This window comes from Urocitellus parryii, chromosome 7 (assembly GCF_045843805.1).
Source record: "Urocitellus parryii isolate mUroPar1 chromosome 7, mUroPar1.hap1, whole genome shotgun sequence".
Taxonomy (NCBI): domain Eukaryota; kingdom Metazoa; phylum Chordata; class Mammalia; order Rodentia; family Sciuridae; genus Urocitellus; species Urocitellus parryii.
The window spans coordinates 90,438,661-90,582,839 of NC_135537.1; the positions used below are offsets into that span (position 1 = coordinate 90,438,661).

At 38.9% G+C, this 144,179-nt stretch overlaps 1 protein-coding gene and 1 pseudogene across 1 annotated transcript; both read left to right on the top strand.

The window, feature by feature from the left end:
- The first annotated feature begins 10,119 nt into the window (after positions 1-10,119).
- LOC144256032 (tyrosine-protein kinase JAK2-like) lies at positions 10,120-85,391 on the top strand. Its single transcript, XM_077801204.1, is given in 29 exon segments — positions 10,120-10,242; positions 10,477-10,566; positions 12,581-12,667; positions 13,602-13,654; positions 16,804-17,125; positions 18,086-18,205; positions 24,383-24,540; positions 26,507-26,618; positions 28,065-28,251; positions 28,973-29,094; positions 31,255-31,389; positions 32,162-32,249; positions 33,014-33,141; positions 33,891-34,029; positions 35,688-35,839; positions 35,980-36,130; positions 36,973-37,109; positions 49,230-49,419; positions 61,879-62,027; positions 62,730-62,788; positions 64,663-64,836; positions 66,119-66,277; positions 79,117-79,214; positions 82,933-83,070; positions 83,282-83,406; positions 83,638-83,831; positions 84,471-84,719; positions 85,041-85,155; positions 85,251-85,391. Coding segments are annotated over 29 exon segments (4,095 nt in total).
- An 895-nt stretch (positions 85,392-86,286) lies between these two features.
- Positions 86,287-112,688, top strand: LOC144256033 (rap guanine nucleotide exchange factor 2-like; annotated as a pseudogene).
- Positions 112,689-144,179: the final 31,491 nt, after the last annotated feature.

A 144,179-nucleotide genomic window follows, 5' to 3' on the forward strand; every position in this document is an offset into this window, starting at 1 on the left:
TTGGCCCCATCTCTGCACACCTGTCTCCAAACCAACCCCTTCTCCTCTTTCCCTTTATTCTTTATCATGTCCTGCTCCAAAACTAATCCATTCTCCTTCCCTTATTTATTCTCAAGGCTCCCACTTATATCCCTTTGTCCTTCAGTACTTCCTTATTTCCTTTGGTTCTCTTCAATCCCACATGGACAGAGCTTTCCCTTTAGAAGAGTCTGAATTTGATCCTCACACCTTTCTAGCTCCCTTTGGTTTCTTCCTCTCATCCCCAAACTTCCTGCTCTAGGTCTGTTGCCTTATCCTTTACATCTCCTTCCTTCTTAATCTGAAATTGACTACTCTTTCCTTCCTTCTCTTGGAATTGCCTTCAGTTTTTTTCTCCTTCCAGTGACCTTTATGCTCCATGCATTTCATACCATCTGCTGTCTCTTCCTTGTGAATCTGTCTAGCTCCCAGCCTCAGCCTTTCTGACTACTCCTTCTTCCTGCACTGGCCCCCTTCTTCCCTCTCCAAGACTGCACACTCCCATTAAGACTTTTCTCTAGCCAGGCTTGATGGCACCCACTTGTAATCCCAGTGACTTGGGAGGCCGAGGCAGGAGGCTCAATTGCAAATTCAAGACCAGCTTTGGTGACTTAGTGAGACTTTGTCTCAAAATAAAAGAATAAAAGGGCTGGGTATGTAGTTCAGAGATAAAACACCCCTGGTTCAATCCCCAGTACCATAAAAAAATAAAAACAATAGAAAAAACATCAACAAAATGGGTTAATTTGTCTTGAAGTTTTACTTCTTTTTCTGCCAGTGGTCTCTGAACTTGCACTGTTATATTTATCATCCCTGCTATAAACTATTGCAGTGAAGATCAGTCCAATTTTATGTAAGAGCTTTCTGAAACCTTGGCTTGTTCAATTTTAAGCTACTTGACAACATAACTCTGTTCAGTGAGCTGTGATTGGAAATTCTTGGGTTTAAAATTGAACTGAGACCTGGAGACATTGCACAGTGGTAGAGCACTTTGGTAGCATGTATGAAGCCCTGGGTTTGATCACCAGCACCACAAATGACAATAACGGTAATGCCAATGATAATAATATGAAATTGAGCAGATGACCTTTTTTTTTTTCTTGTACCTGGCGTTGAACCCAAGGGCACACAACCACTGAGCCATGTCTCCAGCCCTTTATTTAACCCTTTTTTTAAGTTTGAGACAGGGTCTCATTAAGTTACTCAGAGCCTTGCCAAGTTGCTGAGGCTGACCTACGATCTTTCTGCCTCAGCCTCCCGAGCCACTGGGATTACAGGCATGCATCACCACACCCAGTTGAACACCAATTTTTTTATATTGCAAATTGGCATTAAAAAATGTGTACATCTGGGGCTAGAGGTGTAGCTCAGTGGTACAGGGTATGCTTTAGTATGCTCCAGGACCTGTATTCTATCCCCAGCACCAAAGGAAAAAAATATACATTGTATTTGTTGAACAGATTCGAACCATTCAGGACTTTCCTTTGGTCCATTCAGATCTCCTGCATTTTCTTTGGGGTTCGTCAACTCTTCCATCAGATTGGATCTCTTCTTGACATGTCCCTTATTGCATTTTCTGTTTCAGGTGTCATTGTCATGGTTATTTCTGGGTTTCTTACATTTGCATTTGGGGGGTATGGGTCACCTTTCCTGCAGCATACAGACCCTGACTACTCGGCTGCCTATGTTGTCCTGGAGACTGATGCGGGAGATGGACTCAAGGGATATGGAATTACCTTCACTCTGGGAAAAGGCACTGAAGTTGGTGAGTTGATGATTCTCTTGAGATTCTAGAATGCTTCGTTTTTCACTTAGACTCCAGTTCTGACCTATTTTTTTTCTGTATTTACACTTCTCAAAGGGATTAAAAACAATACTTATTTTGCTGGGAGAAATTAAAAGGTGCAGCATTTGGCCTCTCCTCTTACAGCCATCTATAGACTGTGGGAAAACCCTTGACTCTGGATCTGTTTCTCTGTATTGAATGGTGACTACCAGAATGCTATTCATCTGCTCTTAATTCTTGGCTTCTGTAGATCTTTGAGGACCTATACTAGGAAAGTGACCAAGGGTGGTGGAGGGAGCAGATGTAAGTTCACACAGCTAGGTTTATTGTGGTGTGCACTGTGAGTCTACCTAGTTTTCAAAATATTTTACACAAAGTTGCTTTGAGGGGCCAGTTCTTTGTGGGGCATATTGAGCCGTGTTTAAGTGATTCTTCTCCCCGCCCCCATTTTCCTAAACTGAAGGCACTGAACATAATGTAACTTTTCTCAGCTGGCCAAGATCTTAGAGACAATGTTGAGCCCCCTCATTTTTTTAGAGATGAGGAAACCGAGGCCCAGAGAGCTACTCAGCTGCTTCCTAAAGCACTTGTTCTCTAGAACATTTAAATGCAACTTTTTTGTATGCATCCATGCACATGCTATAAAATTCAAGAAGTACAAAAAGGTGACCTTTGCCAGATCATTTTCAGTGGATCATTAGAGGCTGAAGCCAAATCATGATAGGGTGAAGAGTAACTATCAGGGAAAGGGGTAAAACAGGTTATCTAACTTTTGTGGCAATATGACACTTCCCTCATGATTATTTACACCATCAGCATTCTAGGTAGCTGTAGGATAAAAGTCTTGCCCTACGGAAAGATTTTAATATTGTCAAGCAGATGAAGGAAGTGTGTGTGCGTTTGTGTGAATGACAAGAAGTGTACAGATTTATTGAGGAAACAGTCACAAAAGACAAAATCCAGCTGGGTGCAGTGGTACAGACCTGTGATCCCATCTACTCAGGAGACTGAGAAAAAAGATCATAAATTCAAGGGCAGCTCAGGCAACTTAGTGAGACCCTGTCTCAAAATAAAAAGAGCTGGGGATGTAGCTTACTGGTAAGAGTGCTCCGGTTTTATTCCCCAGTACTACAAAAAAAAAAAAAAAAAAAAAAAAGGATCATAGTACAGAGTGAGGATTGTTGCAAAGTGAAGGGGTTACTTTGCTCTGCTCAGGTGGCTTTGGGCAAGCTTCAGAGCAGAGGTGATGCTTTGAGGAAAGGCTCTGAGAATAAATAGGCACTTACTAGGCAGATGGAAGAGACCAGGCAATGATCTGCCTCCCTCCACACACACCATTAACAATTTAGTGTAAAAGTTTTCCCCACGACAGTGACCACTGACCAGGGTGGTTTTTTGATTGGTTGGTTGGTTTTTCGTAACAGGGATTGAACCCAAGATTGCTTAACTGAGCCACATCCCCAGCCCTTTTTATATTTTATTTTGAGACAGGTTTCACTAAGTTGCTTAGGGCCTCACTAAGTTGCTGAGGCTGGCTTTGAACTTACAATCCTCCTGCCTCAGCCTCCTGAGTTGTTAGAATTACAGGTGTGTGCCACCAAACCCAGTTCCAGGGTAGATTTATAAGCTGTATTTTAACTCCTCTGAAACTTTAATCATCGCTATCTGTACATTGAGCGCTTTATGAAGCTACTGTCATTCTTCATACTACAAACTACACAGCATGGCCCCTGAAGGTTTTGTAAAATGCACACTAAACTTACAAAACAGGGACAGGCCCTTGGAACCATTCTCTGTTAACAGCTAAGACTTTGAGTTTTGCTACTGTGGGTAGGTGCACAATGGAAGGACAGTGAGCACAGGGATAATAAGAAGCTCTTTTCGGGTGTTGCTGAGCTCAGTGTTTGTTCCCTGACATCCCCCCATACTCTCAGCCCCACCCGCTGTCCTGAGGGACATCTTGGGCAGCGGGTGAGTCAACTCTCCTGTCTTTATGGCATGGCTCTTATGTGCTAATGTTGTTGGCTTCCCCCTTTTTCAGACCACAGCCGGACAGAACCCATTTTAACTTTGACCTTGCTATATATTTCACATGACTGATTGCAGTCTCATTCGAAAAGCTACATGGCCCTTGCACTAAAGATGAAAAAATCCATTAGCTCATCTCCGTTCCCCACAGCCTCTGTCAGTCAGCCTAATCATTCTTTTAGAATAGAGCAAAAAGGGAAAAAAAGTATTTTTCTTGTTCCCATAAAGAGTGTTCATGTGTGTGAGAGGTAGGGAGGAAAGGTTGTATTATAATGTATAGAATAGATCAGTGTTGTTTTTCTTGGGTGGTTTTTAACTCATATTTTTATCAAATTTACTTAATTATTATTAATGTCTCCTGCTTTCTTTATATATATATATATATATATATATATATATATATATATATATTTTTTTTTTTTTTTTAAATGACAATTTTTTTAGAGTAGTCTTAGGTTCACAGCAAAATCAAGCTGTGTGTACCCGCCCCACACACCCACAGCCTCCCTCTTATCATTGTGTGCTGCTGGAGTGATTGGTACCTTTGTTATGATTAGTGAACCCACATTGACACATCATGATCCCCAAAAGAATATAGTTTACATTGGGGTTCACACTGGGTATTGCACATTCTGTGGGTTTAGATAAGTGTGTAATGATGTGTATAATGTAATACCAAGCTATTAAAAAAATAGGAAAGGAAAGAGAGGTTAAAAAGGAGGAAATTTTTTAATATGTATTTTTTAGTTGTATGTGGACACAATACCTTTATTTTATTTTTATGTGGTGCTGAGGATTGAACTAGTGCCTCATGCATGCCCTGCGAGTGCTCTACCACGGAGCCCCAGCCCAAAGCAGGAAAGTGTAAATAAACAAAAATACAGTCATGCTACCACTTGGGCTCAGACATCCATGGTCATCCACAAGCTTTGCTGAGTGAACTTCCAGTGCTGGAGGTTGCCACAGAATCAAGGTCTAGGAGAAAACCCTTGGGTTTAGTCAGCAAGAAGCTGCCTTTCAAAGGCCAATTTTTCCAGATGAATTTCCACCCATCCCATTAGACACACAAACTTGAATTTCTCCATGCTGAAGTCAGACCACTACAATCCAAGTTTCTTTTTTTCCTCCTCTTGCCTTTTATTAGTGTTTTTGCCTGAGTACATCAGTATCAGTTACTACTGATGCTTCATAAAACTATAGTTTTTTTTAATCCTAAAAATTTTAATTTCTTTTTTGTTCATTTTCTTTTTTCTGTTATTAGATATACACTTTTTTAAAAATTTAGTTGTTGATGGACCTCTATTTTATTTATTTATTTTTTTAATATTTATTTTTTAGTTGTAGTTGAACATAACACCTTTATTTTATTTATTTATTTTTATGTGGTGCTGAGGATCAAACCCAGGGCCTCACACGTACTAGGCAAGTGCTCTACCACTGAGCTACAACCCCAGCCCACAGATTTTAATTTCTAAGCAAGTAAATATCCATCTTCATAACCCACTGACACAAAAAGCTTCCAGACTCTTTTCTTATACTTCTTATGAAAGTCAAAAATGTCCTGGAGGTCAAAAAGTGAGATGCCCACTGGCAGTTATGTTCAATTGTGACTGCACCATTTCTTGTCCTGACTACCCAAGGAGCCATTTTAAGGGAATTTCAAGCATCAGTTATATAAGAGGCTGACTGTGGTGGGTTTTTGTCCACAAGTACAGAAAGTTTTTGGTGGTAATCTGTTGGACTCCCAGATAGTACCTTTGATGGTTTGTGATGGGTTTGTGGTCTTTTGAGATATATATATATATATATATATATATATATATATATATATATATAGAGAGAGAGAGAGAGAGAGAGAGAGAGAGAGATTTTGTTTTGTTTTGGTAGTTTTTTGTTTATTTTTTGGCTTGGTTTTGTTTTGTTTCAGCTAGTATCATTAGTTGGTGTTCCTGTTTGGGATGTGTAGTAAGAGCAGTCAGAGTAGTGTAGTACTACCGGGGTCCAGCTCCTGCTATAAGACCACCTTCATGGACTATTATCAGGTCCTGATGGACATCGGGCAGGGTGGCTTTGCCCAAATGAAACTAGTCCACCACCTCCTCACCAGGACAGAGGTGACGGTGAAAGTTCTGCCAAAGTTAGAGCAAAACATCCCATCCAAACTATATATGCTGATGGCCATGGAACGCCGAAGTGTGATCCACCTCTTTCAGATCATTGAGACCATTGAAAATATCCAGCTATGGCATACAGCTATGGCATACACCTCATCCTGGATGTTGATGGCATGCAGGAGGAGGCCAAGAGACCATTCAGGCAGATTGTGAGTGAGATTGAGAAGGGCATTGAGCACCTAGATCTGAATGCAGAGAATATGCTGGTGGGCGCCAGAGGCAACAGCAAACTCTTGAACTTCAGCCTGAGCACCAGATTCATGACAGGGCAGAAGCTGAACAAGTTCTGGGTCACTCTCTAATACCTTGCCGCTGAAGTCATCTAGAGGAAAAAAATATGAGGGCCCCCTGGTGGACATCTGGAGCCTGGGTGTCTTTTGTACTTGATGGTGCCAGCAATGTGCCCATTTATGTATGGAGCTACTGCTAAGCAGCTGAAGGAGGTAATCATGCATGTAAGGTGCACCATTCCCCAGCATATTTCCACAGGAGCATGGAGCCTTGTCAACAAATACTGACAGTGGACTCCATGCAGAGGCCCACCGTAGAGCAAATAATGGGGCACCCATGACTGAGCCAGGGTGAAGAATATTCACCCAGTTGTTCTAGTGAGCCAATCCCCTAACACCCAGACTCTGCAATTGTAATCATCAGTTTTGACATGGATTATGACCCATAAAATACCTGAGTGTCCCTGGCAAACTGAAAATACGATGAGGTGATAGCTTCCTACCTGATACTCCAGCACCAGATAACCCAGGGTGCAGGCTGCATGTTCTTGGTGAAGCCTGTGCATCAACAGGATTGGGCCTTGCCTGGGCCCCAGGGAACTTTCCTTCCAGTATCTTCCCAAAGAAGAATGCCAGTCAGCCTGCCCTTCCACCTTCACCTTACCTGTGAGCAGCAGCTGCTTATGGAGGCCAAGAAGGCAGGGCAGAAGGGCAATGGGAAAGTCAGCATGCCTGCTTCTTATATGCAAAGACCTCCACTCCCAGCACAGCCTCCCTGTGCGACCCTGTGCGCCACATGCCTAACCCCTGGATGATGCTTAGTAGGTGGGTCACAGGGCAATCCTATAACAACAAGAACTGCACCTGCACTCAGCAACTGCCAGCATTCAGAAAAAAAAAGTGGTTCCAATGTAAGAAGGGCAGAAATGGGCTAGATTCAGGAACAGAGTGGGCTCCAGTGAAAATGGAGAGCTGAGATAGACAAAGCCAGCAGACAGCCAGAAGACCCTGTGCTCTGTGATCCTGACATCATGGCATGGGCATCTGTGTGGACTAAACAGCTGCAGGAGTGTGGTGTGCAAACTGGCTCAGGCTTCTCTGCACAGGTTCTAGACAGGAGCACATCTGGATCCACTAGAAGTCTCCTCTGCCCCCACCTGGGAGAGGCATCAGAGACTTTTTTTTAGTTGTAGATGGACACAGTATCTTTATTTATTTATATGTGGTGCTGAAGATTGAACCTAGTGCCTCTCACATGTAGCTCAGTGCTCTACCACTGAGCTACAGCCCTAGCCCCATCAGAGACTTTCCCTAGGACACTTCCCCCTGCCTTGCTCTTCTCTGTCCTTTCTCCCATACTTCTAGAACAGCAAAGATGCTTCTTGATAAATTTATGTTTCTTACAATTGTATAGTAAAATTGACATTTCAGAGATTTTTTTTAAGGCAGATTAAAGAGAGGAAAAAAGGAGAGAAGCTTCAGGGCAAAGGCAGGAGCCCAGCAGCTGTCCTCTGCAAGGCCTGGACCACTGTGCCTCCCCTCTCCTGTTCAGTTGAGATACTTGCCTCAAGCCAGTATAGATGGGGACTGGCTCCTCTTGACCTAGTGTATACAGAGATTCTTCCCTTGAGCTAGTATAGACTTGATTCACTTTGAGCTGGTTGCTTTGGCCAGAAGGAATCCCTCTCCTGGTGTTTAGGCCCTTTCTTGAGGTGTGTGGAGAGGGCAGGTGACAACTAGGCTGCTGTTGGCTCTTGCAGGCTGCTTCTAGCAGCACTCCTCTCCAAAGTTTGCCGTCTCCTGGGATATTGCACTGTCAGGGAGCCAGCAGCAACATCACAACCCAAATTTCTACTGAATGCAGCAAGTTTGAGTTAACTTCTTACAGTGCCTTTATGTCAAACAAGAAAAATCCACATAGATAGCTGAATATTTCAGTGTGGCCTCATCTTTTAGAACCATAAAGGATGAGCTCATCCTTAGCTTTTGTTATATGCATCTTCTGTTTTGATGCAAACCACAGGCTCCTTTAGTCAGTGAATTATAGCAACAATAAAAAACATGAGGCCAAGGTTTGAGGTAGATAATAATATACCTCACTATGAGTCACTGTCTTACTCTTCAGATTTTTTTAACATCCGAAAACCTCATCCATCAAGGAATGAGGAAGATACTGTCTTCTTACAATTCTAGGGAAGGAATATCTGAACTAGAATGATTGTGGATCCCATTAACAAAAGCCCTAGAGAACCCAGAACGGCTAGTTCAGCCCTAAATGCTACATCCATTAGCAATGTGCAGTCATCTGAGAGCTGTCTCACACAGGCCAGGCACATCCTAAGAGCATGTGGTACTACTTTCAGAATGTCTTTCTCATAAGGTCTGATTGATAGTAAACCCACATCCCTTCAACTATCCTATTAAATGACCTAATTTTTTTTTCCATTGGAAGTAGAGCAATACCAAACTAACTGGTCAAAATGTTCTGTAATAAATTAATAGCTTTGGGGCTAAGTTGATGACTTGAGTTGATTATCTTGGTGATGTACATATAAACTATGTTTTATAGAATGAGTAGAGGATAAGAAAGGCCTTTCTTATACAATTTGTTATTTATTCATCTTTTCTTTTTTTTGGTGATGCTAGTAATCAAATACAGGGCCTCACACATGCTAGGCAGGCCCTATACCACTGATCTACTTTGTATGCAACCTCTCTTCAGCTTAAATAACATAACAAAGCTTTTTTCAATATTTATTTTTTAGTTTTTTTAAAAGTAGACACAATATCTCTATTTTTATTTTTTTAAAGAGAGAGAGAGAGAGAATTTTAATATTTCTTTTTTAGTTTTCAGTGGACATAACATCTTTGTTTGTATGTGGTGCTGAGGATCGAACCCAAGCTGCACGCATGCCAGGCAAGCGTGCTACCGCTTGAGCCACATCCCCAGCCCTCTATTTTTATTTTTATGTGGTGCTGAGGATCAAACCCAGTGCCTCACGTGCTAGGAGAACACTGTACCATTGAGCCACAACCCCACCCCCACAACAAAGCTTTTTAAAGCACCAAGAGTAAATAATTGATGATACTATTGACCCAAATTAAGTTTAACCTTCAAACTATGTATGAAAAATATAGTATATCCTAAATAAGCCAATATAAGAAGTTCAGTGTTTATGTATGTATAAATATTGTACTAGTTGAAAATTCATTTAATTTTTAAAAAATATTTTTAGTTGTAGATGGACACAATACCTTTATTTTGTTTATTTAGTTTTTTTATGTGGTGCTGGGGATCGAACCCAGTGCCTCACACATGCCAGGCAAGTACTCTACCACTGAGCCACAACCCCAGCCCTCATGTAATTTTTAGTAGTGTATTATGATTTTATAAATTGAAGATATTTTCAAAACTTGTCAATAATGAAGAGGCATTTTCTTTTTTTTCTCTTTTATTTCTGTAAATTAGGGTGTTCTTATTCCTTAGGAACAATAAAGTACTAGGGTTTGGCTTTGAATCTGATTGAACACCTTACAAAGTGAATAGGAAAATAATTTTTAGAACATCATTTAATATTACAGATCTGTGGTTTTGTTTTGCCCATGTCAATCAATCAAACATATTTACTGTATTCAGGAAATTTAACTCAATATGTAGATTCAGCTATTTTGCTTTGGGGGAATATTAGTTATGACAAGCACAGAATAAGACATGTACATTTTTGGAGCAATTTTCGAAAACATTTACCTTTGGTACTTTAAATTTTTTTCATAAAATGTCTACATTAGTTTGTGGTATTTTCCTCTCAATTTATTGGATACACTAATATGTTTTAATAAACATCAATAAAAATGGAATTCTTTCAAAATAGTTGTCTGTGCCATGAATGCCCTTGCCCACCATGTGCTTCACAAGGACCTCAAGGACATTGTCAGTGACTTCAGAGGCTTCTACAGGCAGCTCACCAGTGATGGGCAGCTCACCATTGACGGGCAGCTCAGATGGGTAAGAGACCTATTTTGTAAAAAGCTTTTATAAATAAGTTACTACGGTCTAAGATGTCCTTTGATTGTAGCAAATGTGAAAATAGTAATGGCTGTACAATTTCTAAGTAAAGCATTTCATTCAAATAAATTAGGGCTTCAGTCATTTAGATAATCAGTATTTTGAGGCAATCAGTTCCTTTCTGTAAGGCTTAAAGCTTTTTGGCTCTTATCTACCTCATTTTCCATTCCCTAGATTGGAAACAGTGGTCTAGAGGATAAAGAGCTGAATGGGCAACCTTTCTTTAGAAGAGAGAATGTGAACAGTTCTGGTATTGTGGCAGAGGTTATTAAGTAAAATAAGAGCAAAGTTAAAAAAAAAAATAGGGTGTGGTGGTGCATGCCTGTAATCTTAGCCTTAGCAATTTAGTAAGGCACTAAGCAATTTAATGAAACCCTATCTCAAAATAAAAATAAAAATGGGCTGGGCCTCAGCCCATTTTTATTTACAGACCCTGTCTGTAAATAAAATACAAAATAGGGCCAGGGATGTGGCTCAGTGGCTGAGTGCTTCTGAGTTCAATCCCCAGTACCAAAAAAAAAAAAAAAAAGAGGAGAGAGAAATAAAGAAGACCATAGTACCTAGCCTGCTTAATACTGTTGAAGCATGAAAAACTATGTTTCTAGAGGAAGGTTTTTTTTTTTTTTTTTACTCTTTCGACACTTCTTATTGGTACATTATAGTTGTGATGGAATTTGTTGTTTCATATTCATTAAGGCATATGATATAACTATAATTTGGCCAATAATCATTCCCCAGCAATTCCCACCTCTTTCCCTTTCTCCCACTCCCTGGTCCCTTTCCTCTACTCCTCTCCCTTCGATTTTTATGAGATCCCACCTCTCCCCCATACCTTTCTCTTCCTTTTTCCTCTCTAAGTTCCACATAGAAGAGAAAACATACAACTCTTTGCCTTCTGAGTCTGGCTTTAGAGTAAGGATTTTTAACACAGTAAGATAAAGCCAGTAATCTAGACTTTGCCCTTGTCTCCTGATGACTGGTTTGTCTTGTCCAAACTCTGCTAGTCTCCCATCCATGCACCGAGAAGGGCACAAGAGAATGCACTTTCCATATTGCCTTGGGTTTTATGTTTTACTTTCTGCAAAGCAAGTGTATCTTGCCTTGAAAGGTGTCATCTTGAAGAAGCTCCCACTGGCCAAATGTGGGACAACTGTAACATTAGAATAAATATGATAGCAATGTCATTTAAACTCACTGAGTGAAATAAGAATCTATGAATCTATTCAGATAATAAGCAAAGGAAAACTTATCATTAGAGTATAAACTAACGAGTGTGAGATGAATGATAACATTAGAAAATCACCATATTTCAACCATCATAACCACAGTTAATTGAAGCAAGAGTCACAAGTGTATGCTTAAATTTGGGGTCAATAGTAATCTTCTTATTTAGAAAAGGAAACTGGTATCTTCAGAGTAGAGAAACCAAATGAACACTATCTTACTCAAGTGGTGAAAGTTAATAACCCTAATAATAAAACAAAATGACATAATTACTTATGCAGCATTTATGCCAAAAAAAAAAGAATAAACTGAATCTAATCATGAAGTTACTACAGACTGACACATATAGCGGGTACTTGATAATATCAAATGGCCTCTACTCTAAAATGTCAATATCATCAAAAGAAAAAAAAATTGTTCCAGACGAAAAGACATTAAAGAGCCATTACAACTGAATACAATACGTGGTCCAGGATTGGATATGGATCAAGGTTAAATAAGGTACTATTGGGAAAATTGATGATATTTGATTATGGATTATGAATTATGATTATGGACTATCTTTTAAATACCAATATCCCATCAACATTTTATTTCCTGAATATGACCTTTATGCTGTGGTTATGAAGAAGAATGTCCTTGTTTTTTTGGAACTATACACCAAAGTATTTAGGAGTAAAAGAACAAGCTATCTGAAACTTTACTCTCAAATGGTTTAGTAAAGAGAGATGAAAAGACAAGTTTTTATACTTTCACGAATTTTCTATTGGTTAAAAATTGTTTTCTGGGGCTGGAGATTTGGTTCAGCAGTAGAGCACTCTCCTTGAGCATGTGAGGCCCTGGGTTCGATCCTCAGCACCACATAAAAATAAATAATAAAGGTATTATGTCCAACTACAACTAAAAAATCAATACTAAAAAAAATGTTTTCTATAAAGCATAACCTTTAAATGAATTTCCATTGCTGTCTTTTCATTCTTGAAATGTGTCCCTGGCCAAAGGACCTAAGTGTCTTTTTCATGTCTAGGAAATGCTGCTATGTTTTCCTTCCCAGATTGGTCCAGAGAAAGGGGTGGTGCACCTGGCAACAGCAGCCATTCTGAACGCGGTGTGGGACCTGTGGGCGAAGCAGGAAGGAAAGGTAAGTCATCTCCGAAGCACATGTGTAGCTCTGTGGCACAAGAGGACATGTGACTTTCTCTATAAGCAGCCTCAGAAGACCAAAGTCAAGTGCAACACAGGTGTCCAAAAGGAAATACTGAGATACTTGATTATTTTCTTCCCTGAGTGATATTGGCAATAGTTAGGAAATTATAGGATTAGATTATAAAGGGCCAAGAAAGATGGAAAGGGACAGCAAAGGGAACAGGTTAAGAGGCAGCAGGAGATAAGGGTAGCATTAGAAGTGAGTGGGTGGCTGGGGGAACCGAAGCTCTGATAGTGGGAGTTTGCCACAAGCACATGGGACAAAAATGGGTACTTTATGAATGTGCTTTACATATCTTTTCTTTTTTTTTCTTCAAGCCTCTGTGGAAGTTACTTGTGGATATGGTAAGTAGTTTCTTTAATGTTGTAATCATTTCTAAATGAAATAGATTTGTGGATTATTTGCCTTTTGATAATCAGTAAGTATGTTCAAAACTATGGATCTATAGTCTATAGATTACTGATGATAAAGCAAAAACCAGTAAAATATAATATTCCCTTTCTGATATGTGAAGTAGCAGTTCTGCTTATGTAGGTGGGGTGGTACGTCAGGAGGCAGGGAGTTAAGGTATTCCCCTGCTGGGGACATATAACACGGGATGCAAATCCTCTCCACCTCCACTGCCTGTGAGGACTATGAGAAGAAGATTATAGAGCCTCTGCAAAGTCCCTGAGTTAAAGACCAAATGAGAAGAGCACCTCCTAAACTCCTGAAAGCCAGGTACTACTGTTAAGACATCATCTGGTCACTTTGACCCCAAAAGCAAGATCATGGCAACCTGTGCTGTGCATTTCCAGCAGGGAAGGACCTTCACATTGATTCTGAAGTTACACACTTGGTGTTTTCTTTCTCCTTGACCTATTTATAGCAGGGTGAACACCTGGCTGCTGAGAAGGAAAACTCCATGCAGGTTAAAGGGGAGTGAACCTCTGACCCAGGCAGACCTAGCTCTGAGTGTGTTTTTCACTACTAACTAGCTGAGTGACCCTGAGTGTATTAATTAGCCACTGTGAGCTGCAGCTGCCTTAGTGTGATGTCTGGTGGTCCACAAATTATTATTTAGCAGGAAAATTAATGAAAAGCAAAGAACACAATGGCCTTGAAGACATTTGGGCCATAAGAATACTTTGATTTTCCTTAAGTTTTGAAGATGAAATATTTTACAAGTAACATACTTACGAGATTAAAAGTCAATGTGGTTGACTTCCTTTTTTTTTGACATTTTTTTGTCACTAAGTTTCTCAAAGTAGTTCAATACCCAATTTTTAGATCAGTTTCTATGTTTCTCTCTTTTAAGTGTTTTTATTTTGCTTGCATATGTCTGTTAGGCCTTAACTCAAATGGAACAGGCCGGAGTTATGATTTCGTGAACTCACTCAGGAATCTAGAAGACTAGATTCAAAGGAACACCAAAAACATTTCTATTTTCTACTAATTCCTTGGTCTTTATTAAGATGCATACAGATATGTCTTATATGTTAGTGTATTCACCCATCCATTTATCCATTCATTCATTCAAACAGCTATTTATTAAATACTTGGTATATGCCAGGTTACAGTAGAACAGAATTAGAGAAAAAGTATCTTAAAAGTTGTTGATGAAAATTGAAGAAACATAGTTGAAGAATAGAAGCTTTGAGCCACTAAAGGCGAATGTTGTAAATATGAAGCCATCTTTAGGCTTCTACTGTGGTGGGATAATTCTGCATTTGAGACTAGATCATATCCAAAGTTAAATAGAATATTTTCACATAGGTTGAAATATATATCATCTATTATTCTTGCTTATAATTGTATTTCTCTGATTCTCTTAACCCATACTCTGAACCAGTATATAAACATATCTTTAAAATTCTGCATCCTTATTTTTGCTTTACTTTTTAAATTGCATGAATATTACACATTCCTTATAAAATTTGATGATACTTTAAAACAACTTATTGAAATTCACATATCATGAAGTTCACCTATTTAAAGTAAACAATTAATTATTTTTTGTTGTGTTCAAAGCGTTGTAAAAGATAATAACAATGTGATTTTAGAACATTTTTATCTTTCCTAAAAGAAATCCCATATTCATTAGCATTCAGCCCTCATCCTCTTTCACCCCCCAATCTCTGGCAATCACTTATCTAATTCTTGTCTCAATGGATTGCCTATTCTGGGCATTTCATATAATTGGAATCAGACAATATGTGGTATCATTTTCTGTCTGGCTTCTTTTACTTAGCATAATGTTTTTAAGGTTCTTCCATGTTGTAGCATATATCAATATTTCATTCCTTTTGAGTTTTATTATTCCATTGTATGAACATACCACATTTTGCTTACCTGTTCATCACTTGATGAAAATTTGTCTTGTTTCTGCTTCTTGGCTGCTGTGAATAATGATGGTATGAAGGGTTGAATATGAGTTATTTTGTGGATGTATATATCTATTTCTCCAATGTACATGCTTAGGAGTAGAATTCCTATTTCATTCAATAACTCAGTTTAACTTATTGACAAACTACCAAACATTTCCCAAGCAGCTATACCATAATAGATTCACTGGCAGTACATGAGAATTCTAACTTTTTCCACACTTCTCTGTCTTTATTTTACTCACCTTACCAAGTAAAAGTGTTATCCCATTCTGGTTTTGATTTTAATTTCCTTAATGACTACTGATGGTTAGCATCTTGTCATGTGCTTATTGGCCATATGTATGTCTCCTTTGGAAAAATGTCTCTTGAAATTCTCTGCTTATTTTAAAATTGAGTTGTCTTTTTATTATTGAGGTGTAAGTGTTCTTTTTTTATATTCTGGATATGTCTCCAAATACAAGTTATCATATAATATTTGCAAATAATTTCTCCCATTCTGTGTATTTTTTTTACTTTCTTGAAGTTATCATTTGGAGAATAAAAGTTTTAAATTTGAAATACCACCACTTAACCTATTTTTCTTTTATCTACTGTGCCATGGCATTTTAGGAGTGGATAAATAATTTATTCCTGCCCTGTGGCAAAACATGCCTGCTGTTCTTAATAGTTAAAAACATATTTAATTCACTGATGTTTTCTGAATTCTTATTTGATGGTAATTTCTGAAAAATAAACAAGGAACTCTAATTATTGTTAAGATACTTAGAATTGATGGGAGAACAGATGAGAAATTAGGCCTTGCAGAATGAAATAAGGTGCTTGTTTCTGGAAATATCCAGTAGGATATAGATCTTTGAATAGTCTAAATACTTTAGTAGATTTAAAAAAATGCATATAAGGGCTGGGATTGTGGCTCAGCAGAAGAGCGCTCGCCTAGCATGGGTGGGATCTGGGTTTGATCCTCAGCACCACATAAAAAATAAAGGCATTATGTTGTGTCCATCTACACCTAAAAAATAAATATTAAAAACTACATATAAGAGGTTACTCTGTATGTCTGTGTTCACTAGAAGCAGAAATATTAATTTATTCCCCCTTTTAGGCTATTTAATACACAGAGATAAAAGTACAGAAAGGTCAGAGAATTTCTAGAAAGAATTATTTCAATCAGAGGAACTATTAGGATTTAAGAAGTTAACCTAACAAAATAACTTACACAAAAAAGTATGTTTGCATAATGAACAACAAACAGCACCAACAAAAATCAACCATTTCCAAAATTCAGATAAAATCTGGTTAAAATTCAAATTCAAATTTCCATATTTTAGGAAATATTTTCAGCACAGTGCAAAAACAAAAACCTTATAAATCACCATCCCAGAGTTATAAGATAATCAGAAAAAAATGAATTTTTAGAGACTCTTTTACTAGACTGAGAGTGCATTTCATGAAGAGAAGAAAATTAAAATCTTCTATTCTGAGCTTTATGGTAACTTAGAGTATGTGTACCATCAAATGAAACATTGAGGTTTTCTCCTCTGTGGATGGTTATATCAACTTACTCCAACTTACTACCGTGTTGTAGCACCTACCTATCATGGAAAAAGATAAGAAATTGTCTTTCACTTTTGTTTTCGGTTTATTTTCCAATTTTTGTTTTCTTTGTTTTCCTTTTCTGTGTATGCTCTTTCTGTGTATTCCTAGCTATAAGACATTCTTACCAAAATGTGTTCGAGCCAAGATTCAAGACTATCATATTTTGACAAGGAAGCGAATAAGGTACAGATTTCGCAAATTTATTCAGCAGTTCAGTCAATGCAAAGCCACTGCCAGAAACTTGAAACTGAAGTATCTTATAAATCTGGAAACTCTTCAGTCTGCCTTCTACACAGAGCAATTTGAAGTAAAAGAACCTGGAAGAGGTCCTTCAGGTGAGGAGATTTTTGCAACCATTATAATAACTGGAAACAGTGGAATTCAGTGGTCAAGAGGGAAACATAAAGAAAGTGAGACACTGACAGAACAGGTAATCCTTAATGATATGTTCTCATTCTTTGTTTTAAATTTTAAGTAGAATGACAATATAAGCAAAGTAGTTTTAATTATTTCAAACCTGGTCTTGCACTTCTTCCACTGTTAGAAGTGGAAGTTTCTAGTAGCATGTGACACTATCAAGATTGTATCTATAGTTCTTCTCTCATTGTTCTTAAATGGATTTTTATTTAATCTTTTTAAGACAAAATAATTTCTAATGACTTTCTTATAGTTTCAGAAAGAGTTGGATTCTGTAAGTGATTTTTAAGGTAGTCTTGTCTCCTTTTTACATTCATTATTATTGATAATAAGGCACAATCATAAAATAAAATGGAAAATATTCACTTAAATTAATTTTTTATTATACTATGTATCTGTTAAATAATTAATTTACTTTTTAAGGTTTGCATTGCAAGTTTTAAATTTGTTCATGTTTGTATTGTTCTTAGATTGTTTTAGAGATTTAAGATGATTTTGTTCTTATTTTTAATTTTTTTTGGTAGTTAGATTTTCAGTTTTCTGGCAGCAGTTCTTATTAATGTTAATTGGGTTGGAGAGTATGATAACACTCTTTAGATTCCTTTCTTCCTTTTTTTAAAAAAAATATTTTTTAGTTGTAGTTGGACACAATATCTTTATTTTATTTATTTATTTTTATGTGGTACTGAGGATTGAACCCAGCGCCTCGCACATGCTAGGCGAGTGCTCTACCACTGAGCTACACCCCCAGCCCTGATTCTTGCATCCTTTAATGTTCTCATTTATAAGTCAAAGTAAGATACAGTATAGTCTTGGGATTAGAATTTTGGAAGAAGGAATCACATAATGCTTATCTATTGTTATCAATAAAATTTGTATTTCTTAAAGAATTTTGAACCAATGTTGTCTCTTTTATAAGTTTTATTTAAAAATGGTTCCATAACTGTTAAATTTTAAATGCTTTTAATTACAGAATTTACAATTATATTGTGATTTTCCTGAAGTTATTGATATCAGTATTAAGCAAGCAAACCAGGAAGGCTCAAATGAAAGTAGAATTGTAACTATCCATAAACAAGATGGTAAAAATTTGGTAAGTTTGTTTTATGACTAAATAGTGGTTACATTAAACATCTATCAGAAATAAATATTTCAGAATCCAAAAGCCAAATTTACTTTTTTAAAATACCAAAGTTACTTTTTAAAAATCTTTTTTTATTATTTCTAATTAGTTATACATGACAACATTAAAGTTACTTTTTAAATTATAGTTATTAATATAGCTCTAAACATAATTATCAGTTCAGTGAACTTTTTTAAAACTTTCACCTCACTTTTTACCAAAAACTCTTCCCACAGTTTTTTGTACTTTTTTGTGATTAACAAAGCACCAGTTCTTTTCCCCACTCCCTCTGACTCTGGGTTGTGCTAGTTGCCTGTTGTAATACTCATTCTTGACTATTTTTTTTAATCAAGAGGGATGTGCATAATGCCAACCATTCTGCCTAATTAAAGGACAAAAATAAAGCAATATTATATGGAATTTTTATGACAAAATACAAACCAATCCCAGGTCAGCTTCACTCAATCTGTAAGACATGATTGATTCTAAAAGATTACTAAAAAAATAACTGACTTATAATTCACTTTATTCAGCACATTTTCCCATTCTTAGATAAAAACACGATAAAGTATACCTACTATCTAGTAGGCTCTGAACTTCTTGAAGGCAAGAGTTATATTTTCATGTGTGTTTGTACTTCCTGCATTTTGCACAGTGTTCTAGGAGCTAGTTTAGGAGTATGATTAAATTTCATGGATGGATGAAAGGGTGTTTAATAATTATCAACCCCCTTCTACATCTATAATAAATATTTCTGGAAAAGTATGTTGATGCTAATGTGAATATTCTTTAATAATATTCCTTATGGAAAGGTGTGTGGACTTGTTGGCTTAATTTATGAAGTCTGCAATACAGAGAAGTTAAATATCTTTCCGAGGTCACAGTATTGATAAAATGTTAAGGCTATTTAAATTCAAATCCATTATTTGATAACCTAAGTTCTTAATTGTGAGTATTCCTAAAGCTTCTTAAAAATATTACATTGACATTTTGTTGTAATTGCACCAAAGATTAGTTTTGGGAGAGTTGATGTTTCTTTCCCATATAACATATATTTTAGGAATACCTCATATTTCTCTTGTATCCATGTATTATATTGTTTTTCAGTAACTTGATAGTTTTATTCATTTTGATGTATCATGTTTCTTGCTGAATTTTATTAATGATGTATTATGCTTTTCTGTTATTTATTAGAAGTAAGAACTTTTCTCAGTTTATTTGTCGAATAAATTGTTGCTAGATATAAGAAAGTGACTAATTTTTGTTTATTCTTACATTTTCCTTGTCTATTATATGTTAGTTTTATGTTTTTATTACCATTTTTCTCTTTACTCTGGCATTTTTTGTCTTTTTATTGTTTTAAAATTTTAGTAAAATATATACAAAATAAAACTTAGACTCATAAACATTTTAAGCATGCAGTTCAATAATGTTTTCTATATTCACATTGGTGTGCATCCAATCTCTAGAACTTTTTATTTTTGCAACACTGAAACTCTGTACCCACTAAAAACTATTGCAACCTCATTCTATTTTCTGTGTCTATAAATTTGATTACTCTAGAAACCTCTTATAAGTGGCATCACACAATACTATCTTTTTGTGATTGTATTATTTCACTTAGCATGTGATATATCCATGTTAAAACATGTATCAGAATTTCCTTCCTTTAAAATAGATATGTATATAGCATTGTATGTATGTATGTGTATATATATATATATATATATATATATATATATATATAGTCATATTTGTTTATTCATCTATCAATACTCTTTTGGGTTGTTTCCACTCCTTTTGGCTATTGTAGATAACATTGCTGTAAATGTGTATGTTCAAATATCTTTTCAAGACCCTGCTTTCAATTTCTTTGGAGATAAACCAAGAAGTAAAGTTGATAGATCATATGGTATTCTGTATGTGATTGTTTGAGGAACCATCCTGCTATTTTCTGTTGTAGCTGTACCATTTTACATTCCTACTAGCAGTGCACAAGCGTTCTAGGTTTTCCACATTCTCACCAACACTTTTTGTTTTCTGTTTTCTGAATAATAGCCCTACTGATGGGAATGAAGTGGTATCTCACTATGGTTTTAATTTGCATTTTCCCAATGGTTAGTGGTGTTGGTCATCTTTTCATGTACTTGCTGCCATTTTTTGTTGTTGAATTGTAATAGTTATTCATATTCTGGACATTAACCCGTTATCAGACATAGGTTTGCAAATATTGTCTTCTATTCATAGTATGCTTTGCTATTTTGTTGTTTGTGTCTTTTGATACCTAGATGTTTTAAATTTCGAGGTAGTTCAATATAGCTTTTACTTTTGTTTCTTTTATTTTTTTCTTTCTTTTACTTTTGTTGAGACATAACTTGAACACAGTAAAATACAATAATTTTAGGTGTATAGCTCAATATATTTTTACATATGCACATACCTGTGTAGCCATACCTGGTTTAAGGTATAGACTGTTTCCAGTATTCTCAGAAGATTTCCACATGCTTCTTCCCACCCTTGCCTCCAATTTAAGGTACCCATCATTCTGACTTTTACCTTCAATTATCTCTGCTCTGTTATATAAATGGAATAATATTGTATGTATTTTTAAAAATCTAGGTCTTATTCTTAGCATATCTGAAAACTCATGATTTTACATTTTCATACCTTTTTTATTCCTGGGTAGTACTGCATTTTTAAAAACACTTATTCTTTTTAGATATAAATGAGAGTATATTTTGACATATTTATACAAACATGGAGTATATCTTATTCTAATTAGGATCCCAGTCTTGTGGTTGTACATGGTGGAGATTTATTTTGGTGTGTTCATGTATATAGGAAACCTGTATCAGATTCACTCCACTGTTTTTCCCATTCTTATCCCTCTCCCTTCCTCTGTCTTCCCCTCACTTCCCTCTGCCCAATCTACTGAACTTCTATTCTTCACTACCCTTGGTGTGTGTTAGTATCCACAATCAGTATTGCATTTTAAAATTCATTCTTCTGTTGGTAGACATTAGGAGTGAGATAATATTGAGTCATGGTGATACTGATAAACAGTTTTCCAAAGTTGTTATACTAATGCACCTTTTTTCATCAGTGTATGAAATTTTCAATTGCCCCATATGGTCACCAAGCTATAATTTTGTGCCTAAAAAGGTGATCCTGGTGAATACATACTGGAAGCTCACTGTGGTTTTTATTTCATTGCCCTGATGATTAATGATGTTGAACACTTTTTAATATACTTATTATTCTTTTGAATAGCCTGCTTATGAAGTTCTTGTGCAAGTCTTTTGTTCATTTTCATTCACTTGTTTGTTTTTTTTTTCTTATCAATTTGTAGAGTTCTTAAAAATTCTGGATACACGTCTTTTGTAGGATATCTGTTAAAATATGTACTATTTTCTAGTTAGTGGGTTGCCTTCTTACTTTTAATAGTTACTTTTTATGAATAAAAATCTTTAATTTTAATATAGTATTTTGTCCATTTAAATTTGGCATAATTACTAACACAGCTGGGTTTTAAGTCTGCCATTTTGCTATTTGCCTTCTGATTGTCCTATGAATTTTGTTTTGGTTTTAGTTCTGACTTATTTTGATTGTTAAAATACTTTTATTCCATTTTATCCCCTCTTATGTTTTAAGTCAGTATTGTTTTATATTTACTTATGTGTGTCCCTTTTCTTTGTTTTCTGATGTAAGAACAAGTAGGTTATTCTTTATCATCAACATTCATTCAGTCTTATCCCCCTTTCCATAGGTGACCATCTGTGTGTATGTATTTTTCTAGCCTTTGTATTTTTACACATATCAACATATATGGCATTTTCATTAAAATAAATGTTTTCATTGTCATTTAAAACAAATGTTTTATTTACAAAAATATAGCCATGCTTTATGTATTGTTCTTGAACTTGATTTAAAAAAAATAAAGACTTGTCATTCTGTGTACATATAGATCTAATTAAAAAAAAACTATTGCATGTTTCTCCATATTGTATATATACCTTAACCTATAATTTATAATTAACTTTTACATATCATATACTGTATATATCTTTAATTTAGAATTAATAATAATTGTATTGTTAGACACTTAATTTTGGCTATTTTTTGTCACTACAAAAAATGCTAAAAGAAGGCATTTGAATATGCTTTCTATATACATATGTCAATATCTCATTAAGAGATATACCAGTAAGTGAAATTGCTAGGTCAAGGATATAAATGCTTATAATTTGATAGACTTTTAAAGTGCGTCTTAACATTGTTTCCAATGTGTGTATATCCCCATGTCCCTGTAACCTGTGCCAACACTGGATATTATCAGTCTTAATTTTTCTGCAAAACTGATGAGTAAAAATGCATTCCTTTTGTTATATTTTATTTATTTAATTGGAACCTGAGATTGAGCACGTCTTATGTGCTTATATAGGGTAGTTATATTTATTTCTTCTCTATGGATTCCCTTTTCATATCCTTTGACTAGTTTTCCTTTTTAATTTTAGTTGACTTATAGGATTTTCCCCCAATACATATTGAGTATCAATCATTTGTTGTACTGGCTTTTAACTTTTCTCAAAGACTTTTAACTTTGCTTCTAGAATCTTTTACAGTAACCCCCCCCCCACACACACACACAGAGTATGTTTGTATCAGGGACTGAATCCAGGGGTGTTTAACCACTGAGCCACAACCCCAACCCTTTTTATATTTTATTTAGACACAGTGTCTTGCTGACTTGCTTAAGTTGCTGAGGTTGGCTTTGAATTTGCAATCCTTGTGTCTCAGTCTACTGAGCCACTGGGAGTATAAGTGTGCACCAACACACCCAGCTACAGTAACTATTTTTATGGCTTTATTTTATTAAGTAAATATTCAAACATATCACATACTTCTTATTAAACTATTTGTTCTAACTCCCTATTCTATGTTCCCACTATGATTATGTAAATATTATTTATTGAAGAGCCAAGAAACATACTCAGATCACATTTCCATTCTTTTGTAATCTTTTGTTTTTCCAGTAGTTAATTATTGCTTTTCCCCTTTGTATTTATAGTTGTCTTTCCATTCCCTGCAAAGACTTTGTAAAGTAGCTCATTTCTCAGTATAAAATTTCATATAGTCAAACGCGTCAAATATTATATAATGTCTCTTTCTTCCAGAGAAGCTCTGCCTTGATCACTAATTAGTGGCTTTCCTAATCTCACCTGGAAGCTCTCTAGATACAGTTGTTATCTTTCAGCATTCCTTTTTTATCATCCTGGGAATTACCATCTTATCTCTCTTGTGTTGGATCCCTGGTTCTCTGAATCCCATATTTGCCTTGTCCTCTAGTATTCATTGGTATTTTTAGGATTTGACAAAATGGAAAATTAACTTAGGGAAGATTTTTACATTTGATGATGGTGAATTTTCCCATGCAGGAATATAGGTAATCTTCTGTATATTCAAATAAAAAGTGTTGCACAAGTGTCTTGAAATTTTTCTAATAATCATTTTGCACATTTTTTTGTTAACTTTAGTCCTCACTACTACATATTTTTATTGTTTTATATAGGGCTTTATTTTTTCATGACATAATAAAATTGAATATTTGTGTGTATATATACACACATACACATGTACTTTTATATATGTATGTATGTATGTTTTCCCATTAGATAAATACTGTACTTTAGGCTGAGTATATGTGTGTGTATATATATATATATATATATATATATATATATATATATATATATATATATATAATGATACAATCAAAACATAGCTACATATCCTAACATTTTAATTTATATCATGAATACTTAGCAGTGTGCAGTAGGTATGTAAAAACAACTGCTTATGACCTCTCAATACCAACTTTTATATCAGATTAAATGAATTTCTAATTGAGAAGACTCATATTAGTCTAATAGGGGTATTGGAAAATATAGTAAAATTATGATATAGAGTGAACTACAAGTGGAAGCACATGATAAAGTAACTGGGAATCACAGAAGACTTTTAAGCAATTTAAAAAAATAAAATTAGAAGAAATGATATTATGTGGAGTGTAGTGAATTTTTATTATTTAGCATTCAATTTACTTTTTAAATGATACTTAACAGCTTATTTTTCTTTTTTTCTGCTTAGGAAATTGAACTTAGCTCATTGAGAGAAGCCTTGTCTTTTGTGTCATTAATTGATGGGTATTACAGATTAACTGCAGATGCGCATCATTATCTCTGTAAAGAAGTAGCACCTCCAACAATGCTTGAAAATATACAGAGCAACTGTCATGGCCCAATTTCGTGAGTAATACCAACTTTAAAAGTAAAAAAAAAAAAAAAATTTTTTTAAAGCAAGTGTTGCACAGTCCCTTATCTTTAGATTCCACATACATGGATACAGTCAATTATAGTTGAAAATATATATTTTAAAAATTTTGTGTCTGTACTAAACATGTACCAACCTTATTTTTCATTATTTACGAAACAACATAGTATACTAGCTATTTACATAGAATTTACATTCTATTAGGTTTTATTAATAATCTAGAGACGATTTAATGTATAGAGGAGGATGTATATATTTACATATGAAAATTATGCCATTTTATATAAGGGATTTGAGCAAAACCTCAGAGTTTGATTCTGGAACCAAGCCTCTATGGATGCCAAGGGATGACTGTATTTAAAGAAAATTTTATAAATAGATGTAGGTTTAGAAGTTCTTGAAAAATATTATTATAATTTATGTTTTCTTTTTTGACATAAAGTCTGTTTGCATAAGTCAGATTACATAACAATTATTTTGGACATAGTTTACCATCTGTGTCCCAATCTACAATACTCACAACTTGTTATACAAGTTTAACATTTAGTTGTTTTTGCATACTTAGTTAACTCATAGATGTTCTTTTTTAAAGAACACTTCCAATTTATATTACACTAATTTTGAAATACTGCAAAGGAACCACAAGTCAAAATTTGAAAATTGTTACTATTTTTGAATAATGCAACAATGCCTCAAGTGCAAGATGTATATATTTCTAGATTATGACTGTGCAATAGAACTTTCATCAGTGATGAAAATATTCTTTGTATAGGATATTTAATCCAGTAGGCACTAGGTATATGTGGCTATTTAGCATTTTAAATGTGGCTACTGCAACTGATAAATTGAATTTTATATTTAATTCAATTTTAATTTCTTTACATTTAAATACCTATGTATGGCTAATAACTTCTATATCGACCTACACAATTATAGAACCTGGCTTTAACACTGGGTAAAGCTAGCTGTGATGTATAAAATTTATTTAATGTAAGTTCTAGTTTTTTTTCAGATAGGGTGTTTTTTATGATTGGTATCATATTTGAAGAACCTGAATACAAAAAAAGATTTGGTATTCTGAGTATGTGTCTTGAACTTAACTAACTACACCTAAATGTTTGAGAAAATGTATCTTGAATAATATTTAAGACTTGCTGCTGTGCTCAGTGTTTACTTAGTAATAAATATAGTTGTTACTACAAGGTTGAACTTCTTGAAATTTATCTTTGTAATTTATATGTTCAACAGTGTAAAAACTCCTTTCAGTCATCCTTTCCCTGACCCTTATCTCCATTATTTATTTATAGAATGTTTACTGAGTACCTACTAAATGTAAGCACTGGTCTGTGCATGAGAAATATGGTGACACCTGAAATAGAAATGGTTCTTGCTTTCATGCAGATTATATTTTGCTTTTCTTTTAAGATGTGTAGCTTCAAAAATGTAGAAAAATTTAAAACTCATTAGTCTCCAGCTACTCACAAGCCTTCTGTTAGACTTTGATATTGTACTAAATGTTAAAGTAGTGCACATAATTGTTGGTATTAGTAACTTAAATTATGATACAAGAGACATGAGGAGTATTTCTGATATGTTGTCTGCATAGTTGAATGAAATCTTATGAGAGTGAGTATGATTTTTCAAATATTAAATCCATGATCAGAGGCAAAATATTTGAGTGAAATTTTTTGTGATTTTTATCTCATAATATCTTTTCTGTGTTTTTAAAGTAATATAATTGCCTTGAATTATTTTGAACTTATTGTAAAATAGCTTGGTACTTTAATTTTTTTCTTGAAAGATTATTGTAAACGTTTAAAGTAGAGAAGTCTTCTAAAAATTCTGAGGGTTTTAGATTTTTATTTCTGAATTTTTGGATAACATTTGATCATAACGTCATGGTGCTTTCTAGCCTTCAAATTCTTTCTTCTTTACCTTTAGAATGGATTTTGCCATCAGTAAACTGAAAAAAGCAGGTAATCAGACTGGGCTGTATGTACTTCGATGTAGTCCTAAGGACTTTAATAAGTATTTTCTGACTTTTGCCGTTGAGGTTAGTATATCACATTTATTAATAGTAGCATGTTGTTTAGTCCATGTGCTTTCCTCTTCATATTTATCTACCATACAGTATTTATTTTTAATATGCAGATTTACAGCTCTGGATATAACTGTCATGATAATGTGTCATTTACCTCAGGAATTCTGCATAAATAAATATATAATTCCTAGTGTTTTCATTAAAGTATAAAATGATATACAATGTTCTTCTATGGTTTTATTTGGCATTTCTTTTTTTGTTGTTTGATGTTTGGGTGTTATCACTGTGTCAAATGGCATTTCATCAGATTTCTGGTGGTCTCTTCACAAAAATGGAAATCTGTACCCTCCCAGGTAGAATAAAATAAATTAGAAGTAAATTTGTTGTTTACTAGCAGCAGTTACTAATTAGAGCAAAACAGAACAATAATAAAGAAATAGAATCATCATAGCACTTTTAACTAGTGATTTTCCAATTTTAAGAATAATGATTTGTAATTTGTTTTAAGTGAAAAACTGCAGTGAAACCTCATTGTTAATATAGATAATTTGCAACCTTATTTAAGATTTACTTAGTACCTGAAATTATCTTAAAAGATAATATCATTTATAAGGCAATTTCATTGTTTAAACTCTGAGAGCCTTTATAACAACATCTAGATACACTTTACTTTTTACAAATAGAGAAAGTAAGGTAATAAAATTTTTATAAAAGCAACCATCTTATATTTAGTAAAAGTAGAGAATGGATTAATTATCAGTATAGAAAGTAGATTACTCCATCATTTACCATTTTTTAATTTTTCTTTTTTAAAAATTAGAACATTGTAGTTACAAAGGGTTGGATGTTTCCTCTCATCATTTACTATTGTATAAAGTTGATAATATATTCTAATTTTAGAGTATCTTTTTATTATACATTTAACAATTCATTACACTGAGTTATAAATTCAAAATGTATATATAATTTACTACATGTGCCCACTACAATGTGAATGATAGGCATTAGGGAACATACAATATAACCCTATATTTGAGAAACTTATCTTTTGAAAGTAAAAAAATTAAAAATAACAAAAAATACAACATTGAACTTAGTAATTATCTAGCATTGACAAATATAGACAATAACAAAAAGGATTGCAATTTTTAAGAAAGGTCTTTTGGAATAGGAAACATTTGAAATTGAAATTGAGAGTCTGGTAGATGTTTTGTAAATGGTTCATCTAATAAATTACTATTAATTTTTTTTACTTTTAGTAAAAGGCTATATGACATTATAATTATGCTTTTTTTGAGGAAATTCTTGATTATATCACTATACCAGCACTTATTTTAGGATTCACAGTTCAAATGTCTGAATATTCTGTTGATTGTTTTGTGATTTTTTTTGACAGAATAATCACTATGATGTTTATTGTGATTTTTTCCTCCCTGTCTTTATAATTAAACTTTGTAGCAAGAAAGTGTCATTGAATATAAACACTGTTTGATTACTAAAAATGAAAATAGAGAATATAATCTCAGTGGAACTAAGAAGAATCTCAGTAATCTTAAAGATCTTTTGAATTGCTACCAGATGGAAACTGTTCGCTCAGACAATATAATTTTCCAGTTTACTAAATGCTGTCCCCCAAAGCCAAAAGGTAATTTTCTAGTTATTTAAAAAAAATTACTGGTCTTGCATTGTGTCTGTGGTGGGATGTAACTTAAATACATGGATTTCAAAAGAAATATTAAAGCAGTAGTCCAAAACCAAATTAAATTTGTCTCATTTTATCATGCAAACATCATCAAATAGGATTGTATAGTTTGGTTTGAGTTGTATATAAGTGACTTGAATTTCTGTGTTTGTAAAAATGACATTTTAAAGATAATAATTACTTGGTATAAATCAGTTGCTTACTTATTGAACTGGAAGTTCTCACTACCAAATTCTCAGGTGTTTTGAAATATAAACTTAAACATGCTTTTAGGATTTTACTTTCTATATTTAAAAAATAGATTGGTAATTTATTGAGTTAAGAAGTCTTATTAAAATTATTGAAATGCTGAAAAAATTATATTTGTTAAGGAAGAGATTATGATTTTGAATGTATGAAATAATTAGTAAGAGTACTTAAAAGTTCAATGAATAGATCCCTAAAGTAATTTTCTAGGAAAAAAGATTAACAATAATGAGTTATTAAGACTTTTTTACATATAGAACACATTTCATTTTATTCATCTTTGGAGCAATTCGTATTTTCAGTGTGTTTTGATGATATATATAGTTATAAACACACACACACACACACACACACATATATATATATATATATATATATATATATATACAAAAATATATTTTTATTGTTTTTCTCCTAGATAAATCAAATCTTCTGGTCTTCAGAACCAATGGCATTTCTGATGTACCAACCTCACCAACATTGCATAATAATGTGAACCAAATGGTGTTTCACAAAATCAGAAATGAAGATTTAATATTCGTAAGTCATTAGATACTTATTATTGTCTTTTTTATCCTCTTGAAACAATAACAGTGGGCTGGGGATATACCTCAGTTGGTAGAGTGCTTGCCTCACATGCACAAGGCCCTGGGTTCAATCCCCAGCACCTCAAAAAAAAAAACAAGTGTTAAAACAATAACTATTTTCTTGATTTACTATCCTACGTATATTCATGTGACATTTGGAACTATTTTGTTACAAACCATATTGTTAAAATTTACTTGCAATTTAAATATTTTTATTTCTTATAAAGAATATACCAATCTTATGTGAGAAATTAGCAAAATTAATTATTTTAAGAATGAAAGCCTTTTTTCCAGAAATTTAAAAATATTCCTCTACAAATCATAAAAATTTAAAAATCTATAAAAGACATATCTTAAATCTCAAGTTCTCAAGAAATTAAAGGAAATTCAAGGGATTAAAAATAAGGAAATAACTGAAAGCAAAACAGTATATAAGAGCTGATGATTTGACTGTCTGTTGACTGTCTGTTGGTGTTGGGAGAATGGAGATTAGTTTCATTTATCATGGAGTTTAAAATTCAAAGCAGTACAAAGAACAGGGCCATTTGTTAGGCCTGTGCAAGGATAGGAGTTAAAAGTGAGACCATCTCTGAGTCATATCCCTCAAGAATATTTATCCTCAATTCAAAAAATATATATGGAAAAAGAAAGATTGACCCACTTGCAAAAGGAGAGGAAAAGGAACATTGTCTATTTTAATTGGGCTCTTAGGAAAAAGAGACTCTTCTAAGAACTTAAGTCATAAGCTTTTGAATTTTAGTTTATGCTACTAGTATGATCTGCAAAACGTGTATTTAAAGATAAACAAAGGAGTGGAAAACATGGGAAAATGAAAACAACTTAAAATAAGACATTATTGTTTCTGTTGTTGTTACTACTACTACTACTATTTGGTACTGGAGATTGAATCCATGGGTTAAGCTAATCCATCAGTTTAGCCATTGAGCCACATCTCTAGCCATTTTTTAATTTTCTATTTTGAGACATTGTCTCACTAAGTTACTTAGGGCCTCCCTACATTATTGAGGCTGGTTTGAACTTGCAATCTCCCTGCCTAAGCCTTCTGAGTCACAGGGATTATAGGTGTATGCCACTGTGCCCAGTTTAATAAGACATTATTTTAAAGGATAAAGAACTCTGGTTGGAGGGAGACACAGAAATCAAATATATGTTCATTGACATTTAAATGAAATGGACAGATCAGAAAGCAGATAACTCATAACTGAAGAGTATTATTGAATTAAAAGATAGACCTGAAGAAATTATCCAGGGTGCAGCAAATAGAAAGAAATGAAAAAGAAATTAAGGGAAGGGAAATTTGAAGACTAAGTGATGTTAAAATTCCATGAAGAGATGGTAGAATTACCCAGACTGTAAAGGCATGATATCTCATGGCCAAGAAATTTAACTAACATTACAGAACTAATAAGGAGTAGAGCTTGGATATAGACACCGATAATCCTGCTTCAGAGTGTAGGCTTTCAATAGTCAATGAAGATACACAAGAAATACTGGTATTGTTATTACTACTTGTAGCTATTATTTAATGTGAATTTATTATGTGTCATGGTCTGTACCATAGTGCTTTCATGTATTCATTCACTTATTGTTAAAAAAATTCTATGGGAAAGATTGTTATTTTCCTTATTCCTCAGATGAAGAAACCAAGACAAGTGCAGCACAAAGAGAGAAAATAGTCCATATAAAGTCAAATAGCTACTTAATGATAAGGAACAAGTCAGATATTCTGCCTTCCCAGACCATACTGATTTACTTTTTTCTTGCATTAGTAGGAAAGGCAAACAGAAAAAGAGTCTCATCTATAAATGTAGGTAAACCTTGACTCTAAAAAGTGATAATTACAGCCAATGCAGAAGATTTTTTAAAAGGCTAGAACCAAAATGTACTTTATAAATTAATCCTTGTTTTCTGTCTTTAATTACTTTTAAAGAAGAATAAAAGAATTAATTTAGAATCTCAAATCTAGGTTTAGTTTTTAAAGGAAATATTTACAATGGCCTTGTATTTTTTGTCTTCATCATTGGTTATATTTCCTATTTCCCACATCTTTCTTCATTTTAGTAATTTTTTTAATCTCTTTTTTCTTTTAAAGAATGAAAGCCTTGGTCAAGGCACTTTTACAAAAATTTTTAAAGGTATAAGAAGAGAAGTAGGAGACTATGGTCAACTGCATGAAACGGAAGTTCTTTTAAAAGTTCTGGATAAAGCACATAGAAATTATTCAGAGGTATGTATGTTCTTTGGGCAGTTCATGTAGTTTATACTATGTAGAGATGTGATTTCATATGCACACAAGATTTATGTATACAGATTTTCAAAATTGTAATTTTAAAAAGTGTGTCAAGGAATTTTCTGAGAATGCATTCTGATGGGGCTATTGAAAATTATAGGAATTATTAAAATAATAGCTGATTTCCAAATTAATTACTTTTAGCATTGTGTTATGGGTATTATTACATCTCTTCATATCCTGAATTAGTGGCTTTTAAACTTGGCTCTCCAGAGCCTTATGGGTTTCATAGAATTAGAAATTCTTGTCAAAGTTTGGTTGTTTGAGTGATATCAATACTATACCAGTATCCTGAGATAGGTGTTATTTATTTGCACAGAGACCATTCTTAATTATTTAGGAACCATTGTTTAAAGTTTACATCCTCCTACTTTAGTTCCATATCACATGTCTGGTGTCTCTCTGTATTCCAGGAGTTCTAGGTCTAAGCCTGTTTGACTTGCATTGTTCATAGTACTCTTTACCACTATTGCTTTATTTCATTGCTATCTCCGTATTCCAGACTTACTTAAGGGTTTCCTCACCATGAAAATTAAGGTTGATGTCAGTTGCAAGTCCATATAAGGGTACCAAAACACACTGTAGCCTGCTGAGTATAGGAGAAAGTGCATTTCTTTAATGGCAGAGAGTATCTTTCTGAACTATGGATACTAACGAATAAAAGTCACACAATAATTTTTTGCATGTCTTGTTATTTTTCTTTCCCCAGTCTTTCTTTGAAGCAGCAAGCATGATGAGCCAGCTTTCTCATAAGCATTTGGTTTTAAATTATGGAGTATGTGTCTGTGGAGACGAGAGTAAGTAAAACCATTTGCTTTCTTATGCTAGTGTCATGCCTCTCCCAGAGAATCCATTCTTGCTTATATAGAAAATTCAATTTCATGATTACAGTTAGGTATCAGTATAAACTATAATTTAGTAGGTATTAAATATTGTTGAACCAGAAAACATTTTAGGACTGTGCAGTTATGCCTTGTTGAAAAGGAACCCAATGAATGAAGTTAAAATGCAGAAGACAGTTAATACACCTTTTGTTACAATGACTAAACAATAGAATATTATTGTAAACAAACATCTTACAACCTTTTATGTATACCATGGCAATACAGATTTTGGCTGGTTCAGTACAACATTGAAACAATTGGCCCTTTCAAATAATTCCAAATAATTCCTTATTTAGAATCATAAAGACAAAGTATATAAATAAGACTGAATTATTAATGGAACTGACTGGAATTATTAGATATTGATATCAGAAATAGTCTTTATCTGTACTAGAGTAATAGCATATATAATATTGTATAATATATATTACATGTGATTATTTAAAATATTATATATATAATTGTTTATATTGCTATATCTTACTCTTGTGAATAAACTAAAAACTAAAAATTCTCTATATTCATTATATTTCATTTATATTAATGAATTTTGCTTAGTTTTAATTTATCTATGATATCCAAAGATAACTATAAATATATTTATAAAAGTTTAAAACATACATTTTTAATTATGTTTATACTTGAGCCCTATTATTATTACCTATATTTTAATGCAGATATTCTGGTTCAGGAGTTTGTAAAATATGGATCACTAGATACATATCTGAAAAAGAATAAAAATTCTATAGATATATTATGGAAACTTGAAGTGGCTAAACAGTTGGCATGGGCCATGCATTTTCTAGTAAGTAATTAGCATTTTTTATCACAACTTATTGTTTTATTTTATGAAGCACTGTAAAATTATGTTGATCTGGCAAAAAGAAATAAATTTGTAAGATGCTGTGTCATTAAAAAAATCTGTGTTAGGTGATGAAAGGGATTATTTTATATATACATTTTAAATAAAATGCCTTTGGAAAGAAACAGTTTTTTCATCCCATTGGTCTCATAGAACTACTGTTGGACAATCTGTAGTGTGTCAGTTGGGTTAGAAAATTTAACCAAAAATTATGCTGAAATATGTTGTGTTGCTGTGGATAGCAGAAAATACCTTGTTACAGTGTTTGGGGACAGTTGAACCTTATGTCCAGTAGAAAGCAGTGTTGACAGAGAAGCAGAATATTAGAGAGTCAACCCAGTTTTCAGACCCCTCAGAATGTACCTATGTCCTATTGTTGAACTGAAAACAATACTTCCTCCCATCTAGAAATATATACTGTTTAGAATCTCAGCTTTGGAAAGTGAAGTAATACTGGGTAGCTTTTATTTATTCATCCTGGGTATAAATTACTGTGTTATGTAAAGTGCAAATGAAAACTGTACTGTCATAAAAACTTTTACTGTCTCAAAGCATGCTACCACGTTAATATTTATTATGCTATCTTACATATCTTTCTTTCTTCTTTAAATCTACTTTGGGGTCTGGACCAAATTAAATGCTCAAATACTTGTGGATTGATATTTCAATGTATGTCCTTTTAACTTTAATAGGAAGAAAAATCCCTTGTTCATGGGAATGTATGTGCCAAAAATATTCTGCTTATCAGAGAAGAAGACAGGAAAACAGGAAATCCTCCTTTCATCAAACTTAGTGATCCTGGCATTAGTATTACAGTTTTACCAAAGGACAGTAAGTTCAATAGGGATTGCATTTAACATTGATTAAATAACAATATTAAGCTATCCCTTTTAACAGTTTCAGTTAAGTTACAGTTACAATCTTGTCTTTGTCCATTTCTTCTTCATGATAAGCATGCCACTGTGGACTGTGAGATAATTTTTAAAAAAACAGTTTTAGTCTCTAATTATGTTATGGAATTTTGGTCCATAATTATTTTATGGAAAATGAGATTTTATTTCATTTTAATTTGAAATTTTCTAATATTATTCTTTGAGCCAGGGTAAATGTTTAAAATTTCCCTTTCTCTGGTTACTTTTAAAAAACTTTTTGTTTGAAAAGAGATATTATCCAGCTTGAGATCTCATTTAATTATTTGGCTAATTCTGACATTTAATAACTCTTCTTAAAAAAGCCTTTTTTTGTGTGCCTGTTAATCTTCTGTTTACACAGTAAGTTAATAGTAAAAGTTTCAAAGAGTTGAGAGATTTTTTTTTTTTTTGGCCGTGGTAGTGTCCAAATAATATTATAATTGTATTTCATTATCTTAGCTAAATTTTCTAATGAAATGTTCTAATTTAGAATCTAAAATGATCAATTTTTTTGGAATTGATGTACAGTATCTTACTTGATCCAATAGTACTTAAACTTGATGGCTTATCCAAAAGTGAAGACAGCAATAATAGTATAGACAATAACAGACAATAATAATACTATAGGGCAGAAAATCTTATAGGGTCTTAGATCTGGCACTCAAGGATGTTTTACCCTTTCCCATGGGAGATAAAGAGAGAAAAAATATATTCATATGATGAAGAGGAGGGGAATTGATGTCCTCTTTAATCTTGATTATACAGCAAAAATATTGACATTGCTTTACCAAAATATACTGAAAGATATAATAGTGTATTATTATGTATATACAATCTATTCGTCTAGCTGTGCTAGAATATCAGAGGATAGAATTATATTGCTTCTTCTTTCTTTAAATATCATCTTTCTGTTGCAGTCATGGACCACAGAAACTTTACTTTGGAACTTCCATGATCCGAGCAGAAAACAATTTATCAATACCTAGAATATTTTAGTATAATTTAGTCATTCACTTCATGTTATGGTAAATGTCTGTTGATCCTTGTTTATCTGAAAGTCAGGATGGCCACTGCTAATAAATCATTAAGCACTTTCAGTCATTTAACAACACATTTACTATTTTCACATTATAAAGAAAAATTTTAAATATCAGGAAGTATTTAGGGCAAATTTTGTAGTTTTTTAAAAAAAAATTTTTTGAAAGGTGAACTAATGGGAAGAGATAGAGAAAGCAGTATGCCATTTGAGATGCTAAGGTTTAAAGCAAAGAAGTTTAAGTGATAAGGAATTCCTTGTATAGGATTTTGATGCTGTCCATTCTGCTAACAAATTGTGTAACTTTTTGACAAATTAGTCAGTTTTTGTTCATCTCAATATTGTCATTGTAAAAGCTGCAATATTGAATTAGATTATCTCAAATGTACTTTCCAAGCTTATGCAACTGTGAGCATGAGTATTCCCCCTCCAACAAAATAAGACTCAATTATTCAAATAAATTTGAAAACTATTTGCATGTAAAACACTGGTTTATTTCTGGGGATTATTAACTATTATACTTTGTCCCTATCATTTAAAAGTTCTTCAGGAGAGAAAACCGTGGGTACCACCTGAATGCATTGAAAATCCTAAAAATCTAAATTTGGCAACAGACAAGTGGAGTTTTGGCACCACTTTATGGGAAATCTGCAGTGGAGGAGATAAGCCTCTGAATGCTCTAGATTCTCAAAGAGTAAGTTGATACAGACTGACTCTAGAATGATCCTTCATGTTTCTTTCAGATAATTTGATATTTCTTAAGACATTAATTTTAATAAGAATGTTGTATATCATTATACAATTTATTTTCAGCATTTTGTTTTTTAATTGTAGAAGCTACAGTTTTATGAAGATAGGCATCAGCTTCCTGAACCAAAGTGGACAGAATTAGCAAACCTTATAAATAATTGCATGGATTATGAACCAGATTTTAGGCCTTCTTTCAGAGCCATTATATGAGATCTTAACAGTTTATTTACTCCAGGTATGTATTGATTAAGTCATCATACGGATCACTATCTTTCTTTGCTGTATTTAATAAACTTTATTAATTCTGCAATCCCTATCAAAAAGTTTTATGATATCTTCTAGGCATTCTTAATTTATATGATTTCTCATGCTTTATACATATTTTGATCTCCTTGATTGGGTAGTCTTTTATTTTAAAAAATGCCTTTTATTCTTCAGTAACTTCATTTTTTTGTTTGTTTGCTCATTTGAAAAGGAAAAAGAAACAGAATTTATTACATGCCCACAACATGGGAGTATTAGACTCCAACTTAATTTTAGTTTGCCAGGTAATGAGAAGCATGTTTATTTGGGTACAAATATTTATTTGACTACATTGCTTTTTTTTAAATACTAGTTCTTTAGGTTTTCAACTGGTTTCTGTATATTTTATTAATGATTGATTTTCTAAACATGAAGTGAATTTGGTTTTGGTTGTTATTATCTGCTTTAAAATATTGAGCTAAATACACATGTATTTTCCCCATGGGTACTTCCTGCTTCAGTCCTACTCACCATTCTCACCACAAAAATCAGAATATATACCTTATTTTTTAAATATTAAAATTACCTATTTTGTAAAATAATCATTCATTCTTTGTAAAATTATCATTCATTCTTTGTAAAATTTTTCTTGAAAGTGAATCAGATATGAGTAATAAGTAAAGGCTCTATTAAGATAATCTAACCATTTACATTTTCTTATATCATTTAGTATTTCTAATTCACTCTTATTATTTTGTCAGCTTGAATGTGTATCAGTTCAATGCAGAGAATGGATTTGCCAACTTTAGATGGTATTTTTCTGTATTTCTCCAGATTATGAACTATTAACAGAAAATGACATGCTACCAAACATGAGGATTGGTGCCCTAGGGTTTTCTGGTGCATTTGAAGACAGAGACCCTACACAAGTTGAAGAGAGACATTTGAAATTTCTACAGCAACTTGGCAAGGTATCTTAAGTTTTTCAAATAGAGTATAGCATTTTATGTGAGAATAAAAAAGGCTTTTAAGAGTCTCTAAAGTTCACTTTACATAAATATTTTAAGGGGTGTTTTTAGAATAAAGGCTTAGTTGTCTGACATGTTCTGTGAAATAAATAACTGAATGAAAGAAATGAAGAACTTCTCAGAGCCTTTATTGTGTAATATGCAATGAACATCTTCAAGAGGATATTAAATTGGGCAGTAATTCCCAAATTTATTTGATTGTGGGACTCTTGCTTGACTTAACTACATTAATACTTTTTCTGTTTGTTCCTTATTTGTAAAATACTCTTGAGAACATTTGAAGGGATATAGCAATAAAAAAACACATACAAGTCTAGGTATTGGGGTATATTGGTTATTTATTGCTGTATAACAAATTACCCTGAAGCAGAGCAGCTGCAGACAAATATTTATTATCTCCAGTTTCTGTGAGTCAGGAACCTGGCAACAATTTAGCTATTCAAGGTATCAGGCCTCACAGTCTCATCTGAAGGCTCTACTAGGGGAAGAACTACTTCCAAACTCAGTCACATGGCCATTGAAAGCCTCAGATCTTATTTCTTGGTTCTTTACAAGGACCTCTCCACAGGGATGCTTCATAATAGAGCAGCTGAGAGCAGAACCCAAGGTGGGAGCCATGGTCTTTTTACAACATAGTATCAGAAAGCACATCATCACACTCTTGCAATATTTTCTTCTTCACAAGTGAGTCAAGAAATCTAGTTCACATGCTAAAGGAAGAGATTTATGTAAGAACATGAATACTGGAAGGTGAGGATCATTGAGAAATATCTTAGAGTCCTCCAACAAACTAGCTGACTTTAGCCTCATTATATGTCACTAGAATCAATTTCTTGGTAGTATGTAGTGTGTCTAAACTTAATTAGACCATGGAAGACTTTTCAATGTCCCTCTCAATTATTTATTGTCATTTTATTGAAAGTGTTTTCTAGGACAATTTGGGGAATGATTCCTTAGATACAATAATAAATCTCTTTATTTTTTGACAAGAAAAATTGAGGTATAGAGAAGTTAAATAATTGGCCAGTGGTTATACAGCAAGATAGTAGCAGATGTGATGAGAGCCTTTGTTTCCCTACTTCTAATTCCATGCTATTTCTTCTGTCCATTTCTTCTTTGATTTTTATTTTTTTGGGTGTAAATATGCTTCAGTTATATTGGCATCTTCTAGTGTCTTTCTGTGGCAAATCATATATTGTGCCATTAAGACATAAAATTATTATTTTTTCCACTCAAAGGTTTTATTTTGATCACATGGCAAAAGTATAAATGATTAATATAAAAGGCAGAAATTAATACAGTATGACTTATTCATGGATTTATTGTTGAATACATCTCAATTTGTTGTTAGTTGTATTCAGATATTTTCATGTCCATAAACACTAGTCATTGGAACATTTGATCATAATTTTTGGTGTCAAAATCCTGAGAGCCTTAAAATTATTTTACCTATGATTCTGAACAATTTAATTTCTCTAGTCCCTAGATATAGCCTTTAATGGGTATTATTATCTCTCTTAGAAATTTTTGTTTTGGTAGAGTACAAAGAAAGTTTTAGAAATAAAAGTTTAATTTATTTGAAGTAAAGGGAAGAAATCTAGTGAAATTTCATTGTACTCAGTTGAAAGTGATATTTTCAATTAGCTTTTTAATTTTCTTCTTATACCTCTTCTTAATATGAACATGAATATGTGAACATTTGTATGATTAAGACCCTTTCTATATCAATTAGCTTGATTAAAGTAATCATTTCACAATGTATACATATATATTTAATCATCATGTTATATAACTTAAATATACACAATTTTTATTTGCCAGTTTTACCTTAATAAAACTGAAGACAAAACAATAGCAACAACAACAAAAGACCTTTTTTGACTTTCTAGGAAAAAATTCAGTATTTCAAATTCCATAATCTAAAGTGAAAAATCATGGTTGCTATTAGAATTAGAACTTTTTCAATCTAAAGAGCACACTAGGAACTAGACAGCCTTGGAAGAAAGTATGATAAGAATGTATTCGTTTTAAATTCCATGCTGATCACAGTTTCTAAGATTTTCTTAAGATGTGATTGGAACAAATGTCAACATTACTTATTTTATACATATTTGTGATATGCTTGATTGTTGTTTAATTTTGAGATAGTTCATAGCTTCCTTAATGCAAGTTGCTTTTCACATAAAATTCCATTAACATGGCCCTTACATACTTTTGGTCATACATAGATGGCTCTTACATACTTTTGGTCATAATTTGAATGATATTTTTAAAAAATAGGATGCAAGACTAGTGATGTAGTTCAGTGGTAGAGTATTTGCCTAGGATGCATGAGGCCCCAAAAATAAAGAATAAAAATTTATGCAAAAGAATGCAACACTGTGTTATTATTTAGTACTTAGTGAGAATTGGTTTAGAATTACCCAGAAAATATTCCTAAGTGAAACAGGCCTGTAGTAAATTGTGATATACCTGTTTGTATCAAAATATTATAAAATTATTTTTAGGAATATTTTCTGGTATTATTAGGGTATGTTTCTGTTTTTAGAAAATTTCCATTTTGTAAATGTTCCTTACAATCTCATATTTGTAATTAACAATCTCAATATTTTTAATAATTCAAACTCAGTTGGATATAAGTATATTTCTATAATTAAAATATTTTATAAGAGAATTAATATTTAGGCACATATTCCATACATAGACATGTGACACATTTTTCTATATATTATAGAGAAATTGCTTAGAAAAAGTAACTACATTGATAAAGCTACTCGCCAGTAGTTCGATAAGTACCTTTTGGCTTATTGTTCACTTATTCAGATTACTCTTATTTAGTTTAATTTAAAATCTGATGATTTTCATTATTTTCTAAAAGTAATGGATATTTGAGCTTTCTTAAAACATAATTACAATTTTCCCTTTCTTATTTACCTGATTAGAGAGGTAATAAAAATTATGTATTTCCCTGTTATTCAGGCATGTCTGTGTTAAATATTGATGGAATTTTTCATAGCTGATGATTAAGACCAATTGAGAGGCAGAAATGAATTAGGAAGTATGAATTAGGAGGTTCTCAAATAGTTCTGTCATCCATACTTCACTTGAAGTTTTCAGCCATGGTTTGAAAATAAATGTTAAAGACTAGAAAATGTACATGTTATAGCATCTGTTTGTTCCTTTAAAAACATAGATTTTCATCTCAAATCAGGGCAGAACTTTAGTGATTGTTTGCAATTTTTCTAATCATAAGGTAAGTAACATTAAAGATAAATTGAAACTTTCTAAAACCATTGAAAACAAAGAAAAAAACTTTTGAAGAGTGCTATAATCTTTGTTTTTTCAAAGCTTCCTTTATGATAGATCTGGCAGTAAAATTTGTAGTATCTCACCCACACCATCTGTTTTGTCTTCTTTAAACAACTAAACTTTTAGATTGTTTTTCTTTTTAAACTGTTTTCAGTGTCTTATCCTAAGTATGTTCCTGAATAAAAAGGAAATAGAAATTTCTATCTATGTCCAATTTTTATATTCTATTTCCAGTTAGGAAATAGGAATTTCCTCAAATACTAAGCTATATGGGTATTGCCTGTTACTATCATCAATGCCATAAAGTTTTTCCTGCATGTCTCCAGCTTATCATTGATTTTCCCTTTTCTGGAAGCTTGTAGCATTTATTTATTTTTTTTTTTTGCCAAAAAATTTAATTACTAGTCATGTATTCTTTTATTGTTTATTAGATCTTGTTTTTCTTTGCTTCTTTTTTCTTTAATTTATAAAAGAAAGTTCCTTTAGCCCTAACACATAAGCATACAAGTTAGTCAGATACTGAGGTAAAACAGTCCATGTATATGATTTGAATTCAAGCAATGCATACTGGTACTTAAGAAATAGACATAAAAAGAATACATCAAAACATCACTGATGTAAATAACAAACAAGAAGAATCAACAGACAGAATTATAAAGTTTCTTTTCTTTTTTAAAAGTATTTTTTCTAATTATGAAAATGATGTGTACTTATTATTGGAGAAATTGGAAAATAAAAATGCTTTCTCTTTGTTCATCTCTGTGTACCCACATAATAGTTTCTTTCAAATAGAATCATTATATGTATATAATTCTCTGACTTGCTATTTTTCACTTATTATCAAAATTTTTTATTACTACTCTTTGAAACCTAATTTTTAAAGTATTATGCCATAATTTATAGCATTCCTTGTTATTATAATTTTAATTCTTCTAAAAACATTTAAAAATTTTACATAACTATTTGAGTTTAAATTCATTTAAGCATACTATAAATAAAGCAAGGAAAGTATTTTTATTTAATACTCTTGTAAAAAGAGCTAAGAAACTATTTTGAAGCCTTTCTTCTGCCATAAGAATTCTAATAAACTAATGCCTAGCATATGTTCTTTACATCCTTTACCTTCTTGCCTTAATTTAAATCTAGCTTTTTAAAAATCCTTTTTATTGTCTATCCCTCTGTGGTATAGATCTAGAATTTAGAGATCTGTATACCTTACCACTACCACTTTGAAACTATCAGCAAAACTCTTAGTCTTTTCTGAATATGATTGTTATTCTTCCTTCTTACCATCACTGGCTAATATTTTGTTTCACAATCCTTGAGTATTTTGGGTATTCATTATTTTCTTCACTTTACTTCCTGCATGAATGCCCAACTAATGCCTTTTTAAAACTTCTCAACTTTTCTACCCTGTGTCTGTATTAGATGAGAGTACTTTGAACTCTGTAATCCCCTATAATAACCTTGCTGATGGAATTTCAGAACCTGAAGTCTCCTCTTCTAATTACCAACAGATGCTTCTACTTTGTATCTTTTGACTCTTCTCAATTTACACTTAAAAAATAGCATGGGTATTGCTAATATCTTTGACACTCACTTTCCTCTTTTTTTTTTTTTTTTAGTGGTATGGATTGAAAATGGTGCTCTAAAACTGAGCTAAACCGTAGGCCCTTTTCATTTTTTAAATATTTGAAACAAGATGTTGCTAAATTGCTGAGGCTTTTGCCTTTTGCCTCAGTCTCTTAAGTCATTGGGATTATAGCATGTGCTATCAAGCCCAGCTGACACTCTCCTCCTCTTAAAGCCTGTTAGCAACCTTCTAGATTTAATTGACTCCTTTCCTTATTGAGTAGATTTCTGGGTGGACTACTGAAATTACTTTCACATATATCTGCAGTTATATCACCCTCTTCCCCTTGACTATCAGATTCACTTTCCCTGTTATTTCCTAGTATAGTGAGAATACAGTTCTGATTTTTTCTTATTTATGCTTCTATCTCTCAAATGCTATAAGAAAAAAAATAGATATAAATGTTTATCTCCATTTGAAACTAATTTCCAGACTAGGTACTTAAGATTCTTTTAGTGATGGTTATTTTATTCTCCCTTACATGGTTTCTTCTTTGGTTTCATTCCATTCCCTTCTGGTTTTCTATTCTACTTGTTGTCTTTACCCTCTGCATTTGGCTTCCCCTTATTCTTCTAAAAGAAAATGGAGGTGTTCCAAATTAAAACAGCAAGACTGATTTTTTGTCATTCAAATTGACAAACTATAGAAAAAAATATAGTGGCCAGTGTTAGCAAAGATAGGATAAACACTTTCCCACTGTTCATCATAATAGAATTTAGTAAACTTTTCTAGAGAGTTTCTGATGCAGTAGATATAAGGGCCTTTGAAATGCTGCTATCTTTTGAACAGCTAATTATTAAGTATCCTCTGTAAAGTTGTACACAGATATTTATGAATAAGTGTATCATTGCAATGACATGAATGTGCTTTAAAATCTTATCTTAGTGTACATTGTTTATAATTTTAAAAATTAGTGTATTTACCTAACAGTGTACAATAATTAAAAATCAAGAAAATAAGTATTTTCAAGGAATATATAATGTTATTGGAAAATAAATTTTTAACATTGTTAAGTAAGGGGAAAGGATATAAAATTCTCATTTCCCACTTTTGATTTTTATAAGCACCCTTTGGAATAATTTCTGACAATGGTAATATGAAGTAGATATTTTATTATCTTCCATTTTAAAGAGGAAAAAACATATTCACAGAGGTAAGTGAATTGTCTAAGGTGACAAAGGGAGTACATAATACACCAAGATTCTAGCTCCAGTCTGTCTGACTGGAGAGCATCAGGTTTTAACCACTTTTCTATGGCCTTTCAAACTATGTAACTAGAGATCTAACTTTAAAAAAAGATTAAAATTTGTTTTAATTTGTTATACATGACAGTGGAATGTATTTGTGCACTTTGATATACATAGATGGAATAAAATTTATCATTTTTCTGAGTATACATCTAAGTAGAATCTGAGTAGAATCAGATTGGTCACGCAGTCATATATATATGTGTGTGTGTAAATATATATATATTACATAAGGTAATGATGTCTGTTTCATTCTACTATTCCTCCTATCCCCATATTCCTTCCCTTCCCCTCCCTTCACTCCCCTATACTTAATCTAAGGTAACTGTATTCTTCCCTAGAGTACCCCCTTATTGTGAATTAGCATCCGCATATTAGAGAAAACATTTGGCCTTTGGTTTTGTGGGATTGCCTTATTTTGCTTAGCATGATATTTTCCAACTCTGAGCATTTACTGGCAAATACCATACTTTCACTCTTCTTTAAAGCTGAGTATATTCCATTATGTACCACATTTTCTTTATCCATTCTTCTATTGAGGGACACCTAGGTTGGTTCCATAATCTAGTTATTGTGCATTGAACTGCCATAAGCATTGAGGTGGCTGTGTTATTGTAGTACGTTGATTCTAAGTCATTTGGGTATAAACCAAGTAGTGGGATAGCTGGGTCAAATGGTGCTTTCATTCTGCGTTTTCTGAGGAATCTGCATACTGCTTTCTATAGTGGTTGCACCAATTTTCAGTCCCAGCAGCAATGTATGAGTGTACCTTTTCCACCACATCCTCGCCAACATTTATTGTTGCCTGTATTCCTGATAATTGCCATTCTGACCAGAGAGACATGAAATCTCAGTTTATTTTTGATTTATGTTTCTCTGATTGCTAGAGATGTTGAAACTTTTTTTATATATTTGTTATTGATTGAATTTCTTCTTCTTTGAAGTATCTGTTCAGTTCCTTAGTCCATTTATTGATTGGGTTATTTGGTTTTTTTGGTGTTAGGTTTTCTGAGTTCTTTATATATCCTAGAGATTAGTGCTTTATTTGAGGTGCATGTAGTAAAGATTTTCTCCCAATCTGTAGGCTCTCTCCTCACATGATTGTTTCCTTGCTGAGAAGAAGCTTTTTAGTTTGAATTCATCCCATTTATTGATTCTTGGTTTTACTTCTTGTGCTTTAGGGGTCTTGTTATGGAAGTCAGATCCTAGGTCAACATGGTGAAGATATGAGCCTACTTTTTCTTCTGTTAGGTTCAGGGTCTGTGTTCTAGTGCCTAAGTCTTTGATCTACTTTGAGTTGATTTTTGTGCAGGCTGAGAGGTAGAGGTTTAATTTCATTTTGCTGCATATCGATTTCCAGTTTTGCCAGCACCATTTGCTGAATAAGCTATCTTTTCTCCAGTGAATGTTTTTGTCACCTTTGTCTAGTATGAGATAACTGTATTTATGTGGGTTTTTCTTTGTGTCTTCTATTCTGTACCATTGGTCTACTTGTCTGTTTTGTTGCCAATACCATACCGTGTTTTGTTACTATAGCTCTGCTGTATAGTTTAAGGTCTAGTATTGTAATGCCTCCTGTTTCATTTTTTTTTTTTTTTGCTAAGGATTATTTTGGCTATCCTGGGTCTGTTATTTTCCCAAATGAACTTTATGATTGTTTTTTCTATTTCTATGAAGAATATCATTGGATTTTAATAAGAATTGCACTAAATCTGTATACTGCTTTTGGTAGTATGGTCATTTTGACCATATTAATTTTGCCTATCCAGGATCATGGGAGGTCTTTTTCATCTTCTAAGGTTTTCTTCAATTTATTTCCTTAGTGTTCTGTAGTTTTCACTTTAGAGGTCTTTCACCTTTTTTGTTAGATTGATTCCCAGATATTTTTTTAAACTATTGTGAATGGGGTAGTTTTCCTTATTTCTCTTTCAGTGGATTCATCGTTGATATACAGGGATATGTTTGATTTATGGATATTAATTTTATATTCTTCTACTTTGCTGAATTCATTTGTTAGTTTTAAAAGTTTCCAGGTGGGGCTGGGGATGTGGCTCAAGCGGTAGCGTGCTCGCCTGGCATGCGTGCGGCCCGGGTTCGATCCTCAGCACCACATACAAAGATGTTGTGTCCGCCAAAAACTGAAAAATAAATATTAAAAAATTCTCTCTCTCTTAAAAAAATAAATAAATAAAAGTTTCCAGGTGGAACTTTTTGGATCTTCTAGATATCGAATCATGTCATGTCATCAGCAAATAGTCATAGTTTGAGTTCTTCTTTACCTATTTGTATCCCTTTAATTTCTTTCTTCTAATTGCTCTGGCTAGAGTTTCAAGCATGATGTTGAATAGAAATGGAGAAAGAGAACATCTTTGTCTTTTTCCAGTTTTTAGAGGGAATGCTTTCAATTTTCCTCCATTTAAAATGATGCTGCCCTTGGGTTTAGCATATATAGCTTTTACAATGTTGAGGTATGTTCCTATTATCCCTCGTTTTTCTAGTGTTTTGAAGGTGAATGGATACTGTATTTTGTCAAATACTTCTTCTGCATCTATTGAGATGATCATATAATTTTTGTTTTTAAGTCTATTAATATGATGTATAACATTGACTTCCATATGTTGAACCAACCCTGCATCACTGGGGAGAACCACACTTGATCATGGTGCACTATCTTTTTAAAATGTTTTTATATGTGATTTGACAGAATTTCATTGAGAATTTTTGCATCTATGTTCATCAAGGATATTGATCTTTCCTTGATGTTTCTTTTTCTGGTTTTGGTATGAGGGTGTATTCGCCTCATAGAATGAGTTTGGAAGGTTTTTCTTCCTTTCTATTTCATGGAATACTTTGAGGAGTAATAGTATTAATTCTTTGAAGGTCTTGTAGAAGTCAAATAAGAATTTGTCTGATCCTGAGCTTTTTTTGGTTGGTAGGGTTTTGATGGCGTTTTCTGTTTCATTACTTGAAATTGATCTGCTTAAATTGTGTATGACCTCCTCATTCAGTTTGGGTAGGTCATATGTCTCTAAAAATTTGTTGATGTCTTTGATATTTTCTATTTTATTGGAGTATAATTTTTCAAAATAGTTTCTAATTATCTTCTGAATTTCAGATGTGTATGTTGTGATATTTCCTTCTTCCTCTTGTATTTTAGTAATTTGAGTTTTCTCTCTTTTTCTCTTTGTTAGCATTGTTAGGGGTTTATCTTTTTATTTATTTTTTCAAAGAGCCAACTTTTTGTTTTGTCATTTTTTCCCAATTATTATTTCTTTTGTTTCAATTTCATTGAATTTTATCTCTGATCATAATTATTTTCTATCTCCTTCTGCTTTGGGTATTGATTTGTTCCTCTTTTTCCAGGGCTTTGAGATGTAGTGTTAGATCATTTATTTGTTGACTTTTTATTCTTTTAGTGAATGAGCTCAATGCAGTAAACTTGCCTCTTAGTACTGCCTTCATAGTATCCCAGAGATTTTGATATGTTGTTCTGGTGTTGTCATTTAACTCTAAGAATTTTTTAAAATTTCATCCATGATTTCTTCTACTATCCATTTGTTATTCAATAGTGTATTTTTTAGTTTCATTTGTTGGAGTAGCTTCTATTTTTTATTTTATTGTTGACTTCTAATTTCATCCCATTGTAATCTGTTAGAATGCAGGGTATTATCTCCATTTTTTTGTATATACTAAGAGTTGCTTTGTGGCATAAAATATGGTCTATATGTACAAAATTATAACAGACCTACACCAAGACACATTATAATGAGAATAACTAACCCAAAGAATAAGTATAAAATCTTAAAGGCCGTGAGGGAAAAAAATCAAATTATGTTTAAGAGGAAAACAATTCAGATCTCAACTGATTCCTCAACCCAGACCCTCAGATATAGGAGGTTCTGGAATAATATATTTCAAGTTCTGAAAGAAAATGAATGTCATCCAAAAATTTTATATCTAGCAAGTTAAGCTTCAGATTTGAAGATGAAATTAAAACCTTCCATAATAAACAAAAATTAAAAGAATTTACAACTAAAAAATCTCTACTTATAGAAAATTCTCAATACAGTATTCCATAAGGATGAAGTGAAAAAAAATGAAAACCAGCAAAGGGAGGGACTACACTAAAGGAATATTTAACCAAAGGAGAAACTAAGTCAAATTAAAAACTAGAAATAAATCAAAATGACTGGGAATACAAATCATATCTCAATAATAACCTTGAATGTAAACTGCCTAAATTCATTAATCAAAAGACAGAGACTGGCAGATTGGATTAAAAAGCAAGACCCAACAATATTCTGTCTCCAAGAGACTCACTTCATGAGCAAAGACATCCACAGACTGAAGGGGAAAGGATGGGAAAAAACATATCACTCATATGGATTGTGAAAACAAGCAGGGTTTTTCATCCTCATTTCAGATAAAGTGGACTTCAAGCCAAAGTTAATCAGAAGAGACAAAGAAGGACATTTCATTCTACTTAAGGAAAGTATATATCAGAAAGACATAACAATTATAAATATTTATGTTCCAACCAATGGAGCATCAGTGTACATCTAACAAACCCTTCTCAAGTTCAAGAATCAAATAGACCACAATACAATAATACTGGACAACTTTAACACACCTCTCTCACTACTAGACAGATCTTCCAAACAAAACCTATATAAAGAAACTATAGAACTAAATAATTTAGACATAACAGACATATATATAGAATATTCCATCCATCAACAAGTGAATATACTTTCTCCTCAGCAGCACATGGCTCCTTCTCTAAAATAGAGATCTAACTTTGAGCCTACATATAGTCTTGGTTTTTAAAAATTGACATCAAGTATATAACTAAAAATTTAGTCACTCATATAGTCTTGTAGCTCAAGAACTAACTACATTCTTTAAGAATACAGTAATATTTAAAATACATGGATTTGATTAATATACAAATTATATTCTTTATATTTTATATGTTGACATACAGATTCTACATAAATAACTTGAGTCTAAGTAAAAGGAGAATGAATTTCTTAAAGGTGATCTCTTTTAAAAAAAATGTAAGAACATCCCCATAAGTTAAAAATTTATTTTCTTAAATAGATAAGATTCTGTATTTAGTGCTTGGGTTGCTTTAGCAGAATAATATGGATTGGGTAGTTTAAACAACACTTTATTTCTCACATTTCTGAAGGGTAGAAAGTCCAAGATAAAACTTCCAACAGAGTTTGTTTTCTGGTGAAGTGTCTTTTGCTAGCTTTCAAAGGCACCTGCTTAGTGTGTCCTCCCATGGGATAGAAAGCTCTAGTGTTTCTTTCAGCTCTTTTTAGGGCACTAACCTATTTACGTTAGGACCCACTCTAATGACTTCATTTAAATTTCATTACTTCCTCACAAGGCCTTATCTCCAAATACAGTCACATTGTGGATTAGGGTTCCTGGTTTAAACTTTGAGACAGTAAAGGCATTCAGTTTGTAACAGACCCTTATTTCATCCAGATCACTTAGAATGATATCACGGATACATTCTGAAGAAGTTCTTTCTGAAAGTTACAGAAATATAAGAACTCTCTGGCATGTCCTTTGGCTTAAAATTATTAATTAATTAGTAATTAATGTTTATCCTTTTTAAAAATGCCTTTTTGAAATAGTTTGCATTTTAGCCTATATAATTTCTTTTGAAAAAATTAAATATATAGGTTTCCTACCCACTTGTTGAGATAGTATTTCCTTTTCTTGCTCTGCAATCTGCTTAATGTTAGCTTAGAGATATGTCTACTAATTCCAGCTACTAGGATTTCCCCTGTATAATTAGAATTCATTAGTAATTTGTCTGAAAAGCTTGAGATTTCTATCTTAATGGAGTGTGTTGTTTAGGGTAATTTTGGGAGTGTGGAGATGTGCCGATATGATCCTCTACAGGACAACACTGGGGAAGTGGTGGCTGTAAAAAAACTCCAACACAGTACTGAGGAGCATCTCAGAGATTTTGAAAGGGAAATTGAAATCCTGAAATCTCTGCAGCATGACAACATTGTAAAGTACAAAGGAGTATGCTACAGTGCTGGTATGTTGCACATTGAAACCTATTTTAAACTGAAGATTTGTCTTTGACATCCTAGGTAATCAAAACACTTAATGTTTTAAGATCTATGCTATTTCTCTCAGTCTCTGGCTTCCTTTTTACTCAGTTCACAGTGCACATAGATGTGGATTGTGTGTGTGTTTGTGTGTGTGTGTGTGTGTGTGTGTTTGTGTTTGTGATGAATCTATTTATCATGTTTTCTTTTCTCTCCTGCCCTTTTGATGTCATATCCAAGAACTCATTGACAAGTTGAAAGCCATGAAACTTCCTTCTGGGTTTTCTGTGTGAAGTTTTATTGATTTGGTAAATTATAAATTTGGAGTCAATCTTTGTGGAGGTTTTGGGGTAATGTCCATCCTCCTTCTTTTCCATGTGGATATTCAGTTTCCTGCTCAATGTTTTTTAACAGTGTCTGCCCCTAATTTGTGGGCTTGCTGCCCCCAATGAAATGAAGTTGTCCAGACAGGAATCCTTTGTGTATCCCATGGATTACATGTGTGCCTTTGATCCAGTACCAGAGAGTGTTGATAGGAGGCATGAAGTAAATTTTGAAAGGAGACAGCATTGAGACATTCAAGTCTGTTTTGTGTTTTTCAAGATCCATTTGATATTAAGTTCCCTGATGATTCCCCCATTAAAATTAAGGTGAATTTTTCCACTTCATCCAAAATAGTGTTACCATTTTTATGGTTTAGATAGCAGGTGTCCCCCAGAAGCTCAAGTGTGAGACAATGCAAGAATGTTCAGAGGTGGTATGATCATATCATGAGAGGTGCAACACAAAGAGTGGGTTAATCCACCGAAACGGATTAAATGGGTGGTAACATTAGCAGTTATGGTGTGGTTGAAGGAAGGAGGTCACTGGGGTTGTGCCTTTGGGGTTTACATTTTGTCCCTGATGAGCAGGTGTTTTACTCAGCTTTTCTGCCACTGTGATTAAAGGACCAACCAGAACAACTATAGGGGAGGGAAATTTATTTAAGGGCTCACAGTTCAGAATTCTTACTCCATAAACAGCCAGCTTCATTCCTCAGGGCTGGAGGTGAGGCAGAACATCAAGGCAGAGAGTGTGGTAGAGGGAAGAAGTGCACATGACGTTCAGGAAGCAGAGACTCTACTCCCCAGATACAAATATACACCTCAAAGCCATGTCCCCATTCCTTCCACAATAGCCACACCCACCAATCCAGGTACCACTCGGTTAATCCCTACAAGAGATTAATCACTGATTTGGTTAAGACTTTCAGAACCCCATCACTTCTCCTCTGAAACTTCTCACCTTGTCTCTTCCATGAACTTTTGGAGGACACCTCACATGCAATCCATAACAGAAGGGCTCTCCATCTGCTTCCTGGTGCCAGATCTGATTTCCTTTCTCCTGCCACAACCTTCTGCCATGATGCTCTCCCTCACCAGGGCCCAGATCAATGGCATCAGCCAGCAACAAACAGAAACTCTGAATCCATGAGCTAAAATGAAACTGAGCTCTTCCAAGTTGTTTTCTCAGGTGTTTGGATCCCACCAATGGAAAACCTACAAACCAGTGATTTTGATAGGGATGGCATTTAGTGTGTAAATAAGTTAGCATACCATTTTTATCTACACAAAATTAGGTTTTCCAGCCTATGCATGTGGGGGTTGGACTTTCTTTGTTTATGTTATTGTCATTTTTTTCATTCAGCATTTTGCAGTTTTTGGTTTAGAAGCCTTTGATGTCATTGGCTAAGCATATTCTTATGTATTTCTTTATTTTTAATAATAATGTATGTTGAATTTTTCTAAAATGTCTTCTTCATATTGTTCGTTTTCAGTGTGGAGAGGATAGTTGATTTGTACTGTTGAATTTTTGTAGGTGTTATGCAGGAGGCCATGAGCAGACATAGCACAGAGGGCACTTTTCACAGTCCCTGTAGCTGGGACTTCTGTGAACCTTCCTGACTGAGAACTACCCAATCCATAAGCAGCAAGGGCTACTCCTTAGGACTGCCCTCTACTTCCAGACCTTTCCCTGATTGGGGCAATCTCTCCCCTCTTCTCTATGGCCAATACAGTCTCCATGAAAACAAGTGCTTTCCTTCCCAAAATTTTCATCCTAAACATACCTTGGATTCCAGGCATGTGGGAATATTTCCCACTGCTATGGAGCTTTGTCACTGGCTGCTACAGGAGCTTGTCACAGGACTGGTGCATTCCTGATGAGCATCTGAAAATAATAAATAATCCCTTTGATTTCAGAGAACATAGAATCTCCAGAGCTTTGGTTCAAGAGGCAGTGACCATCTCCCACACCTGTGTCATGTACAGCAACCTTGGAATATTAGGGGAACAGAGTTGGTGGCACCACAGGAGAACTGGTCCACAACTTCTCAGTTCTGGCTGTATTTCAGATTCATTGCATTAAAGGGCCTCAGGGGACCAGGCTGGTGCCTGCAGATGGTCATGGAGAGTGTGGGCAGCCTCTTCATCTTCTAAAATGAGAACATCTGGATATTAAAAAGGTTTAAGCTGACATGCATGAAAAGATTCCAATATCTTCCTCAAGTTTGGGTTGAATGCAGCATCTGAATGTTCACTCCTTAGAGCAGAATTGAGTGAACAATGAGACCCCAACTCTCAGTAAATGGAAATTGGCCATACAGATAGTGGTCTTGATTCTGTGTATTTTATTTCATTTGATACAAGCTTGCTTGCCTTTATCTATTCTTTTCTTTCTTTTTTCTTCCTTCCTTCATTCCTTCATTTATTTCATCATGTTTTGCTTAAAAACAGCTCTTTTACAAATAACATTTAAAAAGCATGCTGGGAGGAATTCAAAGGTCATAGCCAGCATCAGAATTTTTTGAGGCCATAAGCAACTTAGCAGGACCCTCTCTTAAAGTAAAACATTAAAAGGGCTGGATATGTGGCTCTGTGGTTAAGTGCCCCAGGGTTCAATCCCTGGCTTTAAAAAAAATAAAATTAATAATTAATATAAATGCAGGCATTGCTGCTGGGTACAGTGGTACATGCCTGTAATCCCAGAAGCGTGGGAGGCTGAGGCAGGAAGATCATGATTTCAAAGCCAGTCTCATCAACAGGAAGGTGCCCAAAACTCCCTGAGACACTTTCTCTAAATAAAATACAAAATAGGTTTGGAATATGGCTTTGTGGTTGAGTTTAATTGCTGATACGTCACCCCCCCCCAAAAAAAAGGGAAAAGAAATACAGCGTTACTATGGTTTTGACTCGGATGTTCCACATCATCACACAATGTACATGGGTATGGAAACCTCACATTGTAACCCACAAATGCATACAATTATTAGTTCCATCCAAAAAATACAGGAAACTGTCACTTAGACTCTCATTATCTTTATTTTAAAAATTTCTGCTTTTAATATTTATAGCAACTTCATCTGTGATGCCTGAATCTAAACCAATGCCATAACTCATGTTCTCAGTTGTAGGCATCCTGTCCTTTATTAAACAAGGTGATGCATTTCCATGCCTGCCTGCTAGTGCTGAGCAGAGAAAAGAGTGAGGCTTCAGATGAGATCCTGGTTCCTTCTACCAAAACCTCCCAGTGCCCTTTAGAGCCCAGCTGCCTCTGAGCAGTGCCCTCAGCAGGAGGAGCAGTTGGAGCAGCCAAGCCTCACACTTCTGCTTCCCTGAGAGGATTTTGTCATGACCTGTATCATTGTGGAAGGGGCCCTGTAGCCTTGTACAACAGTAATAAGTGACAACATCTTCAGGCTCCAGGCTGCTGATGGTGAGAGTGAAATCTTTGCCATATCCACTGCCAATCAACCTCGATGGGACCCCATATCCCATACTAGTTGACCAATGAATGAGGAGCTTAGGAGCTTGCCCTGGTTTCTGCTGGTACCAGTGTAATTTTTAATGCCCTGACTTGATCACCAAGTGATGGTGACTGTCTCCTACAGATTTAGATAGGGAGGATGGAGATTGAGTCATCTGGATGTCACATCTGGCACCTGATATTGGAAACAAGAAAATAAAACAAAGGTGCACACAATTAGATGTGCCTTATGAGGACTTCTGGGCAGAGGTAGGTAGCACTGACCACAGTTCATTGAGTACATTCTCAGTGTTGTCTTTTATTACCTGGGAGGCAGAGCAGCAGGAGCCCCAGGAGCTGAGCAGAAGCCCTCATGGCCATGCTGTGTCCTAAAGGGGAGTGACTCCAACACAGGGTGTGAGCAGCCTCTTAAGAAGTCCTCAGAGCAGTGGGCTGTTCTGTGGGCACATGCAAATCAGCAGGGCTGGGAAGGCTGGGTATAGCTGCAGGGTTGGCTCATCTGTCACTCAGTGCAGGCCCCATGTCTTCAGGTGTCCCAAGTCAGATTGGACAGTATAAATTTGCCTGCAGAAAATGTTTCCCTCAGGGTCCACAGGAAAGATTCATTCCATTGTCCTCTATTGACATCTATTGCTGTCTTTATGGTTCTGAAAATGGTTTATAGTAATTTTTTCTCCCCTTCTTTTTCTTTCCCTCCCTTCCTAACTCCCTCTCTTCTTTATTCTTTCTTTCTTTCTTTCTTTCTTTCTTTCTTTCTTTCTTTCTTTCTTTCTTTCTTTCTTTCTTTCTTTCTTTCTCCTTTCTTTTTGGAGTTTCACGGATTGAACCTAGGGGCACTTAGCCACTGAGCAACATTCTGAGCCATATATATTATTTTGAGACAGGGTGTTGCTAAGTTATTTATGGCCTTGCTAAATTGCTGAAGCTGGTTTTGAACTTGATATTCTCCTTCCTCAACTTCCCTGGCTGCTGGGAGTATAAGCATGCACAACTGCACCCAGCTTTAATATTTCCTAAGGACAATTCTATTACATTCCCTTGAGAAGAGAGGAATTTAGAATAAGAGAGAGAATATTTCAGGTATAGGGTATAAACAGAGCTATGAAGACAGAAAGAGAGTTGAATTTGTAAGTCTTTGAAGATTTGGGGTTTCAGTTGAGAGTGGCTTACCCTGACTGAGAGGTCAGGGGAGAATTCCTATTGTGATTCCAGCACTTCCTGCCTCAGTCTTTCCAGCACTAACATGGGATGCTCCCTGTCTTTCCAGAGCAGCAGGGCTCAAGCCCAGACAGGCTCTTCCCCCATATGTCCTTTCTGGAGAAGTAAGAGTGAGTTGGGAAGGAAGTTTTAGTTTCTTGCATCACTCTAGGGATGGTTTAACAAATAAGCCAAGGAGGTCGAATATGTGGGGATTTGCAAAAGTCAGTGAAAGCAGAAAGGACCCAGGTTTCCTCTATCTGTGTTTTTCATCCTCAGCACATTAGCTGTCAAACCTGGGCTTGATGTCTCCTGGGCCAAGGAAGGCTGAGTGGCTCTCACTGTCACAACCTCCATGTCTGGGCCATGAAGAAGAGCAGCCAGGGCTTCAGCTCCACTTTACTCAAGAGGAATCATAATCCTCCCAGAAACCATGCCCATCCCTCTCTGCTGTCATAGGCCCCTGAGCTGATCCCATGTGCCCCCCATCCCTGCTCCTGCCTGGGCTGGAAGAGGCTCACCTGTCCACACCATGCACAGCAGCACAGAGCTGGTGCTCAGTAAACTGGAGGAGGGGGCTCGCCACTGTGCAGGGTGGAGAGCTTTGCTCTGTAAGCCTCATTATGTTTCTAAGTGGGATTCAGTAGGAAAGTGGGATCCTAAGACAATCTTTTTTTTCTGGAGTGTTGGAGAAAGCTAGGCCCTGAGAATAAAAATGGAATCATATTCTGATTTTCCTCATTTTTTACAACCTTGGTTTGCAACTGTAGAAATGAGGGTTGTGCATTAAAATCCAGCTCAGTCCTTCAGGCAATGGACTAACTGGGAGAGGCTCCAGCAGGGGTCATCCAGGGCTGAGCTAAGGCTGGTGCTTTCCAAGAGCTGTGGGCTCTGGTCCTGGGTTGTGAGGAAGCACCTGATCTTAGGAGAAATAATACTGAGGGCCTGGCAGAACACAGGCTCTGCCCTCAGGCTGCCATGCAGGGATACAGGGAGGGAAGGTGCCCAACACCCCGGGGGCTGAGCCAAGCAGAGAGCCCACAGCCAGGGTGAGGTGAAGACCAGGAGTCAGCACTGGGCCTGACTCTCTGGGTGGCTGTGCTCAGTGCTGAGCTCACTAGTCCTGATACAAAGACCCTGGTGTTGCCAAAGAGGAGGGTCAGCAAACCCCCCCCCCCAGAGACTAGTCTTACCCACAGTTTCATCATTCTTAGCAATAAAAGGAGTACTACATGCCATATATATACTATATAAAACTCAAATTGTACTGATACATCTGTATAAATATGCATCAGAAATACAAATATTTGCATACATGTACATGTTACTTTGCTTATTTTAATGATTTATTGTTTTCATGGAATTGCTCTTTGCTTTTTTGTTTGTTGGTTGGTTTCACTTCTGGTGATCCAGTTAGGACCCCCTACTTGGCTGGCAATGGAGGACTTAAACTGCAAGGTCCCCCCCCTTTTTTTGAGCCCATATATCAGTTTCCAAACTATCCTCAGTTCTGCAGTGGTCTCACTCAGCCTCTTCATTATCTGGGATTGCAGTGCTGTGGCACCATGTCTGCTTCACCTTAGGTTGGCTACAGTGAGCTTAGACATTTATGGCCAACACCTGTTCCACAACCCAGGGCCCCCTCTCCACTCCAGAAAACTGAGCACCATGAAGCTCAAGACCTGCCTCTGAGCTCCTGTTGCCTGGAACAGTGACCATCTCATTTTTCAGGACAATGGGTGCCCTGAGGGGCTCTAGTTATACATAGAAGTTGGGGTCACAGAGTTGGGTAATGGTTCTGGATCCCAATGGGACAGAAGTTCTGTGCCCAGAGCTGGGCATGGGCTGCTCCTCCAACTGCCCTCCCCCACACAGGGCAGAACAACTGGCTCAGTGTCTGCATGGCCACAGGACAAAGCCATCCATAGCTGCTAATGGCCACATCTCTGACTGCACAGAGGACTGGACAGGTATCTCTGGCAACTCCACAGCTTACATGATGTAGAGCCTCTGCTCTCAGTGGACCATGTCAGCCACACATGCAGCATCAGAACATCGGTTGCTTTCCTTCTGGTCTCTAAAGATAATAATCACCATCTTTGACTTTCCCATGAGAATCCAATGTGTCAGAGGCCAGGACAAGGGTCAGGATGTGCAAAGAACAGTACTGTGGCCCATAGGAAGACAACCATGTGAAAGTCTGGATGGCTGTGAGTTCAGAGCAGAAGGGGACAGAGCAGAGAAGGCCCAAGCAGGAATGCAGGGGAGGAGCCCAGGACTAACAGACAAGAAATGGGAGGGGACAGATGGTGTGCTTTCAGAGCTGTCCCCAACCTGCTCTCGTGAGAGGTCACCAGACTGCCAGTAGTCCCTGGTAGAATCAGAATCCTGGGAGAGATTTGTTCCCTAAAGGTGATAGGAAGAAGTTCATGTGCCTTGAAGGAAGTGTGGCTGCTGGTGGCCAGAGTGACCTGTGTCCCTGCCCCCCCCACCCCCACCCAGGCAGGCAGGGAGTGCAGAGCTCAGGAGGAGGCAGCAAGAGCTGGGCAGCCAGGCCTTCACAGACCCCTCAGCGACTCAGGACACGACTCCCAGGACATGCCGGCCATTCATGGGCCCACTCTTATGGGCACATGTGCAGAGACACCCTGAGGATTTTACTAGTGTTGACCTGGTGAGAGTGAAATGGTCTTTCCTGCACATTTCAAACACAGTGGGATGTTGTTTCCTGGCTTGTTTAGATGTGACAACCGCACATGTTTTTTCACACTGTACAGGGCTGAGATTACATGAGGTGGTGGGTCACAGTTTCCAGGGAGATGTGAGAGCCATGAGTCAGGACTCTGCCATCAAGCCTGGGGTTCAAGGGCCACATGACCCTTTGCTGTCCACACTCTCTATAAGCAGCTGAGTGACTGTAGAGTCAGCGTACCTGGGGTCCAGGCCATTCAGCTCATCTTTTCCTTCACTGCACTTTTATTCACCACTTCCAGTTATTATTTCTGGGGCATGAGACAATAAATATTCTGAGATGTGCTAAATTAATCACAAGGGCAGGAGTAGGCAGGGAGGGAGGGAGCAGGACACATAGTAAAGTGACAGCTACAGGCCAAAGTCAACAATACATAGTTCCCCGCTGTCCCTCAACGGCCAGCCCCCACCTGCAACCATAGTTCCATGCTGTCCCTCAGCGGTCAGCCCCACCTCCACCCATAGTTACCCCCTGTCCCTCAGCGGTCAGCCCCACCTCCACCCATAGTTCCGCAGTGTCCCTCAGTGCTCAGCCCCACCTCCACCCTTAGTTCCCCGCTGTCCCTCAGTGGCCAGCCTCACCTCCACCCATAGTTCCCCGCTGTCCCTCAGCGGTCAGCCTCACCTCCACATATAGTTCCCCGCTGTCCCTCGGTGCTCAGTCCACTACTTCACCCATAGTTCCACACTGTCCCTCAGCTGCCAGCCCCCACCTACACCCATAGTTCCCCGCTGTCCCTCAGCGGTCTGCCTCACCTCCACCCATAGTTCCCCGCTGTCCCTCAGCGGTCAGCCCCACCTCCACCCATAGTTCCCCGTTGTCCCTCAGCGGTCAGCCCCACCTCCACCCATAGTTCCCCGCTGTCCCTCAGCGGTCAGCCTCACCTCCACACATAGTTCCAACCTGTCCCTCAGCGGTCAGACCAAGCTCCACCCATAGTTCCCTGCTGTCCCTCGGTGCTCAGCCCCACCTCCACCCTTAGTTCCCCACTGTCCTTCAGTGGCCAGGCTCACCTCCACCCATAGATCCCCACTGTCCCTCAGAGGTCAGCCTCACCTCCACATATAGTTCCCCGCTGTCCCTCGGTGCTCAGCCCCCTACTTCACCCATAGTTCCCCACTGTCCCGCAGCTGCCAGCCCCCACCTCCACACTTAGTTCCCCGCTGTCCCTCAGTGGCCAGCCCCCACCTCCACCCATAGTTCCCCACTGTCCTTCAGCGGTCAGCCCCACCTCCACCCATAGTTCCGCGTTGTCCCTCGGTGCTCAGCCCCACCTCCACCCTTAGTTCCCCGCTGTCCCTCAGTGGCCAGCCTCACCTCCACCCATAGTTCCCCGCTGTCCCTCAGCGGTCAGCCTCACCTCCACATATAGTTCCCCACTGTTTCTCAACGGTCAGCCCCACCTCCACACATAGTTCCCCGCTATCCCTCAGTGGTCAGTCCAACCTCCACCCATAGTTCCCCGCTGTCCCTCAGCGGTCCGCCCCACCTCCACCCATAGTTCCCCGCTGTCCCTCAGCGGTCAGCCCCACCTCCACCCATAGTTCCCCGTTGTCCCTCAGCGGTCAGCCCCACCTCCACCCATAGTTCCCCGCTGTCCCTCAGCAGTCATCCCCACCTCCACCTATAGTTCCCCTCTGTGCCTCAGCGATCAGCCCCACCTCCACCCATAGTTCCCCGTTGTCACTCAGCTGCCAGCCCCCACCTCCACACATAGTTCTCCGCTGTCCCTCAGCGTTCAGCCTCACCTCCACCCAAACTTCCCCGCTGTCCCTCAGCTGTCAGCCCCACCTCCACCTATAGTTCCCCGCTGTCCCTCGGTGCTCAGCCCCCACCTCCACCCATAGTTCCCTGCTGTCCTTCAGCGGCCAGCCCCCACCTCCACCCATAGTTCCCCCTGTCCCTCAGCGGCCAGCCCCCACTTCCTCCCATAGTTCCCCACTGTCCCTCAGCTGCCAGCCCCCACCTCCACCCATAGTTCCCCGCTGTCCCTCAGCGGTCAGCCCCCACCTGCACCCATAGTTCCCAGCTGTCCCTTAGTGTCCAGCCCCCACCTCCACCCAGAGTTCTTCGCTGTCCCTCAGTGGTCAGCCCCAACTTCCTCCCAGAGTTCCCCGCTGTTCCTTGGTGCTCATCCCCACCTCCTCCCAGAGTTCCCTGCTGTCCATCAGTGTTCAGCCTCCATCTCTACCCTGGCTCCACGCAGTGGCAGAGGGGCATCCTGTAGTCACACTGACTTCATTAGAACCCTGGACAGTGGAACTCTATCTACAGAGATTTTGCCCCAACTTTGCTGACTTTACAATCTACCCAGGTACTTGTCAGGGGGGGCAGTCAGTGACATTCAGGTGAGAGGTGGCATTTCCTTGGGGGGTGGAGTGCCAACATTTACTAGTCTCTGCCGGCACTTGGCTTGTTTCCTGCTCATGACCTTCCTGAATGTCTGCATCCAGATCTTGGTGGGGACATGTCTCCTTGCTAGTGGATAAGGCCCAGGAGCATGGTCTAGGGCCTTGTGGCACGTGTATTCCAAGCCTAGAAGACACGGCTGAGCTGTCCCTCCCACTCCCACCCACCCAGCTGCCCATACACCTGCTCCCATTTGGGCACTTGTTCCTCTATGGCCTCCAACATGTGCCTCAGAGGCCAAGGTGCGGAGGACCACCCCCACCTTCTTTCTGACACAGTGCTCCACCCCATCCCTCCTGCAGTTGCTCTCTGCCTCTTGACAGAGGGGTCATTTGTGTCCAGAGTCTGAGGCACTTCCCTCGCCTGTGGCTAGCGCTTTTGTTTCTTAATGGCATCCTTAGAAGAAAGGCCAACTCAGCCGCCTTCTCTCCTCTATGACTCGTATTTTTCATGACTTATTTAAGAAACTTTGCCTAATCCAAGACCACAGAGGTTGGTTTTCTCCTATTTTCCCCCTAATATTCGTAGTTATAAAGTTTAGACCTCTGACTCATTTGAATGATACCTGTGTGTAGTGTGAGGAAAGGGTCAAAGTTCTTTTTATCCACACAGATACCCAGATATTTTAGCAACATTTATTTAAAAAGCAATTCTTTTCTCTAAAAATAACCAAGGCACATTTTTCAAAATTCAGCTGAGCTCATAAGCTGATTCGTTTCTGGACTCTTAATTCTGTTCTGCTGACCTGTGTGTCCGTCCTTCTGTAATACTTGCTGTCTGGAACATGCAGTATTTAGAGAAGGCTTAAATCAGACAAACTCCTCAGGCTTTGGTCATTTAAGAAACTGACTATCCTTGGTGTCTTGAATTTCCATACACATTTTAGGATGAGCTCATGAATTTCCACAAAATTCTACATGTATTTTCAAGGATATTGATTAAGTTTATAGGTCAGCCTGGAGAAGAGTTCCATCTTCATGATAATGAGTCTTCCAGTTGGTGGATTCAGGATCTTTCTCCACGTATTTTGACACTGTGACATTTCTTTGTTTATTAGCATCCAGGGCACATGTGCTTTACATAGTTTGTTAAATTTATTTCTTAGTACCTTATTTTTTATATCATTGTAAATGGGTGTTTTGAATGGTTTTAAGATTAGCATTAAAAAGTAAAATGGATTTTGTGTGTTTCCATAATGTCCTGAAACCTTGTAAAATGCACGTAGTAATTATAGCTTATTTTGTAATTTCCTCAGTATTTCTGTGTAAACATTCATATCACCTATGAAAAAAATAAAATATTTCATTTTCAGGCCCAAATTACTTTAGATTTTTCTTGTCATATTTGTAGGATGACTTCCAGTGAAACTTTAGATAAAACAATGAAAGGAGACATTTTGCCTTGCTCCTGACTATAAGCAGAAACCTGCAGGTGTTTTTTCCACTAAATACAGACTTAGCTGTGTTCACAGACTCCTTGCATCAAGGTGAAGGGTCTCTTACTCCTGTGCATGAAGAGCGCCACCTCGAATCTGGGCTTCCTGTGGTCCGGTGTTTCTCTGCATCTCTTGAGAGGATCTGAATCTGATTACAGTAGTGAAGCTTCCCGTCAGTCTACCCTCGGGTGGTCACTGAACCTTGCCTTCCTGGATGCACCCACCTCCTGTGTGTCTGGCACCCTTTTTTTATGCGGTCTCCTTGGTTTGCACATACTTTGATAAGAATTTTCACATCCGTGTTTTTTGAGAATACCAGTCTTTACATTTCTTGGGATTTTTTTCCCTTTTGGTGGACTGAGAGAAAACTGAAATCCTAGATCTGGGAATGCTTTCCTTCTCTCGCTTCTTAGAGATCCTTCACTAGTGGAAGCATCTGGGCCTGGAGGTGCTTACACGGGCATGCGTGGGTCTAGTTTTAACTCTTATTTAAATGTCCATAGTAGACATAGGTGGCTGGGATTTCTCCGCCTCCTCCAGTCCATTTTATAATTCCTAGTTTTTGAAGAATTTTTCGACTTCATCTAAAGTATCAAAGTTGCAAACATGAATTTTTTCATATAATTTCTTTATTACCATTTTTAAAATGTCCACCAGGTCCGTATTGATGTCGAGCAAAGTCTAATGTGATTTCTTCTTTTAACCAGTCTGAAAATGGCTGATTTTTGCCAGTCCAAGTGACAGCAGTCCAAGTGTCACAGGGGGCTGGTAGTCCTACTGCGGCCACAGGATGGTTGACATCAGGAGCACTTCTACTCATCCCCTGCCCTCCCTCTTCATGGTCACCAGCGTCTTCATCTTCCTCTTCCTCTTCCTCACCCAACAGAGCAATGCTGAACTCACAGAGCAATGACAGCAAACTTCAGGCCACGTTTGCCTGTGAGGCCACAGTCCCAACCACTGACCTGGAGTGGTCAGCGGAACTGTCCGGTTCTACTGTAAGTCTAAACTGTGGCTCTGTGATTTAAATGGGTCTTGTCCCTTTCGTGTCTCCTATTCAGTTGCTGTTTCTTTCGTGTCGAATGTCTTACTGTGTCTTTCTAATTTTTGTGTTGACTATTTAGCTGGTTTTCTTTGTTGCTGTAGGTGATGTTTCACCTCCAGTTAATACTGACATTCACCCACAACCAAGTGAGAACTTCATGTCAGAGCGTCCTCATTTGTCCACTCCTTTGTGACTTATTGCCATATATATCATATCAATATACATCATAAACCTTAAAATGTACTTTATAAACTTTGTTTTAAGTGGTCATGTGTGTTTAATAAAGTCAAGAGAACCAAAGAAATACACAACATGTATTAAGCCACTACTGTATTTCAAAATAAGGCCAAATCAATAAAGTCTGATTTCTACTGTGTATTTACCAGTCCCTGTGTTCATCACTTCTTTTGTGGATCTGAGGGTTCATCTTGAAGCCTTCACTCTGAAGACCTCTCTGGATGTTTTTATACTGCGTGTCTGCTGCAAGAATTCCATCAGCATTTGCTTATCTAAGATCCTTTTCTGTCTTTGTGTGTAAGAGACAGATTTGTGGGCTATATGATTTTTCTTTCAGTACTTTGAATATTTTATCCCAGCCTCCATGCTTCCCACTCTTCTGGATGAAAACACCCATAAGTCACATTGTTCCTTTCAGAGCACGAATTGTCCTGACGGCTTTCAAGGTGTGCTCTCTGAGGTTTTCGTGGCAGGAGCGTAATGCATCCAGACGCATTTTTTCTTCTAGGGCACTTACTTAGAGTGTTATAGATTTGCAAATCGATGGAGAATTCCAGGCACTAGTGCTCTGATTGTTCTATGATTCCCCACTTGTAGGTGTGTTGGAAAGCCTCATCCTGTTCCCAAGACCTGAGAGTCTCTTCAGCTTTACTCTGTCTTTTCCTTGCTCCTAACATTGGATTTTTATGGATCTGTCCTTTTTAAGTGGACTCCTTCTTCCATGTCCATGTGCTGACAGACCTATTCAGCTGATTTTTATTCCACAATGTGCTTTTCAGCTCTGGAATTTGTGGCTTTTTAATATAGTTATGTAGTTTTATACAGTTTTCATGTCTTCATTGGTTTATTCTATCACTCACTAATCATGTATTTTTATTGAGTTATGGATCATCTTTGATTATTTGAACGTATGTGTGAGAGCTAATCTTCAGTTACTGACCACTAGCTCCAAGTCAAGGACTACAGGAAGGAACTAGTTTTGTGTGGCCCCTCCTCTCTGCGCCCAGGGTTAATCATTCTTGTTTGCAATGGGACACTGTAGATGACACATATGGCAACTTTGGATTTTGTGTTCTTCTGAGGGCTGTCTGCCCTGTCTTGCTAGAGCACTAATGTGCCTGCACCAGAGTGGAATGTGGTCATCCATGGCCTTCTGGGTTCCTGAGTACTCAGGTTGTCAGCCAGGGGTTAAGTCAGAGGCCATTCTGTGACTTCTGAAACCGCTCGCCCTCTACCCTCAGGCCAGCTGTCTCCAGTCCAGGGAGCCTGCAGGGCGCCCAGGCTCTCCAGGGTCTTGCACACCAACACGTGCCGCCTTCAGCAGAGGAGGTGTGGAGAGCTCTCACTTAGTCCCTCTCCAGCGGACAGTCCTATCCCAGTTTCTCTCCCCATGTCCTTCTGTCTTGCCACCCTAACCAAATGCACTACCAGTACTATTTAAATTTTCAATATTTTTTAAAAGAATAACAACTATTTTCTTTCAGGTGCCTTCAGATTATTCTTTCACAAACATCTTATATATAAATTGACTAATACTATGCAGTGAAAATGGGTTCCACAGGGCATCTAAGTACATTTAAGAATACTAATGACATTTTTCTCCATGGGGCACTAGTATGAGTTTCTGAAAGTGTTAGAAGAGCTTTAGACACACTGTGAGGGACGAGTAGCCAGCTTTTGGGATGGCCTTTTTATCCCTTTGTTTCCACCTTTTCTGACTTTCTCTCTGATAATGTGAAGAGATGGTCCACTCACCTCATGGGATGGTTAGTGCAGACTCCTCGGCCTGGTCACACTGACCTCTGTCCTCACATCTTCGGGTAAACTCAACAGGTTCCCGGGGATTTTCATCTGTGTTGGAATCTGCCAAAGGGGCCCTGTGTTCAAGGGATCATTCATTAGGAACTGTGTTCCTAGGCATCGGCTTTTCTTATTCCTCAACACATTTTATTTAAGGAAATGAAGAACTGTAGCTCCTAGGGCGTGGGTCGCACCCTTACCTAGGAAGCAGGCCCGGAGAAGCAGGCCCCATGGAGGACAGAGCTGGGAGGCAGGTGAGGGAGCCAGGGTGCAGCCGAGAGGGCCCTCACACAGGAGAGGGACGTGGCTTCGCAAAGTGGCAGACCGCGGAGCGGGGGTGAGCACCCTTGTCCCACCTATGTGGACAGCGGGGCCGGAGGCCAGGAGGAGCTCAGGGCTCCAGGCCAAGGCAGTGTGGACTGTGAGCAGCTCTCCTTCTCCTTCAGCAGCTTGATTCATGTTTCAGAGAGAAGCTCAGGAAAACCTGTGAATAGCAGTTGAACTAGGAAACACTGGTCTGATGACCTTTGGCTCAAGTCTTCTCTCTGTAGAGCTTCCTGGGAGCACGCCTTCTCTCAGCTCCATGGACTGACCACATGTGACATTCACCCAGATCTCCTGGGACGGAAGTCCATGATTGCCCCCCAGCGAGAGAGGGTGCTGGAGGGTGCTAGAGGCTCCGAGAGGATGGAAGGGCCCGTGCCTGGGTGGGGCCCGGGAGCCAGGTGGGAAGGCAGGCAGGGCCTCAGGGCCACCAGGTGAGTGTGTCTTCTCCAGTGGGTGGAGGCAGAGGGACCTGGGAGGCAGAGGCTGCGGGAGGTTAAGAGGAGGCAGTGGGTATCCCTGGGCTCTGCCTGACTGTGAGGCCATCCCTTCCTACCAGGCACACATGAGCAGTGTTTGCCACAGGACGGCTGCTGGAGGGTTAGGGTGCTGCTTCCTAAATATCACTTGTGCCAAGAAGGTTGCTGCGTCTGTGCCAATTTGGACTTCCTTTCAGATTAGAAATTTCTTGGAAGAAATCACATTTGGGAAGTGACTTGGTTATAAATGGAGTAAGAAACCAAACATCAGCTGTGGGTCATGAAATGGTACTCCTTTATCACTGCATGGAAAGAATCTAGCATTTCTAGAATTTCCAGAATTAGACCTGGCAAGTGTACTGAATTTGTGGATATAATTATAAATGTATGCCTGGATCAAACCGTTTCCAGGTTTAGCTCAGTTGTCCTGACACAGTACCTGGTTGTCTGTAGAATTAAGCCCTGAAGGTCTTGACCACACATTCCTAAAACCAAACACCCGGAACCTCAGAACTTGAAATACATCTTTATTCCCTTTTGTGCTCAAAAAGGGAGAAAGCTGAATTCTGTGCTCAGGCCTTGTGTAAATATTTGCTGAGCACTTATTCTATTTGTAAGTACTTACCAAGCACTTACAACATCTACAAAGACTCACTGAGTACTTACTACATCTATAAGTACTTACTGAGCACTTACTACATTCAAGTCCTGGCTAAACCACTGTGAGAAACAAAGGTGGCCCTGTGGTTCTACAACTGAGGAGGACCTGAATTCAGTCAGCTACCTGGAAATCTGATTGCTTCTTAGTCATACAGTGTCCTATAAATCACTGCTAGGAAGGACAGCACCAATCCTACCCAGGTAGCATCCACACAGATGATGTAGTTTTTAAAAATCTACCCGTGGTCTGCACAGGATTTGCCAGGACTGAGCCAGACTTGGCACAAGTGGGAGCGACAGCGTGTGGTGCGGGTCCCTCCTTCACCTCTAGATCTCCTTCCTTGTGGCCCTTCCCTTTCCTCCCTAAAGCCCAGGTCCGCTTCCCTCTGCAGACCCCACCCCAGGGCTCCTGCTACTTGGCCGATTTGGAAGGCAAAGCTCTTGCCAACCCCTTCACTGTGCTCCTGTGCCCTACACTCTTGCTAAGCAAGGCCTGAGCTGGGTCACTTAAGCATCTAAAATTTAAGCCCCCTTCTGGGGCCAGAAAGGTGTCCTTTGTTCAGCAGGATTTTGTCTTTGTCCTGCGCAGTGCACAGGACACAAGTGATCACAGCCCATGTCCTCGAGGCAACGCACAGGCCTGCTCCCAGGTGCCCGCCACCAGCAGGAGCTTTGACAATGGCTTGTCACCTCCACAAGGAGGGTAGCATTTAACCCACCTATTTTTTCCATTATGTGAAGTCATTTAAGGAGGCTTATTTCTTTTTAATAGCAAAATGAGACAACTGAATATTTATCCTTTTAAGCATCTTTTGAAAATCAAAATTACTCTTTAATCCCAATTGTGGTTATTAACCAATTAGTTCTTTCACATCTCACTTAAATAATTTATTGCAGAACACACTCAAGGACAATTCTCAGACCCAAGCACTGCTTCAAGTTCACATAATCACGGCAGCCTTGGAACAGCATGCATTCCCAGCCCGAGGGCTCCCGCAAGGCTGCATGGCTTCACGGGGGGGGGGGGGGGGGGGGGGGGGGGGGGGGGCAGCTGCCTACCTGCCCGGGAAGGGGACAAGAACCCAGCAGCAAGCCAGGCTGCACCGTGCCAAGTGTAAGTGCCACGTGGTAAGAGCACTCTCAAAACCACCCGTGGGCCTGAGCCGGAGTGTTTGCTCCTGCGCAGGTGTGTGGGCTGGGCTGGTAGCGCTGTGCAGAGGGTGCAGGTCGCAGGGTAAAGAGGCGGACAAGCAGAAGCCGAAGGCTCTGAAGGACAGTTTGGTACTGGCTCCCGACCAGGTTCTGTGGTGGGCAGGCAGCAGAGACCACCTCTGTGGTTGCCCTCCTTTTCTTGACACATGATCAGAGTAAGATATCCATAGATACTACGGCCACTATGAACCAAGACCATGGATCTCTTGGTATGTCGGAGAGAGGAATTTGCATATTCCTGAAACCCTTAGAATCACTGTTTTGTTTTGTTTTGTTTTTGTTGTTTTTAAGGGAGAGAGAGATTGAGGAGGAAAGGTTTTGGAGGAAGCTGATAAGACCCAGCCTTCCCTCACTGGCCTGTGGACCTGTGGCCAGGAAGGAAACAGGTCTGGCTGGAAGCAGGGCACCCACCCCTGGCAGGCTCCAAAGACAGAGGACAGCCTGGGCCACCCGTCCACCTCCTGCAGGCCGTTCCCCTTCCCTGGATGGGGCCCTCCAGGGGCCAGCGGCAGGCGCAGGGAAAGGAAGCCTGCTCTTGTGCCAGGCAACCCAGCGGGCTCACAGCTCCCAGGGAAGTGGGAGGAGGCACATGGGATCTAGAGTGCAGGATTGCCTGGCCCCACAGGGTCCTCTTTTCCAAAGTGTGTTGCTGCCCTTCCTCTGCAGTGGACCTGCACCATGGGCCTGAGAGGACCCAGGAGAAGTCCACGGTGGGCATTTCATGCTGAAAGACACTGTTGATAGATGACTTCACATGAAAACATTTCTCAACACAAAAATGCCAAAATTTATTGAGACCTTGAAGGTAGGGTGTAAAAAAAATGTTTTATGAATGTGTGAATTTTATATTGAAGACTCTCTGGGAGTCAGAATTAATATGGCAGAGCTGACTGACGAATGTGAGCAAGATTATCAAGCAGGTCAAGAATTCTGAACTCCAGTAAGCCATAAAAATCACATTAAAATCAAAATAAAGGTTTGGAAGAATCATTACATGATCAAGGTGTGTGGTTTTATATGAAGAGACATAGTTTGGAAGACTTCTTATTGAAGAAGGGCATCCTTGAGCTATAGAATGAAGTCACAGGTGTCCAGCACATGTACAGTGGACTTTCATGAGCAGAACATGCCTGCCTTTTCCGGAATTCTCTTCTAGCCCCTTGGGCCCACCGCTGCTGCCTGCTCCAGCGGCAGCCACTGCTCTGACCATGACACCACCTTGGTTTTTCCTCTTGGAATTCTCACAGTAGAGTCTTGTAGGAGGCAGTCGCTGGGCCTGGCTCTTCATCCTAAGATCTGTCACATTGCTGCAAGAAGTCACAGCTCAGTGGTCCTTGCTGCCTTAGAGCTTCACGTGTAATACTGGCTCAACCACGAGTCCCTGCATGGTCTGCAGCTCCCAGCTGCTGAGACATTGCTGTTCATTATTCAGTCCACCAATTCCCTGTTTTCCAGAGTGTTACCATTTACAAGATGATGGGCATCGCCATTCCACAACCCCCGGAGCTGACGGTGAATCTCTGTTGCATGTTATCTTTCCAGATGGGGAATTCAGTTTCCCTCTGAAATCTGATGTGCATGTTCCTGATGGTAAAGTCGGGTGCCTTTCACTGTGTTCATTGGCCATCTTGGCCTGTGTTTTTTCCCAATGATGTTGTTATTGTTTTTTTAATTTGGTCAGATGTGTTACATTTTCGGGTGTGAATCTTTTGTTGGATGGGCATGTGGCAAGTATTTTTTTCCCTTGCTCTGGGGCTTATCCTTTGGCTCTTTCAATAGTGTCTTTTGATAATCACAAGTACTTAACCTTATTGTGTCCAAATTCTTCAATTTTTCTCTCCTTTTTAAGAAATCCCTGCTTACTCCAATCATAAAGATGGTCTATTGTTTCTTCTAAAAACTTTGGCTTTATTTTTCACATTGAGATCTGCAGTGCACCTGCACTTACCTGTGAATTGATAGGGATAATCGGCTTTCCCTGTGGACGGCACATGGCCCCAGACCCTCGCCCTGTGCTGTGCACATGGGGAGCAGACCGGCCCCACACAGATCCTACCTGGGGACACACTGGTGCTGGTAGCCTTCAGGGATGTGGCTGTTTTCAGTGTCAGGTCTTGCACACTTGCGTTTGATTTGTTTTTGTATGTTTTATACGTGTAGTTATAAATTTTTCCCACTATGCATTTTTTATTATATGGGAATTTGATTGATTTGTACAGAGAGTAACCTTGCTAACTTGACTTTTAATTCTAGTAGCTTGCAGAAACTTCTGAACTTTCTAAACTCATAATCATGTCATCTGCAGAGTAATTTAGTTTTAAGACAATAAATACATCAGCAAGATTCTAGTCAAAGAGTGCTGAAAAGTGTGAGATGGAAAGAGTTCACTCTTATCCCTCTACCTGTGTTTCTTTTATAAACTCTTCTTCATTCAGGAAATACAGAGAGCACACAGACACACATGTGATAAAATCTGCAGGTGTGCCTGGAGTGGAAGAGGACACAGAGTAAAGCTGAAGAGGGGACTTGGGCATTTCTGTTGGCAACTTCTGTGAGCTGTTTGATTGGCAATGCAGTGAGATGCCGCAGGGGATATGTGCCTGAGACGGCTTGTGGTCCACTTTGCATCTGAATTCCTTCCCATCGTCATGAAAAATGTGTATTCAAGAGATTGATCTGCATGAGAATATTATGGCTCTCCTTTCTCAAAGAGGAAATAAAATCATAAAATTTATAGCCATTCTTTTTTTCTGATTTTTCCTGATAAGGTGATATGAAGAAAACCTAGGACTAAGGCCCGGGGCAGGTAGCACTTTTCTCAGATATTGACCTTAGGGTCTTGCATCTGGAGCCTGGAATTGCTTGGGGCCAGAGGCACGGTGAGCTGAAGATGCAAGTGGACCAGGGACCACCATGTCCAAGTGCACGTGGACTCAGCTTCTCTCGGGAGATGGAGTGTGCCGCTCGGCTGGCGGCTTCAGGTGGTCCTGGTAACAAACGTATCGAGATCTCCATGAGGCCCAGCACTTCAACACAGAGTGCTCGGTGCTGAGACTCCGAGCAGTGGAGCAGGGCCCAATCCTGGGCTGGCAGCTCGGAAGACAACTTGGAGGGCCGCTTGCCCCACACTGTTCTCCTGGAGCCTGGTGGCTTTCTCCATGAAAAGTTGATAGAAAAGGAAAGGAGAGGAGGGTAAGGGATGCTGGGGGCACTACAGGAGGACGGCAAGGAAAGGGCAGACATTAAACTTGCTGTTAAGTAAGAAATAGGACCGGAGCAGCTCAATGAAGAGCACTTTCGTGGCACACGCAGCCCGGGCCCACCCCAGCCCTGCAGGTGCACACATGCACACACGTGCACACAGAGAGATGGGCACACATGCACACATACACATGCTCAGGTGCACAGAGACATGCACACACATGCACACGCACAGCTGTACACAGACACACACATGCACACACGCATTCACAGGTGCACACAGAAAGATGCGTACACATGTGTATGTGCACACATACATGCACATGTACACGTACACGCACATGCACACAGAGACACATTCACACACACATGCACATACACATGCACAGGTGCACATAGAAATGCACACACATGCACATGCACACACTTACACGCACATGTACACAGAGAGACATGCACACATGCACACACATGTGCATGCACACATGTACATGCATGTGCAGACAGAGACATTCACACACATATGCACATATACATGCACAGGTGCACATAGAGGTGCACACCCATGCACATGCACACATGTACACGCACATGCACACAGAGAGACATGCACACACGTGCACACAGGCATGTGTGTACATACATACAGGCATGCATACTCATGCACACATGTGCTCACACAAGCACACATATGTACACACGTGCACAAGGAGGCAAAAAAAGCCATAATTCCTTCAAAAGACTAAAGAGCATTCATCTCTCTCCTGGTTTGCCGAAGGGAACCATAATTTGGACAAACATGAACAGAAATCCTAGAAAGAAGTTGACTCTGCCCGGCACATAAGGCCCCTCAGGCTACCTCACCTGCCTGGTGAGTTCCTGTTATTGTTTTCTTCTGTTTCATCTTATTGGTTGTTTGTTTGTTTATTTGTTTTTTGGCATTTTCCAGAAGATGCCTCTGTAGGACTGTCAAAGAATTAATTATAGTGTAGAAAAATATAAAATGTCACTTCTATGTCCTTAAAAATAACTGGACATATAAGGAATAGGAGAAAAGTCTCGACTTCAAAATAGAAGTGGGAAAAAGACCCTTTATTGGATGAGAGCAGTGAGTGATGGCCATTCTCTCTGCAGCAGGCTTGTGGGGCTGCTCTCTGGGGTTCATCTCATCTGGTTAGACATCAAGAGGGACCAACAAGCGTGGCATTTGAGGGTTGCAAGAAAAAGCTTAGGGCATATCCTGGAGGGCAGTCTCAGAGCGGGGGTCCACTCAGGACAGGGAGCATGTTTAGTAGTCCTAGAGGGACGGCCAGGGTGCATAGCACAGCCTGGTGACTGGCACCTTGAGGAGGGACATGTGACACTGAGACCTCACAGAGTTGCGGTGGGCAGTCTTAGAGGGAAGAGCGTGGAGGTGCAGGGAGCAGAAATGTCAACCCAGGAATCCTATGGGCAGGGACAGCACCAGGGTCCTCCACGCCAGGACGCCTGGCCCCGGTGAGTCAGGGAGTGGGGAGGACGTCCCTCTCCACCCCAGAAATGCCCCAGCCACTGGGGCCACTTTCCTGCTTATCCAGGGTTTCTTCTGGTCAGCTGGTTTGTCCAAGCCATCCCTGAGAAAATTGCACGTATTTCCCCATCAGAGACCAAATCGCCCTGAAGGCCTCCATGATTAGAGCTTCTGTCACTTTGGGTACATCGTCTTAAAATTTGGTGAATCCTGTCTATTTTTACTCCCCAAATTGTGAACACACACCCAGGTACACACTCATGCCCACCCCACCCCTGTGCGCTGTGCTAGGTCCAGAGACCCTGGAAGACCTGTGGGGTTGAGGGTCTCGGTCACAGCCGAGTGTTTTATATGTTGCCTATAATTCAGGGCACGGCGACTGTGGGCCCAAGCACTGCCCACTCTACTGGTGACTGGTGCCCAAGTGAAGGACCCATAATGCACTCCACCAGGTGTGACCACACATGAATTCTGGGTTGACATTCGAATTTATTCTTCCCTGGTGTGGTCAAAATGCTTGTTTTTACTTCATAAGTAAGTAAAAAAACAACAACGACAAAAACATTGCATTTCAAAAGCCTTTGCATTTTGCCCTGTGACATACACCCTCACCCACTGTTGACTTCTCCATGCTAGGCTTTGGATCCTGTCCCCACAGCATGCCATCCGGTGGTGCCAGCCTTTGGTCCCTGGGGCCTGCCTCTGAAGGGACACAGACCCCAGCCCCTTCTCACTCTCTTGCTTCCCCACCAGGAGGGTGTGGCTCTCTGCCACCTGCTGCAGCCTTGGTGTGTCATGCCGCCCGGGCCTCGAGGCCAGTGGGCACCTGATCACAGACTGGACCCACCACAGTTTTCCTCATAGGCCGATGTGGCGGGTGCTTATTGTGGTTCCAGCACAGTGAAAGTGACCATGGGGCAGTGAAGAGTGCTGGACAGCCTGACCCACGCATCTGCTGAGCTGGGGCAGGTCCCCTCCCTGTGCAGAGATGCTCCTGGAGAAAGTGGCCTATGACACCCCCTGGACACGGGGTCCAGCCTTCCACAGGAGCTCAAACTGAGAAGGTGGTGCAGAGAGCCGATCACAGGGTTCAGTACATGCCAAGTCTGAGCAGGTGAAGATCAAGACTGGAGATCTTTCTTAAGAGAAGGGAGTTCAGAAAGAAAAGGCTGACCAGGAACAGCCTTCCCTGAGTGTAGCAGAGACCTGTCTGTGCTTGGGTGGTGAGGTTTCTTCGTATGCACCCAATTCCTGTCCGACAATGCAGTGCTGTGGCTCAGAACGATCAACCCTGCATGTGCAGAACCATCGCGTCACCACCTAGTGCACATCTTGTCTTCCTGTTGGGTGCAACCCTGCAGGATGTACATGCCCTACAACTTGGTGATCCCGATACGTGACTGGGCATTAGGCTCATGAGGGGCTACGACGTTGACTTTGACACTGGACCTTCCTACCATGACAATGATGAGTCACTGTTAAGTGGTTAATGTCAACAAATGTTCCCATCACTTCTGAATTCTTGCCAAGCCTAGAAGTTTCCTGGGGACTAATGTTAAACAACACCAATTTCCAAGAATTTCTACAAGTTTTAGAAGGACTCCTGGTACTTACTGAATTTGTGAAACCAAATGACTTCATTTGTGTACTTTTTCTTTGGGTTTCAGATGTAAGGAAATAACACAAAAGCAACAATTGGGACCGAGGTGGGTGTGACGGTCCTGGACAGGAGACAGGCACAGACAGGAGCCCAGAGGGACTGCTAATTTACTGATATTTCATCACTCAGCAAATGCCCTGAGCCAGCTCCACCATAAGGCACCAGAGAATAGAAATTCTGGGAACTGCAGGACCCACCTAGTGTCCTTCCCTCCCCAAACCATTTCAACCAAGAGCTGGCTCTGGGGGAGGAGTCTCTGGCTTTGTCACTAAGTGAAGTTAGGCAGGGACATCCCCTGTGCCTTCACAACCCCTAGAGAGGCATTCAGACCACAATTGACATTTCACCTCCCTCAGGGACAGCCCATGTGGCCTGGGGATGTTGCTCTGGGTGGCTGACTTTGAAGGACACACAGGGACATTGTTTCAGGAGGTGGATGGGTTCTGCACCCTGTCAGGAGGTGGCTGCATGTACACACAGGAAAATCCACCACCTGGATTCACAGGTTCATTTTCCACCACAGGTCAATGGTGTCTCAGGGAAGTGGTTGAATGGCTGCAGGCAGATGTCGCAGGTTTCCTGTGGTGTGTGCATCCAGAGACTGTCTGTGGCCCAGTCTGGGAGACTGGTCCCATAGTCACACTTAGCAGTGACCTCTTGGGGTTAATTACATTCATACACACGAGTTAATGGTTTAAGGCAATGTTCGTCTTCCCATGTATTATTTATATAGGAATTTTATTAACTTCATTTGTCCATTATTTTATCCATTATATGAAAGTCTACTGTGGCCCAGATAATGCAGCAATCGCTGTGGAGGCAAAAGTGGCTCAGACCTGGGCCCTGTCCTTGAAGCACTTTGCAGTCAGTAGGCAGATAAGGACAGGCATTGTGCAGTTGCCCTCTCTGTGGTCCAGCAGGCACCAGAGGAGGGGTCAGAGAGGGTCATTCTAAGGCACCTGCAGAGGAGGTGACACTTACGTGAGCGGTGGAGTAACAGAATTTTAATGACAGATGCAGAGGTCAGGCAAGTGGGTGAATAATGCGAGATGATAATGAGACAAGGTCATGTGTGTGCATGTCTCTGTGCGTGAACACAGAAGCACACACACGTGAATGTGCACATGAACACACATCCACGTCCTCGAGAGTGTGGCACGTTTACAAGCACACAAGTGAGTACACTGGCAGAGATGTCCCCACTGGGTCCTGAGGTCAGGTTCCTGGCTGGCCTGGTCAGCAGCAGGGCCTGGCTGTGCTGGGCTGGAGAGGAGAATGGGGCTGTGGGCTGAGTGGTGGGAATATCCTGAGTGGTGGGAATATCCTGAGTGGCAGGAGCTGGGCATGGTACACGGCAGCCCTGAGCCCTGGCCTTTGGGGCCAGGAGGGGTAATGGGGCCCAGGACCCTTGGTGCTGCACTCTGACCTGAGCCTCTCATAATTTCCCCAGAAGGCAGAGAGGAGAGGTCTACTTTTCCCCTAGGGTGTGTGGGGCTGCATCTGGCTCCCAGGATGCTATTCTGGGAGGCAGGTCTTCAGGCTGGATCAGAGATGTGGGTTTTCAGGTTTTGATGATAAAAGGTACTCCTTAGTAATCCAGTGCTTCTCGGGGTCAAGCTCCTGCACAGGTATGGTCTCTAGTTTTCAAAAGCGGCTTGTGAGATTGACTTAAAATTTTAATGATACAGTGGAAGAAATGTAGGCAAAGAGATCTTTCTTTGCCCAGAGTGACCGAGTGACAAGGGCTTGCCTAGGGACACAGCCCTTGTCACACTGTTATGTTTCTAAACTCAAATCACAGGCTTCTCAAGACCCTCTTGCGTGAGTCGGCCTGTTCCACTCCTGGTCCTTGCCGGGCACAGCACAGAAGGCCCAGTGACACAGGAGGTCAGTGACACAGGAGGCCAGTGAGGTGCACCCTGCCTGGTGGCCCTGGCCCTGTTGCTCTCTAGCCCTCCTGAGGCTCAGCCAGGAGGCAGGTTGTGCAGTCTCTGTGACAAGATTTCACACCCTGTCCAGCGGCTCTCAGAACGGCCCCTTGGACGGGAAGCTGCCCTGCCTTGCTAGGGGAAAGGGGCCGTTCACTCCCTTCCACCCCATGTTGTGGCACACTCTGGACTGTGGCCATTGTCCCTGGTCACACTCTGGACTGTGGCCCTCACCTCCCACTCACTGAGAACCGCTGAGAGCCTTCTCCTGAGTCTGCCCCTGGGGGTCATGTCCACAGCCCTTCCCTGGCCTGGAGGCTGAACCCAATCCCCCCATTCAGAGGGTCAAGGTTCCCTCCCCACCCTGCACATGAGGCCTCAGGGCACACACATAGTGGCCTTGACACAACCCAGGGAGAAGGAAGCATTGCCCACTTCACTGGTGCCCGGCGGTGGCGGGAGGGGGGACGTCTCACCTTCCTGGAGGAGCTGGAGGCAGGCCTCAGACTTGGCAGGTGCAGACCACCACTCTAGGTGGGTTCCTCTCAGAAAGAAAACCGTTTATTCCAGGTCAGCTTCAGCTTTAATCTGTGTCCATTAATTAACTTTAATGTGTGTATCCACTGTGGGAAAATGATCAGATCTCTCAAAAGATTGAAAATCCAATCAGAGACTAGACTATGGGTCTGGAATTGGGACCAAGGAACCTCATCTGCAGTGTACTAAATCCTGGAAAGACTAGTGAGGTCTCCCTGGAATCTGATGCCATCGCAGCCTCTGGTCTGGAAAGCCACCGGCCCGCTCTGCCCCTTTAGCAGCACACCGCTGGGAGCTCGGGGGCCACGCAGACCTCCTTGGTCCTCAGCATCTCGGTTTCAGCAGAAAGGTCAGGCAGCACACTGACCTCAGGGTGAAGGGCAGGGATCCCAGGGCAGGGCTCCCAGGGCAGGGCTGGGGCAGACTTCGGAGACCAGAGGGGACTCTAGCCTTGCAGGGCCCACCAGCCCCTTACCAGGCCTGGGGTCCCCTCTTGGCCTGCACCTGCGAGTTCAGCACCCTCCTCCTCCAGTTCTGGTGCACAGTCAGTGTGGACCAAGAAAGGACTAAAACTGAAGGGACCTGAAGAGACCCCCTGGGCCCAGCATCTCCCCGTACTGCTGCCAGAGAGAGCACGGCCTGAGGGTCCCAGAGGAGAGCCCTGGGACCAAACCTGGCCAGACCTGAACTACCTGGCATTGGTGAGGTCAGGTTGAAAGGCAAATGCACTAACCTAAACAAAAGAGTGTCCACCTTGAGAGGGCCCCACACCTGGTGACCAGGCACTTTCTGCCAGAACGGGGTCTTTTTATTCTTCTTTCCTCTCTTTCGTACTTTCTGCATTCTTTGGGAAACTGTATCTGGTTTTAATTCAAATTTCAAGGAAAATAGCAAAATTTTGCTTTAATTGTCTTTGTCCAACTTCCTGGGAGTCTGCGAGTGTGTGCTACCCTACTTTCATATCCCCTGCATCGCCTGTGTGGAGTCCTTCCGTGGGGACTTCCCAATTGTCAGAGCTGAGCAGCTACAGGCCCACTGCTCAGATGACCAGCAACTTACCAAAGTGTCTGCATGTAGCTGTGGGGACAAGAGCCCCCACCCCTGTCAGGGCCACCCTCCTCTCAGCCCAACACTCTTAACAAACAGCCATGTTCCATGAAATAAAATGTGAAGCTCTTGTATGACTTAAAGTGCTCATAGGGAGTTGAGTTTGCACTGGAAGCACTGGACCACAGCTACCCAGAGGGAGGGGGGCAAGGCCTCCTTCCTCTTCTCCTCTGAGCCCTGCTGAGACCCCTGGGCTCACCTGGTAGCCCAACCAGCAAGAAAGGGTCTCGGGGAGGAGCCTGCCTCTCGGGATCAGGGCCTGCGCTCACCCTTGCCCTCCTCCTGGCCACACTTGGCTTCTTTGGATGCTGCCCCCCACTGTCTGACCAGCCACCACCCAGGGCTGTAGCTGGGGAGATGCCGGTGTTGGTGCCCTGGGAAGCAGCCCACCAGTGACTAGGTGTTCAGGCAGTCCTGGTGCTGCCCACATCCAGGGCTCCTGCAGAGAAAAGTGGTAGGGCCATTAGAGAGGCCATGGCTTTGCCAGGCCCAGTGGAATCAAGGGCCGAGGCTGAGACAGGGCAGAGACCTGACCTAATAACCTGGCAATGCCCCGAGGGCCTCACGTCCCACTTCCTGTGGCCCGCACAGGCCAGGGGTGAGGTGGGACCTTGTACTTCTAACGAGGGAGACTCTGGGTAAATCGGCTGAGAGGCAGCGCTGTGTGTTCCTGGTCCTAACTGGCCTCCAGCTCAGTCTCTGCAGTGCCCCTGAGAGGAGCCCTGCTCATTGTGTTGTGCTCCGCTGAGAAGGGCCCCGCAGAGCCTCTGAGTTGTCCAGAAAGGAGGTTCTCAGTGCTGCATCGCTGGGGCCTGTGCCCCAGAGCCGCAGATTTCTATGCCATCTCCATCGCCTGAGGCCGGGCTACATCTTCCAGAAGAGCAAGGCATCCAGAGATCATCAGAGATCCACTGCTGGGTGGGCACGTGCTCGGGAAGCAGAAGGAGCGCTGAGCACTCAGAGGACCTCCAGAGAGGCCACCCCCAGCCCTGCTCCATCCCATGTTGCTGAGTGTGGGGGACATGAAAGGAGAAAGGGTTGGAGAGACACAGGAAGTAGGTGAGGATCTCCCCGGTTCCCCTCAACCTGCCTCTGGGAAGGGACTCTGCAGCATCCCTGGACCCCTCCCTGTGGCTCGGAGGTCAGACGTCACTCTGTGTCCCAGTGGGAAGCATGAGAAGCTCACTCCATCTCCTCGTGCCACGTCCAGAGGACGAGATCTCTGGGTCCCTGGGGCCTGATCTCCTGCCGGAGACCTACAGGCGCTGGCTCCCCACCTGCCCCGGCCCTCTTGGAGGGAGGTCTCCTTCATCGTCATCTGCTCTGACCTTACACAGAGGAAAAGGAAAGGGTCTCCCCGGGCCAGAGGCTAGCTGTGCATCTGCTGCAGGGCAGATCAGGCCCGGGAAGGCCTGGTGCTCTCCTGGAAGAGGCGTGAGGCCTCTGCTTTGCTGTTCCAGGAATCCACTGCAGGAAAGAGCCATCCTCTGCCAGCGCGAGCTCATTAAATGGCTTCTGCTGTATTAATCTTTTGTTTCTGCTTAATGGAGGTTATGGTACACGGGAGGAGGTAAGTGTGGAGGGCAAGGGCTCAGTGCAGAATTTCCATGGGAATGGCAGCTGGGTCTCCATTTGATGACTAGCTCCCTGGCACCCACCCCCGCACCCTCTTTATGAGACTAGGGTGGGCAGCACCCCACTCAGCAGCCCGCAGGTCGCAGCCCGGGAGGTCACCAGCTGTGGAGCCCAGCCCACCAGCCTGCCCAGGGCCTGCCCTCCACATCTCCAGGGGTTTCACCAAGTCAGCAGGAAAGCGCTGAGTCGAGAGATTTCCTGTGTGCAGAGAGCATGTCTGCTCAGCGACGTTTCCAAAGAGGGGAAAGAGGACTTCTGCCGGGTAGCAGCAGGCTCTGCAGGGCCCACCAGGCCAGGGCAGGACTCTGTGAGGAGCAGGAGCATCCCTGGGAGCTCCTGGGAGGCTGACCATGGCCTGGGAATCAGGACTTCCCGGGGTACTGCTGGGGTCCAACAACCCCCAGATGAAGGGGCTCCAGGCCGCTGGGTCCTGAGTGGCCTTCCCAGAGGAAGCCAGCAAGCAGGACCCAGAGCAGACCAGGAGGCCAGGGAAGGCCAGAGGCTGAGAGGAAAATCTGGTGGTTCTGGCCAGGGGGACACATCTTCCCCCCAGAATATTTCAGCTTCATAGCCTCTATAAATGTTCTCTTTTCACATTCTGGGGTGCTGGGGCTACTGCTTCAACATATGATCTAGGGGAGACACAACTCAGCCCAGCACTGTCAGGCTCCTTTGTGAGACCTGCTTCGCTGCCTGGTGGCACTCTGGGTCCCATCCCGGCTCTCCTCTCTGCCCACTCATGCCCTCTCCAGACCTCTCCACCACCTACTCAAGCATGTGGTCGGGGTTGTCGGGAGACTTCTCAAGCTCCATGCCTTCAACACCAAAGTGAACCCTGGTCCTGAAAGCTGTGCGTTGGCTCCTGAGTCTGTGTTCTGCCTCTCTGTGGATTTAGTTAAGAGTTCACCCACCCTCCGTCTACCCACCCCAGAAGTATTTACCAAGCTCTGGGTCTGGACTGCCTTTACACACAGAGCTCCCAGCAGAAGGGGAATGTCAGGTTTGAATTAAATAATCTCATGGACCAAGGGGAAATGTCACCAGCATCACCACCAAGAGACAGAGAACAGACCCACAGGGCACAAGTCTGGGGAGCCTGGCCAGGACACTTTCTAAGGGACCGGGGATAGTGTGGGAAGGACTGGGGAGCCACAGGAGCATGAGGGAGGGTGTCTGCTGAGGACGTGGCTGGCTTTGTCTGCTGAGGACTAGGGTTCTCCACTGTGGTGAGTACCCAAGAGCTGTCCTTCAGCTTGGAAGAGTAGTGACTGGGTCAGGGGGACAGAGACCAGCCTGGAACAAACCCAGGGGAGTGGGAAGAGCTCTCCCAGGAGGCACACCTTCGTGGGGTGGGGCGGAGGGGCAGCCAGGTGGAGCTGAGGTCAGGATGCTCCTGAACTGCACTCACCTGTCCTTAACAGGTGAAGAGAGGCCGTGTCTGGGAGCCGCCCACCCCTCCACCCAGCCACCTGTTGCTGCAGCCTGAGTCCCTCCTGGGCAGTGCCCTGGTTGCAGAGAGCTCTTTCCCGCCTCACTGTCCTTCATGGGACATCCTCAGCAATGGCTGGCCACTGCAGGGCTATCAGGGCCCAGCTCCCTTGCCTCCAGAGCAACCCAGGACATCTGCTGTCTGGAGCTTTGTTGGCCACTGACTGCACTCTTCACAGTGCTGACCCTGATACCACTGCTCCCAGGCCACCCTCCCCATGGCACTAGGCCAGGGGCTCCTCTGCAAGGGACACACTGGTCCTCTGTTCTCTTTGGTACACAGGGCCTTCCTTGCCTTGAGGAACAACAGGAAGGCTGGACTCAGTGCTCCCTGGACCCCCTGCCCCCTCCTCATAGCGACTTCCTGTGCAGCTCATAGGCAGCTTGCCGAGGGACCACAGCGCTGCAGATCTCTGAACCTACACACGGTGGCTAGAGGTGCCAACAGCGCTCGGCCTGCCTTCTGACCCTTGGGCCTGCTGCAGTCGAGTGCATCCTGCAGCCACAGCCCTCCTCCACTTCTGCCATTCCCTCTGCCTATGACAGGCAGTTTTGATGCATGAGGGCTGAAAAAAATGATTCTCTTGAATGTGCCAAAATGAAATGAAGAAAGATTATTAACCTGCATGAGAAAATTCAAGCTTCACAACTTGAGGTGGCTTCAAGGAAACAACCTAAGAGTGAAGGATAGGGCAATCAGTCAGCAATTAGGATTTGGAGCAAGCCTTCAATAATGAGAAGTATATCATCCACACCTCTCATCCTGGGAGAACTGAACAACCATCACATGCCCCAGACCACCTAGGTAAGAACGTGGCTCAGAAATGTTGGTTTTATTGGGAATTCAAAACTTATTGCTGCTGGGCATGGTGGCACACGCCTGTAATCCCAGCAACTCAGGAGGCTGAGGCAGGAGGATTACAAGTTCAAAGCAGCCTCAGCAACTTAATGAGATCCTGTCTAAAAAAAAAATTAAAAAGGGGTTGGGGATGTGACTCAGTGGTTAAACACTACACTCCTGGTTTCAATCCTTGGTAAACACACAAAATAGTTATTGTTATCCTGAGGGTAGATTGTCAGACCCACTCTTTGTAGGTACTTATTTCCTTGTTGACAGATTCTATGTGTGCTTGATTGTTGTAATTGTTTTTTGACGTCTGCCTATTTGATTACAAGGGGAATTGTACAGGGTCAGGACTGTTCATGCCTAATATCTACCTTGGCATAGGTAGGTGCTTAATAAACATTGGGCTGGGTGAATTGCTTGGATGAGTGTATACATGGATAGAAGGGTACATGAATGAGAGGGTATACCGATGGATTAGTGGATGAATGTAAGATGGATGGAAAAATGATGGAAAAAATGGTTGGTGGGATAGATGGATGGATGGATGGGTAAATGAAAACATAGCTGAGTGGATGGATAGAAATATACATGTATGTAGATGCCCTCTTAACTTTTGAAAAGTGACTAGTGAGACAAACTGTCAGCATGCACACACACGAATTATCCACACTCTGGGGATTAGGGGCACTAAGCTTCTATATACCGGATATGATCACTGCTATAATCTAACACCTAACTAAAGACAGTCTTACTTTGGATGGTCTCCTATCCAAAATCAACCCATTTGCCATAACTATTGATTATTTCTTTCTCATTCCTTCAGGGGACCAACATGATATATGTTTGATGAGTTTGACAACCTGGGCTCTGTTCTGATGACTTTGGCCATGGTTGGAAGATGGTCTTACATATTAGTCCCCCCATCACTGGATTCCTTTTCTGTTTAGACATGGTTACTCTCCTTCAGGTGCCAACTGTGAGCTCTGCCAAGCTGACCTCCTGCACACTCAGGCTGAGAAGCACATTACTTTATACTAGTATTTTGTCTGTCCTTACCAAGAACTGACTTTGTCAGACACCTTACTAGATGTTTCATCCCTAAGGAGTCCTTGTCTCCAAGTCACAATGGCCTGTGCATGTCAGTTGTGAAAACTGTGGCCTGGATAGATCAAACCTTCTTGAATAGATGTAGACAGATAAATGGAGAGTTGGAATCCTCATCAGTCTGATGCCAAGCCAGTTCACTAGGCTTAATTAATCTACCACCAGCCAAGGGAAATGGATGCTAATTCACTGGGCAGTTGCTTTGTTAAGTCTAAGCACTAGAAAGAAAAGAAAGACTCACTTTGTGAAACTAGTTTCGGGACACAGTGGTGTACGTGACCTGTGCAAGCTACACAAGAAACAGCTAGTGATTCTGCTCCAACACACAGAGGAGAGGTCACACTCCTATCCACCAGGGTGTGGGTCTACTGCAGGGTCTGACCAAGGGCTTGCTCCTGCCCCACTTCACGTTGCTCTTGGAACACACTTAGCTCTGCTGACAATGCCAGGTGCTAGCTCCCCAGGTCCCTCTTCAGTCAGACAGCCTCAGGGACAGGAGAGTGGCATGTCCACTTCATTTCTACCACCTGTGGACTCCCCAAGGCCATACCCTGGCTCCTGGGGAGACCAGGGGGAGAGAACACCCAGAACCTGTCATTTCAGTTCATCCACTGCCAGCAGTTTGGGGAAACTGAGTCATCTCCTATTACGTCAGTTCCACTTGAAAGAAGACGGAATACCAACCTGGAGAGGTCACTGCCACCGTGACATGCAATACCATATTAGAAATCACAGTGTAAGCCAGATGTGAGGGCGCCCCCTGGAAGCCCAGCAACTCAGGACGCTGAGGCACAGGGCTACAAGTTGAAGGCCAGCCTCAGCAACTTAGCAAGACCCTGCTTCAAAATAAAAAATTAAAAGGGTGGTGATGTGGCTCAGTGGTCCAGCACTCCTGGATTCAATTCTCAGTACCAAAAAACATACTGCGTTATGAGTTCTGGAGTAAAAAATTGTGCATTATTGTGAACTTGGCTTAGCAGTGTGTCACATCACAACTTCTCCTCTCCCTCACCAGGAGCACAACCTGTTAACTCCAGGGGTTACAGAGAGAAGAAGCAGAGATGTGCCACCTGTCCAGAGCTCCACAGATTTGCAGGCCCGGTGTCTACGTACACTCCCTTTAAACCAGGTGGTCCTGGCACCGGAGAGCAGCCTGCTGCCCAGCGTCAGGTTCGGTCCCTGCTCCATGGGCCTCCTCCTTTGAAACTGGTGCTGGGGGCTCTGCTGAAGTCCACAAACCAGATCCCACAGTCAGCTCTTTTCCTGCGTTTTCCCCAATCTAGGTCCCCCAAATTAGGCCAGGCACTGCCACCAGCCCCTCCTCAGCCCAGCGGACTTCTGCCTAAGAGCCAGCCTTTGCCCTGCTGGCCCGATTTACTCAGCTCGGAGCATCCTCAGGGTCCCTCCTACACAGCGCCTTCCTTCCCACAATCTAAATGGGTCATGCTTTCTGTTGGCTCCTGCTTCTCTCTCCTCAGAGACCTCTCTGCTCTGCGTCTGCCATCAAGCCCTGGTCCTTAAAAGTCAGCATGATCTGGACACATGGAACCATTGCACTTCGGTGGTCCCTAGAGGTGGGCAGAAGAAGAGCTACGGGCGGCAGGTATCTCCACAGGCTGCCTCCTGCAGACAGAGGGAGGTGAGGAGGTGCAGCTGCACTGGGTCTGACTATTCAGGCCTTTGTGGTTTGCATCTATCTGAGAGCAGTGTGCTCTCCACCATAATTCCCCTCTGGCCCTCAGTCTCTCACTTCCCTGGACTCTCGCCCCAGCAAGTGCCTGTAGCATTTGTGTGGAGTGGTTTTTGCTACTCACAACAAGATCTTGTTCTGTAGGGTGACAGTCAGCCCAGGAGGGCCACAGGAAGACAGGGATTGCCACGAGGGCGTGTGTCTGGCTGTCGGGTCATCCTGGCACAGCAGGGAAAGGAGCCTTCAGGGGGACACAAGTGTGTCATGGAGGGAGAGCCTCCGCCTGTGAGCCACCGGGCCGTGGTCTCCTTCACTGTCCTGGCCCCATTTCCCGATCTGTAAAACGAAGCAGCTGCCCTGAGTTATGTCCAGTGACCCTGAAGTCTCCGAGGTCAGGTGGGTGCCAATAGCCCCTGAAGGTACCCAGGCAGTGCCATCTTCAGCCTTGGACGTGACACCCCTACTGCACAAGAAGTGCCAACCCAGGAAAGCACACATTGGTTTGGGAATGGCACCTCACCTGTCCACAGAAGTTTATGCTGACCCACAGTCCACTCTCTCATCCAATCCTAACTCTAACAGGCAGCAGGAAAAGCTCTCACCCCATGCTGTGGTTCAGGAAACCAAGACAGAGACACGACTGCTTTTTCCAAGGTTTCTGCATAAATAAAACTGAAATTCAGACTGGAGCAGGTCACCCTGCAATCCATCTTTCAAAGAGCACATGCCCACCCTTTCCCTTACCTTGGAGAGGGTCAGCAGACCCAGGCTGGATGTCAGTGCCCACAGGGAGGGCCATGCTGCCTGTCCTGTGGGCTGGGCCTTTGCTCTCCCTGCTCACCTGCCTGGCCTCCCTTGCAGGGCCAGCTCCTCCCCTGCTGGTCACTGCCAGTGCTCCCTGGGGAGTGTCCCCTGATTGTCCTGATTATTCTGAGATTTTAGTTAAAGCTATTCATTCCACCTTTGCTGTGGCTCAGGAGCCCTCTGGAGCGACAGCCACCTTGCCAGCCTGTTGCCTGTCCTATCGCTCCAGAGCCACGTTGGCCATATAAAGAAGGGCTTGTCACCCAGTGGGTTTCCTTTCTTGTGGCAGCTGCTGCTCCTGGACGCACCAGGGACCAGGGAGACTTTGCTACCAGAGTAGCTCAGCCCCGAGCTTCTCAGACTTCAGTTGCTGCCGTGCCCACCCTGCCATGCCCACCTCTGGAGCCACGGCGGCTGTGGAGGTGAGCTCGCTACCTGGGCCACCACAGGTGTGTCTCTGGATTGGTGTGGTGTATTCACCCTGCTGACAGAGCGCACAATTGTGAAGCTTGGTCAGATGTTCCAGGATGTCAGGTTGACGTCTCTGAGAGGAGTCCCAGGTTCTTTCTCTTGGGGTGCCGAGATGGTCCTGGGGCTCCAGGTGGCTCTCCTGTTTGATTGATAATGTCTCCTAGGAAAGAGGCTGAGAAATTGGTTTCCAGGTACCCTCCATAGCGGGGGGCTCTGCAGATAGGATGTGGGAGCTGGACATTGGGTGAGAGGCTCCTATACCTCTTGTGCAGAGACATTCTCCGCTCTGGGGTCTATGTAACCCTGGCAGTTGAAGCTCATGCCTACAAGGACAATAGTGCCATCACTTCTGCCTTGAACATTTTCACAGCTCCCAGAGACCTTCACGTGACGGGCAGCCTCTGTAGTGGGCTCACAGCCCCCGGTGGGCTCTGGTTTCCTGATGCCACACTGACTGCACTCTGTTTCACCTCTGTGTGCAGCACAGCCCTGGACAGGTGTTCCCCCACTCAGAGCTCTGCTTTGCTCCCACCCTTGCCCATGTCCCCATCTTGCCAGCCATGAAGTATGAGTGGCTGCCCACATTCCTGGTGATCATAGGCCAGGGGACACTTAAGCAGTAAAAAAAAAAAAAAAAAAAAAAAAAACCAAAAAACTCCCACCATGGGGACAGTCAGGTGCCACTAGAGGTCTGTCCTTACCAGAGATTCCTTTAAAGCAAGTCTGAGACTAAAACCAAACGCCTCTCCTTGCTCCTGGCTCAGGTGGGTTTTCTTCTCCACTGGAGGGTGTGGAAGTGCCTGGGCTGTCACCGCCCAGGGGAGCTGGTGCAGCCAGCATGGAAGAGAGTCCCCATGGGAACCAGATGGACTGCTTGTGCCCCATCCTGGCCAGGGGGTGTGAATAAGACAGGGAGGCCTGTTCCCAGGGTGGCCAAGGCCAGCTCCAGTTCATCAAGTTCAAGTGGAAAGCTGTAGTAGCCACGCCTACCACCAAGGCTGCTGGAAGGTTCTAAGGTGCTGCTGCGGGCAGCAGCCTCCACAAGCATCAGAGCTGTGGGTGGCCATGTGGTGAGCCAGCCTGCAGACACCAGCCCCAAGTCTGTCCCTCTGTGTGTCAAACTGAGTGCAGTCCCTGCCCAGGGCCCTAGGGGAGGGACAGGGCGAAAGGTCAGCAGAGACTGGACTGGCCCATTCTGTGTTTCTCAAGATGCGGAATCTTGCTGAGAACTAATATTTTCAATATCTTCCCTTTCAGGGTCCCGGAACAGAAACATTACAGAGAGGAAATAAAATGCAGCAGAACATTTCCTCTAGTGATGAAATTCAGTGCCTGTGGGATTTTCTGCGGAGCTCAGTCACCCACAACGTGACTGTCATGGTGCTGGCTAACAGGGCATCAACCACAAATTATTGGAAAAATAATTAGAAATCTTGAATCTGGGGCTGGAGCTACAGGGTCATCAGTGTCCTAATCTTGCAAGGCCACAGGCCCCAGGGCCTTGGGGCTGGGCAGGCCATGGATCAATTTTCCAGGTCCCAGTCCAGGTCTCCACCAAAGGCACCATTGGTTCTGGGGACACTGAGCACTGATTCTAGAAAGTTTGCCCAGGAGACGTCGGGGTGTCTCCAGAATGAGCTCCCCGGAAGCTCTGCAGTGCTCAAGGAGCAGGACCGGCCTGCTGCCGGGGTCTGTGGAGCTTGTCTCTTAGAGGTGGGTGGGGCAGGCACAGGGACTCAGGCCCTGACCACAGCTGGACCCTGAATGACTGCTGCCCTCAGCTGTGCAGAGTGGACTTGCCTAAGAGAAGAAGGCCCCCTTAGGACCCGCTATGACTCCAGGGACAAAAAATAGAGTCTTCATTTCAAAATGCCAGCCTTACCCCAGACCTGCACCTAATCAGAATCCACGTTCCAACAGGGTCTCGGGAGCCCTCTGTGCCCCTCGAGGCCAGGCAGCCCTGACCAGGAAGGCTTCTGCTGGGCACTGCTGAGATGTTCGTATTGCATTTGTCTTTTGGATTCTCCAATTTTCTGTCCAGCCTTTAAAATTACTAGCACCATTTTTCTATTTTAAACCAATGTCACCTTCATCAGAAGTTCACCCTGCCCTGTGCCCTGGATTCTGGGGGTGGCGTGGGAGGAGGAAAGGAGGCATCTGCATGTTCCCTCTGCTCAGGTATCAGGAGCACCTCAGCTGTCTGAAATAGCTGAACTCCCCCTGTGCAAATTGCAGGTACTGAGTGCAGAGCCTGGCGCCGGGCTGGCATTTCCTTCTCAGGCACTCAGCCTGCAGAGGGAGGGGCTTGCAGAGGAGGGAGAGCAGCTGCTCTTTGTCCTTGAGGAGGAGGCAGGTCTGTGCGGCTCCTGTCAGCCCCCACTCCTCCTGCCTGGTGCACCCGGCCCAGGGCAGGGTATTTGGAGGATAATGAAGGAGCAGCCCAAGGCCATGGGGAGCTGTGCAGGATGAGCACAGGCCCAGAAAGACAGGGACAGCCTTTCTTCTTAGAGGAAGGGCCAGAGGAGGTTCTGTTGCCGACTTCAGAGGCACCCCCTTGCAACTCCACATGCAGGGACAGACTCCACCTCAAAGCTGCAACCCTGAAGGCACCCCTGCTTCACCAATCCCACCTGCCTGCCTGCCAAATCCAGCCCATGCCCTACCACAAGCAGCGTGTCCTGGGAGGGCACTCAGCCAGTGCCAGTGCCCACCTCCCTGAAGGCAGAGCCACCTTCAGAGACCCACAGTCCTGGGTGTGAATCTTACTGCAGACCTGTCCGCTGTGTGGTGTGCTCTGATACAAGTCGTTCAACTCTCCAACCTTTACTATTTTGTCCTTAAATAAGAATAAAAACTAATCAATGAGTTTCTTTTCTCACTTCAAGTGCCCACACACTTTCCTTTAATCTTTTAAAAGCAGGAGGGACTACCAAAGAGGCATGTGGGAGAAGGAGATTTTCTGGAACCATCCAATCTCATTCCCCTCCACAAGTGCTACTAATTTCCAATAATTTCAGCTATCATCTGAACACTTTCATCTACTTTCAGATTGCTTTTGATTTTTCAGGTGTGATTCCAACAAATATTGTTCACTGAAATTTTTTTCTCAAACATTTTTAAGAAGCAAATGAATTTTCTGCTTGACTATTTTGTACTTGCTTTCTTTTGGGGGAGTTCTGGGGATTAAACTCAGCGGCAATCAATTAATGAGCCACATCTTCAGCCCTATTTTGACTTTTACTAACAAAAATAGTCTCACTAATTTGCTTGGTGCCTCACCATTGTGGAGGCTGGGTTTCAACTTGTAATCATCCTGCCTTAGCCTTTTGAGCTGCTAGGATTACAGGCACACCTGGCCTAATTTACTTCTTTAGATTGTGTTGCTTCAGACAGCCTGTTTACACTTTTTCCATCTAATTGTTTTAGTAAAAATATTAAATAAATGTCAGGATAATTATTGTATATACATTTTAGGCACATAGGCAAGAAATTTATTTGGTGATTTTCTTTTTGTATAGTTTGATTTTGCTGTCAGCACTGAAAACTGAACCCAAGAGTGTTCTACCTCTGACCTGCATCCCCAGTTTTTTTTTTTGTTGTTGTTGTTGTTTAATATTGAGATAGTTGCCCATCCTGGCTTCCAACCTTCAATCCTTATGCCACAAGCCTCCTGTGTTTCTGGAATTAAAAGTATATATCACCCTGCATAGCTCATTATGTGATGTCTAATGAATACTTACCTATCCCAAGAATTCTCTACTTGGTACAGTGGGTTGCACCTTTAGTAATACCAGCTACTTGGGAGGATGGAAGATCACAACTTTGAGGCCAGCTTCAACAAATAAAAACAAAAAAAATAAAAATAAAAAGGTCTGGGGATATGGCTTCAATCCTTACTACTTCCAAACAAAAAAAAAAAAAAAAAAAAAAACATTGAGAAATATTACACATATTGAGGAAATAATACTTATATAATTTGATTGCACATATCTTCATAAAAGCTAATCACTTCATAAAGAATACATAAATATAGTGCAGTCTTAATATGAATAATACATACATTACCCCAGACAGCTACTTAGTTTCCTAAAACATGTCTAGATTATGTACAGTTCTTCTTAGAAGTCCTATCTTTGGACTTATACTTGTCTTCTATATTTATCAATATTGGAATAATCCTTATTTTACTATATAGTACAAATATTTTCCCTATGTGGATAATCACAATGTTGTTCGTATAGCCCCTTAAGTCTACATATAAGATTAAGATATTTGACTATGGTGGCTTGACTCAGCCTAAAGCCACAGCTACTTTTGTCACTGATCACTCACTAGATCTCTTGACACTTGACAAATGTGATTAAGACCAATATGTATATTCTAAATACATATAAAGTCTTAGCCCTAATTGTGAAAGAAATAATACTATACTGCACAGTAAAAAACACTCAACTTAAAAGGTACTTCTTTTAAAAATATTTTTTAGTTCTTGATTGAAATTTATTTTATTCATTTAAATGTGGTGCTGAGAATCAAAGCTAGTGCCTCACACAAGCAGGGTAATTGCACTTACTTGCCCACAAAAATTATTTTCTTAAGAAGTTAAAATAACATGAAACTTTAGAGCAATATCATGCATAAAATTATTACATAAATAAATCAACAATTAAAATACTAATATTGTGTGTCTCTAAAAGTTCATTTCAAAAAGTAAGTTCTTCTATCACATTGGTAACTCAAGATTTCACTGTGAAATAACAGATAAATTTTCCTGTATATCTATTCAATGGAAATTACCTGAACAACATAAGAAAGATATTTCTCCAAATTTTCTGGAAAGTTGATCACACACACACACACACACACACACACACACACACAATTTAGCCATAAGATATTTTATTTTTACGAATAAAATGTATATAAAATACTATGACCAGTTCAAAAACTATATTTCAGATTTCATAAATTTATTTTCTGTAAGGCTCAGGAAGTTTTTGCCTTACCTTTAATAATTCAAAATAATGAAAACTGTCACCAGCATAAGATGAGTGAGGAAAGACATAATGAACTGCTTCCTTAAACTCATCATCAATGGATTGCAAAGCAAAAAATGTAATAATGTCCCTCTGACATCAAAGATACAAAATCACCCTTGCTAATAAATAGTTTTTAAACTATATAATACAAGACTGTCAAAACTATAATGAAAAAAATAAGCTACACTGAAACTCAAGTACCATAAATTAAGTTTTGCCTCTCCTTTTCCCACTTCATTAGAGATACCTTCTTTTCCCACTTTATTGTTTAAAATATATACATTTTATCCTTTTGGGTAGGGCTAATAACTCTCACAAAAGACTTCTGAAGGTTTTCTTTAAACACTTGAGCTTCCATATACCCTAAAGGGATTCTAAAATGCTGAATACTCTCTTGCACATTTTCATGTTGTAATTAGAAATGTTTGAAGTTTAAATACCAATAAAGGGTGTATGTGAAGAAATGATGTTTAATATAAATGTGACTTAAGTATATTTTACCAATGAGTGAATAAATTTCAGACTAAAGCAATTTAACTTATGAAATATTTGTTATATAACTTAATTGACAAAGCCAATCTTCATTGATATAACAAGTGGACAGGTCAGATATTTGTCAGAAAGCCTTAGTTGATTAGATTTTAAAAAACATATTAATACCCTCATCTCAAGGAATAAAAGCATAAGGAAGGATCTAAAATTGTTTCTACCATAGTAATCCAGGTATGAAAATTGTACATGCTTACCCTCTTAAATATAGTCAATAAATAATGAAGCACTCTTTTTAAAAAGTTAATAATCATCTTTGAAATCGAATCTTTTACTTTATTTTTTAGTTATACATGGATGCAGTACCTTTATTTTGTATATTTTCTTTTATGTGGTGTGGAGGATAAAATCCAGTGCCTCACATGTGGGAGGGAATTGGTCTACCACTGAGTCACACCCCAGCCACCCATATATTGTTTCTTAATTCATAGGTAGTCAGATAAACGTGACAAGGCAGAGGCACATATGGCATTTAAAGGTCTGAGGTAGGGTAATGGATGGAAAAGTGGTTACCCTCGCAGGGATGAACTAGAATAGAGCAGGACTGGAGCAGAAGTTATCTTTGCAACCAGTGGAGGGTGGGGTGTGTTTTGAGTGGGTGTCATGCCCTCCACAGGCCTCCAGGCGGCACTCTGGTCCTGCCATGGGTGGGCTCAGGCAGCCCAAGGGATCAGACTCACGAAGGCCAGGATCTTGTCTCTGGGTGTCGCAGCCCCACGTGGGGAACGTGGTGCTTCAGTGGCGGTGCAACTGGCGGGTGGCAGTGGAAGGGTGAGACCTGGAGAAGGGGAAGGCCACTGGGAGAAGGACGCCTGCAGGAAGTCAGGCCTGGAAGGCGCTCAGCAAAGAGCGGGCTGTCCTCTCAGGTACTGGGCCTCCCTGGGCCCATGATGGCAGGCGAAGCAGGAAGCTGAGGGTGGCCAGGGAGGCAGAGAGGCTGCAGCGCCAAGGGGGTGGTGGGCTCCCTCGGGATGGTAAGTGCTTTGGATGAGTGATTGGGGTGTCCCTCAGGCGGGTGGCCTCTCCGGGTGGTCCTCTCGTTCAGGAGGCTTGCCTTTCCTTCCTTGTCCCTAGTGGGGATGTTTCAGAGGGTCAAGTGTCAGTCATCACGCTCGCTGTCCAGTTCCTGAGGTGGCTCTCCAGGCCTGTGGCTTCCAGGAAGGGATGTGCGGCCTTCACACAAGATTCCCCTCATGAAATGTGGTGAGTTTCTTCTCTGGCTGTGATTTCCAACCTGGAATTGCCTTCAGGAGCAGAAAAGGGGACAGTTTATCCAACGTGATCTTTCCAGTTTGAGGGCCATTCTTAGGATACATCTCTCCTGTTTTCTCATATGCATTCAGAATTTCAGATGTTCTAATTTCCTGATTCTTAAAAGTAGACATTGACTCCCTTATTGCATGTATCAAGTCATGGCTTTTTGAAACACTGGGTGGAGTGATTGTCATCTCACTAGTGCATCAGGTTCTCAAGTAGTTAACTGACCTTCTTCCATATGTAGTCCAATTTTGTAAGGAGAGAGAATGAATTTGAAAGTAGGCTGTGTGGTGATAATGAACTCTGACCTGAATTAAAGATGAAGGAGGAAATGCTTAAGATAGTACATACTGCTTCTATCATGAAGAAGTGTGAGTGCAGCCACCATTTAGGTCTATGTTGTTGGCAGTATGAAGCAATATATGTCCATTACTACTTTGGGATAGCCAATAGTATTTAAGTGTAGGTAGATTTGACTAATCATCCTCATGTACAGGTTTATATTTATTTCTTCAGGCTAGGTTAGAACAAAAACCAGGACCACAACCTAATTCTTGATCAGTGCTTTAGTCCTATTATGTAGCATGATATATAGTACTCAATTTGTTTTTTTAGTGGTTATGATCATTTTAAATACTTGATTAAGGAGTTATCTGCTAGGCCTTTCATTTGTGTGTTACTCTTTTCTATTTTGTGATTAATGAATGACTTGTAGGGTATTTGGGCACTCTGTATCTTAATCATTATCGTGCTTTAAATTTACTCACAATTATTTTAATATAGACTTCTTGAAACTTATTTTATTCAGTGGGCTGTAATCCATTATTTCATTATTTAGATTTTCAAGTTGTGCCAGATATGATTAGTAGGAAATCTAAGTTGGCTTCTCAATTTGGGCCATTGTTTGAACACTTTACTTTCCTCTTTGTTTATCTTTTAAAGTATAAATTGGCAAATTTTAGTTGTACATATTTATAATGTATGAGGTGATGTTATAGTTTATATATACAGTGTGAAATAAGCTTACTAACATATATATCATCTTAAATACCAGAGTATTTTTGTGGTGAGAACATTTGAAATTTATTATTTTAGTAATTTTGAAATGTATAGCATATTATTTTTTATTTACCATGCTGTGCAATAGTCCTCAAAAAACAGAAAAATCTATTCCTTCTGTCTGATTGAGATATTGTATGCTTTGACCATTTTCTTCCCATGTCTCCCATGCCACAGCATCTGGTAACACCATTCTACTCTATGCTTCTATTAATTTAATTATTTTTTATTTCACATGTAAATGAGAATATGTGGTATTTTCCTTTATGGAGTATTTTCTTTTGACAGTAGATATTTCAGGTTCAATGTACTCTTTATTGGCTGTTCAAACTCTGGTATTAGTTGTTTTTCTAAAAGCCCTGGTTCCTTTTAATGTGGGCCTAGCACTTAGAATCCTGAATCTGGGTTCTATATGAGTTCCTTGCTGTTTGAGTGTCACTGCTCTGGCATATGTATGTGTAGGCACACATGCAAACACTTATTTGTATATCATTTATATTTCAGTGTTTATTATTCATTTGTTCTGAAATGTTCATACAATGAAATGCATTTTAAGTCAAATGTGGTTAAATTTCAATAAATCAGTATAATCTAAACTGCTTTCAAGATAAAGAATGATAAACCACACCTGAGAAAGTTCCCTTGTGTCCCTTCTAATTGATTTTTTCCCACTGGTTAAAGGCACTATTCTGTTTTATCCTACCATTGAGTGTTTTACTTTGTCTTTTTAGAATTTTGTATAAATGGATTCTTCTTAAAAAATTAGTTGTCATTGGATCCTTATTTTGCTTATTTATATGCTGTGCTGACAATCAAACCCAATGCCTCACACATGCTAGCAAGTATTCTACCATTGAGCCTCAACCTAGAAACATAATGGGTACTTACACTTTTTTGTTATTGTTTTGGTTTCTTGTTTGTTTTAGTAAAAATGGAAGGAGAAGTTTTATTGTTTTCCTAGCAAAAGAGAAACAATGGGACTCTTGTCCTGGAGGCTATTGATTCTGCCCATCAGGAGGAATAGGGTTTTTTTTAAAGATACAATTCAAAGGCTACATTCCACCTATTTTCTGTTCAGGAGTTGTAACTCACTTATTAATTTAGGAGATATTCATTTCTGAGATCTTCTGGTGCCATCTTCAAGTCTGAATTACTTCATTCTTGTAATGGATGTGAGTCTTATTAGGATGAGTAAGAAAGGTATGGGATCTTACACTCTGTGTCTGAATCAATATGCTTTTGAGGTTCATCCATGTTGCTTGAATCAGTGTTTTGTTTTGTTTTCTATTTTATTACTGCAGTAGTATTCATTTTATGAATATATCACAGTGCATTTATTTTGTCCATTGAAGGACATGTGAGCATTTTCCAGGCTTTGAACTTTATCTTACTAGATGTATTGGGGAAAATATGTATGTGTATGTGTATATGTGTGTGTATATTTCACTTAGGTAAATAACTCAAAGAGTGGAATGGCTACCACATAAGGTAGATCTCTGTTTTGTTTTAAAGAAAACTGTCAAAAATTCTGAACATTCTCATGAGCAATATATGAGAGTTCCAATTGCTGCATATATTCACATTGTTTAGTGATGTTAGTCTTCATACCTTAGCCATTTCTGCTGGGTATATAGTGGTATCTCATTGTGGCTTAGGGTCATACTTCCATGTTGACTAATAAAGTTGATAAAATTTGACTGTCTTCTATTGGCCAGTCATTCTTTTTCTGTGAAGAATAGATTTGGATCATGTCTATTATTTTTTGAGTTATCTTGTTATTACTGAGTTGTAGAAGTATATTTAGTAGGGGTGGATATAGTCCTTTGTCAGAAAAAGGTTTTGTAATGGGATTACAGGTATGACCTACTCAAGTTTTAAACTTTTTTTTAAAAAACTGAGCCACTACTGTTTCTATGAAATCCATGCTGCCTGATCACTTAATGCTGTATAGATTTATGCACAGAATTATATAATATTTTGAAAAGTTTTTTTTTTTTTTTGTGTGTGTGTGTGTGTGTGAAGGATCCTCAAAATCAGGGGGCATGCCTATGGTCCCAGCTTATGGGGAGACTGAGACAGGAGGATCATTTGAGTCCCAAAGTTCCACTGGATTTGTATGCATTATTTTTTAAGCTTTATTTAGAATAATACTTGTAGGGTATACTGAGAAGTAAAAGTAGATAAACATTTAAATAATGATATATGTATCATGTCCATTTTTATTAGGGTAGAGTGACATACACCTATTTTGTAATATAATTTTGTTCATGAAAGCATTATAAATGGTATTATCAAATATTATTGGAGCTGGACAAAAATGAAAAATTCAAATTGTACAAATCTCTGTAGATAAATGTCTTTTAATTATTGTGTTTACTGAGACTGTTTTTGTAAAACACAAATACATAGTGAAATGTGTATTTTGAAATAAAACTCAATTTGACAATGGAAAAGCTTAGAAAGGATTATTTAGAATTGGTTTACCATGAAATTAAAATACTTTTGTTACTTGAACAACTAGTCTGAAGATTTTATTCCTTAAGAACAAACATAAAATTCTTGTTGAGGTTTGATTTTTATTAGTTTATTTTTTCTTTTTTAGTATTTTGAGGTAAATTGAAACTTAAATATCTCATTTGAAATTAATCTAATCACCAATATTCAGCACTCAAGAAAACTCGGTGAAACAAATTGTGTTATTGTGGGTGAATAATCACTTCAGTGACTTTGAAGGAGATCCTGCAATGACTCGGTTTCTAGCAGAATTTGAAAATAAGCTGGAAAGAGAGGTAGTAGTTGTGATCTTTTTAAGATCAGCTTTCAGTTCATTCATTCCTCCTGTGGTCTAGAATTGACACCACTCTTTTGAACCCTTATAGAAAATGGGCGGATATCTAAGGCTGTTAAACATTGCATGTGAAGCTAAGGCAAAAAGTAGATTGATAACGTTAACAAAACCATCCCGGGATGCTCCTCTGCATTTTCTCTTACTTGGAGGCTCTGAGACAGGATCTGGAATCTTCGTTGACAGTGTTGATTCAGGTAGCACAGTAGCTGGAGCAGGCTTGAAACAGGGGGATCAGGTATGATATTTCTCAGTCTAGATATAAGGGGGAGTTTGGTATTTTTGTTCTTCAGTCAGTGATATTGTAATTTTATAATTTCACTTTTAGATACTATAATTAAATGGTCAAAACTTTGAAAATATTCAGCTGCCAAAAGTCATGGAATTTCTAAGGGATAACACACATTTATCTATCACTGTGAAAAACAATTTATTTGGTAAGTATTTTTGCAGACTTTCATTTTTATCCTTTGCTTGTTTTAAACATTTAAATCTTAATCACGAAAGAAGTAACTTTTATAAGTAGTATTTTATAAATATAGAATATATTTTATAAATATAGAATTCATTTATAAATATATAATTAGACCATTATTTTTTTGATCTGTGTTTATTGATAAAATGAAATGTACGTATGTTGATAAAATCTAAAATACTATAGATTAAAGGTTTACTGCTGCCTGGCACCTGTATGCCAGCAGCTAAGGTGGCTGGGGAAGGAGGTTCATGAGTTCAAAGCCAACCTCAGCAACTTAGCAAGGTTCTGGCAACTCAGAGAGACCCTGTGTCTAAGTAAATTAGAATAAAAGGACTGGGGATGTATCTCAGTGGTAAAGTGCTTCTGGGTTCAATCCCTGGTATAGAAGAAAATTTAAAATATTTACTGTTATTATTACATTTACTTGGATAGAACAATATACAAAGTAGATTCCTGGTATCAGTCACTGGAGTAATGTTTTTGTGCAGGATTTTCATAGCTGAAGTTTGTACTTCCCAGGTACCCCCAAGTTCTACAGCTGCCTTGTCCTTGTCCAGATATCTTTTTTTTTAAAGAGAGAGTGACAGAGGAGAGAGAGAGAGAGAGAGAGAGAGAGAGAGAGAGAGAGAGAGAGAGAATCTTTAATATTTATTTTTTAGTTCTCGGCAGACAAAACATCTTTGTTGGTATGTGGTGCTGAGGATCGAACCCGGGCCGCACGCATGCCAGGCAAGCGCGCTACTGCCTGAGCCACATCCCCAGCCCTCCAGATATCTTATAATTGGCAACATGTGATGTTTCTCTTTGTATATATTTTAGTGTTTAAAGAACTTCTAACAAGACTGTAAGAAGAGAAATGGTGCCCCCCACCTTCCCATTATTGGTGATATGAAGGAGGCCAGTGGCTCCTCCATTCCTGATCTTGCTGTAGATAGAGAACAGGTGATAGGACTTGAAAAAGTAAATTAAAAAAGTATAGCTAACACTGTTGGAGAAGGGAACAAGCTAAAGAAGATGCATTGCAAGACTCAGATGAGTATCTTCCCTCACAAACCTTATAAGTAAGTGTCTACAAATTTTCTGTGCATCATTTTATTACTTTACTGTGATAAAACAATATGCTAAGCTCGTGATGTAAATTTTTCACATTATTCTAATATATCAGGAATTTATGGCTGAGCTGTTTTAGAAGTAATATTGAAACAATCATGTGAATATGTTGTTCTTAATCATTATTACAGAAGCTAAGATGCTGAATACTAATAAATTAGGATGAACATGGAATTATAATGTGCATAAGGAGGGGAGGAAAGGGTATGGAATAAGCATTATGGGATTCAGATTTGGTTTTGAGGTGGGTAGAGAGGAAATATATGGTCCGAAAGGGAAAAGGAAGAGTCAACAGACTTTAAAGTCTTCAAAGACTCCAAAAGGATTTTGGAAAAAATTAGAGTTAGTGAGGTGAAACAAAAAGAGGGTGTGCTAAAGAGGGCCTTTTCCTTTCTTTTCTCTCTATTTTAGAGGGACATTTCAAACTTGGATCTCACATGTACAGTAGTTTTAGTCCCATAGTCATCTGATATGAGTAAGTAATCAAGAAAATGAGAGTGCAAAGTTAGACCATCATGCTAGATGTTAAAATGTGGTTGAGAAACATTTCCTAAGAAGACAAATCTTATAGGATGTGCCTCAAATATACTAATAATCATGGCCATTTGTGCCAGGAGTGTCCTAGTCAGCCATGCCTTGGCCTAAAGGCATAGTCATCATTTGATATCATATATTACATCTAATAATTTTGGCAAATTGTGCTTTTCTATGATTGAAAAATAAAGTCCCACTGACGTAACTGGGTATGGTGGTACATACCTTTAATTTAAGCAACTTGGGAGGCTGAGGCAGGAGGATTTCAATTTTGAGGACAGCCTCATTAATTGATGTAGATTTTGTCTCAGAATAAAATTTAAAACGGGCCTTGGTGTGGCTCAATGGAAGAGCATGTTTGTGTTCAATCTAAATCTAAATAGGATAGTTTAGATTTTTTCCTGCTCATTTTACTCACTTTCTTTAGTTCCTGCATATACGACCATGGAACTTCATCATTTTGATGCAGAACCATTGAATGAGTGAGACAAAATTTATTATTTTTAGTATGGATTTTCTGAAGTCCATTCCCACCAGACACTAGAGCTCATACTTGCTTGAATCTAGTTTTAGACTGAGAAACTACTATTATTGTAAATGTGTTTTTCTAGTGAAAAAGGCAGGCTGTAGAGACACATTATATTCTTCAGAAACAATAAAGTGAACGAACTTAATACTCTTAAGCAACCATGGCTTTTGCAATTTTCAAGTAAATTAATGACATTCTTACACAAATTGCAAGTTTAATGGGTTATGGCTTATTATTGGCTTTATAGCTTACAGATTTTTATCTTGTTGATAATCCACTTTTAATTCTTTCCTCAGTGATATTGGGACTGGTCAGTCTCCAGATGACTGCGTAGTAGGGCTAAGGCAGACAAGGCACATCCCGCCCACATTGCCTTCCAGAGGAACCTTGTCCTCTAGCAATCCTGACTTGCTGCAGTCACATCATCCCATTTTAGACATCAGTACTACTCCCGGTGAGCACCTCCACTACTTATTTTGTTTTCACATTGTCATCTTTTTCCATATTTTTCTTTCTTTGATACCTAGATGTATAGAGTGAGGATGAGCCTTAAATTCCAAATGTCTAGAACCAGTTCTCATTCTACTCTGAAAACTATTTTCATATGGCTATAGGAAATCTAATCTCTCTCAACTTGTTTCCTAATTGATAACATAAATAAAAACACATAATATGAAGTTATTACTAATTCATATCATATAAATAAGAATAGGAAGTATATTTGAGGTCACTGAGGGCTTTTCAGAAAAATAAAGATAAAATCTCTATTTAAATTTCTCTTTCTTTAATACCCCCATGGTGTTATTGTGTATATCCTACCATGTACAGATTTGTTTCTGTTTGTCTATTCTTTTAGTTATCTATAGAGAAGATGTGTTCTTACAACTCTAGTATGGAAGAGGTCAAAGTTTCTCACGATCTTTTCTAGGGATATTCTTTCCAGGTTTCTGGGCATCACCCTATGTTGAAATCCTTTACTTGTGTGTGGCTTTCTTTCCTCCAGATCTGATGTATCAAGTGCTAAGAGTTTTTAAGACTGATCAGCAACACTGATACATCATGATCAGTAAGGATACCACAGCAAATTAAGTGGTCATTCAGGCCATCAGGGAGTTTGCAATTACTGCCAACCCTGATCAGTATTCACTGTGTGAGGTCTCAGTCACACCCAAGAGGGTCATCAAACAGAGAAGACTTCCAGATCAGCTTTCCAAACTTGCCAATAGGATGCAACTGAGTGGAAGGTATACACTGTCTCATGGATTTCTTTCTCCTCCTTAAAACCACATCAAAGTCTAATACATGAATACCTTAAGGGTTTTTAAGTGACTAAACATCCCTACATATTAAAAACCAAGAACCACACCATGGATTGTTCTATCATAGTAAATGTACACAACAGACTGCTGGGGGAATTCTTCAGTGCTTACACAAGGGCACTGTGACCTAAAAGGTATTATTAACAGCCAACATACAAGCACTAACTCTTCTGGCTTGCCCTCTAGAATACCTGCTGATAAAACAGAGGGAGCTTGAGGTGCAGTCGCAGAGTTGAGCCCGCTGCTTCCTCCTATTTATATGAGTGCATTCACAAACAGTGATTCTAATCATTTTCAATCATCATATGCTCCCACAGACCTGATTTTCAAGGAACTTCCTTATTTTAGGCTGAGATATCTATGACAGTGTATTTGGCAGAATAACTCTGTCTAGTCAGTCATTGTGCATTATACTACAGAAACCACCTCTGAATGCTGGAACCAAATTCCAGTTGCTACAGAGCTTGGTTGCTTGCTGTATAAGTGCCTGTACACCATGGTACATGGAAGAAGGCAGTGCTGATTTTGTCATTCTTTTCAGTGACATTTCTGTTGTTGGGGATATGTAATTTTACTTTCAAACCACAACTAACTAGAAGTTGGAAAGAAGTAGTTTGGTATTGAATCTCAAATAATTACTAGATTCAATAAAGACTGAAAATTGAGTTTTCAAAAAAGTAACATTATCCTATTTTTCTTCTGGAGGGTTCTGTTGTGCTCAAATTTTCCTTGTTATAGATCTAAACTACCATTGACTTTGGTCAAAATTTGTTTTATAGCTATCAATTAAATATTCATAATCTTCAGTTTTATTTCCACCCTCAACAGTAGTAAATATTTTTATTTTAGGAAGTGGGTTTTTCTCAATTATCATTTGAATGTACACTGATATATTTGTAATCAGATGGAATTCTTCAGATTACCAGTGAGCTGCAAGTTCATTATTCACATTCCTTATTCAAAAAATATATGTGTGGATCTCTGTCATAAGCTTAATGTGTAATCAAAATGGAGAGCATTCTATCTCTGAATGTCCAAAGCCCAGTATGCATTGTTTTTTGCCATATATATTTTGTGAAATTTTCAAAAGACCAGCTTAATGGGACCTTCACTCTTTCTTCATTTACAGAATTTTAATTAGAGAAAACATCTGCCCTCCCAAAAAAGGAGGAAGGAAGGAGTTTGAGATGAAGGGAGAAAATAGTTATTTAGTTATAATATATTTATAATTAGTTATAATTTATTTATATGCTGTTTTCAATAAGTTGCTTAAAATGAGATGGACTAGGTGTGAGTTCTGCTTTAGGGTTGTTGTCATAAGATCACATGAAGGAATAACTGTTAGGTTTCTTGGGGATTTTTTTTTAATTAAATGATCTTGAACTGATCTAATCTGGGCCCCTCAATGGTCAGATTTTTTTTATTCTTGGAAAATGGAGTAATGTCCCTGATATGACTTTTTCTGCTCATGCATAGAGCCTGTACCTTTTGTTAAACTTAGAAATAACTATTTTTCTCATCCATAGAAGAAAGGATGGAATGGTTTAGACAGCAGAAAAGGAATGGTGAAAAAGTATCTGTCAGTAATAATGAAATCCCAAGTGATTTGTTCTTTTTTTTCTGACTTCTGGGTTCTGTTTTCTACCAATGGATTCAGCAACTGCACAGTCTATCATGGGTAAACAGAGCTCTTCCAGGATTCAATTCTGTATTCTGTCAAGCCTCCCCTAGGAAGTAGGATTATGTTTTACAGATATCATGAGGCTTCTGCTTAGGTTGGACTACATCTAACACACTTCTGCTTTCACAGGTATTATCTGAAAAACAACATGGAGACAGAAGTGCTTTGTTCAGATGAGGATGCTCAGGAGTTTTTATGAGAAGGTCAAGTTTCCCTCCTTCAGCTCAGTACTTTGGAAGTTGCCACCCAGCTCTCCATGCAGAGTTTTTAACTCTTCTGCAACATTGAGCCTACTGAATATATAGATGATTTATTTAAACTTAAGTCACAATCCAGCTGTCACAACATGAAGAAATTTGAAGGAGTCATTAACCAGGAAATATTTTGGGTGGCATCTGAAATTCTTTGAGAGACAAACCAGCTGAAGAGGATGAAGCTCATTAAGCATTTTATCAAGATAGCATTGCACCTTAGAGAATGCAAGAATTTTAACTCAAAGTTTGCAATCATCAGGTAAGATCACATATCACTCTTAAGATTCAGTGTATGTTACAGATAAGAAATCATCTCCTTCTAGGGATATCATATAATTTTATAAAATGTGGTAGTTTATAAATGACTGAGGTTTTTAATACCATGCTGGTAATCAAACTTTTGCTAGATTGTCATTGACTCTCAGTGAAATTTTATCTGATTCTTAATCCTTACCTTCAAGAACCTCTCATATGTTGATTTGGAGATTGGACATTTGAAATCCATCACATTTTATTTATTTTTTTTTTAACTTGGACTGTGTGCTAACTATTTGAGCTGCTGGAAACATCAATTAACCTCCTTTTAAAATAATAATAACACAAGGAATTATCAAGATTAATTGATATGATGTATGTGAAATTCTATTGGAGAGTATGAAGCTGCATAACAATAAATGTTAATTTTCCTCCCCTTTAAGTGCTTATATTGAACCTAGTAGAAAGTGCAAATGAAAAAAAAATAGTTATTTTAATATTAAATGTGACTATAAAGTTAATCATTTTTATCTGCTGGGAGTTTGATCATGGTGTCATGACTAATGTGTCTTTTGTTTAAATTTCTTACTGGAGAACATTTTCCTACTCTGTTTTATTAAATGCTTGCTGTGAGCCAAACACTGTTCTATTTGGAGGAAAAGCAACAATACGTGTATTCTAGAGGTTTTTCTGATGGTCTGCTAGTCAGCTTTCATTGCTGTAACAATGTTGCTATGAAGCTTTTTATAAAGAGGAAAGGTTTATATTGCCTCACAGTTTGGGAGGTTTCAGGTGGTGGTCATTTGCCTCTGTTGCTTTTTAGCCTGTGTTGAGGAAACAAGTGCATGTGGTGGACCGAAGCTACTTACCTCATGCCTCCGACAGGAAAATCAGATAAAGAAAGAATTCAGGGTCACAGCATCAACTTTTAGATATACTTCAGTGACCTAAGACATCTCTCTAATCCCTCCTCTTAAAGACACCCTCTATCAACTTCCAATAGCACTATGGAGGAGGGACTGAGCTCATACTCACAGCCCTTTGAGGACTTGTGGGACCTACACTCTAGCAGATAATAAAGAGATCAGGGGAGTATAAAGGGAAGAAGAATCCAACCCACAGTCTTGGCCCTGACTCCGATTCTATCTGGCATTCTCATCACCCAGGATTACCCAAGTTTCCTCTGCACGATTCTATACATTGCCAGACATGGAAAGCATCCATGCAGATGTATTTATCAGTAAATAAGCAGTGCAGTGTTTTGCTTCATTCATTTCAGAAGAGAACATTTACATGAATCCCCCTTTTCTTTCTTCCTCTCTCAGTGGCCTAAACCTGGCACCAGTGGCAAGACTGTGAGCAACCTGGGAAAAACTTCCCAATAAATATGAAAACCTATTTCAGGATCTCCAAGACCTATTTGACCCTTCAAGGAACATGGCAAAATACCGCGATGTCCTCAAAAGTCAAAACCTGCAACCTCTCATAATTCCTCTATTCCCAGTTATCAAGGAGGATCTCACATTCCTTCATTAAGGTAAATGCAAGGTATGGGAGTTCCACCTTCACTTGTAGCAGTATATAATAGATGCCATGTGATTTCCATTTTCTTATCTGCCAACTACAGGAAATGATTCAAACCTAGATGGGCTGGTCAACTTTGAGAAGCTCAGGGTGATTGCAAAAGAGATCTGGCAAGTTGGCCGAATGGCTTCAGTTAACGTTGACCCAGATCTCATGTTCAGGACGAGGTGAGAGATTTACCTCCAGTGGCACATGCGAGACTAGAGAGCTTAAGCTTAGAGTTTTCATACAAATGAAGAAATTTTACATATTTATATCTGCAGAATTGCAGATATTATATTAGAATGTACCAAGAATCACCATCAAAAAATTCATTTTGGAGTAGATGCCTTACTTGGCATCATGTGTAATTTTGACTATTCGTAAAAAGTTTGTCCTTCAACTATTTTTAAGTGAACATGAATCACAGATATTTATTCCTTATATATTAGAACACTTTCTTGTAAATATGTAAATATCCCAAACAGTATTGTCTCCTTATTCACATGATAGATTTAGATGTCACCTTAGTGAAAAAAATGACTAGGAGACAAAATAAGTCAATATTTTTCTAGAACAAAAATAAATATGTTTGTCTTTTGAACCAAAAAAAAATGTGTCTAGTAAGGTGGTGCATGGAATGATTATGCAGTTCAATGTTTGTGGACTTGTAAAAGGGCTTATGCAGAAGTTTAGACCTTTATTTCTGAACATGTGTTCTCCTTGTCTTTTTCTGCACCTGTGCTTTAATCTTCATGGTTCTCATGTAAAGGAAGAAGAAATGGGAGAAGAGTTTGGGTTAAGTGGTTGAGGACTTGCATAGCCACACATAGTTCTTGCTCAGTTCATTGCATTATTTTCCTACCTGCTATATTTTTTGACAATTTGCATTGTTTGAAATCTCTTTCCCTAACAGAATTTTAGATGTCAAACTGATTTCAAGTTTAATCTGTTGGGGCCTGTGCTTTTGAAGTCATTATCCATGAGATCTGTGAAATGATTGATGATTATTTGGGGAACTATGGCCAGACATATTTCCAGGCTCTCAGAAAAAAAAATTAATATAATCTGTGTCTTGAAATGAGGAGAGCCCAAAGGAGGGGAATGGAAGAAGAATATTAGAAATAAAAATTGTGCAGGGGCTGGGGATGTGGCTCAAGCGATAGCGCGCTCGCCTGGCGTGCGTGCGGCCCGGGTTCGATCCTCAGCACCACATACCAACAAAAGATGTTGTGTCCGCCGAGAACTAAAAAATAAATATTAAAAATTCTCTCTCTCTCTCTCTCCTCTCTCACTCTCTCTAAAAAAAAAATTGTGCAATTTAAATACTGTTGCACAGATATTTTAGTAGAAATGAATAAAATAACAGGTGCCCGCAGAGTTAAAATCACATGTTTACAGGTTAATGAAACATAGTTTCCATTATATATAAAACAATATATTTTAAAAATGATTTTTAACAATTCATGTGCTAAACAGTTTATGTATGTAGATGATCACATTTGCATGATTGTTATATTAACAGATTTTTTATATTATTATAAAAACTCATCACATTCAACCCAAGGAATATAAAAACAATTGAGAATAGTGGAGCTAATTTTATTTGAATCTTTAAAACACCATTTTAAGGAGATGTAAAGATAATACAAGGCTTAATGATTATAGCCTTGAATTCTTGCATGAGCTTTATTATATAATTGTTCACTTTCTTCTATATAAACATTTGAATGCTCTGTAGAGGAGAATATTAGAATTTCCTAATTGAATCAGAATGAGTGCCAAACACATTGTTCTGTATGTATTGTGTGTAATTCTTTTTAAACAAAAAAAAGATTTATTATCTGCAGTATTCTTTGATCCATTTAACAGTTTAACAGACCTTTCAAATGTAGAATACATATATAGTTTCTGGAAGTTTCCAATAGATAAAATTACCCCATGCTCAAGTGAGTTGCATATGGACCTTTCCATCCTTCAGGTCTCTCAGCCAGGGTAGAGCAAATGCAACAGTGCTTGAGGTGGCTCAGACAGGTGGTCCTAAAATGTGGGCATGCCGAAGTTACTTAATCAACACCAAAAAGCTTTATGAAGATGGGCAGATAGTTCTAAAATTGAAGCAGTACCTGTCCAATCTGGAGCTGGAGATGGATTAGGAGAGTCTTCACGTGATGTCTCTGCAGTGTGAGCCAGCAACCAATACACATGAGTTTTTTTTTCTGGAAATATTTGCAGACTCTGACTGCCATGTGTGTTTGTTTCCTGTGCAGTGACATGCATGGTGACAGGATAAGGTCGAGTGTTGACAAGTATGTTTCTAATCCTCAAGTGCACTAACCTTTCCCCTGTCCTTGATGAAGCTTTTGTGTCCAGCTGAGTTAGTGTATGGAGGACAAGACATACTCAGTTTGTTTGGTTTCATTCCACTGTAGCCAGTACTCATTTACAGAACACATGGGAGGATGCAGTTCAAATTTTCATTGCTTGTTTTCTTACCAAAATACTCACAAAGCATTGTGCAACCTGAGGGGTTGGGGCCTCACAGGTCAGAGGACACAGGACTGGATGTTGTACTGTGTCATGTATATCCATAGCCCATATGGTTCCCAGCCACATATTCAGCTGTTATTTAAAACAATAATTCTACCACCCAGTGGGCCACAACTTAGCCTGAGGTGTAGGTCCTCAGCATTTTAAAAGGTTGGCCTAACTATGAGCCAGGCTTGATAGATCACATGTGTAGTTAGTCCTGGCTACACAGGAGGACTAGGAGAGAAGATCATGAGCCCAGGAGTTCTAAGCCAGTCTGGATATCAAAGAGAGATGCATTTCTCTAAAAATAAAAAATAAGGACCTCAGGGCTGGGGATGTGGCTCAAGTGGTAGCACACTTGCCTGCTATGCATGGGGCGCTGGGTTCGATCCTCAACACCACATAAAAAAAAATAAAGATATTGTGTCCACCTAAAACTAAAAAATAGATATTTTTAAAAAAGAAGGACTTCAGAATATAGCTCAGTGGTAGAGCGCTTGACTAGCATGTAGAATTCCTTGGGCTAGTCTCAATCAAGGTACACTAAACAAATGCATTTTTCATTTAGAACAATTTTGTGCCTTGTATGTAAAGGTGTGAAAAATAATGTTGTACAAAATTTAAATGTTAAATAGATTAATTTAGAAGATTCACAGTTAGGAACTTTATGTCATGGTGAAGAGCTTGCTCTATTCAGGGAGACCGATCTGATTTCAAATCCTGCTTACAACACTGACTAACAATGTGACCTTGGAAGAGTTACTTTTCTTTCCTTATCCCAAGCTTCTGAGTGTGTCACATGAGGGAAGAACATGACATTGAATTGTTTAGATATTAAGATTCTATGTGCTTAACATTTAATTGTCCCAGTAAACTGGTTTGCCCTTTTTCTACCATGGAATTTTTTGAATAGTGTAATACATAAGCAATTGTTCCTTATTTGCTTACATATATAATTTTCTATAGAAGAAGTTGATAGTCAATAGGTCATAGTTTGTAGAATTTATTAAATCAAAAGTTAGCTCAGATGTGTCCAGTAGTTTTGGATGTCATTTTACAAAATTATTCCTGGTGATTTTCCTGTTGCAGCTTTTACCCCATTCAGGGAACACAAACCATACTCCTTCCTATTTTTTTATTTGGTGTTTTCCTATCTAATCTTCCTCAAGATTATTAATTTCCTTAATTAAATACCTTTAATCTTTATCCTGCCAGTGCTCTCTCATTTTCTGTAACTAGGCCCCCCCTCTCAATTTCTGGCCTTTATAAGTAACGGGTGGGAGAGATGGGTATTTTAGTATTCTAACATCAGAAAAGACTCTTGTAGTTCTACAATTATCTTCTACATAGCTACTAACATTTTAATTTTTTTGTAATAATTTCAAACCAACCAATTTCCAGTGCCTAAGAATCCTGGTAACAAAAATCCTGTTGTATCCAAGACCTCACAAGTGGCTCTTAGGACAGAGTCACAGCAGAAGGGACATTCCCCAACCACATAAGGTCAACTACACACTGCAGGTTCCCACTGTAGTCCTCAATACTTTAAGGAACAAGGTGTCTGAGAAGGATCTCCCACCTTTTGGTAAGTGATGAAACTCATTTCCCCCTTCCTTTTCCTCAAAGTGAGTTTTATTATTGTTTCTGAAAATTTGTTGTTTTATACTTACACCCTGTGGTTGGGTTCATTCCAACTTTGTTTTATTTTTTGGTGTTATGTTTTGCTGTGCTTTACAGATTAGTTTAAAAAATGTTTATCTGGACTAACTTGTCTATCATGCTTGAATTTCTTTGTGATTATTATCTCCAAACTAAACAAATACTCAGCAAGTTACACTTTATTTTTACCAGTGATCAGACAGTTTTTAAACATAATATATTATTAAATAACATTTTTTGGTCTTGACAAAATAAGGAAATAAATGTACAAGTTACACATTTATCAACTTAATTTTTCTAGTAATGAGTTTATGTTCATATATGATTTTTCAACTAGTTTTGCCTTATAATCAATGAATTGTAGAAATATAGTCACAATATTTTCAGCTATGTGATCTGTGTGGAAGTGATTATGTTTTTTTATTATTCTACTATGGTACTGGGGATGGAACTCTGGGCCTTGTGCATGGTAGGCATGAAGGTGACTTCTTTTTATTGAATCACTGATTCTGAAACTTGGGAGCAGTGAGAATACATCTAATGCCTGAATGTCAAACAGCAAAAAACATTTTTAATTTTTCCCATTGAAAATAACTCTTCTAGGGCTGGGATTGTGGCTCACGGGTAGAGCACTCACCTAGCATATTTGGGTGCTAGGTTCAATCCTGAGCACCACATAAAAAAATAAAGATATTGTGTCCAACTGTAACTAAAAAAATGTTAAAAAAGAAACTTATCTACTGGCTTAGGCCCTTTATATGAATGTAAAACAAGTAAGTTTTATGAAATGGATTGGCTCTCTTTTTCTACATATAGGTAGAAGGAAACAATGCTAATAAAACTAAAGAAATTTTAAAAGGGGGATGGATAGCAAAGAGTTTGTTTAGATAAAATTATTTGGCAGGAATGGAGTTCCTGCATTCTGTGAGTTGGACATTATTAATGTGTTGGAGCACTCACGGACTCTATCCTTTCCCTGTTCCTCTTGACCAGCGAGTATCTTGTTGAGTTTTATGGGAATGTGAGAAAAGAACACCTTTATTTGACATCAGTCCTCTTTTAAATATTTTGTGTCATTCTTCCTATCTGAAAAAATCAAACTACATGTGTCTTGATTGCTGTTGCTCTCAACAGATATGTATTCCTAAATTCCCTGCAGGCTGACTTCTGTCTCCTGTGCTGACATTTTTATTTGGAAGATGATCAATCTTCCTTTTAGCTAAAAACAGCTTTTTAGCCATATTTTATATAATGCATGTGTGCCTACATATGAAGCTCTCTCTCACCTTCTATACAGAATATCTCAATATATTTTAGCTCATTTTGGATTTATGAAATTACATGTGCTTGAAATATAACTTAACATCTTATTATGTTTAGTATAATATATTTAAAGCAATGTTATATAAAATAGTAACTTAAAGGTAATAAGAGGGATTTTTCCCCATTCTAATTAATGAAATAATTTTATTTCAAAGTAAAATTTGACTTCTTTATTTCTGAAAAATAATGTTGAGCCACTTTAAATCCTCATGCTACTGGATCCTGCAGTGGCCCACCCCTCTGCTGAGGTCTTCTGTCATTGTCTCTCTGACACAGTGTTTTTACATGGTGTCTCCTGCTCCTCTTTCATGTGCTTGTTTAAGTACCAGGGCACAGAATTCCTATAGCTCTTTCATTCACTGTTTGAGACAGTTCCTCTTAATCCTTGTCCCTTTGCTTTTCTCCATCATTCCCACTTCTCCACAGCTAACATTTCCAGCCACACCACAATGTGTTTCCATCCTAAAACTGAAACAACTGGAGTTGAAATTGGCTGTGACATTGTCATCCTAAATTCAGATGTTTTATAATTGTATGTTTATTCTTCATTGTTGAAAAAAAGTGACAACTTTCAGGTTTGAAATACAAAGTAAAATATCAGAAAAAAATCTGTTTATAGTAGTCTTGTAGATACCAGTCAAAACTAAAACCCCAGGACTGGGGTTGTGGTTCAGAGGTAAAACACTCACCTGGTGTGCGTGAGGCAATGGGTTCAATTCTCAGCACGATACGAAAATAAAATAAAGATATTGTGTGCACATACAATTAAAAATATACGTTTATAAAAAAATTCCAAGTATCTCGTACCTTTGGTGATCTGTTTTTACCATGAGTAGTAACACAAAGAACATTTAGATTGTAGATAAGTTGAATCAGACTGTAAAAGTAAATCTTAACACAAAAATGTATTTAGTCATTACTATTTATTTTTGTCTTCAAAATGCATATCTAAGTTAATTTTTTTTTCTTTTATAGGCATCGGCTGTCCACAGGCTTTAAAGAAAATTCTTTCCCTGACTGAGGAAGGAACTTTGGAATGTCACAAGAATCCAGCTGATGATAAAATACCAAAGGCATCTTCACAGCTGTCTCCTCCTCCAACTTCCCATAGAGTTCTCCAAGGAAAGGTAGAAATGAACAACTAAATGAGTTGTTCTTTTCCTTTATCAAAATATATACTTTTCAGTTTTAGTAAATTCTAGAACTATTATATTGTATTGTATTATAGAATTTTAATATTATAATAATTTTTAACTATCTCTTTTATGATGTTCAATGGATTTTTTGCCCTCTGTGAATATACTTGGAAATTTTTTTTGTATTTCTTTTTAATATTATTCTTATACTTAATAGAATTAAATTAATAAATATAAAATTATTCTAAAATGTATGGGTTTTATTGGCCCTGTGTATAAAAGATACTCTTTATTTGAAAATTCTTTATAACTAATTTTGATCAAAAAACATTAACACAGAGAAGAGCTCTTTGGAAACAAAAAATACTGATGTTCCGGATTTATATATCCACTGTGTTAATATGGGTCCTGTGTTTAATTCTCTTCCCCATTACTCGCCATGTTCCTTCCTCCTCCTGCCCTTTAATTGAAAGGGTGGGTGTCAATCAGTATTGAAGGAGCTAAGAATTAGTTTTCTTTTGAGGAAGTTCTAAAAGGTTAATCAATTATTAGATTTAACTCACTCAACAAATGACTGCTTTTCTTTGTATACATTTCAGGCATCTGTGCATTTTGTGTGGGTTTCAGTTTTAGGCCCTTTTTAAATGGTGGATATGTCTCAATTCAATTCTCATCTGGTTGTTACATGGTAGTGGAAGTCAGCTAAGATCTTCTGGTTCTGGGTATTAACCAGTACCTCCTCTTCTCTTGAAAGTGAAAACAGTAATTAGAAAACCAAGACTGATGATTCCTCTCTTTCCCACCCCAGTTTTGCTTCATCTCAATAGATGAAGGAAATGGAAGAATTCCTCCAATGTCAGGTGCTCCATCTGAGTGATGATTTTTCTAAGCAGTGTTTTCTTTCTTATTGTTTTTTATTTTGCTTTTGGTTTGGGTTTGGGTTTGGGTTTTTTTTAGCAAAATTTCAGGGAGGGATTTAAATCTTGCTTATTAGAATTTGTACTTTTTGTTTATTAAAAGATATTTCATATAAGAATATGTTAAATCTTTTAAACCCATGTGTAAACTCTAAATGAGTAAGTACCTGTTTATTATACAGTTGGAAACATACTTCAGTTGGGAGCACTTATAATACATATATATTCTAAATATTTATACATAAAAATAATACATTTAGGATATAAATCTACTGTGGTGTCCTTTATACATTATAGAAAGAAAAAAGTAAATCCTGAGAAAGTTTGCTTTTCTTTTCTATTAAACATATCAAGACAAGCCTCTTCCTTGATATTTTCAGAAATATTTTAGTAACAAAGGAGATTTAAGGACATGGTGAACCTGGAGAATTATGTGGAAGAAAATTAACTATTTTTAATATAAGAATGAATCCATAGAAGGAAAAGATTTTGATTGCCTAAAATGTAGTCTCTTTAAAAATAACAACAAAAAGATAATCAAGACTCATATTAACATAATTAAAAAATAAATCTGGAGTATTAGCATGTTTTATTTTCAAAGAGCTCTTCTGCATTAATGTTATATGATCTGTTTAGGACAGGAAATGGAGATGTTTTGAGGCATTTTACAATGATGGTCTTGGGGAAAGTACATATTGTATCCTAAACAATTAGCTTTTTATGTGATTCAGCTAACACATTCTTCACTTATTTATGTATTTCTTTATTTAGTTGTGATTTTTATTATTTAGTTGTATTTTTATTTTGCTGAGGATCGAACCCAGGGACTCAAACGTGCTAGGTGAGCACTCTACCACTGAGCCACAACCCCATCCTGCTAATTCACTCTTAATGTTGAAAAATGAGTAGCAAAATGCCAAAGAGGCACTCTTCAGGTGTTATTACTTATTGTTTTTGAATACAATCTTCAGCTGAATTTTTCTCTGCTGCACTTATCACTCTAAAAATTAAAAACAAGATTAATGACTTTGAAGTTTGAAAAAAAATCTCATTTCAAGTCTACTCAGTTGTTTTTATTTTTCCCAATATTGGAATTCAAACCCAGGCCATGGGTATATGCTAGGAAAGCACTATTGTGTTTTGTCTCCAGCCCAGTTTCTACTTTTGGTAAGGAGGGTTATGTGGATTGAACTCAGGGGCTTTCAACCACTGAGTCATATCCACAGTACTATGTGGTATTTTATTTAGAGATTCACCGAGTTGCTTAGCACATCACTTTTTCTGAGGCTGGCTTTGAACTCATGATCCTCATGCCTCAGCCTTCAGAGCTGCTGGAATTGCAGGCGTGTGTCATTGCCCCCAGACCCAGTGTCCCTTTATGGGTTATAATACTAGTGTAATTCAAAGCCAAGGGAGCTAAAATTACTCAAGTTATGTAGTGGTTTCTGCATCATTTCATAGCTTTTATGACAGTATAAATACACTTATGGCAGTATACATACACACACACACACACACACACACACACACACACTCAAACACAGATGTATGTGTCCCCTTTTAACATTTAATTACATGATTTAGCTCCATCAGATTAAACACTTACTTTAATGTTGTATTCACTTTGTTAATGAAACCCTACTTCAATGGTGATAATCCACGGCTACGGCTACTTTCTTTGTTGCTTGTATTTGGTGGACTTCATTCTGATGTTGTGAACCTAGAATGTCTAACTTATGTCATTTTATTTCTCATGCAGGTCATCCTTTGGCTCCCAGTGGTACTGTATATAATTTTTCAGATTCTGGTCACAGTGAAATTTCTTCATGATCCAGTCTTCTCAGCAATTCTTCTTTTGACTCTGTGCCAGTCTTGTTCTAGAGGCATCCTGTCAGCATTGTGGAAACAAATTTTGGTGTGGCAGGAAATAATGGTAGACCATGACTAAACCCTGTCTACCTCTGAGGGTAGATGGCTTTCCTTAGCATTCTTTCACATCCCTTCTTCCAAGTCTCTGTTAAGAAGGAGTTCCATGTTGATTATTAAGGGCCATTTTTTTGTTAAGCCTACTGCTTGGCAGTTAAGCTTCTAAACACTGTGGTTTTGTTTTGGAAGCAGAGGGTGACAGTATGCTATAGACCTCTTCATTGATGTAAGCTGTTTTCCTTAAGTATTTTTGTATTTATATTTGATAAACAGAAATTTAGACATTCGAGTTTTATGACATCTGCTGTCTTACCTGCAAATACCAAGAATGACTTAAATGGAAAAGTGTGCCTTTTTTCTCTGCAAATTGTTTTGCTTCAAGTTGTGATAACAATTTAAGGTTTTCAAAGTGTGTGCTTTTTTATGTGAAAGATAGATGAATAATAAAACCGATTTTGGAATTGTTTACAAAACTTCAAATTAGTGACATATGACTACACTACTTCCCTAGAGTCTTGAAACTTTTACAAACACCCCTTCCCAAACACGCCTGAATGTGCACATATTCCACATAAACATTCAAAGAATTTTTATCACTCTCAGTAAATACCTTTCTATTTGGGTAAATCTGAAAGAATTAAATTAAAATATTGATTACAACTCTATTCACACTTGTACTGGAATAGAAATCTCCATTTGGGGTAATCTGAGAGGACTATGGAAGAGTGGAGAGTTGGGAATTCGAAGCACAGTCCTCTCAGAAAACTTATGAATCTCCATTTTCCTCCTAACTGGACCCTTCCAAAGCACATTTAAACATGTCCCAGAAGCTCCCATTAAGACACACCACCATGGATCCCATGTCTCCTCCTGGAGTCTTTCCTATCTCATCTTCCTTCCAGAGCTACATATGCTGGCCCTCTCCTTTTATTCTCTCTCCCTCCCGTTTCAGGTATCTCTGAACTGGCTTCCACCCATCATTCCATCTGTAGTATTAATGTCTCAAGGCCTCTACTCCACTAGGTCCTTTGACTATTTTGGAATTCTTTCTTAATTCATTGAGCTGCATGTACAATGTTGAGTATTTCCTCCTTCTGAAAACATTGTCTGCCACCACTGGTTTTTTCTCCTGCTACTCTGGCCCCTCCTTCTCAGCCATATTTTCTGGCACAATATATAACATTTATGCCTTGGTTTCTGGAGTTTTTGTCTTGACTTTGCTCCTTTTCACTATACACTCTTTTCCTAGGAAAACACACCCAAGCCTTGTTATCATCATCATATAAAACTTAAAAATCACATCTCCACACCAGATACTATAAAGTATCAGTCAAGATATCCAGCTGACTATTTAGTACCTATCTTAGCTTTTACCCCTTGTCCTTGTCCAACAGTCCCCACCTCAGTGAATGATACCACAATTCTTTCAGTTGTCCACACCCAGAAGCCTTGAAATGATTCATGTCATCTCTTACCTGCCACCCCATATTCACTTATAACCCAATCCTGTCCATTTTGCCTACAAACATTCCAAATAACCTTTATCTTTAACTCACCATTGCTCTCCAAACATGTGATACATTCCCAGATCCACAGTAATCTTTTCAAGGCAAAGCTGACCAACTTGCTTAAACATTTCTGGCTTACAAGTCATGCAAATCTATCCTGTGCCTGCTTCTTATGTGTTCCATTACTTCCCCCTTCAGCTAGAAAGATTCTGATATTTACTTCCTTGGACTTTCTGTTCCCCTTCCCATAGGGCCTTTAGGTAATTCCTGATCCATAGTATATAAGCTTCATAGGGCAGGGGCCTTATGCTTTTTACTGGTCACCATAATCCCTAGCACAGTGTCTGCTATTAAATGCCTTAAAAATCTTTCCAATATATGAATATCTATGTTTGCTCTTCTGGCTGAACACTTACGTGGAAATATATGCTAGGCAATTGGAAGTGCAAGACACAAAAGTTAGACATAGAAATAAGATCTGGGAACTGTCCTCATATAACTCATAATCTGAGGAATGGGAAAATGAACATGAACCACCAGGGAAATTATGTAATACAAAAAGGAGAAATTCAAAAATGGACTGTGAAAAAGTTTCTCTTTGAAAAGGTAGCTAGAAAGGCCAGAAAATAACTGTTATGTACTTAAAAGGCAAACTGATAGTTGAGAATGAAATTTCTCATAAAGGAAAGTTTGACACTGGGTCACACACTATAATGAGACACAGAATATGAGCAATGCAGTATAGAACTTGGGAAGGAGATTATCATTTATTAAGAGGGCTGTGGACTAAGTAAAGAATATCAATGAAAAGTACCCCATGGGAGTTCTGGTTAAAGGATATTAGAAGAATAATTAACTGATGTGTATGTCACACAAACACATACATATTCTGTTTAAAGTTATATGCCATCCTAGTTCTTTATTATACAGTCAAACTTCATTATTGCTCTCATTTTTTTCAGCAGGACGCTAATACACACAACTTCCTTTTATGAATAGCATATGGAGTGCATCTTTTAGGCTAAGAACAAAGCTCTTATAGCAAGGAATCCAATAGTACAATGACTTAAAGAACAAATACATTCTTTGTATTATTGAATAATGGCCCAGTGTGATTAGGCCAGTTTGGGGTGATTCATGGACATTCTTGGTTTTCTTTGTATTTTTTGTTCCCTATTCCCTTTGACCACTGTTGATATCTGCTCAGACAAAGCTGCAATAAGCTTCAGACTAGGTTCCAGAAAACAAGACAGGAACCAGAAGATAGATGAGGTGCTGGCCCAAAATGTTCCATGTTTCCTTGCAAAAATATTTACATGGTAAGAAAGGCTGGGGACGTGGTTCAACAAGCCAGCCATGAGCAACATCATACCTGTATTACCATCAGACAAATACATACAGCCAATCCTTGTCTCTGTGTTATGATCGAGCCTTTTGCACTTTCAACATTCCCTGCCTCTGGCTGATCCCATCACTATCAAGTCTCTGTACATCCCTGTCTAGAACAGTCACCCTCCATGGCACTTGATACTGGATCAGACTGTTACCTCACACCCAGTTTTGGGTGGAAATATATAAACTGTTGACAGCATTGTGAAGGAAAAGCAGCCCTCTGAAGTCTATAACCTAAGGGACTAGAGAGGGAAAGGCATAAGTTACAGGGAAAGAAGTTACTACCCAGTAAAAAAGCAGATCAATATCTGAGGTAACACCAGGGAAGCAAAGACAGTATATGTCAGGTATAATAGGCACAAGGAGGGAGGCTTCAAAAAACAGTGTGCATCCCAATACAAAAAATGAAGAGGAAAGAAATAAAGGAGAATGGAGCTCACTGGTAAAAGTATATGTGTGATTTCTTTCTGTGTGTGTGTGTGTGTGTGTGTGTGTGTGTGTGTGTGTGTGAACACAAAAATGTGCAGTGTTCCTTGGAAAATTACTATTACAACATGACATAGTAAACTGTGTGAAGTTCCTTGTTTCCATTGTAATTTTAATATTTCCTTCAGCAGAGAAATTTCCATATGCATTGACCATGATAACTTCTAGTGTCTCTGAAGTATTGGTCCCATCCAATTATTCCCTAAATGATGCAATATGCCCTGGCTGAAGAGGGCCACATCTGTATTTGCAGATCTTTGGAATTCTGAGGCAGGCTAATGTCATTTTCCATGTAGCCAGGGAATATATACACATCCTGTCTCCAAACATAGAAAGGCTTGGGATGTGATGTAAGTGCTGTTGTTCTTGCCAAGAACACACATGTCCCTGTGTACAACTACCAGGACCACAAAACAATCAAAAAGTTTCAAAGAACATAAATATTCACCTGCAATTAAACATAATTTAAAGGTTAATTTTGAAAATAAAATTCTATCCATAAACTCTCTCTCTCTCACACACACACACACACACACATACACACACGTACACCTCAATAATTTTAATTGTGTATACATCTCTATATGCATTTATACATTCCAGATACAAATCCTATGTCAAGTATGACCTTTCTAAATATTTTTTCCAATTCAGTTGCTCATCTTTTTTCCACTTAGCAGTCTTTTCCCAAAAATCTAATTAAATATACCATAGAACTAAAAAATGCAGTCAATAATTTAGAATTGAAAGATATTTCATATATATATACATATATATGTATATATATATAATATTTCATATATATATACATATATATATATAATATTTCATCCATCAATGAGCAAATATACTTTTTATCTCCACAGCAAGGCTCATTGTCTAAAATAGACCATATCTTACACAACAAAGGAAGTCCTAATAAATATAAAATAACAGATAATACTCTGCATTCTCTCAGATCACAATGGAATGAAATTAGATATCAATGATAAAGTAAAATATCTAACAAATGGAGACTAAATAATACACTATTGATTGGTGAATGGACAGTTGAAGAAATCAAGGGTGAAATACAAAAAAAATTCTTAGAGGTAAATGGGAACACTTATACAACATGTCAAAATCTCTAACACTACATCTCAAAGCCCTAGAAAAAGAACAAATCAACACCAAAAGCAGTAAAGACAGGAAATAAATAAAATCAGAGCTGAAACCAATGAAATTCAAACAAAAGAAACAAGTGAAATAAAGGACAAGACAAAAAGATGTTATTTGAAAAATAAAATAGATAAACCTCTGTCCATGCTAATGAAGGGAAAACGAGAAAACAGTCAGATTATTAAAACACAAGATGAAGAAGGAAATATCACTGCCACAGTCCCATGTGCCTCTCCTGGTATTCCAGTGACCGGTCTGCAGTGTCTGGTAAGCTCATGGTCCTGGTTTCCTGGATGAGGTTCTGATGTGCCCAGGAGTCCATGTGTATCTGATTTAATTTAGTGAATGCACAGGGAGTAATTTTTTACTAACCTGATTCACTTATGTATCAATTTGTGCCTTATGCTGCTGCTGCACAGCTGGGTCATTGCCTTCTTTCTTATTTTTTTGTGTGTGAGTCTGGGAATTGAACCTCGTAGCATGGCATGTTTCCACTGAGCTACCTGTCAGAGTTTTATTTTATTTTGAGATGGGAACTCACTAAGTTGCCTAGGCTGGCCTGACACCAGTGATCCTCCTGCCTCAGCTTCCTGTGAGGTTAGGATTACAGACATGCACCATTGTGCCCAGTTGGGTTAATTCTTTCCAGTAAGTTTTGTATACCCAGCATCTGGTGGTTATCCACTTGGTCTGTCAAGGCATGCGTCATTCTGCCTCATCACTTGCACTCAGAAGTGTGTAACCCAGGGAAATCTGCTGCTTTATAAAACAGGGTAGCTCAGGTATGGGCAGTGTTCTTCTGCATAGTGTGGAATGGCTTGGAGCCAGCACAGCCTGCTCTCCACAAACCTCCTAACTGCTCTGCACCTCAGAATGGGTGTAAGCTACTGAGTGGTCACCCAGCTCTACAGAGTGGTAAGAAAGTAGTCCATGGTCCGACTAAGCAAGGGCAATAGGAGTCACTAAAGTTAGGTGGCACAGGAGACTTCTGTGAATGGATAAGGAACCCCACCTGAACCCAGCACTATGCATCTACATGCCTGAACTCCTGGGCTAGGAGGGGTCCACACTGAGTGGGAGGGGCCTGAACACTCAACTTAAGTTCAGCTTTTCTGTTCTCCATTCTCCTCCTCAATTCACTGGTTGGGAGTTTTCTCTTTGAACTTGACCTCTAGAAGCCTCAGGGCAAACATGGCCCCATTTTAGAATGTAAGGACAAATTATCCAGAAGGAAACCCTGGGGACTGTACAAAAAGAAGGTAGCCCCAGAATCTGGTTTGGTGTGCTTTTCCTCAAAACTAAAAAGAGCAACCATATGGAGGGGTGACATCAGCAAGACTGCTGATTAGAGATGTCTGGTGCACTTCCCTCCAAAGCAGAAGAAAAAAAACACAAATAAAAATAACACATATTCCACTGAAGCATTTGAAGGAGAGTGCCAGAGTACACTAGGAATGTGACAGAAATGCTATGGAGAACAGAGACCCAGGATAGCCTTGTAAAGAAGGGAATAAACCCAGAACATCTACCATCTTAACTGCCTAGTTGAGATAAACCCCCAAATACAAGAGATTTAATATGGGAATCCATAATCAGGAGGTCCCCAGCAGCCTTCAGTAACATAATGAGCAACTGATATATTTGCCACTGGAGAGACCTAAAGTCCTCACAGCTCCTGCATTCAAGTTGGGGTGCTTCCAAGGAATTCAAGCTGCTACATTACCCAAGAGAAAGGGGTCAACCTATGCTGTATCCTCTCCCACTAAGCTCCTGCTACATGAACCATTTTGGAATTCTACCAACCCATGGTCCCAAGAAGCAGGCCAACCTGGCCCCCTATACATGGACCTGAAATGTACTGAGGGGGCTTTCTTTGAGTATCACAGCCCACAGAGGCCCTGAAAAACTAGAAAACAGCCTGAATTACCTACTCACAACTGAAGGAATAACCAAGAGACCTGTGAGTGGCATAACCAAAGGCAATCAGCACAAACAAAGGCAATCAACACAGTCCTCTGACACTGACAGGCTCCTTCTGAGCACACCGGTGAGGTTGGGTCCCTACACTGTCCTCTGACAAAGACAAATACACCATCCCCACTGTTGGGGGCACTGTTTCATGCTACCCAGGGCCATGAGAGTGATCTGGCTCCATGCAGTCCTCAGACATCAGTGGGTACCCCATCCCCTACTACCATACACACAGTGCCAAACCCACCTGGGCCTTCCAGAACAGCCCCTCACCCATGGGCTTATTAGTAATTGACAATTTCTTGCTTCTGTTGTCACACCAGCCACATGGCACATGCCTAGGCCTACCAGAGTTGCCCCATTCCTACATGACCTACAGAAACTACAAGTACCTTTCACCTACGGCTGCAGATACTGTGTCCAGAGCCACCAGAAAACCTGCCCTTCATAAGAAAGCTGAATCCCAGATCACAAAGCAATTCTGTAAACCACCCAGACATCCACAATCATCACTAGCCTGATTCTAGCTGGAAACACTACATAGAGACCAAACTGCTGTGCCCACCTAGAATTAAAGTGACAAAAAAAATATGAAAAACCAACACAATGTTATGCTTCTAAAGGACAAAATAATTCTAATGACAGATCTCAGGGAAAGGGAAATTAATAAATTACCTGAAAAATAATTTGAAATGGTGATTTAAAGGAAACTCAATGAGAATCAACACAAACTAGACATCTTAACAAAACTAGAAAATCAGCTCATGCTTTCAGTAAGAAAATTCAGCAGAGATCAGAACCAAACAGAAATCTTAGAACTAAAGCAGTCAACAAATTGCATTCAAAAATGTAGTCGAATGCCTCAACAATAGACTAGATCAAGCAGAATAACAACAAAAAATTCTCAGCTTCAAGACACTTCTTTGAAATGTCTTCAAATATCTTTTGAAATATCTTTTTTTACTCAGATGAACAAGTTAAAAAAATAAGTAAAAAGGAATAAGGAAAGACTATGACACTTATGGGATAATACTAAGCAAATACTTGCATTATTATGTTCCAGACGAAGAGGAGAAGAAATAGTTATAGAAAGCCTACTTAACATAATAACTGAAATCATCAAAATTTTAAGAAAAATGTGAAAATCTATGCCCATGGAGTCCAAAAAACCCAAACAGATTTTCCAAAATAAAAGTCTTCTTTGAGGCATAATATAGTCAAAGTGTTAGAATTCTAAGAGAGAATTTTAAAAGGAGAAAGAGAAAAGAATCAGGACATATATAAATGAAAAGGTGATTTCTCAGAAGAAACTGTAAAGATAAGGAAAGACTGGGATAAGGTATTTAAAGTCAAAACATAAGGAAGGGAAGAAGGCAGACAGGCAGGCATACTAACATTTAGAATTAAAAGACAAATCTTTTCCAAGATAAGCAAAAATTGAGAAAACTTGCCACCAGACCAGCCTTAAAAGAAATGCTTACCACAATGTGGAGATTCCTTGGAAAACTTGGAATGAAACCACCATTTGACCCAGCTATTCCACTCCTTGGTCTATACCCAAAGGACTTAAAATCAGCATACTTTAGTGACACAGCCACATCAATGTTTATTTATAGCAGCTCAACTCACAATAGCTAAATTGTGGAAGCAATCTAGATGCCCTTTAATAGATGAATAGATAAAGAAACTGTGGCACGGGCTGGGGATGTGGCTCAAGAGGTAGCGCGCTCGCCTGGCATGCGTGCGGCCCGGGTTCGATCCTCAGCACCACATACCAACAAAGATGTTGTGTCAGCCAAGAACTAAAAAATAAATATTAAAAAAAATTCTCTCTCTCTCTCTCTCTCACTCTCTCTCTCTCTCTAAAAAAAAAAAAAAAAAAAAAAAAAAAAAGAAACTGTGGCATATATACACAATGGAATATTGATTACTCAGCATTAAAAGAGAATAAAATTATGGCATTTGCAGGTAAATGGATGGAGTTAAAGAATATCTTGCTAAGCGAAGTCAGCCAATCCCAAAATACCAAAGGCCAACTATTATTTCTGATATGTGAATGCTGATCCATAATGGGAGAGGGGGTGGGCATGGGGAAAATGGAAGAACTTTGGGAAAAAGGGAGGAAGTGGTGGGGAGGGGACATGGGAGCAAGAAAGACAGTGAAATGAGATGGACATCATTACCCTAGGTACATGTATGATTACACAATGCTACATTGTGTACAACAAGATAAAGGAAAAGTTGTGCTGAAATTGTGTACAATGAATCAAAATGCATCCTGCTGTCATATAGACCTAATTATAATAAATAAATAAATTCTTATCAGAGTCCTATTTCCAGATGTAAAGGCTTTGTCATTAAAACATGTAAAACTACAAAACTCACTAGGACAGCAGATATACAAAAGAGAAAAAGAATCACCTTATCCATACAGAAATCACCAAATCAAGGATAAATAAGAAAGTAAGGAACAAATGAAATAAAATGAAAGCAACCAGGAAAAAATTAATGATTTAATAGCAATATGTTCTTAACTATACAAAAGTTGAATGTAAATTAAACTACCCAATTAAAAGATTAAGACTGGCAGAATGAATAATAAAACAAAATGTACTGTTATGCTGCTACAGTTCATGTGTTTTTAACTGTGCAGTAAAAACTTGTGAATTGAGGGATGAAGGAAGCTATTTCATGAAAACAGAAATTTAGGGGGTAGAAATAGCTATACTTATATTAGATAAACAGACTTTTAAAAGTAAAAATCTATTAAAAGATACAAAGATGGACCTATAAAATGATTAAAGGACAATAATAATTATGAAAAATGAAAATATCAAAAGCTTTAAAATTTAGCATTTAAAACATAATCTTATCACCTGGGACATGCTGGCACAAACTGTAATCCCAGTGACTGAGAGACTGAGACAGAAGGATGGAAATTTCAAAGTCAGCCTCAGCAACTCTCATAATAAAAAATAAAAAAGGGCTTTAGAAGTACCTCAGTGATAAGCACCCCTGGGTTCAGTCTCCTGTACCAAAAATACCCTGGTACAAAAAAGATTGGAGTGTAGCTGGCCATGGTGGGGCATGCCTATAAATCCAGTGACTCTGGAGGCTGAGAAAGGAGAATCACAAGTTCAAAGCCAACCTCAGTAACTTAGGTCCTCTGCAACTTAATGAGACCCTGACTCTAATAAAAAGTAAAAAGAACTGGGGATGAAACTCAACGGTAAAGCATCCCTAGGTTAAACCCCTAGCACACAACCTCCTTCCCCAAAAAATGTCATATAGGTGATAGTCTGACTCATTATTTGGGGAGATGACCAAGACTGACCCCAACATCATGCAGGATCTCACCTTATTGAGCACATGCTCAGGAAATGAATGCAAGATACACGTCAGACTACATCTCATCAGATCATTGCAAAAATTGACAATATTGGTAATCACACGGTTGGAGAAAAGCACTCCAGACTCCATAATTTAGGCTAGGGTGGAAGAGTTTGGAAACAAAAATCGGATATTGCCACAGAAGAGTTGAAGGTTGCTAGTAGTTTACCCTGAAATTTGGAACACTGTTTTCCTAAACTAAGAATGGTTTCTTGCAGCTAACTACTATGTGTAGAAAGATTTTATATTATAAGGTGCATTCTTATGACATACCATGTAGTGAGTTTATGGAGTGATTTTTCCCCCAGTTTCTTGAATATAGTATCTTAAAGTCTTGACCCTGGTCTTAATTATTATTAAACACTAACTTGGAATAATGCCAATTATCTAGTACACTATACATTAATAGTGAAGGAAAAACTCAACATAATCATTTGATGCAGAAAAACATTTGAAAAAATCTGATAACTTTCCATACTTCAAATACACACACACACACACACACACACACACAAAACAAAGACAAAAGGAAACTTCTTCAACATGATGAAGGGCATTTATGAAAAACCTAACATTATATTTATTAAAAGTTATAGCCAAAGAAATTAGGCAATAAAAAAATTAAATATCTGGTTGGGAAAAAAAAGGAGAAAAATTATCTATTGGCAGATAGCAAGATCTTACATATAGCAAATCTTAAGCCAGTTATGACACTGAATTCCTGTAAAGTCTTGGGAGGTTGTGTGGGAGGCTAAGAAAAGAGGACCACAAGTTGGAGGCCAGCCTGGTCAATTTAGTGAGACCATGTCTGAAAATAAAAAAGAGCTGGGACTGTTGTAGCTCAGTGGTACAGTGCATGCCTACCATGCAAAAGACCCTGGGTTGGATTTGATCTCCAGTACCACACATAATGACTCTTAACTCTCTCTCTCTCTCTCTCTCTCTCTCTCTCTCTCTCTCTCTCACACACACACACACACACACACACACACACACTCCTAAAGAATACACACAATTAAAACTAATAATAAGTTCCATTTCTGTGTTTGAGGTGCACTTGGTATTATCCTGGATGACTGGTTTTCTCTCCTCTCATCTCCAGCCCTTGCCAGGATGCCAGCCATGTCAGTCACTGTGATTATTACTGTCGCCATATTTTAAGGATGAGAGAAATGTTAAGTGTCTTGCCCAAGGTCAAAGAGCCAGACAGTGTTGGTTCCTGAGTTTAGGATCTCCCCTTCCAGGAGGGCTCTGTCCCAGCCCCTCAGAGCCTCCCCACACCCTCAGGAAACAGGTTTCTCTGAATGTAGAATAGACAGGCAGGCCAGGGTTAAATAATATATATTATTTATGAGTGTGAAAACATCATGAGGGAGTGGGTGAGGACTCAGGACCCAGAGGCCTCCATGTGGAAAGTTGGATTGTGAGAGCTGTAGCCTACTCAAGTAGATGAATCCACTGATATGGATTAACCCAGTGATATCTGTAGAGAGATGGGTCAACTAGGGGCATGCCTTGGGGCTTGTATTTTTGTTCCTGGTGAACTGAAGTGCTTCTCTCTCTCTCTCTCTCTCTCTCTCTCTCTCTCTCTCTCTCTCTCTCTCTCCTGGCTGTCATGTTCTGAGCTGCTTTCCTCTGCCACCTTCTGCCCTCATGTTCTAACTCAGCTTGAGCCCAGCACTATTGAATCAGCTGACCATGGACTGAACCTCTATAAATGTGAGCTAAAATAAATGTTTCCTCCTCTAAATTGTTTCTTGTTGGGTATTTTGGTCACAGTGATGCAAAAGCTGACTAAAACTGTGAAATTATTCTTCAAAAGTGAAGCAGAAATAGAGTTTCTCACATAAACAAAAACAAAGTGTATTTATCACCAGCAACCTGCTCTGAGCCAACGTTCAAACAAGTTCTTCAAGGAGAAGAAAAATGATGTAACCTGGATCTACATAAAGAAAATGAGAGCACTGGTGAAGAAATAAATGTGAAATGCCATCTTTCTTTGTCTTATTCCTGATATAAAAGATAACCATGTGTTTAGAGCGGTAACAGTAACCATATATTGGGTGATTATAGCATAGGAAAAAGTGAAATTAATGAGAGCAATATCATAGGGTACCTGCCATACACGTGAAAGGGTGGAGTATTAGTTGAGGATGTTCTTATATTTTTATGATGTACATTGCAAACTCTGGGGCAACTATAAACATCTGATAAAGGAGGATAGTTGATATTCTAAGAGAGGGAATAAATGAAATCATATAATATGCTCATATAACCAGAGAAATGGGAAAATGCGTAAAGAACAAAGGCAAAATAGAGAAAGAAGTTATAAATACAATAAATACTACTCCAACTCTACCAATAATAACTTTAAATGTGACTACTCTAAATATTCCAATTAAAAGAAAAAAGTGTCAAACTGAATAAGAAATAAGACTCCACCATATATTGTCTGTAAAAAAAGCCACTTTGATTAGGAAGACCCAGTTACAATTAGAGCCAAATGATGGACAGAGATGCACTATACCAACTAATTAGTGGGCATCTGCAATAGCTATATTGATTTTACATAAAGTACATTTCAGAATATGAAAAATTATCAGCAATAAAGAGGGACAAACTCCAAGAAGACATAGCAATTCTAAATATGTAAGAATTTAGCAACAGAAATCTAAATATGTGACACCAAAACTGATATAACTCAAGAAGAAATTGACAAAATTCACTACTATATAGTTGGAAACTTCCAAACACTTCTGTCAGGGCTTGATAGATGAAGCAGGCAGAAAATCAATAAGGATATAGTTGACCAGAATGGTGCTGTCAATCAACCTGATCTTATTGGAATTCTGAAATACTTTCCCCCAAAACAATAGAGTACACATTCTTTTAAAGTTTACATAAAATTCAGAAAGGCACTCTGTGTCCTGTATCATAAAATAGTCATCAATAAATTTAAGAGATTGAAAATCAAATAAAATATATTCTTATATCACAACGAAATTAAGCTGAAAATCACCAATAGAAAAAGAACTGAAAAATCCCCAAATATTTGGGAATTCAATAATACATTTGTAAATAACAAATGAGTAAAAATAGTCCCAAGGGAAATTTTTAAATATTTTGAATTCAACAAAAGAAATTACAATTTATCAAAATTAACAATTTATCCTATGAACTGTGTAAGCATTTAGTGCACTTAGTGGAATTTATAGCACTGAAGACACAGATGAGAGAAGAAGAGTGAGCTAAACTCAGTAATCTAGCTTTTAAAAGCCAAAGCCAAACGAGCAATTTAAGCCTAACGCAAGCAAAAAGAAAAGAAAATCAATAAAATTAAAAACAATAGAAAGTTACTACAAACCACTTTATGTCCACAAATTTGATAACTCAGCTAAAATAGATGGGTTCCTTGACAAACTAAACTACTCACACTCACACAGGGAGAAATAGACAATTTGAATAGGTCTGTTTCTATTAAGGAAAATAAATAAAAAGCTGACAACCTTCTAAAAGAGAAAACAACAGGTTTCTTTGGCTTTGCTGGTGAATTCTATGAAAAATTTGAAAAACTAAATGACCTCAATAGTGTACTATTTCTCCATCATCTCTCCAGAATATACTGGTTCATCAATTCTAATAAGTGTGCCATACTAACAAAAGGTATAATAATAAGGACAGCTGGGTGTAGAGCATAGGAGAACTATGTCTTTATATCCATGCAATTTTTCTTTAAATAAAAAACTATTCTAAGAATAGTTTAATTTTTTAAACAAGAGCTGAAAGGAAAAAATTGTCAAACCAGAATTCTATATCAAGCCAAAAAAACCCAAATAACTTCATAAACATGAATACACATAATGTGTGTATATATGTATATACTTTATATATGTATACACTTTGTATATTGAAATCAATATATAAAGTATTAAGAGAAAATGGAGACAATTCTGATAAAGAAAAGCTGGGAGAACCCATCACCAGCAGACCTGTACTCCAAGAAACACTAAATGAAGGTCTCTGGATGAAAGTAAAGTGGTACCAGTAGATGATCAGATCCTCAGAAAGATATGAGTGCCAGAAATGGTAACTATGTAAATTATGCAGGAACATAGTTTCAAACTATCACATTTTCTCTTAATTCATTTAAAAAATATCCTACAGTTTAAAGAAAAATGACAGCATTGTATGGTGGGATTTATCAGGTATGGAACTGGAATTCTTCTCAGAACTGTGGCATATAATAGGAGGTTAAAATTAGTATGGACTGGGCGAGTGTGGTGGCACATGTCTGCAATCCCAGCGACTCAGGCTGAGGCAGGAGTATCAAAGCTAGCTTCAGCAACTTAGCAAGGCCATAAAAACTGTACTGAGACCCAGTCTCTAAAAATTAAAAAAAAGGGGGCTGGAGATGTGGCTCAGTGATTAAGTGCCCCTAGGTATGCCCCTGGTACAAAAAAAAAATAATATAAAGTAATAGTGTATGGACTTAGAAGATTTTTACATTTCAAATAAAGACATTAATTCTAAGTTGATGGTTAAAATTTAAGACTGCAGAAAAGTAAGAACAGAAGAGCAAAGGTCAGATGGTACAAACAGGAAACAAAGAGCAAAATATGAGGCCTAAGTCCAAATATATCAGTAGTACATTGGACAGAATGAATTAAACACCTAGTTAAAAGGCAGAGATTATCAGAATGGGTTAAAAAATCAAGACTTAATCATGTCTACAAGAGATGTGCTTAAAATCTAAAGATACAGATAGATTGAAAGTTAAAAAGTCAGGAAAATAATAATGCAAAAATAAAGAACGAAAAGTTGGAACTGCTGTATTAATATCAGATAAAATAAACTGCAAAAGTATTAGCATAAATAGAAATCCTGAAGAAAGATACGACAATAATTAATGCTCTTGCACTAAGTAACAGAGCTTCAAAATATATAAAACAAAAATCAACAGAATGAAAGGGAGAAACAGTTACCAACCATTGCGGGAGATTTTGATACCTGTCTCTCAGTAAATACATTAAATGGGCAAATAGAAGGTTGGAGAACAGTATCAACTACCTGAGCCTAACTGATGTTATATAATACAACAGCCAACAACTACAGAACTCCCATTCCCTTTAAGGGCACTTCATAAATTAATTGAAACATCATATTCTGGGCCATAAAACAATATTCCTTACCAATTAATGGGATGGATTCAAACTTAGAAGCTTCTTCTCAGCAAAGGGAATGATCAATAATGTGAAGAGAGAGCCCACAGAGTAGCAGAACATCTTTACTACACGCATATCAGATAGAGCACTAACTTCCAGGATATATAAAGATTTCAAAAATCTTAATATCCCCGAACCAAATAACCCAATCAATAAATGGTCTAAGGAACTGAGCAGACAATTCTCAGATGTATGTTCATCAACAAATATGTGAAAAAAATGTTCAACATCTCTAGCAATTCAAGAAATACAAATCAAAACTACTCTCAGATTTAATTTCACTTCAGTCAGAATGGCAATTATCAAGAAGACAAGCAAAAATAAATGTTGGTGAGGATGTAGGGGAAAAGACCCACTCATACATTGTTGGTAGAACTGCAAATTGATGTAACCATCATGGAAATCAGTATGGAGATTCCTCAGAAAACTTGGAATGAAACCACCAATTGACCCAGTTATCCCACTTCTCAGTCTATTTCCAATAGACTTAAAATCAGCATACTACAGTGATGCAGCCACATCAATGCTATAAAGTAGCTCAACTCACAAGAGTTTTACTATGGAACCAACCTGAGTGTCCTTCAACACAGGAACGGATAAAGAAAATGTGGTCAATATGCACAATGGAATATTACTCAGTTTTAAAGAAGAACAAAGTGATGGCATCTGCCAGTAAATGAGTGGAAGTTAAGAATATCATAGTAAGCAAAATAGGCCAATTCCAAAAACCACAGTTTAAATGTTTTCTCTGATATTTGACACTAATTCACAATAAGGAGCGTGGCTATGGAAGAATGAAGTTACTTTGGATTAGGCAGAGGGGAGGGAAAGGAGGGGAGCCAGGTATGGGGTGGGAAGAAGAGTAGACATTATTGCCCTAGGTGCATGTGTGACCACATGACTGATGTGATTCTACATCACGTACAACCAGAAACATGAGAAGCTATACTCCATTTGTGTATGATGTGTCAAAGTGCCTTCTACTGCCATGTATAACTAATTAGAACAAAGAAAAGAAAAAAGAATGGTGGCAGCCAGGGGTGGAGGAGGAGGAATGGGAGTTCTTACTTACATGGTGGCAGAGCTTCTGTTTGGAGGGACAAAAGTGTGCTGGAAACAGAAGGTTGTACAATATTGTGAGTGTAATTAATGCCTCTGAGTTGTTCACTTAACAGGGCTAAAATGGAAAATTTAATGGCACCAGTCCTTTAAAACAATGAACCCTTTAATTATTAAAATTTTTAACATTTTCCTTTCCAGAAAATTAAAAGAGTAGGATGCCATTCATAGTTTTTTTCTGGAGAACCTCCTTGGCTCCCAAGATGTGAGGCATTAACTTGTGAGCCATTTCGCCATGTTCGGGAGTGGGTACTGCAAAGAGAAAATAAAAAGTGCATAATTTAGAAGCAAAATATTTTATGTACTTTCAACTAAAGCCTGAAGACTACTTATGAATACAATTGACTTAAACAACCCATATTTTAATACCTGCCCCAAACCTCTCTTAGTCACAACCATAACTTTTATAAGCTGTTGGGAAAACAGTTGTTTTTAATTGTTCTAAATTCTAAAAGTCAACAGTTAAACAGACCATTAATACACTCATGTCAGCATCAAAAGGACACGATATTTGATTGAACCCATGGTGGCTTTACTAGTGAACTACATCCCTAAACCTTCTTTTTAATTTTTCAGATAGGGTCTACCCCACTTCTTAAGGCTGGACTTAAACTTGTGATCCTCCCTCTTTAGCCTCCCCAGTCACTGGGATCACAGGTGTACAACCATTTATGACATTTTTAAGGTAGCTCAACAAGTCATAATATAATTTATCAAGTTAATGGAACTATTTTGAGTGTGTGTGTATGTGTGTGTATGTGTGTGTGTGTGTGGTGTTAGAACCAAACTCAGGGCCTTTTGCATGCTGGCAAAGCACTCTACCACTGAACAACATCTCTAGCCCCTCTGCATTCTACAAAGAAAATCACTATAAATACTACAGTGAGTAAAATGAGGTTATCATTCTCTCCCTGCTTGAATTTTGTATCCTCCCGCCTTCCCCTTCCTTTATTGTTTCTCCTCCTCCTCCTCCTCTTCCTTCTCCTCCTCCTCCTCCTCCTCCTTCTTCAACTTCCCTCCTTTCCTCCCTCAATTCTTTCTTCACCAACTCCCCCCACCACTGCCCTTTCTTTGTAGGAGGTGGTGCAGGAACTGAACCCAGGAATATGCTAGGCAAATAAGTGCTCTACCACTGAGCTATACACCAGCCCTCTTTTCACTTTATTTGGAGACAGGGTATCTCTAAGTTGCCCAGGCAGGCTCCAATTTGAGATCCTCCTGCCTGAGCCTCTCCAGAAGATGAGATTACAGGTGTGTGCCCCCAAGGCCTGGCAGCTTCATCTTTTCTGGGTTAAGTATAAATACAATACATTTGCTTAAAGAAAACAAAATCAACCTGGGATGCATAAAAGTATTAAGAAAAATGATGACAATCCTTCTATCAATGTGGACTATCCTGTTAAAACTTCACAAGCTTTTTAAAAGTCACATTTCAAAATGATTTGGATATACTGACACTCTCTTCTTTCAAAAGCTATATGCCAGTTACATCATTCCTAAGAACTGACCATAAAATGATTCTAATGGCTAAATTGAATAGTGCCTTAATATGGGTGTTTTTATAATTTAACCAATCCCCTTTATAAAATCTTTGTATTCTTTAATTTTTGATTATTACCTTTAAGTTTCTAGAAGTGAAATTATTTCTAATTAATGGATTTTTTAGTATAAATTTTAGGTTTAAAAGTGAGCAGACAATAGGGACCCTCGCTAAGTTGCCTCTGACACAGGAAGAACACTTAAGGGATCCCGCTGACCTTCTCCAAAACTGAAAAGACAACTAGATAGCCTTGCAAATGATTTTTCCAAATGCATACTGGGTCTTAAAATGTGGATCCTGAAATGTTCCCATGTTGGCCCCTCATTTTCTTATTGATATCTTGCATTACAGTGCAGTATACTTACTACAATGATACCTATTGTGGATACAATATATAGATAATACACTTTTGTTGTTTTTTGGAGGTGCTGGGGCTTGAACCATGGGGACTCGTATATGTCGGGCAAGCACTCTACCACAAATGAACAAATACGGACGTACTTCTATTAATCCAAAGCTAACACTTGACATTAGACTTCACTCTTTGTATTGGGTTATATAATTCTATGGGACTTGAAAAATGAATATTGTCCTGTGTATCTACCATTATAACATCATACTGAATACATTCACTGCCCTAAAAACCTACTACTCATCCTCTTCACACCCCTGAATCCCTGCAATCAATGATTTTTTAAAACTCCTCATACTTGAGATGTCCTAAACTTACATGCTAGGCAAGTACCCTAGCATGGATTGAACACTTCTAGCCCACATGCTACACTTGGAATTGGAGAGCATCTAGCCCCTTTAGATGGAAGGGCAACACTAAGCACTATGCTCTTAAAGATCTTGCAGAGAATAATAGGCCCACACCATAGGCATGTAGTCAATTATCCAAGTTATTTCCCTGTCATAAATAAAGAGATAAGATAAAATTCTTTCATGCCTTTTGGTGTTATGATATCTCAGTTTTTATCCATGAATACTATTCTACTGTATGGATGTAGCACATACATTGGATTTCTTTTGTTTATATTGTGGTGCTGGGGATGGAATCCAGGGCCTCAGCAGGCTAGGCATGTGCTCTACCACTGAACTGCACACAGTCCTCACATTCACTTTTTGAAACACATCTCTTTCCAGATTTAGCAAATATGAATAAAGATGCTACAAAAATTTTGCACAGGTTTATGTGTGGACACATCTCAATGCATGAGGGTAAATACCTAGAAACACATTGCTGGGTTATGTGGTAAGGTCATGTTTCATTTTGTAGGAAACTGAAAAAACCCTCTTCTGGAGTGGAGCATCCCATTAGTAATGCAGGAGCATGTTGCTCCATCTCTCATTTTTCACTTTTTTATTCTTTCTTTCCTTAGTGATTAGCTAAGACTCCATCTTATTATTGAATATTTGCATTTTTCAATGATCACACTCGACTATCACATGACACACCATGTAACACAGAACAAGAATCTTAGGGTAGTTGTTCTTGGCCTGGATGCTCTTATTGTCATTTTACTTATGCATACCTCCTGCCTCCACTGTTACTATTTTTATTTAAATGGTTTTATCTTTTAAAGATACTTTTATAACAGACAGACATTTATTCAGGTAGGTAGAAGTACTTTTGACTTTACTTTATTTGAGGAAGCTATTATTTAGCTTTTGGAAGATACATTTCTGGGTTAGTTTTTTCTACCAGAAATTCAATACACATGAGGAAAACCCTTGAAACTGTCTCACAGCTTACTGATGCTATTGCATTTAAAAGATTCATTTCTATCTTTATGTTTCACTGTGGTAGTTTCCACTAAAATAATCTATCATTAATCAAGTCTCAAAATATTTTAACAAATATAATGGCTACCCCCTCCCTTTCACTTCAAAGAGCCAGTTGTAAGGAATATAGAAAACACAGCCTTCTGTCATGAGATGGGAACCCAATGGCAGTCCTCAGAGCCACCACATCACAGTCCAGCCCCCTTACTACTTCTCTCCCTGGCTCCACCTGAGCTCATTACTGTTGAAATTCTCCTCAGCTGGGGAGGAATTTCACTCTCAACTGTCTTTAGAATGCCATCAAGGCTTTGAGAGAAATGTCAAAATGAGAAATAGAGTACATAATCTGGGGAAGAGGAAAGATCTACGTTTTAGGTAGAAGAGTTACCCACATTATGAAACACAGAAAAAACAGAGCAATAGATGACCTCTCTGGAAAAGAGGACAAACATGGAAAGAAAAAAGCAGTGAGTTAAGTATTCTAACTTTTAAAGAAGCCATCGATTTTTATTTTTCAAAAATGTGGTTTGTGATGAGTACTCTTTAGGTAAAAACTTTAATTTAATCTTAAATTAATCTTCTCAGAGTAAAATATTTCAAACTTGAAGCTTTTTGAAATTATCTCTGAAATTCAAATGCAAACAGCAGTTTTTTCAACACACATGCACAGATGTGCACACCAGGGTTATGAGTCACTCACTGGTCTTGTATGGCCATGTCATGGGACAGTGAAAGGCTGCACCTCTCCATCACCATCATCTTCCTCCAATACTATTGCTAATGTTTCCGGCCCCTTGGTGTTCAGCTGTGTTCAGGAGCAAAGGAAGACAAGCCAGGAAAAGACAAAGATTAAAATGTGACCAGGTCTCCTTTTATTAAACAAACTTTAAGAAGTTATTTTTTCCATAGCTGATTTTTAAATGACTAAACCTCACTGGTTAGAATATATTCAATTAAAAAATAAAGATGATTTTCTGAAATATGGAAAAGTAAATAAGCATATATGATAAATATTCTTGAGTGCTATTTAGAAACATTAAATATTTCTTTACTTCATTTTATTTTTTTAAACATTTTTTTAAAGTTGTTGATGAACCATTATTTTATTTATTTGTATGTGGTGCTGAGAATCGAACCCAGTGTCTCATGCATGCCAGGCAAGCACACTACCACTGAGCCACAATCCCAGTCCTACCTCTTATTTTAGAAATTAAAAAAAAATGAAAAACAGGTTTCTTTTGGTAACCTTAATTAAAGCAAGAACTATAAGAAATACATCATCAACTTACTGCAGGTGTTCCAGAAGGGAAGCAATCCATCTCTGAAAATAAAAGGGAAAGGAATGTTAACGATTTACCACAGAAAACTTTTCTATGACAAAAAGAAAAATAATATAAAAGAGGAGCAAGTGAAATGTGTTAAAACCGATTTCATTTTAAATAGAATTACTTCTCTAGAAATATGATAGTAATAGTAACTTAAAAATAAAATTTATATAAGACTCAGCTACTAACTCTTTAATCTTAAGGAAACCTTAAAAATACATTTTGAAAAACCAGAAATGATCATTCAAATGACTGGATTTCATGGAATGTAAATTATACTTCAATCAAGTTATTAAAATGTAATGGAGTCCTGGCCTGGTAATTCGATGCTTATAATCCAAGGGGCTCAAGAGGCAGAGACAGGAGGATCTTGTGTTCCAAGCCAGCCTCAGCAATTTAGCTAGGTGCTTAGAAACTCAATCCAACCCTACCTCTACATAAGATACAAAATAGAGCTGGGGATGTGGTTCAGGAGTTGAGTGCCCCTGGGTTCAATCCCAGGTACCCTGTACCCACCAAAGTGTAATGAAAACCATACCCACCCAAGCTGTATTAAAATAAAACATTCCTTGTTTAAGATACTTTCTTAAGCAGTAAAGGTGATATGACAAATATTCTTGAGTACCAAGGAGCAAGGGGATATAAAGCCACCAAACATGGCAACTGGGAAAAGAATTCTTTTTGACATGGTTTGTTTCTTTGTAAAATGCAACTTACTAGTTGATACAGAAGTTCTAGGTGAAAGTATGACCTTTGCCTAAGGATACCAGGTCAGTTATTTATAGAAAACGTCAAGATCAGTATTACTTGCAAAGATGTCTACTTCTTTTTTAAACATAGCCTTTATCTCTGTGATGATGTAAACATATTAAATACAATTAATCCAACCACATATGATTTTTGCATACTTAGATTATTTTTTAAAACTATATATATGACACTAGAGACAGAAAACATATTAAATAAAAATTATGAATCTTGGGGTTGTTATGGGCAGAATCTACCCAGAGAGAAATGGGAGAAGTGATTTTGCATCTTTTAATGTACAGTGCAAAGAAGTGAAAGCAGGAGAACCAGCGTGGGGAAGGAGAGTCTAACTAAATCTCCAAAGATATCCCAGGGATCAGTCAACCAACTGTACCACGTGGACTTCATGCTGATGCGGCCTTACACAAACTGTTGTTAAAAATCCAGTACACTTCAACTCTTACCAACTTAGATTCTAATTCTGAGGAATAAGTCCTTCTTTGAGGTAAGGTATTTATTTTTATGTATTTGAATGTAATTTTTGAATAGAAAATACTTTTTATTTGAAGGTCTATGCATTTATAAAGCAAAAATTCCTTCTAGGCCACGGACAATAAACATATCTCTAGCACAAAAATATCTAGAAATCCACAATTTTTCCTTCTCAACTAAAAATTATTTAAATCCATGAGGAGGAAAAAAACCCAAGTAAATGTAACAACATGGAACAATTGTGAATCCCACTACCATGTTGAATTATAATGTATAAGAAATATGGAGGAAAATATAACAGATCCAATTCCATTTGTAACAAAAGTATGAGATCAATGAAATCCTCAATCTCCAGATGATGTTCAAGAGCCTTCCCAAGAGTTGACAAAAAGCAGTATCTATGTAGGAGAAAGTAGGAACAATACAGTTTACCTTTTATTTTTCCAGAAATGATCTTTTTATCTATCAGTGCTTCACAAGTTTCCATGGGATTCAGTCTTTTACCACTGTCTGAGGTCTCACCAGTAGGAGGAAATCTGAGATTTTTCTTCTTCAAGGTGCTGGCGTTATAATACTTGTTGACACCCCGCACAGCTAGAGGATGCTCCATTGGCTTTCCTTTGAGGACCCTGAAGGTTTGTGGCAACTGAGCCCCCTGCTCTGCCATGTCCTAACAAAGAGAAATTCAGACATGAGTTGTGGTTTGAATTGCTCTAATACTATCAATTTTCAGAGATAAACATCAACATACATAAAACAAACCCATACACATAATTTTAGATTTGACTAAATTCTAAATGGTCTCCTTTTCTAATACTCTACTTTTCCATATTTATTTTGCAAATCAACAGGAAAGGTCCAAACAGAGGAATGGAAATGGAGTGCTGGGTTTGTTTGGGGAGAGGGACAGAAGTGTCAAACCTGTATTTCCTCTTGTTCATCACCCACCAGAGTAGCTCCTAATTGAAAAGGCTTAAGCCAAGAGCATAAGTCAGGAGACAGCAAACAGGAAGAAGGATGCTTGGTTATGTCTGGTTCTGCTCTAGCTTTACACAGATAGAGAACACAGGGAGGCAGGCCCATTCCAACTTAAGTACTTCAGGGAATACAAATGTAGGGATTTGAAACCAAGAACCCACTTTATACAGTTTTTAGTGTTTCAGATCTTCTTAGGTGGGAGGAGGAGGAGTACCAGTGATTGAATTCAGGGGCACTCAACCACTCAGCCATACCCTCAGCCTTTTTATTTTTTGAGACAGGGGTCCCACTAAATTGCTTAGTTCCTGGCTTAGTTGCTGAGTCTGGCTTTGAACTTGCAAACCTCCTAAATCAGCCTCACTAGCTTCTGCGATTACAGTCATGCTCCACTGAACTCAGCAATACATTACATCTTTTTTGTTTCCCTTAAATTAATTTGAAATAATCTAGTAGTACATTAAATGGTCATGCCATATTTTTAATTAATTTACTACTAATGATATTTGAGTTGACTTTTTGCTACATTTTGCTATCAAAATAATGGGACACAAACCATAGTCTATGCTGTTCTATGGTTTCCCTAGGACACACATGCTAAAAATTACATTTCTAGGTCAAAAGGTATGTAGGTGAAAGTAACATATTCATTTGTGATTTGCAATAGATACATGAAGGGATTTTTAAACACATTTTTTTTTCTTTTTTCTTTCTTTTTTTTTTTTTTTTTTTTGGTGTGTGGTGGTTGGGATTAAACCAAGGCCTTAAGGTGCTTAGTGATTAGTTAAGACTCCCTCTTATTTTTGAATGTTTGCATCTTTGAATGATCACACTCCACCATCATGTGACACCCCATGTCACACAGGACAATAATCTTAGGGTTGTTGTTCTTGGCCTGGAAGCTCTAATTGTCATTTTACAAGCATATCTCCTGCCTTCACTGTTATTATTTTTAGTTAAATGGTTTTATCTTTTAAAGATACTTTTATAAGAGACAAGACATTTATTTATTCAGGTTGGTAGAGGTGCTTTTGACTTTACTTTATTTGAAGAAGCTCTTAATACCTTTTGGGAGATAGACTTTTGGGTTGTTTTTTTTTTCTATCAGAACTTCATTACACATCATGAAAACCCTTGAAACTGTCTCAGAGCTCACTGATGCTATTGCATTTAAAAGTTGTTTTCATTTCTATCTTTATGTTTCACTGTGGTAGTTTCCACTAAAATAATCTATCATTAATCCAGTCTCAAAACATTTTATACAAATATAATGCCTACCTTCCCTTTCACTTCAAAGAGCCAGTTGTGTAAGGAATATAGAAAACATAGCCATCTGTCATGAGATGGGAATCCAATGGCAGTCCTCAGAGCCACCACATCACAGTCCAGCCCCCTTACTACTTCTCTCCCTAGCTCCATCTGAGCTCATTATTACTGAAATTCTCCCTCATCAGGTGAGGAATTTAACTCTCAACTGTCTTTAGATACCATCAAGGCTTTGAGAGAAATGTCAAAATGAGAAATAAAGTACATAATCTGGGGAAGAAGAGAGATCCAAGCTTTAGGTAGAAGAGTTACCCACATTATGAAACACAGAAAAAACAGAGCAACAGATGATCTCTCTGGAAAACGGGACAAAACATGGAAAGAAAAAAGCAGTGAGTTAAGTATTCTAACTTTTAAAGAAACCATCGATTTTGATTTTTCAAAAAAAGTGGTTTTTGATGAGGACTCTTTAGGTAAAAACTTTAATTTAATCTTAATCTTCTCAGAGTAAAAAATTTTAAACTTGAAGCTTTTTGATATTATCTCTGAAAGTCTAATGCAAACAGCTGTTTTTCGAACACAAATGTGCACACTAGGTCATTAGTTACTCACTGGTCTTGTGTGGCCATGTCCTGGGGCAGTGAAAGGCTGCACCTCTCCATCACCATCATCTTCCTCCATTATTATTGCTAATGTTTCTGGCCCCTTGGTGTTCAGCTATGTTCAGGAGCAAAGGAAGACAAGCCAGGAACAGTCAAAGATTAAAATGTGACCAAGTCTCCTTTTATTAAGCAAATTTTAAGAAGTTATTTTTTCCATAGCTAATTTTTAAATGATTAAACCTCACTGGTTACAATATATTCAATTAAAATTAAAGATGATTTTCTGAAATATGGAAAAGTAAATACACATTATGATAAATATTCTCTAGTGCTATTTAGAAACATTAAATACTTCTTTACCTCTTATTTTATTTTTTTTAAACATTTTTTAAAGTTGTTGATGAACCCTTATTTTATTTATTTGTATGTGGTGCTGAGAATCAAACCCAGTGCCTCATGCGTGCCAGGCAAGCACACTACCACTGAGCCACAACCCCAGCCCTACCTCTTATTTTAGGAATTAAAAAAATGAAAAACAGATTTCTTTTGGTAACAATAATTAGAGCAAGACCTATAAGAAATACATCATCAACTTACTGCAGGTGTTCCAGAAGGTAAACAATCCTTCTCTGAAAATGAAAGGGAAAGGAATGTTAACAATTTACCACAGAAACCATTTCTATGACAAAAAGAAAAATAATATAAAAGAGGAGCAAGTGAAATGTGTTAAAACCAATTTCATTTTAAGCAGAATTACTTATCTAGAAATATGGTACTAATAGTAACTTAAAAAAATTATATAAGACTCAGCTACTAACTCTTTAATCTTAATGAAACCTTAAAAACACATTTTGAAAGACCTGAGTTGATCATTCAAATGACTGGATTTCATGGTATGTAAATTATACTTCAATCAAGTTATTAAAATGTAAGGAGTCCCGGCCTGGTAATTCCAAGTCTATAATCCAAGGGGCTCAAGAGGCAGAGACAGGAGGATCTTGTGTTCCAAGCCAGCCTCAGCAATTTAGCTAGGTGCTTAGAAACTCAATGTGACCCTACCTCTACATAAGATACAAAATAGAGCTGGGGATGTGGTTCAGGGGTTGAGTGCCCCTGGGTTCAATCCCAGGTACCCTGTACCCACCAAAGTGTAATGAAAACCATACCCACCCAAGCTGTATTAAAATAAAACATTCCTTGTTTAAGATACTTTCTTAAGCAGTAAAGGTGATATGACAAATATTCTTGAGTACCAAGGAGCAAGGGGATATAAAGCCACCAAACATGGCAACTGGGAAAAGAATTCTTTTTGACATGGTTTGTTTCTTTGTAAAATGCAACTTACTAGTTGATACAGAAGTTCTAGGTGAAAGTATGACCTTTGCCTAAGGATACCAGGTAAGTTATTTATAGAAAACCTCAAGATCAGTATTACTTGCAAAGAAGTCTACTTCTTTTTTAAACATAGCCTTTATCTCTGTGATGATGTAAACATATTAAATAGAATTTATCCAAACACATATGATTTTTGCATACTTAGATTATTTTTTAAAACTATATAATGGCTTTAGGGAAGAAAAACATATTACATAAATATTATATATCTTGGGGTTGTAATGGGCAAAATCTGCACAGAGAGAAATGAGAGAAATGATGTTGCATCTTTTAAAGTTCAGTGCAAAGAAGTGAAAGCAGGAGAACCAGCAAGGAGAATTAGAGTCTAACTAACTCTCCAAAGACATACCAGGGATCAGTCAACCAACTGCACCACATGGACTTCGTTCCGATGCTGCCTTACACAAACTGTTTTTAAAAATCCAGTATCCTTCAACTCTTACCCACTTAGATTCTATTCCTGAGGAATAAGTACTTCTTTGAGGTAAGGTATTTATTTTTATGTAGTTGAATGTAATTTTTGAATAGAAAATGCTTTTTATTTCAAGGTCTATGCATTTATAAAGAAAAATTCCTCTAGGCCAATAACAAAAAACATATCTCTAGCATAAACATGTCTAGAAATCCACAATTTTTCCTTCTCAACTAAAAATCATTTAAACCCATGAGGAGGAAAAAAATACCCAAGTAAATATAACAACAAGGAATAATTGTGAATCCCACTATCATGTTGAATTATAATGTATAAGAAATATGGAGGAAAATGTAACAGATCCAATTCCATTTGTAACAAAAGTATGAGATCAATGAAATCCTCAATCTCCAGATGATGATCAAGAGCCTTCCCAAGAGTTGACAAAAAGCAGTATCTATGTAGGAGAAAGTAGGAACAATACAGTTTACCTTTTATTTTTCCAGAAATGATCTTTTTATCTATCAGTGCTTCACAAGTTTCCATGGGATTCAGTCTTTTACCACTGTCTGAGGTCTCACCAGTAGGAGGAAATCTGAGATTTTTCTTCTTCAAGGTGCTGGCGTTATAATACTTGTTGACACCCCGCACAGCTAGAGGATGCTCCGTTGGCCTTCCTTTGAGGACCCTGAAGGTTTGTGGCAACTGAGCCCCCTGCTCTGCCATGTCCTAACAAAGAGAAATTCAGACATGAGTTGTGGTTTGAAATGCTCTAATACTATCAATTTTCAGAGATAAACATCAACATTCATAAAACAAACCCATATTCGTAATTTTAGATTTGACTAAAATCTAAATGGTCTGGTTTTCTAATACTCTACTTTTCCATATTTATTTTGTAAATCAACAGGAAAAGATCCAAACAGAGCAATGGAATGGAGTGCTGGGTTTGTTTGGGGAGAGGGACAGAACTGTCAAACCTGTATTTCCCCTTGTTCATCACCCACCAGTGTAGCTCCTAATTGAAAAGGCTTAAGCCAAGAGCAAAAGTCAGGAGACAGCAGACAGAAAGAAGGATCCTTTCTTATGTCTGGTTCTTCTCTAGGCTTAGACAGAGAACCTAGGATGGCATGCCCATTCCAACCTCAGCAATTCAGGGAATACAAATGTAGGGATTTGAAACCAAGAACCCACTTTATACAGTGATTACTGTTTCAGATCTTTTTTGGTGGGGAGGAGGAGGAGTACCAGGGATTCAATTCAAGGGCACTCAACCACTCAGCCATACCCTCAGCCTTTTTATTTTTTGAGACAGGGTCTCAGTAAATTGCTTAGTTCCTCGCTTAGTTGCTGAGACTGGCTTTGAACTTGCAAACATCCTAAATCAGTCTCACTAGCTGCTGGGATTACAATCATGCTCTACTGAACCCAGGAAAACATTACAATTTTTCCCCTAAATTCATTTCAAATAATCTTGTAGTACATTACATGGTCATGCCATATTTTTAACCAATTTACTACTAATGATATTTGAGTTGATTTTTAATACATTTTGCTAGCTAAATAATGGGACAAAACCCATAATATGTGCTGTTCTCTGGTTCCCCAAGGAGATACATGCTAAATATTACATTTCTGAGTCAAAATGTAAAAAATTTGATAAAGTAGGATATTCATTTGTGATTTGGGATATACACATAAAGGGTTTTTAATTTTTTTTGTTTGGTATTTGGGATTAAACCCAGGGCATCAAGCTGGTAAGCACCTGCTAAACATTACCACCAGTTACCTTTATTCCCAAGGTCTTAATGTTATGGAGTCAAATTGGCTTTTTTCCTCCCCGATCTGCTGGACTGGGGACTGAATCCAGGGGTGTTTTAACACTGAACTTCATCCCCAGTCCCTCTACCCTTTTGCAAATTTGGGACAAGAGTCTTGTTAAGACCCCAACACCTGCATCAAACCTGTGATCATCCTACCACTACCTGGAGCCTCTGGGATTACAGGGGTGAACCAACGTGCTTGGCTACACAAGTTATTATTATTATTATTATGATCATTATTACTATTATTATTTGGGATTTAAGGTCTCACCATTTTCCCCAGGCTTATCTCAAACTCATGGACTCAAGTGATCTTTATGTATCAGTCTGCAGAGTAGCTGGAAATACAGGCATGTGCCACAAAGACCAGCTTTCATGTTTATTTTAAAAAAAAATATTAATTGTAGATGGACACAATACCTTTATTTATTTTATTTATTTTTATGTAGTGCTAAGGCTCTAACCCAGGGCTTCATGCCTGCTGGGCAAGCACTGTAACAGTGAGCCACATCCCCAGCCATAATGTTTTTATTCTTTAATTTGTTTTTGGAAGTACTAGGTATTGAAGCCAGGAGCATTATACCACTGAGCTACATTCCCAGCCCTTTTTACTTTGAGATAGGGTCTTGCTAAAACTGCCCAGGCTGGTCTTAAACTTATGATCCTTCTGCCTCAGCCTCCTGAGCTACTGGGATGATAGGCAGACGTCACTATGCCCAGTCATCTTAAATTGCTCTTTTTTATTCTGGGATTCCAATCCCATGTAAAATGTCTTATCAATATGAGATTGTACAGCCAAGTGTGGTGGCATGCACCTGTAATCCCCCCTGCTCAGAAATCAGGAGCAGGAGAGTCACTGCAGCCCACAAATTTGAGACCAGTCTGAGCATCAGAGGAAGCCCCACCTCATACCACAAAAAATGGAAAAAAAAGAGATAAAAGTGGGGTACTCTAATAACTAACAGTGAGAAAATAACCCAAATTTAAATGTAAGGTCTCTGGTGTGGCTCAATGGTAGAGCTCTTGCCTAGCATGCTCAAGGACATGAGTTTTCATGCTTATTCATACTAGCCCCAAAGCAGAAATCTAAAATCTCCTAATCCTCCTATATAATGAAATATATATATGTGTGTGTATATATCTTTATATCTATGTGTGTGTGTGTGTGTGTGTGTGTGTGTGTGTGTATGTGTGTGTACACACACTTTCCCCCAGCACTGGGGGTTGAGCCTAAGGACATCCTACCACTTGGCTTTATCCCTAGCTCTTCTTATTTTGAGATACAGTCTTGCTAATTGCAGAGGCTGGCCTAAAGCTGCCTGAGTTCCTGAGTTGCTGGAATTAGCCAAGTGCCACCAAAACCCAGTTTACAATCCCTTTTCTAGCCAGTCCAGTGGTGCACACCTGCCTTCCAGGACTCAGCACACTTACATAGGAGGTTTGCTTGACCTCAGAAGTTCAAGACTTGCCTGGCCAACATACTGGGAACTCCACCTCAAACAAACAGAAAACCCACAAAACTGATGGTCAATTTTTCTTTCCTTTTCCACATCTGAGGATTGAATTCAGGGGTGTGTTACCATTGACCTACATCCCCAAAACTTTTTTTTTGATACAGAACACAATTCTCTTTAAGTTACTGATCCTTGACTTGTGATCCTCCTGCCTCAGTTTCTTGAGTAGCTGAGCTTATAGATGGGCACCCCTGTACCCAACTGTATTATCACTTTTCAAGTGTGCAGTAAATTAACTGGAACAACCTTATTGGCCATTATATCTCCAAAACTTACTCATGTTTAACTGAAACTTTGTAATTTCTGACTAATCTAATAGCCTATTAGGACTCATAATAAACAAGTTCCCTTCCTATTATATGGAATCCTTTCTGGCCAAGAGTCAGGCAGTGTTGGTTCATGAGCTTGAGTCTCCAGAGAGCAAGGATCTTCCCTTCCAGGAGGACTCTGTCCCAGCTCCTCAGAGCCTCCACCCACACTTCCCTGAACCTAGGACACATAGGCACACTGCCATAGGAAGCAGCACCAAACATGTGTATATAACAGACATGGGGTTCTTGGCACTCTCAACAGGGGAGTGAGGGCTCAGGAACAAGAGACCCCCACATGGGGCTCAGGAGACGAACTTCTGGTGCTTGTCCTGGCATTGCTGGGTGTGAAGGGAGAATAGGAGGCCAAGCCTCCCTTGGAAGCCTCCCAATGCACCACTGGGCTGATGAGAAGGTAAACACAGAGTCAGTACATGGGGAATCTCCTTACCCTCCACCCCACAACTCACAGTCAAGTCCCTTGGTGCCTAGAGTCAGGACAAGGGAGAGGGCTGGCACCACATTACTGCAAGAGACCATGGGGGACACTGTGGGTTACCCACCCCACTGTACACCTAATGCTCCACACAAATGTTTCACATTGTATGTCAAAAATTTCCATAAATAAAGAATCTGGAGTGCTGGGGTTGTGGCTCTGGGGTAGAGTGCTTGCCTAACATGCATGAGGAACTAGGTTCAATCCATGGCACCACATAAAAATAAACAAATAAAATAAGTATATGTGTCCATCTACAACTGATATTTATACATGTACATACATACACACATACACCACACATACACACACACATATAAAAGAAACAGAATTTTCTTTAAGACATAAACTACTAGATTAGTCTCAGTCCTCATTAATAGATGAGGAAACTGGGGACCAAAAAAGTAAGGACTGGCACAAAGCCAACCAGAAAGTGTGTTTCAGTCTTTTCTCTTTCTCTATCCAGGGACACCTGGGTGTGCTCTGAAGCCCTGTGACCTGGACCCTACACCCTCCAGGT